Raw genomic sequence first — 125,242 nt, 5'->3', positions numbered from 1 at the left:
TAAATTAGATGAGTTGTTCATAGCTCGAGGACAAACTCAGAAGGAGACCAGGTAGGTCAAGTACCGAAAGAAGTACTGTGATGTTTAAGAGGTTTTGATTTCTTCCAACAATGGTTGGAAAATGATTTATGATAACAATTTATAGTTCTCCACCGACTAATTGGGGAAAGAACTTCTAATAGAAGTACCTCAAAGAGATGTCAGGAACTGAACACGAATACGAACCAAAAGGGGGATATGCAAGTATGAATTGAACAATGTGATATGAGGATGCGGGGGTAAAGTGGGACCACTAGTAAGGCGCACTTAGTATGCGTTGACTAAGTTAAAAGCCTGCGTTGAGAACGCAGTGAGAGCATGGAGCTTAAGATATAAAAAAATGACGCGTGTACATAATATCGCCCCAGAAATAGTGGAACCCTTAAGAGACGAGGATGGAAAACTTAAGGAACAAATGGCGCAACTTCTACTCGCCCCAAGAAACAAAGGATATAGGTTGGGATAAAGCTACTACTTCAAGAAAACCTTAAATAGTTATCATCGGAATACTAGCACTGTCTAATTGGAATTGGAACGACTACAGGTACGAAGTAATTCTGGGAAAAGGAAAAGTAGAAGGTGGCCTGGGATGAGTTGTTCCTTGGGTCACATTATTCAAGTACCGATTAGTAGATATGACATCACATTAAATATGGAAAGGTTCTCATCGCTTCATAATTTAGCCAAGGCTCCATACGCGGATAGTCCGATTCTAAAATATGAAGATAGACGGAGACATGATGCAGTGCCAAGTAGATTGGAGGAAGAGATTGGGAGAAATTGATACTGGACAAAGAGACATAGATAAAGGTACAAGCAGATGAAACTATGAGTACCCTCTAAAGGGGGGAACATAATGAGGAAATGGCAAAGGTAGGAGGAGGAAATTGATATAGCAATCTATTTGAGATAGACGTCTAAACATCAACAAGATATCTTGCCGAACCAAGCTAGAAAGGTCCGGAAGCCACTAGTAATTGGATGGAAGACAGAATGCTATATAAGGCAACGTTAAGAAGTCTTTGACGAGACCCTAAATGACATAACATTAGAAGGCGGCTGCGTATAAAAAAAGAATATAACCACGAAAGTATATCGAATGACTCAACAAACATTACGAAGGATAATGACAACATGCTAGACTAAAAAGCCAAAATGTTGGCTATAGAGTTGGTCGCAAATGATATGGCGATAGATATATAACCAAGGAAAAAGGAATAGAGAGACTCTTTTGGTAGAAAATGAGAAAAGAACAAAGTGAATAGAGGATAGGGGAGCTTATATGCTAAAATGCTATTATAGCTATGCCAGCTAATAATAGCCAAGAATCCAAGTGGCTCCAAAGGTCACTATATGAACGAACTTTAGCGCTACTCAATAGCCCACCTTAATGAATGGGTGCATACAGAAAGGGAGGGGACATGGTTATAGCGGAACTAAAGGTCTACGTCGATACTGGTTGCAAGATAACAGAGAAAAGGACAAGGCAAAACATAAAGACTCGCGAGACAACGCTGAGGTAAATCTTGGGCTAAATTGAGTGCCCGCACATCATGGAAAAGGTTACAACGAAACGCGACACGAAGACTTCCCAGGGAGGTCACCCATCCCAGTATTACTCTCTCCCCAGCATGCTTAACCTCAAAATTCTGATGGAACTTAATGCGTTAGTGCAGGTATGATCACGCGAGATGGAATAATCGGAACTAGCGGCGGAGGAACGACATGAGATTATGTTCCTGGAATACTATACGTTACGTTGAGGGTATTGTAAAAAGGATTTAAGGAAGACAAGAAGGATTAGGTAACTTCTAACTAACGACGCACTCAAATGCCACAGCTCTTCAATATAGAACTAGTTAATAAGAGGAAAACCGCAGAATGACTATATGGGCCAGTAGGCGAGGGAATTTCGAAACCACTTGGCAGCCAATTCTGAGGGCGAAAAAGCAAAACCCCAAAAGGTAAGGATACCAGCTGATGTAATTTATGAATGACAGGAAGCAATACCCAAGGTCAAAAATTCCACAATATGACCAGGACTCAAGACTCACTTCGCACTTCAACGCCAGATGAATCTGGAGGGAATGTTACTTGTGGATTAACGATATTAGTCCCTAGTCCCTCGATCAAAGGTTACCTACTCCGCCGAGAAGGTGTAAAATTGTAGAGTAAAAGAGTGGTAGGACCTTACGGAGTCCCCACAGCTATTGTCCTGGGCAAGGGAGCCCAAGTTGCGATTAACTACCGAGAGATGCAAGATAGGTTAAGCCAAACTATCGAGATGGAATTGGTACTACGGGTGACATAATGCATGGCCACGATTGGGCCAAAGATCTCCCTCGACATCGAATGTAGGATAAGGGAGAAAAAGGTGAGATAAAACATGAGGACTAGCGAGATAACGCTAGGATACTTCTTGTACCCTCTCATCATTTTGTAAGGAAGAAAATGACACAGGATAATGTGTCTAGAGGGTTACAAGTGGGGGTAAGGAAAGTGGTGAAAGATTTTAAACAAAACTGGCAGAACTAGCTGGTTATTACAAGATGGCGAGTATATACGCCAAAATTCTATTAGAACTATACCAGATCATGTTAGAAAAAGTACAGAACGACTACGAGAGCCATTATATGAGGGGACTGCAACATTATTTGGTAGCCAACCCTAAGGATTGCGAAAAAAGGAGGGGAAGAAGGACCGAAAAGATTGAATGCTAGTTAAAGTTCTGAAAAGAATCGAGAAGGACTATACGAGGCTAACTGTTTCCAAATTATCAATATCGTTATGAACCTATTTTGTACTCTGTAAGAGTAGGGTGCTATATGGGTTATTGTGAGTAGGCTAATAAATCAGCCCATTTGCTTCCAATCAAGAGCACCTATGCAGCTTATATTAGGTGGAATTATACAACATAGAGGTAGTGAAGTTCCGTGAGGTTTCCCCAGCTAATATCTTAGATGGAAGGACTTTAATTAAGATTAACATTTGGACATCAGTCCAAGAAGAGATCGAGAACACAGGTAGGTCTTAGTACCCTAGTTTTTCCCTCGAGCTGTTGAATAGACTGAGCATACTATCAGACGTTACAAGATATATTGCGGACTAATATGGTTGGCTTTAAGAGTAACTAGGGCGATTGCCCACCACTTATTGAATTTTCCTATGAGAAGGGCTACAATTCCAGTATCCAGATGACCCCCTATAAGATGTTGTAAGGCACAACGCATAAGTCCCCCTGGTAGGGAAAAGACTAAGCTGGTAGGCCAAACAGGATTAAGAAAACTATTGACTAACAACCCAGAGTCGGCTGAAATGATATACAGATAATCGACATTGACATTCAGAGTTAAATGGATGATTAGATGTTCATAACGGAGTCACCTAGAAAAGGAAACTTAACCCAGAATATGTTAGACTGTATCAAGTTGCTCATGAGGTGGGCAACATGGCTGGTAAGTTGAGCTTACCACCTTATTTGGAAACTATGCGCCCAGTCCATTAGATAGGAATGCTTCGCAAGGGTACTAATGAGTCACCCACGGTATATTCCATAGAGGATATCCAGGGATGGAATCCTATGAGGAACAACCTTTCGCCATCTTAGATCGACAAGCTAGAAGATTATTGACTAAAGACGTGCCTTTCGTCAAGTTACAGAAAGAGGATAACTGGGGAAACTGAAGAGATCATAAAACACAAATATTCACACCTATTCCCGATGTCTACGGGTAACTCCAACTCTTGAACACTCCTATGTTAATAATATAGATGGAAATGTATGTGATAGCATAAAGGAAAGGAACCCCTCTATAAATTATATAAATTCTTAAAAGAAGTTGCATTTAACATTCCGGGGATGAATGTTCTAAAGGGGGGAAGGATGTTACACCCCACATCTTTGAAATCAAAAGGTTCCCTAAGTTACTTAGAAGCTAGTATGTGATCCACTTAAGTTACGACCCTATTGAACAACTCTAAGAACGGAGAATGTGAAACCCCATGGTAGGGAAGGTTGGAAATAGGGTCAAGAGAAGTCAGAAGGAGTTGGAGGCCAAGTAACGAGTTGTAGGACTCAACTTATCTACGTAAACTACTAATTTAGAAGTATTACATACGTGAGTTACTTGATTACATACCAAGCTTACGTAGAAAGGATTTCATAGGCTCTTAAAGTGAGACGAGATTATGAACGAGATTATGATCCCACGAGGAGGAAAAAAAAATTATGTGTGGCAGCCAATGGAGGAGTGACACGTGGAATAACTTCAAGCAAGCAGGTGAACCACCAGTTTGGGGTCAAGTAGGTGACCCACCTGCTTGGGGGAGGTGGGGCCCACTGCCACATGGCAGCCCCTAAGTGGAGGCATGTATGTAGTGGCCCAATAGGGGCTGGACACGTGTCATCCCCTAAGGGGATGACACGTGTCACCTCCTAAGAACACGTACATATATGTATATTGTGACTAAGAGGCTTCTCCTTATCTCAAACTTCAGCCAAAAACCAAGAACAAAAACCCTAAAGCTTAGAGAGAAAAGAGTGACGGCCTTGGAGGAAAAATAAGGTAAGTATCGATTTCGTTCCGTAAATTAATTATCTATCATATACCACGATGATATGGAGGTATTAGTAGTATAAAATCATGGCTTGGTGCAGAAAAAATTGGACAGCAAGCAGCCACGGCGTTCAAGTCACGCTAGAAAACTTCCGAGGCACAATTTTTGCTAGTTTTAGCCAATTTCGGGTAAGGTAAGGCTTCTCCTTTAAATTTGGAATTTATGTTGTTTTTATAGAGTATATTATACACCTTTTAAGCTGCTGGAAGTTTAACAAAGTCGTGTAAATATTCGACATTCGAAATAAACTAAATTGGAGTCGCTATAGTCGAATTGTCGTCGAAGTAAGGCGTTGTTCTTGTGAGTTGCTGTTGCAGGGGTGTGATGTGTCATTTCAGGGTCTAAATATGTTCTAAAATAGGTGGGGGATATTCTGTTTGCAGCCACATGACCCCCCGCTTCGTACGATTAAAGGTTTTGCCAAATGGAAACTAGAAACCCTATTTTGATATCGTATTTTTGAATAAGTCATTCGGAGTTTATGTTGTATACTGTTGGTGTAAATTGATGCAGGTTGTTGTTTTTGGTTGGCTTTAGGTATTAGGGACCTAATTGGAAATTTGGATAGGGCACATTATAGGGGAGGTGCTGCCCAATTTTCGGCGACGCCTTAGCAAATAACAGAACTAGTCGGGGAAACGACTAAGGACATAGATTCCATTAATACTAAGGTGTAACCTAGGGTGCTGTAAAGTTAAGAGGGGTTGATATTCATATTACTTTCATGTTGAATAGGTTCAAAGGACGGAGAGGCAAACAGGATAAGGAATAATTCAGACAAGGTATGTAAAGCTTTCTCTTGAATGGATAAAACAATTTTATATATCAGTGGACAATATCAAAAACTAGGCCCCGATACAATAGAGCCTCTTCTAGCTGAGCTGCATGGAATCCTAAGCTGACGGACTCCCAAAACTTGTATCTGTACCTGCGGGCATAAACGCAGCCCCCCGAGAAAGGGGGTCAGTATGACATATGTACTGAGTATGTAAAATGTAACATAATACACTGGAGGTACATTCGAAATAGAGAAGTAGGGGAACAAATTATCAAATTGAAGACATGTACCTGTACTTTGTGAATCACAAAAGCATGTATGCTCAATTTATACAATATAGCAGGACCGTTAAAGGGTCCGGTGAATCACATCTGTAGGACCATCATAGGACTGGCGCCATCACCACCTTATTACAACACATCATCATATATATACATACGTACCCGGCCCTCTAGTGAGGGGCTTGGTGAATAATGCAGTGAATTGTGCATGATAAAGTACCCGGCCCGAGACTCGGTGAAAGAAGGTTTACAGTATACACGAGTAGAGTAATGAGTAACCATATGCAATTTAAATGATTATCAGAGACTCGACAAAATAAGAAAGTTAAGCTCTTATTTGAGGAACCGAGTAACGGTGTAGTCATCTCGAGTGTCCTCTAAATGCCATTATGGTCTATCTCAAAAGTAATCTCGGGGACCCTAGACATGTATTAACATGGGGCCAAATCATTTATGGAATCAAAAATACTCAATCTTGTATAGTCTTTAAGACTTGGATCCTGTACATTTGGTACCTCTTTAACATATAAAAGTTTCTAGGGAAATTGTTCAACTACTGTAGGAGTTCAATATTCAAAAGTAAATAAGATATGTTTAAGAATGGAGTTACTCCGGAGCTCAGATCATATTCAACTTACAACTAAGACAAAGACATGCCCAAAAGAAGAAGGAGAATAAGCTTTATGTAGTCTGTACTTTCCTTCAGGTGATGTACATATACATATTTCGTACCCGGCCCATTATGGGGCTCAGTGAACCACTGTGGCATCATAATATCATTTTTGTACCAAATACATATCAAGGGAAATAAGAGATAGTTGTACGTACTTATACCAAAACATGTCAAGAGAAAGCTTTACATACCTCTTGTGAGTTACTCTTTATCCCGTTTACCTTGTCGTCCTTTGAACCTATTCAACATGAAAGTAATACGAATATCAACGACTCTTATCTTTCCAACATCTTAGGTTGCACCTTAGCATTCCTGGAATCTATTTCCTTGCCCGTTTCTTCGACTAGTTCTTTAATTAGGTAAGACGTTAACGAAAATTGGGCAGCACCTCCCCTATAATGTTCCCTATCAAAATTTCCAATTAAATCCCTAAGAACTATAGCCAACCAACAACAACAACCTGCAGCATATATATACATAATCATGGCAATATTACACAACACAAGCTCCAAACCACTTGCTGAAAATTACAACACCAAAATAGGGTTTCTAGTCTTTGTTTCGCAAAGCCTTTGATTATACGAAATGAGGGGTCGTGTGGCTGCAAACAACACCAATCCTACCCCGTTTTGAACACATTTATACCCTTCAACAAAACACCACACCCCTGCAGCAACACCTCACAAGAACAACACGTTACTTCGACGACAATTCAACTATAACGACTACAATTTAGATTGTCTCCAACATCAAGCATTCCTATACCCTTTTTACGTTTACAGACACACACAAGGCATATAATACACTACATAAAAACAACATGAATTCCAAATTAAAGGGAGAAACCTTAACTTACCCGAAATTGGCCAAAACACTCCAAAACTGCATCTCGGAAACTTCTTGATGTGCTGAATCAAGGCAGACTGCTTGTGTCCCTTTTCCACTTACCCAAATTGCGATTTTATGTTATCAAATACTATTATATAACCATGGGATACCTTAAATAATTAATTCACATAACGAAATCGGGCCTTGCCTTGGTAACCCTTCAAACCCGTAGCTTTCTCCCTAGGTTCTCTAGATTTTTCTTTCAACTTTCTCCTACTTGTTTCAAGTGCAAAGCTGAAAATATAGTTCCGTAGACATCATAAGATACATATATACATGTCGACGTGGTTGAGGAACACCGTAGATAATTAATTTATGGAGGAAAATTGGAAAACTCACCTTTAATTTTCCAAACCCATGGTTGCCTTTCTCTCACGTTTTTTTCCTCTCCTTGGCTGATATTTTTGGATAGAAACTGAAGTTATACATCACATAACACACACACATATATATATATATCTTTAGAAGGTTCCATGTGGCATCCCCTTAGGGGTGACACGTGGCAGCCCCCTAGGATGCCACCTAGGCTCATGCAGCCTATCACACACCACCCGTAGCAGTGGGGTCCACCTCCCCCCAAGCAGGAAGGTGAGTCACCTGCTTGCTTTTCACCTTCTTGCTTGAGGTACTTTCTTGTCACCTACTTGCTTATCACCTGCGTAAGTTCGAAAATTAGTTTTTGCTCCCTCTCATAGGCTCGTCACCTTACCTTATTTTAAGAGCCTATGTAATCCGTGCTACGCAGGTTTGGTATGTCCTCCAGTAGCTCAACTATATAAGACTTTTACATTAATAACTTACGCAGGTAAATCGAGTTGTACGACTCATTACTTGGCCTCCAATTCCCTCTAAATTCTTATGACTCCATTTCCAACCTTCTCTATTATGGGGTATCACATTCTCCCTTCCTTAGAGTCGTTAGATAGTATCGTAGCATATCTGGCTCATATGATAATGTCTAAGGAACTTATGAGACATTCTTAGTTTAAAAGTGTGGGGTGTAACATGGTTGACCTATAACAGGTATGTAAAACTATCCTTTTTTTCTTTTGGAATGTCTTAGCTATAAGTGATATATGATATGAGCTTTGGGGTAATTCCATTCATAATTTCTGAGTATGATTCATGACATTTATTCACTACTTGACATTAAAACTCTTGAAGTAGTTGAGGTACTACCCTCGAGCCTTCTATATGTTGAATAGTAGTTGGATGTATAAGCTCCTATTCTTATAGAATCTACGATGACAAATGTCTCTGATTCCATAAGTTGTTTCCTCGACTAGTTCTTTAGTTTGTTAAGGCGTTAACGAAAATTGGGCAGCACCTCCCCTATAATGTGCCCTATCCAAATTTCCAATTAGGTCCCTAAGACCTACATCCAACCAACAAAAACAACCTTCATCAATTCACACCAACCATATACAACATAAACTCCAAACGACTTATTCAAAAATACGATATCAAAATAGGGTTTCTAGTTTCCATTTTGCCAAACCTTTAACCGTATGAAGAGGGGGATCATGTGGCTGAAACTAGCAGCTCCCCCAACTCAGGTATTAGGATGTAATTGGGAATTCGGATAGGGTACATTATAAGGGAGGTGCTGTCCGATATTCGTTAACGCCTTAACTAGTTAAAGAACTAATCGAGGAGGTGAGCGAAGAGTTGAGTTCTATGAATACTCATATGAAACCTAAGATACTGGAAAGCCAAGGGTTATTAATATTCATGTTGCTTTTATATTACCTAGGTTCAGAGGACGATGAGACGAACGAGATAAAGAGCCGTAAGAGGTATGTGAAGCTTTCTCTTGGCATGTTCTTGGCATAAGTATGTACAACCTCTCTCTTTTCTTCTGGGCATGTCTTAGAAATACGTTATGAATAATTGGTATATGAAACATGGGAATAATTCCATTCATAATTCTCCGAGTACATTTCATAATTCTTATCCACTTCGTGATGGTAGAACTCCTGTAATAGTTGAGCTATTGCCTTTTTAAGGCTTCTATAGGATAAAATGTAATATATGTAGAGCCTCTTGACTCGTGTTCACTTCTAAATGCTAAGGCGCTTAATGTAGCTGAGCTATCACCCCCGAGCCTTCTGTACATGAAATAGTAACTGGATGCATGAGAAGCATGAACTATAACTCCTATTTATTTCTTAATATCAAAGTTCTTGAAGTAGTTGAACTACTACCCTCGAGTCCCTATATGATGAATACTAATTAAATGTATGAGCTCACGTGCCTAAGAACTCTATAATGACAAGTATCTCTGATTGCATAAGCCATTCGGTATTACCTCAATAAAAGTCTAAGACTCTTGAGACTCCGTCGATATGGCCCCTAATGGCATTTAGAGAATACGTAAGATGATAATCATTTTGATCCTTAAATGATAGTCCATGACGATTGTTATACCGAGTCTCAGATGATGAGCTAATTGCATATAGTTCCTCGTTACTCTACTCGTGCAGGCTGTTAATAGATAACTCACCACGTCCCATGAAGGGCCGGGAATGATAAACTCACCGCGCCCCATGAAGGGCCGGGCATGATAAATTCACCGCATCCCATGAAGGGCCGGGCATGATAAATTCACCACGTCCTATGAAGGGCCAGGCATGATAAATAATAAAATGATGATTCACCACATCCCAAGAAAGGTCGGGCATGATATATGATAAAATGATTATTCACTGCATCCCATGAAGGATCGGACATGATATATGATAAAATAATTATTCACCACGTCCCATGAAGGGCCGGGCATGGTATATGATAAAATGATTATTCACTGCATCCCATGAAGGGCCGATACACAATGAAATGACATCTTCACTAAGTCCCTCACTAAAGGGTCGGATACAGTCTGTAGGCATGCATGAGAAAATATAGTGACACACTTGTAGCACCAAGTCCCATAGCGGGCTAGGTATGGTATGTAGGGAAGGTATACATTCCCTCATGTCATAAGATGCATGTAGAGAAATTCGTTAACTGTTATATTTATTTCCTGCATCCCTACTTCAGTTGTCAGCTCAGTTATGTATTGTTATGCTTTATATGCTCAGTACATATATCGTACTGACCCCCGTTCTTCAGGGGACTGTGTTTCATGCCCGTAGGTATAGATGTTCAGTTTGGAGATCCACCAGCTTAGGGTTTCCACTCAGCGATATTAGGAGCGCTCCACTGTTCCGGAGCCTAACTTTTGATACTAGTCATGTAATATGTATGTATTTAATTGTCTAGGGGTACGGCGGGGGCCTTGTCCCACCATATGTTGTTGTTACTATTCTTAGAGGTCTGTAGACATATGTATATGTGGGTTGTTTATAAGTTTTTTCGACCGTGCCTCTATGGCAGGTTGTAAATGTTTTTATGCTATGGAAGCCTCGTCGGCTCGCGTGCCCTTTCATGATATGATATGAATGAAAGTGGCTACATGTACATGAAAACGTTTTCAACTATAGAGGTTTTTGGGTATAGTGTCATATCACACACGGTTCAACTTAGGTGTAGCTGATAGATATGCATAAGGAGGGTCCAGGTTGGATCCCAGTCGCGGCCTACGGGGTTGGGTCATGACAGTTGAGTTCTGAGCCGAGTCTTCTTGAGAGGAGTTTCTTGATATTTTTCCTTACTTTCCTGCCATTTTACATACTTGTACATTCCATCTACTGACTTTTATGCCCCGCACATTTGGTACATGGGAACACCTATCTATCTTCTTAAAGTTGTCATGTGATCCACATTATCTATAACGTTACCAAATAACTCTAAGGAAGGGAGGATGTGATGCCCCATAATAGTGAAGGTTGGAAATAGAGTTATGAGAATCCGAAAGGAGTTGGAGGTTGAGTAATGAGTCGTAGGACTCGATTTACTTATGTAAGCTACCAACTTGGACATTTTATCTAACTAAGCTACTTGAGTACATGTCGAGCTTAATTAAAAAGGAATACATAGGCTCTTGAAGTGATAAGAGATTACAAACCCACGAAAAATAAGCAAGCAAGTGACAAGTAGGTGACTCACCTACTTGGATGGACCCTATGCTGCCATATGGCAGCCAAAGATTGGAGTCATGGCATGAGGTAACGCCCTAAGGGGCTGCCACGTGTTACCCCTAGGGGGATGCCATGTGTCACTCTCCAAATGAAGGTATATATACCTTATCTTATGACTAATCTCTCATTTTTCTGCATCCTTAAGTTGAAAGAATTGAGAGAAAAACATTGAGGAGAAGAGAGAGCAGCCACTTGGCTAAGATTAAGGTGAGTTCTCCGATTCTACTCCGTAAATTAATTATCTACGTAATTCTCAATCATGTGAAGGTGTTTAATAACGTGAATTAATTATTTGGGGCAGAAAACACAAATAGTCCGCTAACTTTTAGCATGTTAAGGAACTTCCGAGGCTAGTTTTGGCGAATCTTGGCAAGTTTTGGACAAGGTAAGGCCTTCCCTTTCAAAGTGGAGTTAATAATGTTGTTATGGAATATATTACATGTCTTAAACGATGATGGAAGTAAAAAAAATTGCATAAGTATGCTTAGCATTAGAAACAAACTAAATTGGAGCCGTTCTAGTTTAATTAAAGTCGTGTAGTATTGTTGCAACTGTGGTGTTGTGGTTGGAGATGGTTTTATTGTGTGTAGAAGGGATGGAACACGTTCCAAAAGAGTTTTGGTAGCTTCTGGTTGCATCCACATAGCCCTCCGATTCATATGGTTAAAGGTTTTACAAAATAGAGATAGAAAATCTTATTTTGGTATCGTGGTTTTGGGCGAGTTGTGTAGAATTTGTACTACGTCGCATTGGGGTGATTTTATTGTGTATAGCTGCTGGTTAATTTTGGTAATATGGCTGATAAGATTAAAATTTGGATAGGGCAAGATATAGAAGAGATTCTGCCTGATTTCCGCTGACTTCGAAACTAGTAATGAGCTAGTTGAGGGAAATGGATAAGGAAATGATTCCTATGGATACTTGAATATGAATTTAGGATCTGAAAAGTCGAAGGTCATTAATATTAATACACTCTCATGTTAAATAGTTTGAAGGATAAATAAAACAAGCTGGACTACATTCGAGCTACTACAGGTATGTAAAGCTATCTTTCTTCTCTTTTGGCATGTCTTAGATGTAAGTATTATGTATGTGAAATTGGGAGTTATTCCACTCTTAAAGCTCTAAGTATGAGTTAAGACTCTTGTTCACTTCCTACTAATTAGAACTCCTGTAATAAGTTGAGTCATTACCTTTCAAGTCTTCCATGTGATGAAAAGTAGTACATGTAAAGCTTGTCCTTTCCTACTTCTAGAAAGACTGAACTATAGGTAACATAGGACATGGATCTGGAGGTGATTCCATTTATAAGTTCTGGGTATAACTTGTGACTTGTAGTCACTTTTGAACATTAAAGGTCTGAAAGTAGTTAAACTACTATTCTCGAGCCTTCTATATAGTGAATAGTAAGTGGAGGTACCAGCTCCTCTTCCTAAAGGAGCTACAGTGATAATGGTCTCTGATTGCATAAGTTGTGTCTTTGTTTGCATGAGCTATGTGGTATTGTCTTGATGCATGTCGGTGAATCCTGGGCCACAATTGATGTAATACCTAATGAAATCTAAAGGGCACTTCTGATAATTACTTTCTGGTCTTCAGGTGACGATTTACTTGACTGTTTCATTGAGTCTCAAAGGGTGACTTAGTTGTATATAGTTTCTCACTACTCTACTCATGCATGCTGTAATCCTTCTTTCTCCGTGTCCCACGATAGGTCGAATATTATATCAGGCGCAGCTTTACTACTTCTTTCACTGAGTCTCGAACCGAGTACATATAGTTCCATGTATGAGGAGACGATTCCATACGTGAGGCACAGTAATATGTTATGACGATACGATTATTCATCGAGTCCCAGGCCTGCTATAATATGATGGTATGTGTTGTAATATGATGGTACGTGTGTGATGGTATGTTTGGAAAAATAAGGAAGGAATACTGAGTCCCTCCCTAGAGGGTCGGGTACGGTATGTATATATGATGATGGTATGCTATAGATGTACCCCACTCCCTTTACCGAGTCCCTCACTAAAGGGCCGGATACCTCATGTAGCCATACATATGAAAATATAGTGATACATTTATGACTCCGAGCCCCATAATGAACTGGAGGTAATATGATGACATATACTATAAGATTATATCGTATACAATGAAATAATGTCGTATACGACGATGTGATGAAGTAATATATATGATGATATGATGACATGTTAAGATGATGAAACGATTATGACACCGAGTTTACTAGGGGGCCGAATATAGTGTATGAGAATGTATATGACTACATGTCCTAAGATGTAGGTACAGTGAGTTGTTAAATGTTTTATTTGTTTCCTGCATCCCTATTTCAGTTGTTATCTCAGTTATGATGTGTTATGCTTTACATACTCAGTACATATATCGTACTGACCCCCTATTCTCTGGGGGCTGCATTTTATGCCTGCAGGTACAGATGTTCATTTCAGAAATCTTTCAGCTTAGGATTTCCGCTCAGCTATGTTGGAAGGGCTCCACTGTTCTGGAGCCTAGCTCTTGGCGCTAGTCATTTGATGTCGGCATTTGTTTACTCAGGGGTACAATGGGGGCCCTGTCCCGCCATATGTTACCGTTCATAACTTTTAGAGGTCTGTAGACATGTGTATATGGGTTGTTTATAAATTTGTTTCAGTTATGCTTGTATGTCGCGTTGTAAATATTTTTATGTTACAGCAGCCTTGTCGGCTTGCGTGCCCTTTCATGATATGATACGAATAAAAGGGGCTACATGTACCTGAAAAAGTTTTGACCCATTGGGGTTTTTGTGTATAGTATCACATCACACATAGTTCAATTTGACTATAGCTGATAGATACGTATACGGGGGTCCAGGTCAGACTCCAGTCGCGGCCTACAGGGTTGGGTCGTGACACTGACGTCATTCGACCTGCATCGTTTTATGATGCAGATACAGGTGTTAGAGATCTTCAATGGGAGCATCGTTGAAGATCATTACTTTTCAGCTATTTGGTGAGTCCTTGTATTCGAAGGAACTCTTTTATTATTGTTTCATATTATGTTTCTTTTGAGGTAGCCATTGACATGTCATTGGCACCATCTGATAGTGTTATAGGCTTCATAGACAGAGTTTGATGATGTAATTGAAGTAGTTCTCCTTTGGAACTACTTCTTCTAAGGATTATTTCTTTCATTTGATATTGATGATGGCGAGCCCACATAAATATTCTTATTTTCACTTAAGTCTTCTGCTGATGAACGAATGAGTGATGAAACCAAGTGGTTCTCTCGAAAGACAGAGATAGTTTCTGAGTGTCGGTCACGCCTAGGGTATCCTCTCGGAGTGTGACATAAGCATGGGAAAAACCAACTCTCATCTTTGCTTTATTTTAGGGTTGATCGACAATACTGTTAAGTACACATTTTTTGTACTCACTCTACACCTCCGGTACTTTTTTGTATGTAGGTTCTGCTGCAAGTATGATTGTTAGAAAAAGTGTGGCATCATTGAGGACTTGTTTGGAGTCATCAGGGTGAGGTGCCACAACCCCATTCTTCTATACCCTTACTTATTCCACTCTTTATTTAACTAACTGTATTTGATATTTTATACTTGTATTCGGAACATTATTCGCTCATGTACACAAGACACCAAGTCTATGAGTAAAGACGTGGCTTTCGACTTATAACGTGCTATTACTATACTGTTTACCTAATGAACTTAATGAATTAGTGAATTGGATTTATCGGTTTTTGGTGGTTTGCCTATCGGATTGGGGTAGGTACATTCACGACCTTTGAATTTTAGGTCGTGATAAACCCTTTCAAAATTTAATAAATGTAAATATTATAAAGGATGAATTAGTTTTGATCTCATTGCATAAAATTTGTACATGCTCAAGTAAGAAACTAAATTCTAACCATTTAAACACGCACACAGACAATTTGTAAAGCATCTCCTTTTTGTTTCACATCGTTCAAATATGTTATATATAACAGAAAAAATTCTCATAAGCTATAACATCCAAAGCTCAATAAGCATGCAAGACCATTTCCTATTTAAGATTCTTTTTCTTCCCTACCATTTACTGGCTAAATGGAAAAGAAAACTTGAGAATCAAAGCAAGTTAGTCGTATAAGTTACATTTCATAGCGGTGTGTTCCTTTGAAATACTGGATCACTTCCATAATCTAACCTATGTTCCTAAATTTTTACATGTCCCAACAAAAAATACATAGAGTCGATATAACAATTGTACCTGAATATGTTTATTAAGATTTCAAATTTGTACTAGTTACCAGCATGTAAAGGAAGAGAGTCGATAATTCACGATAATTTGATCAAATTAAAAGGAAAATTTGAACGCAAAATGAATCTTCATATAGAAAAATAATATTCATCCAGAGAAGGAAAAAGACCCAAAAACACTCAAATGATAAAAACAAAATGCTAGAAATAGCAAGAGATAATTATTTATAGATATTGTTTCTACAAATAATTAAGCATAAATGAAGAAAAATATTTTATTTATCAACTCAAAAATTCTTGAATCTTACTACAAGATGACTCTTAATTTTTCTATTCTGTATTTTTCTATATATTTCTGTGTTTTTTTGTGTATTGAAAATAATCTAGCAATATCTCTATTTATAATAGTAAGAAATCAAATTAAACTAGGACTAGAAAATCTATTCCTATATGAATTAGAACAAATAAATCCTAACTAGGCATGCATTAAATAAATGAAAAAAGTCAAAAATACCCTTCAACTATTGAAAATGGATTAAATATACCCTCCATTTGATTTTGGGGTCAAAAATACCCTTACCGTTAATGTATTGGTTCACTTTTACCCTTCAAAACTAATAGATGCCATGTCACCTTAAAAATCACATAAAATAAATTTATTTTGTTGACTTGGAAATTCCAAATGGAAAAAAGTTTTTTTTCCTCTTCCTTCTTCTTTCTACATTTTAAATCAAACCCCCACCCCGAACTCTCCATATCTCTTCCTTCTTTCCCAAGAGCTAATTCAAATCTCCATTTTTTTTGGCCCTAAAATCTCTTCAGTTCACTGAATCTGAAACCCTAACTGTCAGAAAATGTCGTTATTTTTTTAGCCTCCGACCATTGTTAAGTCCAGATCCGGATCACTAGCCCAATCTGCAACAACTCTAATGGATACAGCGATAGTGACGATGTCGTCGGTGAAAAGTACTCCTAATCTCAGACTATTCAAATCAGCTCCTAAGGGTAATAGTATTAAGTTATCTGAGAACAAGGATGTGGTGGAATCTAATCGGAGTTTTCGAGTTTCGTGAAGATCCTTCATTCTGGAAGGATCACAATGTTTAGGCGCACACAAAATAAAATGAGCTTTTGGCTAAAAACATACTTTAACTATGGGACAAACTTAAGGTACATCCTTGTGTTATAAAAGTGGAAAACAAATATCTCTTACCTATGTCAAAAATTATAATATTCATCCTTCTGTTAGTTTCTTGGCAAAAACAAACGGCTATGGTCTAAAAGTCAGCAGTTTGGCCTGACAACTTTGATTCAAGAAAAGATAAAATTCAAAGTTGAATAAACAACATAAAATACTACATACAACTTGCTTAGTTTTGTCATCTACCAATCAATTGATTAAAATTCAATTTGCCAAATGCACACTTAAGCTAAAAAAGAAAAAAAATATATCAAGGAATAAGTCTTAATAGATATGAACAAAATAATCGAAGCTACAATTGAAGAATTGAAATAAAAGAATTGACAGTAATAAATACAATGAAAGCTTATTTAATAAGAAAAAAAATTGTATATTGACCAAGTAAATCATCTCTTTTATGCAATCGTTGAAGCATTCATATCATAAAGAGTTAGGTTGAAAGATTATACAGAAATGGAGTTTCTTGTACTGAGAATTTCCACTGAAGTCTTTACTTCCGCTAAATCATTTGACGTCTTTCTTCATCCGACCCATTTTCATTTCCATTGTCTGTAGACCTTCGCTACTTGATCCATATGGATTTAGTCCATATTCACTCATCGAATTACTGTACTAATTACTGCTACATAAAAATCGTCACACATCGATTACAAGGTTGAGGAGGAAAGGTACAGGGAATAGAGCGGGAGAGAGGAAGAAAAATGATCATAACCGTTAGTTCTTGCCAAGAAACTAACGGAAGGATGAATATTGTAATTTTTGACCTAAATAAGGGATGTTGTTTATTCACTTTTATAACGCAAGGATGTATCTTAAATTTGTCTCATAGTTAAGGGATGTTTTTTGCCAAAAACTCAAAAAAAAAATTGTGTTCAGACTTTTTGCCAATTGGAATTTTCAAGGCAGGAAAATAAATTTATTTTATGTGATTTTTAAAGTGACATGGCATTTGTTAGTTTTGAAGGGTAAAAGTGAATGAATACATTAACGGCAAGGGTATTTTTGACCCCAAAAACAAACGGAGGGTATATTTGATCCATTTTCAATAGTTGAGGAGTATTTTTGACCCTTTTTCCTTAAATAAATAGCAAATAACAAATTCTAAACAACTTATGATTCCTACTACAACTTTGAATTATTATTCCAACAATAAACTTAACCTTTGCAAGAATTTAAGATAAAAATATTGCAAGCTATAAGAAAGCAAGAATAGTAGTGTTTGTTAGGAAGGAAGATGAGTTCCTACAAAATGTTTTTGCATCAAAAAAATATTATCCCAATAACATTTATATATATGATCTAGCAAAACACTATGGAGGTGGGATGAAAAAGGAAGTAGGGGTGGAGAGGGGGAGGGGTTGGGTGATGGTCAAGTGGTGAGGGTTGGGAGACTTGGGTCGGTGGAGGAGACAATAAACTTGAAAAGTCACTTATGCAACTTGTTTTCCCTACTTCCATTAGGGAAGTCATTTTCCTTATTTTTGAAGAACTTGTTTTCCTAGAGAAAATACTTTCCAAACATTTTGACAATCCAAACGTGGGAAAATTGTAAAACATTTTCATCCATAGATAACAGACCCAAAGTGTCACATTGGTTAGCTGATTGATAGGTAATCGAGACAATTGGTGAAATGGAAATGTCAGCAGCAAGCAGACAAATGAATTCACAAGCTGATTTGATATAGATAGAAGTTTTGATGCAATTTCTAGGCTGCTTTGCGGCTGGTCTATGTTCAAACATTTACTCTGGCAAACAAAAATAACCATGATCACGTGCTGTAGTTTGTTGCCAGTGAAGCGCTATGGCCACCCCTATCAAAGTCTTGAAGCTACTCTGCTTTATGTCCTGTAAAAGTCGCACCAACCCTAGAAATCAACGGGTAAACTACTCAAGAAAGCTAAGGTAAGAGGAGATGTAGACTTCCCAAACAAAGAACACCACTGAGGAAGCTTCCCAAGGACTGTTTCAGTTGGGAAAGTTATTCTATCAACATCTGTCCGCAGTTTTAGCAAGGGTTGCTCTGTGTTACTATCCTTCTTGTGGGACTTGTGAGTTTGATTGTTGGACCAGAAAAGCGTCAGACTGAATCTCCTTGGTGCCTTCTTCCCTCCTGAAAACTGAATTATGTGCCATGCATCTGCATTGCTCTTGTCACCACTTGGAACCAACTCCTCAGGACCGTCTGCACCAACATCAATCCCACAAAATCGGGGAAACAAAAGATCAGAACAGTGGAAAGAAATCCATTCTTACACAGGTTTTTAATAATATAGCCGTAATTTATCATTAGGCGCGACTATCTCCACTATAGAAAGAGCATATCCATTATTCACGACTGAGTCAAGTCATTACTTGGAAGCTTTATAGATGAACCAAAATTCTCTCCACCAATTGTCCTAGCTCATTATCTTTTTCTCTCCCTTCTAGATTAGATAAGTCAAAAAATAGCATAATAGACAAACTCCCTGCTTTCTAGTTTCCAAATGGCAATTGGAGCTTTACTAACAAAATGATTTAAAGACAAACAAACTTCACGAAACTAACAATAGATGACGCATGTGTTCTCGGCTATGATAATTGGTAATGCATGTGTTCCAGCAGGAGTGACATGTACTCTCGGTATTGGTGAAAAAGTTATCAGTTTCATTTCGACAATTTGACCCTTGGATTCTTGTGGAGCCCTAGGATGCTGTTTTCAGTTCTTCACCTGGCTATGCTCCAAAGTGTTTGGTAATCTATATAATTAGCTTAGCTAACTTATTGGCAAACTAACAAAATATATAATACCTTAGCGTGCAAAAGTTATCACCTTGCTTTATGTATACGTTCAAAAGAAAAAAAGTTGTTCTCAATGATTACCACTTTCTTATGCTTCCAAATTTCTCTAGCGACATTTTGCCGGGATTTGACCTGGTGAACTTATTTTGACGTATTCAATACACTCAGAAAATATTTAAAGATATAGAACCAAGAGCAGAAAGAGAAAATTATTTCCACTATAAGAGAGAAAGAGAAGTATTTTAACTATCTGATACGAGTACTGGAACTTTGTAAGGACTTGAATCAATTAACCAAGTTAATAAAGCAGTAGTCTCTCTCTACAACTATGTGCATGATTCAACCCAAGTTCACAACCCCCCTGTCCCTCTCTCTCCCCCCACACCCCACACCCTCCTCTCTATGTATACCTCTAAATGATAAAAACCACATTTTACGGTAATTTTCTCAACTTATTTTGCAAACTTGTTGCCTCATCTAGTCCTGCAAAATAATGTGGTCTAAAGAGCATGAGAGGCATTAAGCTTGAACCTCAGCCCACCCAATACAACACCCTCTTCCAAGAACTATTAAAATGTTTATTATTCACCTCTTACTAAACCGTTTCTAGAGGGCATTGTTTTCAGCGTGTAAAGCTTTTGCGTATCTGATAGGCAAGGACCCAGGACCTGAAGAATGCGGGCTACATGGACTGAATCTAATACCTGTTCTGTTCTGCCATACATTTATATTACATTAAGTTAGCCTGAGGAGCAATTTTAACTCCAACAGAAACTAAGAACTAGTAATGGAATCTTCCTTGGCACAATGCACGACTTGAGCACAACAAAATTCCCTAAATTGTTTTCTAACAAGTCAAGAAGACTACATAAAATATATAGCTTTCAATTCGGAGTGGAGATATCGAAAAGTGGAAATAGTTTTGTGAGGAATATTGGAGAATAATATTATTGAATTTGTTGTGTCTACATTATTACACAAAGACCCTATTTACAGACACTACAATACAATCATTTACCAAATAGGATATGATTTACTATTTCTATTCCTACTACAATTCCTATTCTAAGTAGGATTGTATATACTTATTTCTATTCTAACACTCCCTCTCAAGCTAGTGCATACAAGTCATATGTACCTAGCTTGTTACAAACGTAACTAATATGAGGACCGATAAGGGGCTTAGTAAAATATCTGCAAGTTGATCACTGGACTTCACAAAATTGACAGTCAATCTCAATGTGCTTAGTCTTCTCATGAAATACTTGATTTGATGTATAGCGCCAGTCACTCTCAATGTGCTTGGTTTTCTCATGATATACTAGATTTGATGCATAATGTCGATGAAACACAGGGTGATAAATTCCTGAATTGCAGTGTTGAGAACTTCCCCAACCAAGCTAGAAGATTGTTTCAGACCATAGAGTGACTTACACAATCGACATACAAGGCTATATGATTTTGGAGATGGAGCATCATTCCCAGAAATCCATTATGCACAATACCCACTTGATATGGGCAAAAAAAAAGACTAGAAAGAATTTGCATGTTACTGTGGATGAGCATGGTGAAGTAAGATATGATGCAATTGTGAGGCAGGACGAGAATGCAAAGAAAATTGTTTATTCTCAGCATAAAGATCTTATCCCCAAGTTTGTGAAGGAGGACGAGGGTGACGAAGAGATGGATCAGGATGAGAAGCAGAAAGTAATCGATGAAACACAGAGTGATAAATTCTTGAATTGCATTGTTGAGAACTTCCCCAACCAAGCTTGAGAAGATTATTTCAGACCATAAAGTGACTTACACAATCGACATAAAAGGCTACTAGACTCCCCCCGAGCAACAAAATTAGGTGGTTGCTCCATATAGACTTCTTCCTCGAGATCATCATGGAGAAAAACATTTTTAATGTCCAATTGATTAAAAAGGCCAATGGAGAATGACAACCATTGATAGAAAAAGGCGGACATATGTTATTTTAGCCATAGAAGAGAAAATATCACTGTAATCCAGCCCAAATAACTGAGTATACCCTTTTTTGGCAAAATTAAATCTGAAACATAAAGAAAACACTGCATGAAAACTCAAATCCGTCGAAAACAATGCAATGGTCGCTGGAAAGTGCTCAAAATCTGATATAAAATATGTGGATCGTTTCGAAATCAAGAGTGAGTAGATCTTAAACAAGAAAGTCATCATAAAACTGGCCTAAACATGCTCATGCGTCGAAGTATTAGATTTGATAATTCAAAGTGGTCATAATCTGAGAAATAAAATTATAAGGGTAGCGTCGGAATGATGGACGACCCTATTGAGAAAGAGAATTATATGGGTAAGGTCGGAATGATGGCACGACCCTACTGAAAAATAGATAATATATAGATAGTCGGATTGACGGTATGACCCTACTAAAAAGGAGAAATTATATGGGTAGGGTTGGAATGATGACACGACCCTACACAAAAAAGAAAGTAATCACCGAAAAGATGGCACAGTGCTACGCAAAACGCATATGAAAAAGTAGTCACTGAAAAGATGGCACGGTGCTACACAAATCAAATATGATAAAGTAGTCACCGAAAAGAGGCACGATGCTACACAAAAGAGATGAAGAAGTAGTCACCGGAATGATGCACGGTGCTACACAAATCAGATACAAGAAAGTAGTCACTAGAATGATGCATGGTGTTACACAAACACTAACGGATACGGGGTTTACACAAAACAGCCCTAGAAAGTCGTCGGAAATTGACGCACGATGACCTCACTGACTAAGTTTTCTTCCCCTGAATATGAGGTTCATGCATATATCGTTGGCCCTACTTTTGTTAACACAACCAATGGCCAGAGGGGAGGCATATATGGGTCATAGCCGCCCGCCGACAGCGAAAGCTTTTTTTGATTTTCTACCAAAATCGTAGAAGCTCTGATACAATGTGAGAAATATTGGAGAAGAATATTATTGAATTTGTTGTGTCTAAATTATTACACATAGACCCTATTTATAGACACTACAATACAATCCTTTACCAAGTAGGATACTATTTACCATTTCTATTCCTACTACAATTCTTATTCCTATTCCTATTCCTATTCTAAGTAGGATTGTATATACATTTCCTATTCTAACAAGTTTGATAAGAGCATAAAGTCTGACCAGGCGAGAATTATAGAATTAACGAAAGTAAATCCCTAAAAACCTTTGATTAGCATGATATGATACTGGCCAGGCCTCAACTAGAATCTTAATCTTGTTAACATGGAAAATGAAAATAAAACAGACCAACTTGTTAATTTCATGCAACCTCTATAAGAACCTAGTCATCTATCTACAAGAGTATAAAGAAGAACAACAATGATAAAAGTCATCGTGACCGTTTTAGGTGAAAGGGCAAAAGCCTGATGAAGGCCCATGATATCTCAGGCATATGAAGAACTCACTAAGTCCAGATAAAAAGATTTTTTTTAAAAAAAAAGGCGACTTAGAGGTGCATCATCTCTCCAAATAGACTAAGCTATAAAAACTGTCTTAAACAATGAATTGTGGAACAACATGGGACAAGCATGATCAGAAAAGAAGTCATGGTAAGAAGTTTCTTCTGTGTATAAGCCTCGTTGAATAGGAATCAGTGTTGTCAAAGACACGCTTAAGCCTTGAAGCGAGGCGCAAAACATGTTGAGTGCTTCGCCTCGCTTAATGTGAGGTTGTTGTCATCATCAAGGATCTAAGTCATACTTTTCCGTGCCAATAAGCATCTCCTAGGAGGACACACTAAACAATTAATGTTTCACTTAATCGTAAGAAAAATTCAATTTCTTTGTTCATATATTTGTCATTCATGCATATTATTATTAGTCTTGGACTAAACATATATATTTGTCCATTTGTGCCTTATTCATTAAAGCCCGTGCTTTTTTGTGCTCAACACCCAACAGACCTTAGAGGCTTGTTGTGCTTTTCGCTTTTGATAACTCAGATAGGAATGTAGTTCTACGGAAAAGTATTTTTCACCATGTAACTGAATCTTTTGTTGCGCTTCAAGTTCTTTGGAGAACCATTCAAGACAATTAACATGGAGAGGATCGCAATTGAGAGAAATGTAACAATCCCAAAATCCCAAAATTCGACAGCTAGTGAATCTGAAATAACGTATCTGAGCAAGGAGATAAGAAAATGTAATGACAACCTTCACGAGTATTTGTAAGTACCTTTCAACTGGAAATCCTCGACTTCATCAATGTTGATACCCAGAGTCCAGCGTGTGGAATTTTTTGTGTCAATGGATACATGAGTAACTCTAGTGTCACCCTTAGTATCATTCTCAACACGAATCAGAGGAATATCTGTCTCATGCCAGCCAATATTAGCATTTTTTTCACTCCAACAACCATACTTGACCGAAAATGTTACAAAATCAAGAGGCTTATCAGTGCCGCAAGTAAACCCTTCTCCAATCTGTTCAACCTCCTTAACTAGATTTCCTGGAGTAGTTGAAAATAAATAAATGTGAGAGGCTGGCTCTTTCTTTTTGCCATTGGCTCCAGTCATATCTACAACATGCACAACCTGAAAACAATAGTTGAAATAATCATCATATTTTCACATGGTATCTATTCAAATTTCAATATCATTTTGTATTTTAAGGAGTGTTGGACAACAAACTAGAGAAAATATTAACTTTTTTGCAAGCTACATTTGCTAAAGTTATAAATATGTCCTGTGAAGTAATATACTCCTCACATATTCACTTGGTGGAATATGACTATGCACAAAGAGTATCTAATTTAAGATGATTTTATGTATTATGTTGGTAAGCGTAAGGAGATAGAGACTCCAGGCGCAGCAGCAGAAAAAGTCACTCAGTGAATAGGTGGATCACACACTTGAGAGACAGGGACAGGGGCATGCCTGACTCATTTGGAAGTATTCAAGTGCTGAAAGAGTGAAGTCTAGAGAGTCCAGTAAACGTGAGGTCGTGTTGCTCTCTTCTTTGCCAGGATAGTTGCTAAATCTCTCTAATTCTTTTTTGACAAGGTAAAATTTTAAATGAAAAATATAAACTAAATCCATCTAAGTCCCCTTCATTTCTGATAACCTGGCGCCGTGGAGGGGCCTACTCCTATTTTAGCTCTTATACATGGTGCTAAAATGGCAGCAGCGGGTGTTTTTCTTGTATCTCAGCTTAGAATATTAAAACAATAGAGAAGTTAATGTGATAAGGAAGATATGACACAACCAAACAATTTAATTAATAATCAGTGGACATTGATTATTTCATTAATGAAGCACAAAACACAAACTGGAGCATCTCACGGTTCTTCCAACTTTTTGAAGAAGATAATTATTTTTTTGATATGACGGGAACAACCCCTGCATCCATACTGTATACAAGAAGTAGAGAATCCTACATAAAGATGCATCCAATCATCAGCGCAGATTGGATATCATAAGTGTTCCATGGTTCTTCCAACTTATGGATAAAGCAAGCTAAAGATTGGCACCTTAAATGTGTTCAATATATTACTCCTACCCATTCAATTAAAACTGATGGATAAGGCTAAGCTGAGTTGTGATTCAACATCAAGATTTTTCATGTTGCATTTTGCATGGAAGATTGATAATCCATCAACTTACATTTACAGCTCTGGCAGTATCTTCAGTAAATGGTAGAACAACACCTAGTTGAACCACGGCGAGCGAGATGCCAAACAGAAGACAGGTCGTTATAATAAGTGGCACCTTTGCACCTGAAACTCAAAATGAGATTTTGATTTAAAGTTATGCATCACATACCAAATAATAGCCACACCTAGGCAAGTTCTATGTGATTTTAATTGCCACTGCAAATTAAGCAATTAACTTTACATGAGATTCTTATCAATTGTGTGGTCTTCTTGTACCTGTTTCAATGGGGGAGGGGGGAAGGGTGGATAAGTAGCTGGATCTTGTAACAGAATCCTGGTGATTATTTGTTGGATTGTGAAAGTAATTATTTTTTGGATACTGCTAATTTAAAGGCTAGCATGCCACTGTTCAATTTTCACTATGTGGCTAAGTTTCTTTATAGTATAGAATCAAAGAAACATGTACAAGTTGTGCATTAGGTAGTGAACCCTTGCTTGATAAAACATCAATATGGGCCAGATCTATAAGAGTATGAGGATTAAGAGTGAAATGAAACATAAGACAGCAGTCAAGATCCTAATGGAAGTTCTAATTCCAATAAAAAGCAAAACAATATGCTAATTCTTGGTAGAAAAAATAATGTGCATTAAGGGTGTGTTTGGTATGAAGGAAAATGTTTTCCTAGAAAATATCTTTTTGGAAAATAAGTGGGTTTCTTACTTATTTTTCAGTGTTTGGTAAGCAAGCAAGAAAATAATATCCCAAGAGCATCTATATGTTATCTAGCAAAATACTACATACGCGGAATGGGATGGAGAATTGGGAACCGGTGGTGGGGTAGTCAAAGGGTTGGGGGATTGGGGAGGAAAGAATGAACTTGGAAGACCACTTATGCAACTTGTATTCCCTACTTTCATTAGGGAAGACATTTTTCTTATTTTTAAGGAACTTGTTTTCGTAGAGAAAATGTTTAGGAAAATTGGAAAATATTTTGGAAAAATGTTTTCCTACATACCAAACACCCTAAACCTTGTAAATATAGACTGCGATATCTCTGATAAGAATTTCAATAAACAGAAGCTATCAAATATACAAAAAAAGCAACTAGTTTCACACCACACTGAGTTATAATTTGGAACCAAATTTTATGCAAGATGTGCTGCACACTGAACCATTCTAAAGCATTTCAAGTCCTGTGTATCACTACATTACAATTAAATCACCTACAGAACCAAAAGAAATCTTCTGAGATTTAAATTTAGAAGCATGATTATCCATTCAGCTTTTTACTTGAACCAACATTCCAAGGAATATTATTAACAGAGTGCCTCACGAAAAATACCACAACTATGCGGTTCTAGTTATTTAGGTCTCATTTGTTTGCACTAGAAGGTCTTAATCTTAACTTTTTAAGGGCTTATTTAGAAAGTCACCTAATAATTGGAATTGAGTGTAATTGGGTGTAATTACACAATTTGGCTTGTATTCTTAGCCAAGTAATTACTTGGTTAGCACGGAATTGAGTGTAATTGGGAGGGAGTAATTACACTCTCCAATTCTCAAGGGGGATGAGAATTGTTGGTAATTACATGGTGTAATTACAAGGTTACATTTTAATCTCTTCCTTTTTGTTTTTATCTTTTTCTTTATCATTACTCCTTTTTTACAGAAAATAAAATTAAAATATATTTTCTATTTACATTATTTATCTTTCATTTCCTTTCTTCTCATTTCTCAACTTTACTTCTTGTGAATCCATGTAATTGCTCGTATTTTTTATTTCTTATTTTTTTTATTTTCTTCATTTAGCATAATTGCGTTATTATTTTAGGTTTTGAACTAAAGTATAATTTCATTGTTGAAAGAGGTTATAGACTCATGTTTTCCTTTTTTTTTAATTATATATATTTTACTTAAGTTATGTTGGAACTTATTTTCTGTTAAGTTGGAATTTGACATAATTATATTAAGAAATGGAATGTAGTGTAGTGGTGGGACTGTTTCACCCTTAACTAGAAGTCTCGGGTTCGAGCCCTAGAATGTAAAAAAATCCTATTGGGAGCGCCACCCTCAAATGGACCCTAAAGTGAGCGATCCGGATTTAGTTGGGGTTCCACGGGCTCCGGACACCTGGTGGAAAAAAAAAAAAAAAAAAAAAACTTTTTATTTGAATTTTGATTTTATGTTATATTTTCGCTTCCAATTTTTTGGCTTTAGTATTATTGACTTATTATATCACATTACATGACATTCATTTTCAGTAAGAATTGATAGATTTTTTTTGTCAAACATTAATTTTATGACATTATTATATTAATAAATTAATCTTTTTGTCAAACATGTCGTCCATGATATTCTTACAAAATGTGTACTTTTAGTTTTTATAATTAATTAAATTAAAAAAAGTTAATTTGATATATATATAAAATATAAATGTTAATTAATAAATGCATTTCAAGAGACAATATGTTTCTTAAATACCTAATTTAATGTTCTTTGGCACATATTTTTTCAAATATTTTAAATTTTTGATAATTAATTATTTTAAAATTTCATCTAGCCAATGTTATGAAAGGCGATTGCCATTGTGCCTTTGGCGAGAGGCGTGGCGAACTCGCAAAGGTGAGAAAAGGCGAGTGGCAACGTGGTGAGGAGACAACAGCATCTCCTTTTTAAAAAACAAACATAAGTGATTTAATAATTAAAATATTAGGGTTTATTTGGACAAACCGCAACTCTCTTCTCCAATTTTCTCTTGAGCATGTGACTTCTCACTTCTCCTTAACTTCAGCCTTTAGGTACTCATCTTCTTCTTCTTTCTCCTCTGCTTCGCGGCTTCTCTTCAGCCACAGTCAACACTTTTTTGCTTCTACTTCTTTTTCATTTCGGCAGGTCACTGTGCAGTCAGCACTCAGCAGTGTGCACAGCTTCCTATTACTGTCATAGTCGGGGATTTTTTATACTCTATTTTTTATCTCTGCAATCTGCCTAATTTTTATAACATAAAAATCTAGTCCTATTTTTATTTCTGCCCAAGTCAGTTTAGTTTTATTAGTATAGTATTTATTTGTCCATAAATAGCGATTTCAATGGCGTCTGATGGTAGCAAAAAGAAAGACCTTGGATGGAATTATGGTATGCAAGGACCAACAAAAGATTCGGTTATATGTGTGTTTTGTAAAAATACTTATGATGATGGTATTACTCGATACAAGCAACATTTGATGGCTGGAAACAGAAATGTAAAACAAAGTCTAAGTTGTCCAACGGAAGCTGGGGAAGAAATATTGGCATATGTGGAAAATAAAGTCGCGAGTAATTTGAAATATCAAATGAGACAAGAACATGTGGTTAATATTGATGATGATGATAATGATATATAGATGAATATGATGAAATGTGCCTCCCTCAAAAACTCAAAAGATAGTCTTCTAGTGGAAGTGGATCATCCACGGGGCGGAATGCGACAAAAGGTCCTCTCTCTACTTTCAAAAAAATCACAACAAAAGGAAGCCTTTGAAAAGGGAGCAGGATTTGATGAAACCAAGCACGCAGTAAGTGCTTTTGCATTATGGATGTAAGATGCAAGGCTCCCTTTTAATTGTGCTGATTATAGAGCATTTGATAAATTTACTGAGGTTGTAGGACAACATGGCCTAGGAATGAAGTCTCGTATCTTTCATGAAGTTAGAGTTACTCACCTAAAGGAAGAGGTGAAGAAAGTGGACAAGATTGTTGATGAGCATAGTGCAATGGAGAAAGTTTGGATGTCCCATTCTGATAAACAAATGGACGATACAAAATGGTTAAATGATCACTAATATTTAGGTGAATTCTCCCTTAGCTAGTGTGTTTCTTAGTTCTGTTGATGCTAGCAACGAATGTACCAATTTTACCAAAATGTACAACTTGTTCGAGAGCACTATTGAAAGAATCAGATTTGAAAATATTGTACAAATTGTCGCTGATAGCGCTAGTGAGAATGTTAAAGCGGGTGACATGATGATGGGTGTGTACCCACACATTTATTGGACTTCATGTGTTGGTCATTGCACCACTTTGATGTTTGGTGACATATTCAAGATTAACTAATATGCTTCAGGTAAATATAACTCTCCTATCCTCTTTCTTTATAGTAAATACTTAGTAGGTGTTTGGACATGCGATTTCTTCTAGTAATTTGAAATCATGAAATGAAATCAGCGTTTGGATATGTGATCTAACCATGAGATGAAATCCCAAATTCCCCAAAAATCTTGATTTGGGAATTTCATATCATGATTTCAAATTTTTCAAATACAAAAATTGTCGCACAAGTTCATATTTTGTAAAAAAAAACACCAATTTATATCTACACATTTTTTGCGAGAATACCAAAAGTGAACATGATGATATAGTTACTAATGATATTGATCATGTTCAATTTTATTAAAGAGTAATACACTATAACTCATGTTCAAATTTTACTTTTTTATTGAAATAAAGCTCAATCAATAAATGTTGTATTTTTTTAGAAGAATTGTGATAGTGTATTATATTTTTGTTATAAACTTTTGCTTATTTGGTAAGATTGTATAAAAAAAAGGGGGGGTAATTTTGATATTTTTCACAACTTATGGGATTTTTATGTTTATGAGCAAAAAATATAACATAAAAATCCAAATTGTATGTCCAAATAGAACTTCAACTTCATCTCATAAGATTTCATCTCATAATTTCATCTCACATGGCTAAACGGGTCCTCAATACTTATTAACTACTAATTACTATAATATTACCTTTACAATTTTTAAGAAGACCATCAAGATCCATTCTTAGATTAGTCAAAGGCCGTTGTTGTTGAACTTGATGAGAAAATTCACCAATGAAAGAAATTTGGTGAAACCGGCCAAGACAAGATTTGCAAAGGCCTTATTGACTTTGCAAGCTATGTACAAACAAAAGAAAAACTTGGGAACTCTAGTCCTCTCAAACGTATGGACTACAAGTAGATTTGCAAAGGAAATTTTGGGGAAAGAAGTTGTCAACCTTCTTATTTTTGCACACTTTTGGAATGATGTTGTCCGGGCACTAAAAGCTTGTAGTCCTTTGGCGAAAGTGCTTCGTTTGGTAGATGGGAAAAGAAAACCAGCAATGGGCTATATTTATGAAGCAATGGATAGAGCCAAGGAAACTATTGAACGGGCTTTTGGTGAAGTTCAGAGGCAATATGAGAAAGCTGACCAACTCTATCGGCCTTTGCATGCTGCAGGCCATAATTTGAACCCGGGCTTCTTTTATAAAGCTTAAAATGACACTTCAGATTCAAAAGTGTGGATGGATTATCATAGATGTGTTGAGAAGATGAACCCTAGTATATCAACACAAGATATACTAGTCGTTGAGCTTCGTAAGTACAAAAATGCAAATGGGATGATTGGTTGTGGTCAGGCACCGGGTAAGTGTTGGTTTAGTTCTTTATAGCTATACTTAAGTAATTTGAATTTTTTTATGAAGTACTTAAGTTATTTGACTTATTTATACTCATTAACCTTTAAATTTATTTATATAGTTGAATGGTGGTCGCTATTTGGTAGTCAAACTCAAACCTTGCAAAAGTTTGTCATGAATGTAGTAAGTCTAACTTGCAACTTATCTGAATGTGAGCAAAATTGGAGTGTGTTTGAACATGTAAGAAGATTTTATCTCTTAATTCTATATTAAATTATTATAAGTATCTATTAATTAATCTCGACAACTTATACACAAATTCATTCCAAAAAGAAAAATAGACTTGCACTATCGCGTCTCAATGATCTACTGTACATTAAGTATTATAGTAGGACATTGAAACGTCGTTATGCTGCTCGTGATACCATTGATGCAATTGCCTAGGATAACATTGATGAGACAAATGAATGGTTAGTTGGATACCCCAAAAATCAAGAAGATGAACTAGTATATGAGGGAGGTGATCTTGATTGGGGTAATGTTGCTACAGCAGTTGGAACTGACGAGAATATCTATGGTCTTAGGGGAATTTCTTCAAGTTCAAGGTCACTTGACAGGGGCAAAGGACTACATACTACATCTACAAGTTCAAGTCAAACTCGGACCCTAATTGATGAAGAAGATGAAGAGGAAGAAGTTGAGGAGAAATATAATGAAATGGATCTTGAATAAACTTTTATAGTTCTAGTATTGCTTGTCAATTGTCTTATGAAGTATTGAGTCATTCAAGTTCTAGACTTCTAGTATCTACTATCTACTATTAGTTTTTGAATTAAAATATTGCTAATATGTTATTGCTATTGAGATTTTAGTTATTTATATATACAATTAAATATTTTAAGTTTTTGATATTAATTGGTGGTAAGGTCTGCGTACATTCTACCCTCCCCAGATCCCACATGTAGAATTTCACTGGATATGTTGTTGTTGTTGTTGATATTAATTGGTGCCTCAATTCAAAAAGGTGAGCGTGAGCTAGGCGAGGCAGACCCTTATAGCCTTTCGCCATCCAAAACACTGCATCTAACTATGTAATTACACTTGGGCAACAAAACAGTACGCTTATAATTAAACTGTAATTACATTATAATAAACAAACAGGTCATCGTAATTACTATACTTTGTAATTACTACCCTAGTAATTACACCAATTCCAATTACCATGTGACTTTCCAAACACACCCTAAATCTCTTTTTTTTTTACATCTGAATCGTAATAATTCATGTTAAAGAATATAAGTTGTATACATATTTTAGACATATATAGAAGATCTTGTAATATTTTCATTTATTGGTTTTGATTTCTTTCCTTGGATCAAATCCTTATATAATAGTATAAACTCATTACATATTCATGAATAAAGTGCATCGACTTCCACCATTGAATTAAAAATTTTGACCACTAAGTGAGTTAGTATTTTTTATTTTACAATCATCTAATGGGTCTGAATAGATCTGAGTAATTAAAATAATAATATATCAATACTCCATCCATTCACCACTGTTGCCGCCACCACGATCATTAAATACCAACAACCATCACCTACAACCATCATTATCAACTATCAACAACCACCATCCTCAATCATAACCACCATTGGTGGCAATCACTACAACCAGGTATCACCACCGCTAGCCACCGTTTAATCAGCACCACCAATCACCATTATCACAAATCCAACAATCACCACTTTAAATCACACTATATATCGTCAACCACTGTCAATATTCACCACCATCATTAACTATCATTATCATCTACCACAACTATCAGCTACCACCATCACCATTAGCTACATCCACAACAACAGTCATTAACCAACATCATCCTCAATCGGCACCCACAACCACTACCACTAGACATTACCACCACATGATATTTAAGAGATACTTTACTGATATAGTATTATATTAATTTAGTAGTTTGTTTGAATTTTATATTTATTAATTTTTAAACAAATACAAGAATTATACATTTAGATGTTAAAAACAAACCGTCTTAATTATTTAGTAATCCGATCTTAATACAATATCGTAATAGTCATATGCGTATTAAAATTTAAACATCTAAACTTAATGCACATCTTAATATTCAAATATGAATTCAGATTTAAACGTCTTAATCTTAATAAAAACAAATGAGGTTTTAGTCCCTTGTCTTTCCCTTCCCTGTTTGTGGTCATGTCTACAAGGTTATTAGTTAAGATCATCCATCTGTTACTGCACACAATAAAACCACTGCTATAAGTAGAATAGAGAGTTAACTTTGTTTTTTGTCTAGATTCTAGAAACCCAGATGGTTAGGTCCTTATCCTTCAATCCAGATCCCATTCAAAAGCTTTGAGAGAACATTGAAGGTCATGACATCCCAGCAATTTCAAAATATTGTGGATGAAAACTAGGGCCTCTTTATTTAATTATTCATCTCAAGGAAACATGCAGAAAAACTACGCCAAGAAAAACCCTAAATTATGTAGTAGTAAGGGAAGGAGTTTGGGAAGCTCTGTATGACTGAAGTCATGTTTCAAAAAGTGTCCCGCACCCCCACCCCCTCCCCGGTTGGTACGGAAAAATCATTGAAAAGTACTTATTACAGATTGATAGTAATATTAGAAACTTTGGGTAATGTTCTGATGAAAATTTTGAGTATCAAATTGATAATAATAAGTGTTGGTTGGGGCAGTAATATGAAATTAAGAGTTGAGATAGTAGTGAAGGAAAATGACTTCGGCCTATAAATGAGACAAATCACTTTCCCTCTTTTAGTGGAAAATGTTTTTCATGGAAAATATTTTCCCGCAACCAAACATCAGAAAAGGACTTCCCCAAAAAAAAGTTCTGAAGAATATTTTCATTTATACCAAATAAACCTTAAGTATGTAAAAGATCAGGATATGAGGAGCTCTTTCTTGAATTTCTCCAAATTCTATTGTTTCTTTTCAAGTGTGAGGAAACAGAAGATGAGAATATGGTGATTTGTGAGTTGACGAGAGGAGAAGATGTTGCTATAATGGTGTGTATTGTTGGGTGTGGGTGGAGATAAAGAGAATAAAGCAGGGGCCAGCTAAGTTATACTAGAGGAAAATCAGAAACCTTAACGTACGAACAATATAGAAAAGCAACTTTGCAAACATACCAGAAATATGAATATATGACAGCAGATATACCAGCGTCAAACATGCTATGGAAGCAATAAATATTGCAAGTATTACATTGCCCAGCCACTCAGGGTTGCTGCCAGGACTCCTACAAAATGTGAAACATTAAGATGCAACACTCTGATTATTCTCCAGATATATAAAGATCATAAATCCAACAACAAACACAACAAATTGCTAACATCAATACCAATGTGTATCTTTTACATAGTTTAACACCCTCTAAAAATGTTGTATATGGTGTTCCAATTCTCGATGAAAATGATACAGCTTCTGTATTTTGGGCATAACTTTTTATAGGATGGACCAAATTAGGTGATTCAAATTATTGAATAACCCCAACATCATTACCTACAACTTTTGTGAAGACCATATTTTAAGTTTCGGAGGTTAAGTAGGTCAAATAAATTACTTTTTGCAAGACATAGTACTGTGACGAAATAGAGGGCTTATAGAAGAAAAATCATATATCACTGTAGAATGCTCCAAATCGGTTGATTCTTGAACGACATGAAAGTAGACTTCTAGAGCAACAATTCATATGAAGACACCAATTCCTAATGAGGAAGTTATCTTGTTCAAACACAGCTCCGAAAAAGGGTATTCCGTTAAATGAAGGTTCATCTCACCAACAATGGAAAGATCTAGATCCATTTGACATCACCCATAACATCAATAGTCCTCCATTTGACATCACCCATGACATCACAATCTTCCATTAAATTTTCAGATTTTTCTTTATAATTATTTTAATTATTGTTAAGTTCCTCCTTCACATCTATAAATACCCACCTTATTTCATCATTTTGTTTATCAAGCTTTCTCAAACAACTCTTCTCTCTATACACTTTTTTACTTATTCTCAAAATATAGTTTTAGTTCTTAATAGTGTATAAATATTATTCCGGTGATTCATATACTCCGGGTAGTACACAAAATGCTCCGGCGAGGAGAAAAGGCTATGATTCAAAAGTGTTCATTAATTCCTTCAATTCTGAGTAAAGTTTCGGATTTCAGGTATGTAAGGCTTCAATGAGAGTATTCCTTCCACTCTCATGCCAAAATTATTTTGATTATATGATAAATTATGTTTATTTTCTTTAAGCTTTACTCTAAGGTATGTGGCTATTGATTCATGGATCCTTTCATTTATGAAGCCCAAATGAATTATCAAAGTCTTCTATTTAATTCAAATATGAAATTTTATGGATTTTCATATCATGATTCCAAATGCATAGATTATTAAGTATTTGAAGTTTAATTACCTATCTTATATTAGCATATGTAAGGCTTCAGTGGGAGCATTCATTCCACTGTCATACCTAAATTATTTTGATTATATGATAAATTATGTTTATTTACCCAATTCTTTTCAAGCTTTACTCTAAGGTATGTGGGTGTTTATCCATGGGTTTCTTTCACCCATTTAGTTCAAAACTCTTTCAACTAAATCTCTTGACTTCAAGTAAAATTTTCTTATGGGTAATTATTATTTCTACTTAATAGCATAAATCATGGTTAAATTAATGATCATTGGTCTATTTTGATGCAAAATGATTTCATATGTATGAATTGATGGTTTGCAAGTAATTTCTCTATTTATCTCTTTAAAGGTTCTTGAAATTCATGGTGGGTTGTTTAAAGCATGATTTTTAATTAATGGATTTTAAAGTATTTATGCATAATTTCATTTACATACATGTTTGAATATTGAAGTGATTTAAACTCACCTAGTTTTACTATATTTTCAATGAAGTTTGACTTGAAAGCTTTGACTTCAAATAAATGTTTATGAAAGCGATGTCTATGATCAAAAAGGGAGTCTTATGAAATAAAAGAATGATGAAATGCTATGAATGATGGATTCTTTATGCTATAAGGACAATTCTTGCATATTTGAATCACTAAAGGTTTTAATGAGTTATTCCACTGAATGTGATGTTTTGAATTCTCAAGCTATATGCTATGACTATTTTGAAGTATTAAACTATTCCGTTGGATTGACTTAGCACCGAATGGGGCATTGAGGTGGGATTCGGTAAGGGAATCCTAGTAGCAACCCCTTGTCTCATTAACTATGTGCCAACATAGGAGCCCCTGTAGGCTTAGGCTAATGGATCCATGAAGCCCTTAAAGTTAAAGTTAAAGAATGAATGTAAAGTTGATGGAGTTCTACCCTAGGCAAGTAGACTCCCCGGCCAATGTAGTGGGGGTATGTTGGATTCCATGTAATAGCTCGCATGGTCTTCAATGTCGGTTATGGTTATCTTCCCACAAAATGAATGTTTTAAAGGATATCTATACGATTGATTATGCATGCATTGCATTATGTATCATACTACATAAATGTTTTAATGTTTACTTAATGTTCATGCATGCCTACATACTTAGTACATTCAAATACTAACGCATACTCTTTTGCCTACATGATATCACCATGTAGGGACCGGTGCTCCTCCTCGTTCTCCTCCACGTGGCTAGTTGAGATTTCGTTTGAAGGCTACTTTTGGTGAGTTCCCATGTTCCAGAAACAATACTTCTTTATCTTTCTAGCATATGATATGTTGAGATCTTTAGACTGTCCTATGGCATTTCTTTCTATTATGATTAAGGGTGAGCTAGGGACTTATCTTAGCCCCGTTAAATCTAAAAGTTAGAGGTATTGTTGGACATATGTAAGTTGAAGATTTACTATTATGATTTCCGTTTGTTTATTTATTGTCATTACCTATGAAAGGCTAAAAGAATACTAAGAGGCTCATTTGAAGTACTTTCGGGTTCCTCATTCGCCATGTTACGTCTAGGCTCTAGGCTTGGATCGTGACACATAGTCAGGAATACACTAGAGAATAGTCACCACAATGTCACGAGAATCAAAAACATTAAAGGTTGGCGAGATTCCCATTACATGGGACTCTCCTATACCTACTATTTGTGCAGAGACCAGTGTTCTATATCTGAGACATAAGACCTTCAACGAGTAAAACTGCTGATTTCGTATGACATGAATTTGAGTATGCGAAAAAGTTGTAAAGAGAATAATAGAACTTAGAAAGTGGTATAGTCATATATGTTATCATGAAATTTTTCAACTTTTACAATGAAGCTTCTCTTAATAAGAAGGGGGGAATCTCTGCTTCTTTTTTTATTAAGATATTTTATTAAGCCACACTATGAAAGTTTGTGAGAGGGTAGTTGAGATGAGGGCATGGAGGGGGTATGTGTATCTCTGAGAACAATTTGGATTCATGTCAGGGCGATCAACTATAGAATTCATTCACCTTTGTAAGGAGATTGTCGGAGCAATATAGGGATAGGAAGATAGACTAACACATGGAGTTCATTAACTTAGAAAAGGTGTATGATAAAGTTCCTAAAAAGGATCTATGGAGATGTTTGGAGTGAAGATGTCTACCAGTGGCTTACACTAGGATTAATAGCTTCCTAATTTCAGAGGAATGGATGATAGTTTTAACAACATAAAACAGTTCCCATTGCAAAGCTTGGCCTCTGATCACAGTCCCTAAGCCTTACGGGGAAGTTGGGGGTGGGGGGAGGGGGGCTCTCGGATCAAAAACAAAAGAACTACTTTGAATTCAAAAATTGGTGGCTTGGAACACCAGGTTTCAATGATAGGATAGAAGATTGGTGGTGTTCTTTCAATTTTACAGGAAGGCCTAACTATGTGCTAACATGTAAATTAAAAGCACTAAATCCAAGCTAAAGGAGTGAAGCAGAAGTAAGGCTGGCAACCTAGTGATCCAAAGGAAACAACTTTTAAGGCAATTGGGGCAGAGATGGTTGTGATACTGGGAGCAGACCATTTATGGAGGTAGAATACAAAAACACTAAGGGGTAGTTTGGTTTGAATACAAGTTGTGATGGGATTAGTTATGATGGAATAAATTATGCTGGATTAGTTATGATGGGATAAATTATGCTGGAATTATTTCTTATTGATTGTTTGGTTTGTCGTATTCAAAATAATATGCGTTGCATAAATTTTAAGAACAAGTTGTTTGTTTACAAAAATACTCTTTACTTTCTTTAGTTTTTTATATTTTCTTTGCAAGCTTTAGTTATTCATTTCTTAAAATAAATTTTTCATCATATTTAGCTTAAATATTTTTGTGTGTGCATTTCCATGATAGTGTATTTAAAAATAAAATCTTCATCTTATTTATCTTAAAAATAGAACTTTCATCTTAAATTTGTTAAAGTAAAAGAGAATTTATTATTTATATCACTTCATTTAAGCGCACATATCACTCTTAAATTGTAAATACTGAAGTTTTCATTTTAGTTGATATATAAAATACAAGCTTTCAAGTGACTAAAAATATATATATAATTAAAAATATGTAATTTAAAAGTAGAGAAATCAAAACATAAATAAACATAAGAATTTGTCAAATTAATTAATTAATAAAATTATATAATGTGAATATACATAAATGTGAAAAGTGATGTATGAAAAGGATATAAAGGGATATTTTTATCATTTTCTCTATTTTATCCCTGGATAAGTTATCCCGGAATTACTATACCACCCAAGAGGAGGGATAACTTATCCCGGTATTAATTATTCATCCCGGGATAAGTTATTCCGGACTTGCCAACCAAACGACAAATTAAGTGACACTATAATTTAATGCCAAGATTATTTGAAGTTATCCTTCACACCAAACGACCCCTAAGTGTCCCATCTGTCCTAGCCTAAGTGGACAGAGTAACCTAGTACCTGTTAGTGGTGGGAGGTGGCAAATATCCCATGAAATTAGTCGAGGTGTGCAAAAGTTGGCCCGGACACCACGGTCCTCAAGAAAATAGAGGAAGAATCAACCATGAAAGTAGCTCTAACCTTAGACTTTGAGGGACTGATCAAGAATGAAAAAGTCTCTTGGAGACAAAAGTCAAAAGGCTTTATGGTTGAAGGAGGGTGATAGGAACACCAACTTCTACCACATTGATCAATTAATGGTACAGAGTGAAATAACAGAGGAGCCAGCTACATTGAGGGTGCCATTATTGAATGCTACCAGAAGATGTACTTAAACCATTGATTGGAGGCCTATTAGCTTGTTCACTAATTGTCCAACACTCTCAGTGGAGGTTATTGAGAGATTGGAACTTGATGAGGTTGAAGTTTTTAGGTGTTTGAAGTTGTGCAGCAAATAAAGCCCCTGGTCCAGATGGCTTCCCCATGGGTTTTTTGCTGGGAGATTGTGAATCAGGATATATCATGAATGTTTTTCAAAACTTCTATGAGCAATAAGTATTTGAAAGAAGTTTTAATGCAACATTCATAGCCCTTATCCCTATTAAGAAAGATGTCAAGGAACTAAGAGACTACAGGCCTATTAACTTAATAGGCAGTATCTACAAAATATTCTCCAAAGTGTTGACAAAGAGGTTGAAAGGAGTGATAATAAAATTGGTTGATGCTCAGCAAATGGCCTTCATCAAAGAAAGGGAAATCATGGATGTTTTAGTGGCTAATGAAGCAGTAGACTCAAGGTTGCAAAAAGAAAGAATCCTGGTATATTATGCAAACTGGATATAGAAAAAGCCTATGATCATGTAAGCTGGAATTTTTCGCTAAGTGTGCTGGAGAAGATGGGCGTTGGTCAAAAATGGATACAGTGGATCAGATTATGTATTTCCACAGCGTTTCTGTTCTAATAAATGGATCATTGCAGGTTTTTTCAAGGCTCAGAGGGGTCTCAAGCAAGGAGACCCTCGGTCTCCCTTCCTATTCATCATTGTCATGTAAGGACTCAACAATATGATCAAAACAGCTTACTTGAGGGTCTCACACAATGAGACCGTCAGTCTCCCTTCCTATTCATCATTGTCATGTGAAGCAAATCAAGATAGCAAGATTGATATCAAGAATGGGGGAGTGGGCCATCTTGGATTTGAAAATTTCCAATCACCCACGAAGGGCTCAAAATGTCATTGAAGATTCATTAAAAGAGCTTCAAAAGTTCATAATATGCTCAAATGGATTTATGCGGGAAGAGATGAGAACCACATAGGTCATCAAGGACTTTGGAGCATTCTTCCAACCATCTTGAGTTTGGAAGAGTTAAAGGAAGCATGGAAGGAAGACTTCAAGGCCACTAATATGCTCAAGTGGTTATTTTAATAATTTAGTCATTCTTGTATATTTCAGACCCCACTTGTGGGATTTCACTGGGTATGTTATGTTTAGTCATTCTTGTAAATTGGCTATTTTTACAAGACTAACATAAATAATCTTCAAGGTCTTCATTTAGGGTTAGCTAACTTTGAAGATAGAGAAGATACTCTTGGTGTGAGTTTATGGGAGGATTCCCTTTTATCTCTTCAACGAACCACTCTTGGATACTCTAAGTAAGATTTCCATGTATGAGTTCATTTCTTTTCTTCCTTGGATAAAATCTAATGGTAAATTTATTTTAATTGTTAGATTTTCCCTTCTTTTCTTCTAAAAGTCTATTCCCTCTCATTTCAATTTCTTAATCATATCTTTGTATCTTGTCTTGTATGTTTTATTGTGATTCAATTTTTTGTTCTTGCATTTAGAATCACATCACTTACTGCTATGCTTTAGGTGTTTACTCTAATGATACTATGTCTACTATTGATGTTTTAGATTCGTTATAGATAGAGATAGTAGATAATAGTCTAGAGCTCCCTTGTAAATATGGTTTCAGTACTAACAAAGTACTGTTTTGATCCCTGATATAATACAAAGTTACTGATTTCAAGAAAGAATATAGTTTGAGAACTTTTCTTTGATATATACACATACACATTTCATTGAACATGTTTTTCTAAAGTTAGAATGTCTCAATTCGGACTCGGATTGAGCAACTTACTAAATCAGTTTATTCACTCCTCATTTACTACGTTTCCTGATGTGGGTTCAAAAATCTAAGCCAAGAGTTGAGTCGATAGGGCTTGAGAAAGTGTTCTAGTGAGGCCTACAGCTGCTTGTAGGTGAAATTTGTGTTGTTAATACTATTACTCTAGAGATTATGCTCCAAGTACTTACTGTACGGTCTTAGGAGGTGTTATGTTATGTCTACTTTGAGTTTTAACATGTCATTGATACGTTAATCATTTGTTGATAATTATTAGCTGTCAAGTATATACATATAATATGCTTATATGTTTTGCATGATTGGGTTAATTGTGCTATTGAGAATTTGAGATTAGTGATCAAAGGTTCGCCTGAAGGAAAGGGGGTGTCGAGTGCCAGTGATGACCTGCAGTTTGGGTAGTGACTAGATATTAAGGAACTAGAAAATTTGTTACCATAAAATGAGGGCCTTCTGTGTAAAAACTATCTTGGAGATTTACCTTTCAAGTCGAACTGCACTGCCAATTAGTGTGGCAACCAAATGAATAATTATGCCAGAAGAAAGCAAGAAAGGCACAGATAATCCAATCAGCAAGGTGACCGTTTTGAGTGGTTTTGGCAGCCGTGCTGGTGACAAAGTTGCTTCAAGCAATCCATCTAGATTTTCAGAACATTGATCAGTTAACAGCGCTAACTACAGATACAAGGAATTCTAGTTATTCTACTGGACAATTCATTAACATAATACCCACACTACAATAATCTGCCCAAAATATATGGTCAACAACATCTAGATTTTTATTAGGTGCATGGAGACTTATGTGCTCTCGTGTCCATATCATAAACTTCAAAGCTACGGAATGAAATAAGTGTGGACTCACATGCAAATGCAGGAGACGCTAGCCAAGCAAGAGCCAAATAAGATGATCCTATCTTGTAAAAGTTTCCCACAATCAAAAGAACAAGCCACTGCAATAAACCGGCTTTAAAGAGCCATCGCTCAGCATCTAACTTTGCCAGATCATCTTGCACAACCAAAGGCAGGTTCACATTTCTTCTTGAAAATGTCTCTGTCAGATACTTCAACAGAATGAGATAACCCACATGTTGACCAGTGAAAGCCCCGAGCACAGCAGGTGCACCAAACAAACCAACTACTAGCCATGGACTTGAAACGTAGGGAATGGGTGAAGATGATACAATGGGAAGAACAAAGGCAACAAATACAGAGAAGCCAATAGCGCACATCCACATGAGCATGAGACTCAATGATGATAAGGCCAAGGATACCATGGCAGAATGTCCACCCATAATTACTGATGTCGTCCATATTAAAAGTGCCTGCAATATCACTGTATTGTAAAGCAAACTCGCAAAACGCTGTCGGAATACGACCATGTATATTCCCTGAAATATCAGTAAAAATGCATTAGGAAACAAAGTTGCTGCGCAAAAAGGATGCAGGATAAACTCTAAATAGGAGATTATCAATATTCATCATAAAGCACTAAGACTCGATTATAACTTTCCTTTCTTTTATCAAACAATAAGAAAATAACTGTCCTCAGCAGTTTAGCGAATCTTTTGTCAGTAGATTCCCCGTCCTTAATGATGTATCATGCTCACTGATCCTAAGTAACAAGGATTCAGACTCCAAATCGGCTCAGAGACCAGAAATTATTCGAGGAAACATCAGATAAATATCAATTGTATGGAACTATATGTCCTTTCTGATGAGAAAATAAATTCATTAATAAAAGGAAAAGGTAAAGCACAGAATAATCATGACCTTTAGTTACATGGAAGAAAAGTAAAAAACAGCTATAGTAAAGTGGTTTTGCAGCTAAAGGTACCACTGGGAAAAACATTTTATCTTACTCCGCATGTCAAGAAATAATGTTTCTATATCCCATCAATAAGGTAGAGGCATATGCCAAGGTTGAAGTACTTTCGCACAAACTTCAAGCCAAATGCACCGGAAACCGTATCACTTGCACTTTCATACCTAGGAGAATTGCTTTAATCCGCATCGAATCCATAACAAGTCAAAGGCATTTCCAATATTCTGAAGTAGAGATCACATCAAATATTTCCATATAAAGAGTTCTTTCCTTTCCTGGAAGAAGACAAGAGACTGGGAGAATAAGATACTGCATAACAGTTCATTCAGGAATTTACTCTCAGCTAGTGCTGGCAATCCTAACCCATTTTTCGCTAACCCGACCATGTTTAAATGAGTTGGGTCAAATGTGGGCTCTAGCCATATTCAACCCGCTGAAAATGGGTACATCACGGGTAAAATATGGGTAATATGGTTTCTTCTATTCAAATTAGGTATCCAAACTTACTAGACATAACCATTCTTACAATTAGATCTCCTTCACCACGTAAAGGCTAGCCCACTTTTTAACTTAAGATATTATTTGTTTATTTTTTACTGTTATATTAATTACCTTTATATGTAATGTGTTTTATGATAAAAAATGAAAGTATTATATTTTGAAAAGTTGTACCTCTGTCAGCCTTTCTATTGCACAATTTTATCTACTTTTCTTTTTTACTGAATTACGAGTTTTATAAATTACTCTTATGAAATTAATCAAACATAAAAAATAAATTTATTTTATCTTTCACATAAATTATATTCCAACAATTAAACAAATGTTACCCTCAACAAACTTAAGGTGGACATGAAGTGTGTGTGTATATATATAATATACTTACTTTCGAGGCATGACTGATAAAGTGAAAACTAAAGTATAATGCTAGTGCTAAATAAATAGTATATATATCCGGCTATTCTTATTGGTCATTTAAAATTGTCATATCATTAAGGAGGTAATCAAAGAAAATAAATACTTTCTTCATTTTATAAAATGATAAATATTCTAATCTTTTTTGGTTGTCACAAAAGTAATAGATAAAAAGGATTCAAAAAATTAATTAACACAATTAAACACCCCAGCCAACACTAATCTTTCTTGAAATTCTTACAATTGTTGAATTGTTTTTCTTACGCTATAGCAACTTTGTGTGATAGACATAATTAAATCCTCTTCCTATAGCTACATTCCCTTATAAGTCACCAATTCGCTTTAGGAGAACATAAAAATGGGTTAGGATTGTAATTTACCCGACCCATATTTTACCCAACCCATTTTTTACCCATATTAATATAAGCCCGCCCATTTTTGTCTAACCCATTTTTAACCCGCCCAAATTTGACTCAACCCGCCCATTTGCCACCACTACTCTCAGCTAAGGGCTTCTCTTTATCTCACAAGCTTGGACCTGCAATTTCTACTGTCTTGTTTCTCAAATTTTGTGTTAAATATCTGCCTTTACAATTTCCATTACCTGTAGTCACAATTTGATGTATGGATAAATCCAGGGATAACTTTTAAATTTCCACAATCAACTTGTCCACAACCTATCATTTCCACCTTTTACATTGGCTTCATCAGTGCAATGAGTAGGGAATGCTTGATAACTATACTACTTCATTCACAATGGATTTGTAGTACGACTTATATTTCTTTCTTTCATCCTCTACAAAGCCAAACAACCACATTCAAGTGTTGCAAGTGTAAATATTATCCCACATAGTTCTTCTACTCTTGTAGTACTAATATACCTCGTGAAAAGGACCGGGCCGGCCCATGGAACTGCCTTCCCAACCTGTTAAAAGAGATCCCCAACCAGCCCCAACATTGGCTCCATCAGTGCAATGAGTAGGGAATGCTTGATGACTAAGCTAACATTCACAATAAATTTGCAGTACAACTTATATTTCTATCTATCTACCTCTGCAAAGCCAAACAAGCACATTCAAGTGTTGCTAGTGTAAATATTATCCCACATGGCTTTTCTACTCTTATAGTACTAATATACCAGGCAAAAGGGCCTGGTCACCCCCACGGAACTGTCTGCCCAACCAGCTAAAAGAGAGCCCCAACCAGCCTAAAAATTTAATATATTGGTTGCACTTTGCTCAATTGGGCTCTGTTTTTCCCCACACCAAACCCCTAATCGACTCGCGTGGCCCGAAATTGGTAATCGGACTGCAACCTTGAAAGTGCACCTTCTAACCGCTCAAGTCTAAATTCATGTTTCAGAATACTACTTAAACCATTGATCTTCTTCTTCCAAGTTTAAGGCCACAAAAAAATATAAAGAAGCTTATTCTCAAAAAACACACTTTTGATACAATATTTTTATTACTATTGAAATCTATGCATTTTGTACAAACTCTATTCAGAAGTTGATAATTAACATCAAACAAAATAATCAATATTGAACTTTACATTCTTATAAAGAATATGGATGAATTTGGCTCCAAAAGTGCTATTATTGAAATACACTTTTTCATGATAAAAGTTTAAATTTTCTCCTCCAAAATTAGAGAAAATGTAAATTGAAAGGGAAAAAAGAGCGTTCTTTATTGAATGAGCGTGGTGAGTAGAGTTAAATCTTTGACCATCTCAATTTTAGTCTCTATTCTCTATATTTGGATAGTAAAATAGAGAATGGCTCTCCAACCCCCCTCCACTTCACTCTCTATTCTCCATTTATATAGAGGTGAATAGTAGTATTCATACTCTCTACTTCACTTTTTCATTATTTTTATATTATTTCTATTATGTAAGACCATTAAATAAGTGTTTACTATTTGTAATTATTTTCCAAATCTAATATAACATTTAAAAATATATTATTGACAAGTATATTACTTTCATCCCGAATTAATAATTTTTCTACTTCATTTCTTTTTTAAAAAAAGTCGTCACTTTAAATATGTAATTTAAAATTATTTTAATATTACTTATATTATGTAAGACCATTAAATAAATCTTTAATAATTGTAATTCTTTTCTAATGTAATAAAACATCTAAAAATATAATTATTGACAAGTATACTACTTTCATTCCTAATTAATAATTTTTCTACCTTTTTTTAATTTTCGTTCAAAATGAAATAGGGGTAGTAAATTTTAGTACACGAAATAAATTTTACGATGATATAATATTTATTATGTAATTGTATTTCATCAATGATTTCACTTTTATTTGATTATCCATTAATATGTATAATATATAATATTTGCTTGTAATTTATGTTATTTAGAAATTTAGAATAAAATTAATTTTATATTAAATGAAGAATTTGAAAAGAACAAATTTTATATTACATGAAGACTATATAGGGTGCTTATTTGAAAAAAAAAAAAAAGATTTATATTATGAAATAAGAAAATAAAAATAAAATAGAAATAATAATATAATATTAAGGAGAGCAAAATTCTTTTTTAGAGAGTAAAATAGAGAATTGGGTTGGAGTTGGTTGTCTGCAAATACTCTCTATTCTCTATATTTGGAAAGTAAAATAGAGAGTGGGTTGGAGATGCCCTTAAAGAAATACCAATATTCAAAAGACTGCAAAGTGACATATGATTGCAAACTTACATGCATTTGAAGTTCAATTCTTTCTCACTGAATCTTTAGTCCTCTTATTTTCAATTTTTATTCTTTATACTATACGTCTTTCTTCTTTTTTGAGAAATTCTATATACTATAAGGGATCATTTGATACGAAGGATAAGGAATACTAATTCTAGGATAAAATGTAGGATTAGTCTATCATGCATATGGTTAAGAGTATTAATTAGTCCCGTGATTATTTATCCCTTCATTTGTACTAAAATGATGGATAAGTTATCCCATATATACAGTGGGATAACTAATCCCATGTGATATCTCAATTCATGGGATAACTTTGTCAATCTCATTGCACATACCAAACAACCCCTAAGTCTATCGATATGATTTATATCTTACATCATATTTAAACTTTGGGGATGTTTGTTTTCCTCAATTTTAATTTTTATTTACAAAAAAAAGAAGTATTTATAAGCAAACGAAGAAAATATCGCATAACTATATTAAAATTTATATACCATAAAATTAAGCTTATAAAACTAAACTGTCTAATTGTAAGTAAAACTATAGAAATAGAAGAAGTTCCAAAAGTATGCACTACCCATGACCAATATTATCAAAGGTGAAAACCAATATAAAATAAAATAAAGGGGTAATGAAGTATGTTGGGGTTGTAAGCACAATGTGCAAATAAAGCAGGCCTTTACTGAAGAAAACAATTAAAAAAAGGCCTTTCTCCTCTCTCTCTCTCTCTCTCTCTATACACGCGCACACACACATATAGGGCTGTTCACAGTTTTGGTTAAAACCAAAACCAAACCGAAAATTTAACCAAACCGAATAAAAAAACCGACATTTGGTTTGGTTTGGTTTTAAATTTGAATAACCGATAATATTTGGTTTGGTTATGGTTATAGAAAAAAATAACCGAATAAATAACCGAACCAAATCGATAATTATATACATAAAATTTATAATTATTTATACGTATAATATTAGTTTTTCATAAATAATTAAAGATATTTTATACCTTTTAATTATTAATTTAATATTAATCTACTTATTTTTAAGGCCCAACAATCCAAGCCCAACTCTCAAGCCCAATTATAAATTCTAATAAACACTAAACAGCAGTCCAAATCCAACAATCCAAGCCCATTAGCCCAACTCTCAAGCCCAATTCTAAATCCTCAATTCTTTATCCTAAATTCCTAATAAGCACTAAACACTTAAGCAGCAGGCAGCAACATAAGGTAAAAGTTAAAACTTTAAAACCCTAGTATCTATTTTTCTTTTACATTTCTGTTCCTCTCATGTTGGTTTCTCACAAAGTCACAGACTCACAATCATAGACTAACAGTGAAGACTCAAAAGCAACCTCAACTCCTCAACCCCAAGTACAAGATTGTCAAATTTTGAGAAGGTTTATAAGAAGTTTTTCAAATTTTAAATTGATTTTAAGTTGTTTTCTTTTTTGTTTTGAATGTTTAAGTTGTTTCCTTTTCTGTTTTGAACCTCTGTGGGCTGTGAGAAAAAAAGAGCTTCGTAAGAATTTGAAGAATGTAGACAGAGAATATTTGAATTGTCTCGGCTAGTCATAAACCGAATAACCGAACCAAACCGAACCAAACCGACAATAATCAAACCCGTGGTTATTATTTTACTTGATTTGGTTATGGTTTTAGACATTTAATAACCGATTAAATTGGTTTGGTTATGATTTTAATCAATAACCGAACCAAACCGAACCAAACCGAACCATGAACACCCCTACACACACATATATATATACACCTTTGCACATGTACCCTATATCAAGTATCAATGAGTACACAATTTAAAGAGACCATACAATAAGTATTAAATAATGTGTTTAAATGATAGGGCACAAATTAAAGAAAAAAGTGTAAGTTCCCAATTTATTTATTTTTTTGAAATTGGTAAATTGTATTCTTCAGCTTAAGGCTATGTTGGCCACCTCCAAAAAGTTTACAGAAAAGGAAAAGAAAGATACTTACAAGGAGCTTCTAAAATCCACTAATTGGATTTCCTCTTCTATACTCTATTCCTTACACCAAAAACCTAGTAAAGTAATAACTTTCCACTTAATCTTCTAAATAGAGGATTCTTTTCCTTCAAAGATCCTCTGATTCCTCTCCTTCCAAATGGTCCACCAGATGCAGGTTGGAATTGTCCTCCACCATCTTTTCTGGCTTTTGCTTCCTCCTCTTCCGATCCAACAGCTAAGCAAGTTTGCAGTGTGTTCAGGCATGATCCAGTTGATTCCAGCAATGGAAGTGAACATAGCCCAAACTTGTGTTGTTACTTTGCAATGCATGAAGAGGTGTTTGTTGATTTCTAGTGCCTCCTTGCATAGGAGGCATCTAGATACTATGTTGACCCTCCTTATTTGTAATGCCTCATGTGTCAAGCATGCTTTCCTAGCTACTAGCCAAGTGAAGCATTTCACTTTGTTAGGAGTCACACTCTTCCATATAGTCCAGTTGACCTGCCTGCAGTTCACTCAGTCCCCTTTTGTATAGCCTGTAAATTCCATCATTGTGGTGCCCCCAAATGAGATTGTCTGGATACATATTAGTGCCCGGGAAGTTTCCTATTAGGTTTAGAAGTTCTGCTACCCATGGTATTTCCCAATCATTTAGAAGTCTGCTGAAAGTCAGCTTCCGCCCTTGAGGGGACCACATTTCTTGCATACTGCATCCAGCATTGAAGCTCTTCTCAAACTTGTGATGAGAGTAAAATCTGTGAAATGCCTGCATCAGTTCTTCCTTTATTGTTTCCCAAAAAGCTTGGAAGAAAGACATGGTATAACCATTTGGACCAGGTGCTTTTTCTGCAGCACACATCTTTATCCCTGTCAGTACCTCTTCTTCCTCAAAAACTCCCTCAAGACTATTTCTTTCTTCTCTTGAAAAGCTCTGTACTTCATTAAGATTCAAATAAAGTCTCCAGTTTTCTGATTCTTTGTACAGATCTTGATAAAAACCCACAATGGAGCCCTTGATAGCCACAGGATCATAGATAGTTCTCCATTGATCAGTAGGGAATCTATAGTACTGAGTCTCTTATGTGCAGTGACCATTCTATGAAAGAACTTAGTGTTTTTATCACCACATTTGATCCACTGGACTCTGGATCTCTGCCTCCAAAAAATTTCTTCATTTCTGGCCACTTCCTCATATTCCATGGCTAAATGAGCCTTTACCAGATGCTCATCATCATTTAAGGGTATGCTCTCTTGGATGGTTTCCAAGCTCCCTATTTGATCTAGGATGTGCCTTTTTCTTGCCTTCCAGTTCACCTTGTGCTCTTTGCTCCATTCTTTGAGTTTAGCCTTTAACATGCTTAATTTGGTTGTCAGGATATAGTCAGGAGTACCAGATACAATAAAAGAACACCACCATTTCCCAATTTATGAATATTGATCCACCTAAATCTGAGTAAAGTTTGGTGCATAAACCTAATGTGCCAACTAAATCACTGGTCCTGGACTTGAAGCTACAAGTCAAAGCATAAAATTAAATTTCCACAACTTCCCCTTCCTAGACCTTACTATCCCACAACATCAATATACCACCCCTAATACCACTTGCCTCCAACTATCCATATCTAACCCCTATTTCCACATATATGATGAATTAAATCCCCTATATCCCCCTTCCAATTTAGTTTCCTGCAGACAAATGACATTTGTGTTCCACTTTTGAACTAAACTATTTATCAGCCTCCTTTTTACTCTACAATTTTACCCCCTCACATTCTAGGAAATTATTTTGACATTCATCATAATACTATAGAATTCCCTTTCCCCTAGTTCTTGCCCCTATGCTTTGAACCTTCACATCTATGGCTTAGCCCTTTTAGCTCCTATGAACCTTTAATTTTTGAAGTTTCCATGACTCTTGACAATAGTTCTTTCATGATTGCTAGTTGTTTGCTATCAATCTTCTTGAATAGCGCCAATGCTTCCTTTCTACAACCCTGGCAATCTAGCCAAACTCCTTGCTTAGCCTTATTATATTTTGATGAACCCAAATTGACACGTCCATCTCTCCATCCCTCCCACCCACCCCCACCCCACCCTGCATATTTAGAATTTAGAGGTTCAGCATCTTCTATGTTCCAATTCTCATCATCAATGCAATCGACCAATTGCATGTCTTGCTAATCTCTATTGTTTTCAAATAGTGCTTCTACATCTTTAATGTTTGGTATTGCATCTTTGTAATCTTCCCCTTCTTCCATAATTGATCTTTTCATTGGAATTGTTGGTTGGCCTTCCTCTGAGATTTTTATCGCTAGATCTCCTGAGTTGTTTAAGAAAGAGATGTCTGTATAGTTTGTTTCTATTTCCACAAGCATAGGACCTTGTAGAGCACGTGACATTAGAGTGACTTGAGTTTAGCATTTGGGCTTCAGTAATTAAAACTATGCCCTTTTTAATTTAATTATTTTTGGGGGGCCCAGAGAACAAATAATTAAATTACAACATTGTCCAATGTGAAATCTATTTCTAAAGGATAAAAATAGTCATATCAACATTTCTTATTAGAGCTTTGTTCTTTTATATTTATAATATTGTAGATACATATAAAATTAAGAAAAATAATCATAAACATAAAAGATAATTATAGGTACAAAGAAATCGAAACAATTAGGCGTAATATTTATCGTTTGATGTTTCCCTCTTGAAGATATAATACATAGACAAGGAGCAGTAATGGATCCTCAAGTCAATCATGTGCACCTACACTGTTGGCAAAAATTCTGGAAACTTATATACATATTTTGTAAAAGTGGCTATACATTCTATGGTGCACCCATATGTGTGATGAATTGGTTGGTTACTGAAGGCTTTAGTTACTCCTACCACAAGAGTTGAGAATCATTGTCAAAAAACCTCTCTTTATTATATATGTGACCCCTCCTTTTTTACTCTCTTTTCTTTTTTTCTCTTTGTTTCCTTCTAGAAAATCCAAACCTATATTCATACCCTTTTCTACAAAAGCTCAAATTTGAAGTTTAGCTTGTGAAATAATCCAATCGTTTCATATGTTATTATTATATGCTCATTCAAATGCACCGGCACTCCAATTCTTTAATGATGAAGAATGAATTTGTTTGGCTAGTATATGAAAAACCTACTTATCTTTCATATCCTTATGTGTTTTGCTTATTCGAAGTCACTTACCAATGCATTTTAACTTCTCTAGGTTTAGCATCTAAAAATATTATTCTATCATATCGTGGCATCTTCTGCTAATTTAAATTATCTCAAAATACTAGACATTTTCTTGTTGAGGATTTAATTTCTCCTTTCTCAGTATGCTTACATTTAGTGCTCATTCAAATTTATCATAGGCATTTGGTTAGGGTCTAAGATTCTTTATGTTCTTCCATTCCCTTTGAGAATTCCTACCATTTAATTTTAATAACTAGTTCATTATCCGGCTGTGTGTCTTTTGAATCGTATCACAGTGTAAGGCTACTCATCCACAGGCATAAGTTACTTATACCTCTATTAAAATTGTAGAAGCTCTGATACCATGTAAAAATACAGAAAAGAATAGGGACAAACTCTTATTGAATTGGTGGTCTAACATCATGTCCTTAAATAGGAGCTTTGAGTTGCATGAAATTAAGGAAAATTTTCAAATTCATGGAATTCAAAGTTATTATGGCAACTCTTATTAAATTGGTGGTCTAACATCATCTCCTCAAATAGGATCTTTGAGTTGCACGATATCAAGGAAAATTTTCTAATTTATGGAATTCAAAGTTATTATGGTGCAATCATTTTTTTTGATAATCGAGAAAACTCAGAGGGTTAGTGGCATACGGATTGAAAATCGGTGGATGATGGGTCCACCCCTCTACCCTTCTTCACTTAAATACATTTGTCAGCGACAGGATTCGAACACAGGATGTGCACCTAACTCACACATCACAAGTTGCACTCTTACCACGGAACAAAGCCCTAGGGGCCAATTCATCATAGCACAACTCTTGAGAATAATTTACACAATATTCTTAATAATTCTCTTGACTTTCAACATTTTTACATGCTATCTTTCGCTGTTGTCTAAAATCTCATAGCAATCTTATAAATTTTTAGTACAAGCTCTGACATTTCTTCATTCATCAGACAAATCATTTAGTTTGGCTTCCAAATTGCTGTTAGATTATCCTATATGTTACACTATCGTATTGCTAATGTAAACTACTAAATGCAATGGGTCCATCAAATCAGATGCCAAAGTGATTTATAATCCAAGTCAAAATTCATCTAAATCTTTGTTACCTAGACACTTTACCAAACAACTACTACTACTTTTACGCCTCAATCCAAAACTAGTTGGAATCGATATATGAATCCTCATTGATCATTTCCATTTCATCTAATTCAATAAATTTAAAATACTCTCACATCCAAGCAGCGATATTATAGAGCCACTTGCCATTTAGTTCTATCACAGTCGTGTGCCAGTGGGGCCCACATCAACAAGTCCCCGATTATGTATTGTGAGAAGTTATCATAATTAACATAGGAGCTTTACCAAGATAAGAGCAAATATTATAAGATCTACGGTACCGATTATCTTTTTTTCATGTTTCATAAATAACAAAATTTATCCTGCAGTAGACACCAATTTCAAGGCAAAAAGGTATATTGAGGCTTTCTAAGTAATCAAATGATCACAGAAGTCAAGTCCCAATCTGACTGGTTATTATAAGATGTACGGTACCCATCCTCTTCTTTTCATGTTTCATAACTAATATAATTCATCCTGCAGTAGACACCAATTTCAAGGTAACAAAGGTATATCAACAACCAACGACCCAGAAACCAAAAGATTAAACAAAAGAACTGCAGTTCGTGAACATACCAGAATGTCAAAATATATAGCAGTATCCTGGCCAGATTTTCCACTGGAATTTGTCGCCTTGCCTTTGGGCAGATTTGTCGAAGTTCCAGCCTTAAGTAGAAACGCAAGCATATTTTCTCCAAGATGTTGAAGAGAACCAGGCTTCAAAAGCTTTAATTTGTCATTCTACATGCAAAAGGCACCACATTTGTAAAATAAAATAACAGACTCCCAGTTAAAAGCAAAAAAAAACTAAAGAAGAGACAAGTCTATTGGGGCTTTATGCAAGAAGAAACACTTTCAAACTAAAGCACACAATTTACAATGATTACCTAACAATGGGAATATAGCTTGTAACATCAAAACTAATTACTCTCTCTCTCTTGGTCCCAATTTATGTGGGCACTCATTTTTCTTTAGTCAGTCCCAAAAAAAGGACATCTTTCTATAGTAAGTACAATTTAATTTTAAACTTCCCATTTTACCCTTAATGAGATGATTTATGGCCACAAAATTTCTATGGCTTGTTTTAGACCACAAAATTTCTAAGACTTTTCTATTGGCTTTACAGAACAGGCCATCTATTTTCTCTGGAACTAACCCTACTGATTGCATTTGCTGAATAAATACATCAACTTCCTGTGTTTCTCTCCCAAAGAGGTTCCTTCTGAATTCATAGTTCCGTCCAACATCAGAGAATGTATCTCCTAAAAGGACTTCAGAATTATTGTCCAGTCTATATAAGTGGAAAATTGATCTTTCAGCAAACTAGAACCATCCCAACTATCCCTCCAAAGCATTTTCCCATCGCCCACAATCAAGCCAACATCTTGAATTCCTCCCAAAGGAAGCAAATCTGTCTCGAACCAGCTACTCCATATGGAGTCTTAAATACTTTAGGTGCCCAGAAACCTTCTCTCTTATATTTGACATTAACCACCGCTTTCCAAGGAGCTTATTACCCATCATTTAACCGCCATAGCTATTTACAAAACAAGGTCTGATATATCAAGAGGAATTCTAGTACTCAGTAAGAGTTGGAGTTTCAATTAATTAGTCATAGTCATTTATGTATAACTGCTTTAGTAGCAACACTGATAACCAGCTTAACTGACGCATCTCTGGAGAGGAATTCTGATACTCAATTAGCAAAAGGTCCTATTCTATCCTCCTCTTTCTCTTTTTCCATCAAATAAATCAAACTCAAAGAAGGGACCGCCTCTTGCTTGAATAGTTTTGCGCCTTACTATGTGAAGTACATTCTTCTTTGAAGTTGCTTCGCTTCACCCATACAAAGCAAGGACCCACCATTTTGCATCGCCTCACCACTTTAAGTGACAGACCAATCACTTTAAATAACACTGGAGAAGCCTGATACTGTTTTTATCACTGTAAATAGAAAAGGAGGTCCATGAAATCTATTTTCAGTTTGCACATCAGCAAAGTAATTCATAATGAGGTTCAAAGTCCCATCAGCAGTTTCCTTGATTTGGTATAGATAATACTAGAAGATCTAATCAGCTTTCTTTCTGAATGCAAGCTTTCATACAGTATGTCTTATCAAGTACTTCCATATATTATGATGCTTGAAACTCTTATAGTACTCCTAATGGAGAAAGTCACATGGATAACTAAGAGCATCATCCACAGAATGAGCTAATATGTTGTGCTGACATGAGTTGATACACAGCATACTCAAACACAACTTCCACATGAAACATGGGGCCTCAACTACAACAGAAATTGCACAATTATTTATGCAACAAAATTACAGAAGACTCTCTTTAAGGTCCCAGACTTACTCAAACATGTTAAAATTCTAAGACAACAAATTGTCCAAAAATTATGAACAACTTTGATGATTAGCATGCAATCTGAATTATAAGTGTTGCAAAATTGCCTTTCTTAGTATGCAGTAAGTAGGAACATCAAATTTCCAAAAAGGTAGTATAATAGTTCATTGGGAGGCATATTGAATACCTTTGTGTGGTATACAGCAGTATTATCAGCATATGCAAAATCCAGACCAGAAAGGCCAGCAAGTTCTTGGTACACTTGGAAATCAGTAGCAGATTTTATTGCCCCGGATTTAAATATATCCTGCAGCACTAAAGACAATAAAATGTAAGTTCAGAACCTAAACCCAGAGGGTTTACTAAACATAAATGGTACATCAAGGATTTCAGGAAATATATTTTTTTTCTCTTTGAATAATGCAAACTGACCTGTGCAACTATTTGACCAGATGGATATTTTGCTGCCAAGGCAAAATTTTCAATTGCCCATGGCTGAGGACCAGCCTGTAATTAAAGAACAATAAGTGAGCCAAAAATAAGAATCAAAGATAAAGAGAAAAGGAACTTTTGATATATCGATTAATTGAGGAAAAACGTTTCTTGAAAAGAGGAAGCGTCTAAAAAGACATCCCTTTTGATCATAAATAAGCAGGGCCTGTTTATCTGAAAAGGAGAAACATATGCATGCCAGTCTAATCAAAATTAGCTCATCACAAAAGATTGGAGAAAAAACAAAGCAAAGCAGCAGCTTGTTTTATCTCATAAACATCCATACACCACCTGTTCAGTTCCCAAATGTAGAGATAGAAAAGGACTGTAACAGTAGATACAAACCTGAAATATTCCCGATTTCCCTCCAACACCCATGGCCTCCAAGTCAATAGCCATTGTTACAGTATCACTCCAAGAGTGCTGCATCAATGAAATAACTATGCAAGTTAACAGAATTCATAATTCGATTTTAAATGTTAAGGTTTTGCAGTTAATTTCTGCTATTGATACTACATCGCTTGTGAGTGCTGAAATTAGCCATTCAGTCAAAATGTGTAAATATATCCCAGGTAGCATAGACATGGACACTAGTGTCATGTCATACATGAGATGGAGTGGTTCAGACAAGAAGACAATAGACTTGAGAAAGTGGATAAAAGCAGAATAGAACATGAAATTATAATTATGTATGTAATATGTATATATCAATTATATACCAATAAGTTAAGAACTTGCAGAAGAAAAATGAAAAGAAATCCAACCAATTCAGAGGTTATACATCAGATAGAATAAACTTGAGTAGAAGCCCAATAAAATGATCAAGATCGCATTCGATAGTCGTTGAGCTAAAAGGACTTAGAAAAATGAAAAAGAAACTTGAGAGTGCAGCAATTGGCCGTGCGCGGAGCAGCCACGCTACCAGGCCCGCTCCGCGCCAGTTGAAAAGAAACAAATAAAAGCAAAAAAAATGGCTTCTGGAAAATTGGCCGTACGCGGAGCGGCCACGCTACCTGGCACATGGAGCATACAGCCAAAATATGGCCAAGTGCGAATTGTTTTGGCTGAAGGGCATTTTTATCCACAGAGTAAATATGTGATATATAAATAGTGTATTAACTCGATGACCTAAGGGAGAGGCTGTTTGGGTGGAGTTTGACCGAAGGAGAGAGCGAGGAGCCGCGGTAGAGGAAGGCGAAAGATTCGGCGACGAGTTTTTCCTTTCTTCTTCCTATTTTCCATTATTGGTTATGAATTTTAGTATTGTGTTTTCACATATTTTTATGAGTAGCTAATTTTCTATTAGGGTTTTGATGGAACATTTTGTTGGATGAATTCTTGTTAAGTTTTATATAATTGAGTCGTTCTTTTATCTCCATTTGTTCAACTATGTAGTGATTGTAGTTAATTGATTGGCCAGCAATTAACGGTGTCATTATATCTTGTTGTTCTCAAGAGAGATTATGAGATTAGGCTTTAGTTGAACAACGTCACTTCAAAGCATTAAGAGATTAATGACTGAGATTTAAAAGTGGACGTTAGAGATAACAAAGTTTTGATGCAATCTAAGTGAATAGATTAATCGGTTAACTAGGGTTCATTCGAGATAATAATGCTAGGAAATTACTACACTTGGTCGAGAGATATTTGTAGTAAGAGAAGATTCATGATCGATAGAGATTAGTTTGGCGAGATTATAGCTAACGTAGCGAGAAGGAATCCGACAATTGGGGAAATCATAACTCTAGGCCTCCTTAATCTTGAAGTCAACCCATTCTTTTTAGTTGATAATTTTTATTGCTTTAATATTTGTTAGTTAATTTGTTTAAATAAAAATCTTAATATTGAAAAATAAATAATTTTTCAAACATATTTTATTAGAAATATTGAATTGTTTCTTAACTGTCATTTTCCCTTTCTCTTACTACTTTGATTTGTTTAACTTGAGCCGAGAGTCTTTCGGAAACTGCCTCTCTACCCAAGAGGGAGAAGTAAGATCGGCATACATTCTACCCTCTCAAACACCACTTTGTGGGATTTCACTGGGTATGTTGTTGTATGTTATTAATTCATAAATATTTATTAAAAAGAAATGTTCATGGGTTTTGCATCTCGTGCCTCAAGGCTTAGAGCCCATTTGGATTAGCTTATAAGTTACTTTTAAGCTGTTTTCAGCTTTTTTGAGTGTTTGGCTGGCCAACTTAAAGACATTTTATGCTTAAAATAAGCCCCAATAAACAATTAGGTTTGTTTGGATGGACTTATTTTAAGCATCTTATAAGTTAAAAACAGCTTATAAGTCCAAAAAAAATAAGTTAGGTTGCACCTACTTTTTTTAAAAAAAACTTATAGGCAGTTTTCAACTTATAAGTTACTTAAAATAAGTCCATCCAAACATGCTCTTACTCTTTACTCTATTTAAGGCAAATATTTTGCCTCATGCCCCTTCCTTTTTTTATTTTTATTTTTGAAGTAACTCATGCTAACACTTTTTTTAAAAGCTAAGTATGACATATATCTTGTGTAGTATATAAGGACCAACTACATGAAAATTGAAAAGATCTTTTCAATTAAATCGATACTAAATTTGTTTTAAAAATTAAAGTTAAATTCAACATATTTAGAATGAAGGGGATACTTGTTACAACGATAGAAGCTGTTGCGCAACAGGCTAAGCTGTTGTCATGTGACCAAGTGGTCATGAGCTCAATTCATGGAAACATCCTCTTGCAGAAACGCAAGGTAAGGTTGTGTACATAAGACCAAATGTGGTTCAATCCTTCCTCGAACCCCGCACATAGCAAGAACTTAGTACATTGTGTTGTCGTATGTTTACAACATGCTCACAATGTTAGAAGATATTAGAAGCAGGCTCCATAAAAAGAATGCATATGATAAAGGAAATGAAGTTTAAGTTCATAAGTAAGACCTAGAAATTTATTAAATCAAAATCTACATGTAAGGGCCGTCTGATTTACAATATTACACTTACATCCCTTGTTTTAATTTCTTTGTAACAATTCTTTTGACATATTATCTTTAATGTAAAATTTGATTGGACTAATTTGTTCCTTGTAAGTTGTAATATAAGCATCTTTTTTCTGAAGGATTCATTATTTGCCAATATTAGTCAACAAATGCTAAAGTGGTTATTACGATAGATTGAGGGTGATCTTTTAAAGTTACCCAAATAGGAAGAATACATTAAGTTACAACAACAACAACAAACCCAGTGAAATCCCACAAGTGGGGCCTAGTGAAGGTAGAGAGTATGCGGAGACCTTACCCCTACCTCGTGGAGATAGAGAGGTTGTTTCCGGAAGACCTTCGGCTCGAGTACAGCAAATCAAAGTAGGTATGAAAAGAAAAACAACAGTGAAAAAAATATAGCAACTAATAAGAAAACAGTAACAACAACAAAAATAGAGTGAGAACCAAAACACAACAAACAACAAATGATTATAAAAATCAAAAGCAAGAAACTACAAGAACAAGGATAATACTTCTACAGACACCACCAAGCCAAAACCCGTCAAAAAGTAAGAAATAGAATGATATCAAGTTGTTCAAGGAAAATGGTAGATTGCAACATTTCTGAAACAGTAAAAATTTCAGAGGAAATTGGGAAAGCAGCGCATAGCAGTCACAGCCTCCTTCAACGCTCATAAACAAAAAACCAATACATTGAGAGTAAAACTGTCATTTTCCCAATTCCCAAAATCTCTTCTTTTTCATTCTTTTATTAACCAGGGTTAGGGTTGGGGTTGGGGTTGGGGTTGGGACATTGGAATAGGGGTGGGGTGGGGGAGTGGGTTCTTGTGGCAAACTATCGATGAAGGCACTCGCTTATGTGAGGTGATCATAGTGGCAACTGGCAAGTCATTATGTTTTTAATTTAAAATATATCACTTAAATAAATTATTTAAACCAAAGAATATATTACTTAAATAAATTAGTCAGATCATACTTATTTTACATCAAGGATAAATAGGTTAGAATAATTGTTGCAAAAAAAAAGGGAGGTAATCCTAATATCATAAACCATAAGGGAGGTTAGTGCTATGAAACCAAACATGGAAGGAGGTCTCTTAAATTATCCCTAAATGTAATTATAAATGCCCAACAGTGTTGTCAAAGGCTAGCTTCAGCCCTGAAACAAGCCTTAAAACATGTTGAGCGCTTTGCCTCGCTTAATGTGCGCTTCAGTATCATCATTAATGTTCTAATACAAATGTTTCCTTCCGAATGAACATTTACTGGAGAGGTGACACTAAACATTTGGTATTTCACTTTATCGTTAAAAAAATCAATTTCTATTTGCGCCTTTTTTCATAAAAAGCCCACGCTTTCTTTGTTGCACTTAAAGCCCCAATGGACCTTATAGCTTTTTTGCAATTTTTCTTTTGATAACACCGATGCCCGATCACCTTTAATTAATTTGAGGTTCAAAACTAACTCAAATTAGTCTTTATAAGGAAGGGCATCTTAGTTATTCAAGGATTAAATATGGGAATGCTACCCGAATTAACAATACCACGGTGGTTATCGTAATTAATTACCAAAGTTTATACAGTGTATTTAAAAATCAGATACAAATCAGGGTACCAACTATCAGATTATCCAATCTGGTGCCTGACATGGTGTTCAATCAGCATACTAAAGGACCCTGGACATCTCTTCCTACCAAAATGATATTGTTGAGTCAGACTATGCACCTTTTGAGAGCAAAAAATACACAGTATGAACTAGGTTTTTCCCAAAAGCATAGATTGACCACAATTTCATAACATCTTGAAGGCTAATATAAGTCTTTTTCCAGAAATTATGGTATCTCTCAGTAATATCTAAAATCCTAAAGCTATGGATGGGAACCTTAGTTTTAAGTTAGCTTATCCATCCCATATAAATCAAACAATCGATAACAACCAAATCGCAAATCAGTTGGGTTCGGCTACATGAATCCTATAATATCCACCCTGTAAAAATTATGCATAGATATATAATGGTACTTTTTCCACTTAACATACTAAGTTATGCACATTATTATTCATAGGAAACTTCATTTATGAAAAGAAATTATTAATGTAAAACTTCAATTATTTGCTTTCTTACTGATTTCATGCAATTCATGCCCAGAACTTATAATATTGCAGAGACTGAAGTCAATAATTCCAGTAAAAGTGGACAAGAAAATAAACTGATACAGGAACAAAAAAAACTTCTTTAAAAAAATAAGATGATACTGGAACAAAAATCTTGAGATAAGTCTTAAAGGGACAAAAACCTGAGTTATAAAGCTGTGAGCACCATTTAAGCCCTCCTCCTCTCCTGTGTTAAACAAAAAAATTACAGCACTTTTGAACCCATGAGCCCATTGAGACACTCCTCGAGCAAGCTCCAACATAACAGCTACACATGAACTGCAGTCTCCAGCCCCTTCACTATAGGAAAATAAGCCAACATGATAGGTCAATATTAGCAAGTACCACTTTAACTTTGCATGCAGGTGAAAGCAGATACATTATTGAACCATTAGATTAAAATAAAAGGTTGTTTTAAAGTGTGCATAACAGTTTAAAACAATAAAGAAAAAGCCTGCAAAACAATAAGTTGCACCCATTCACAAATAGTTAAAAGGTAACAGCAACGGCATAAACAGTTGCTGCAGATAAAGGATTTTGAACCAACCTGTAACACGCTATCCTCTGAAAAATATTACAAGAAGATAATATACGACAGCAAGAAAAACCAAACATAAATGGTATGCACATAGAGCCAACTGTCTGCTGATTGTTATTCTGAACTATTGGGAGATATGAGAAGGAGAGAAATGAGAAGAGAGAAAACTACTTTTCTTTACTATAATACTCAATCCAAAGTACTCGGTTCAGTATGGCTAGAGAGGAACCAGAGATGTTTTGAAGGAAAGCAGAGCTGCATACAAAGATTTAAGTTTAATTGTTTAGCTCTGTATTACTTTTGGTGTAAACAAGTAGTCTTAGATAGCTCAGAAGCAATTAAAACAACTATAGACTGGTTGTAACTTGGTAGTATTAGGATCCAATGTAATTATAACACTTTTGGAGGGGAACTACACTTTAGAGGTAGTATACCTGTGGATATATACACACTAACTGTTACTTTTCTCTCAAAAATACAAAGTACTCGGGTGACTGAAAAAATGGATGACTCAGGCAAGGACTCGGACAAAGATTCGACACGGCAAGTGATAGAGAAATTACATAGCAGTAAGTCTAGAGTTCCCTCTCCATTCAATGACCCCCCCACCCTGAATGTAACAACGCCCCTTGAATGTAAGAACGACTAGGACAGGACTCACTTTCATCATATGTAACATCAGCTGGAACAAAAAAATTCTTGGTCGATGGTTGGTAGAACTTATAGCCTTTTTAGCAGGAAAATATCCTATAAAAACACACCTAAGAGAATGCAGCTCTGACTTGCCTGTATTTTGAGAATGACTGTGAATATAGGCAACATTCCCAAAGATTCTAGGAGCCAATTTATCAAACAAATCGAAATTTGGGAAAAAATTCCAAAGAGTATCAAGTGAGCTTTTAAAGTTCAGAATTCTTGATAGTATTCGTTACTAAAACGTGCAGTTGTTAGGAAACTTTCCCCAATAATGTTTTGCAACCCTTTTGTGAAGCAATAGTGATTTAATAATGTCAAGTAATTGGCCATTCTTCTCTCTGCTATCCAATTTTGTTGAGGAGTATTGACATATGAAGATTCAAGAATAATTCCCCTCTTTTTGGAAGAAAACAGAGAGGTATTGTTTGAAGTAGTCCCCGGAGTTATCAGAAAGGAATTGTTTAACTGACATATCAGATTGGGTTTTTGTTCAGATTGAAAAAGGTAGGAAGAATATAGATGACATCTGATTTTTTCTTAAACAAATAGATCCATGTTACTCTTTTTAATCATCGATCGATGATGGACACAAATATCTAGCACCAGAAATATTAGGAATGGAAGAGGTCCCCAAATATGACTTGAATAAGAGAACAATGAGTCTTAACATCCTTTGTTACTTATTAGAAAGGAAACACGTTTGTGTTTTGCAGTTCCACAATCATCACAATGAACTCAAGTACTCAACAACCAAATCTTTGAACAAAGATGGAAACTTCATCCTGGTTACATAAAAAGATGAATGACCTAAGGAACGATGGTGGAGCCAAACTTTCTCTCTATTGGACAAAATAGATACAGTCCAGAGTGAACTAGAGCAAGAAATTCTTAGGTGTACTGTCACTATTGTGAAAATCTAGACAATAAAGACTACCATTCTTACGAGCATGCCCAATCATCTCCTTCATGTTCTGTCCCTAAAATACACAATATGAAGGGAAGCAAGTCACTTGGCACTTAGAATCTTTGGTGAGTTTCTATAGAAATGATGTTTGCAAATAATTTTGGCACATGGACATTTTTAAATATCAACCACCCATATTGGAGAGAATTTATTTGTGACAATAGTAACAAAAGTGATAGAAATACATGTGAAGGCCAATGAACTACCTGCTGAAGCTGATTACTCTAGAAATCTAAGAATGGTATCATGTGCAAGGTTTGAAGCACACAAGTTTTCCAAATTAGAAAGGGAATTAATGAAGAATGAAGAATAGAGAAAAGAGGATAAATCGCCCCCAAGAACAAAGAGAGGAAAAGCTACTTCCAAAAGCAGAAGACAAAGTTTATATCCATGAGAGATTGAGCTCTCAATCTTGTTGAAGACTAGTCAAGGGGAGAACGTGAAAGAGACCTAAGAAAGATCCCACACATCTTGTACTAATCAGATAGTAATATTTCACTGTAAAGTGTAAAAGTGGGTGATTTGATTCAAGAACTTGTAATAAAAGCTAACTTCTTACTAGTCCACCTATAGATTAGAGCATCTCTTGCTCTATATGCCATGAAGGTTTGAACAACTAAAGAAACAAAGATTCCAGGAAACTGCCCTATAGTGTGATATAGTGTGTCTGTTGGAGAAGTGTTAAATGATTCCAAAGGACTGGAAGACCATCTCAACAGAATTAACAGTCTACTTTTACTTCATTTTCATTGTTTCCTCAAGGCTTTGTGCTTTTACTTGGGTAAGAATATCTACTTCTAGGAGGAACTTATATCAATACACTTGAATGTGTTTGGATTCTTATTAGAACTTATGTCAATACACTTGTTGGCATAGATATACCTTTTTGCTTCTTATTCTGCAACTGAATAAATCAGAACTTCTTCCTTTTCTTCTTTTTTTATTTGGGAGGATAGAGGAGATTATAAAGTTGAAACTTCATGAGGTAGAGCTCACAGCTTTAGAATGAGAAGCAAGCAATTATTGAATTAGCATTTGTTTTTATTTTTTGAAAACAGTAACTTTGTATTATATCAGGGATCAAAACAGTACTTGGGTAGTACTGAAACCATATTTACAATAGATAGTGTCTTCCCTCTCTAGCTATAAAGAATCTAGAACATCTATGATAGACACAGTATCTTTAGAGTAAATCTGATAACACCAAAAACATAGCAGTAAGATGAAGTTCAACTTGATAGTCTACACATCATTCTCTAAGCTCTCAAAACATCTGGAATTCCTCTCCTTCCAGATTGTCCACCAGATACAAGCTGGGACAATTCTCCATCTACTCTTATCCTTAGCATGTGAATATATTCCCTCCCACTTGCTAAGAGCCTCTATGACCTTGCCTGGCATTGTCCATGCTATACCTTTAAGGTTTAGGATGATTCTCCACAAATGAGTTGTGAATGGACAATGCAGAAATAGATGACTGTACACAGGAAGCATCTTGAGCATAGTGTCATACCTCTGCTCATCAAGTTGTCCACTGTTAAAGTGGCCTCCTTCGCTAGTAACCATACAAAAATTGATATCTTGTGAGGAACTTTTATCCTCCAAATCTGCTTCCATGGCCAGTTTGCTATCCGGTGGTTGGACAGGTTCATAATTTTGTAGGCAGCATTGACTTTAAAAATTCCTTTGGAGTTGCCTTACCACCATAAAAGATCTTCACCAGCTTGAACCCCAGGAAATTGATCAAGTTTGCTGAAGAAATCAACCACTCTTTGAACCATCCCAATCATTGAAATGTCTTCTAAAATTTAAACTCCACACGTCAGATGTCCACATGTAAGCTATAGTTTTTTGTTGGTGAAGGACTAGGTTGTAGATATCTGGAAAGACCAGTTCCAGGATACCAACCTCATGCCAATTATCCTTCAAAAATCTGGTTTTGTTTCCATTTGCCACTTTGATTCTTGATTGAGTTTTCAGCTCACTCCAGAGGGATCTGATAGACCTCCATAGGCTGACCCCATATGGAGTATTGGCCTCCTAGGTCATCCAGCTATCCTCTTGTTCATATTTGGCTTTAATCACTCTTCCCCACAGTAGGTGGTTTTCTTTGGTGAACTTCCACAACCACTTCATCACTAGAGCTTTACTTTTTCTTTGGTGAACTTCCACAACCACTTCATCATTAAAGCTTTACTTTGAATCTTCAGGTTCTTGATACCCAAGCTACCCCATTTTTTCACAAATGACTGAGTTCCATTTGACCACATGGGTAGCCTTTCCTCTCTTTGTCACCATGCCATAGGAAGTTCCTCCTAATGCTATCCAACCTCGTGATGACTCCTGATGGAATAGGAAACAAGGACATCATGTATGTTGAAAGAGCATCAAGAACTGAGTTGATCAGAGTAAGTCTACCTCCTCTTGACAAGTATTGGGTCTTCCATCTTGCCAATTTCTTTTCACATTTCTCAATAACAGTATCCCAAATCTCAGTAGACTGACTTGGCCCCCAAAGGCATTCCCAAATAGATGGCTGGCAAAGACCCTACCTCTCCTCCCCCAACAGATTCATGTGGGGGACATCATTAATGGGGTAAAGGAAGCTCTTACCCTAGTTTATGTGAAGGCCTGAGGTCTCTTCAAAGAGCACTAGGATTATTCTGAGATGTATCAATTGATTTCTTTCAGCATCATATGCATATTGCAAATGAGTCACCTCTAGGCTATCACCCCCTGCCCTAGCTACCTCAAAACCCTTTATCCATCCATACAAATTAGTTGTTTTGAACATAGTGTTCAGCCCTACCATTGCAATGATAAACAAGAAAGGAGACAGAGGATCTCCTTGTCTGAGACCCCTCTGAGCCTTGAAGAAGACAACAGGTGAACCATTAATCAACATAGAATAACTAATAGTGGATATACAAAATCTGATCCAGTGTATCCATTTTTGCCCAAAGCCGAACTTCTTCAGCATACATAGCAAGCACTCCCAGTTTACATGATCATATGCTTTTTATATATCTAGGTTGCATAGGATACTACGCTTCTTTTGTTGCAAGCTTGAGTCTATTGCTTCATTTGCCACTAAAACTGCATCCATGATTTGTCTTCCTTTGATGAAAGCCATTTGCTGAACATCCACCAGATTGGAGAAAGCCATTTGCTGAACATCCACCAGATTGGAGATCACTCATTTCAGCCTCTCTGTCAACACTTTGGAGAACAATTTTGTAGATGCTTCTTATCAAGCTAATAGGCCTATAATCTCTTAATTCCTTAGCACCTTTATTCTTAGGGATAAAAGCTATGAATGTTGCATTGAAGCTTCTTTCAAAAACTTCTTGCTCATGGAAGTTATGGAAGGCATTCATAATGTCCTGTTTCACAATCTCCCAGCACTTAATGAAGACACCCATGGAGAAACCATCTGGACCAGGAGCTTTATGTTCTGCACACAATTTCAGACACCTTAAAACTTCCTCCTCCATGAAGTTCTCCTGTAATCTCACATTGTCTTCCACTGAAAGAGTTGGACAATTATTGAGCATGCTGATAGGTTTCCAGTGAGTGGTCTCTGAATACAACTTTTGGTAGAAGTCGATAATGGCACTTTCTATTCTTGTAGACTCCTGGGTTAATTCGCGTTGTACCATTAGCTGGTTTATGTTGTTGAACATTTTATGAGCATTTGCAACTTTATGAAAGAACTTGGTGTTCCTATCACCTTCCTTCAACCATAAAGCCCTTGACTTCTGCCTCCACGCAACTTCATTTTTAATTAGTCCCTCAAATTCTAAGGTTAAAGTTGCTTTCTTGGATGATTCTTCCTCTGTCAAAGGTCTTTACCCTAGTATCAAATCTATCTGAGCCAGCTGCTCTAAAATTTGTTTTCTTTGGATCACTAGGTTGCCAGCCTCACTTCTGCTTCAGTCCTTCAGTTTATGTTTCAGTGCCTTCAATTTACATGATAGCACGAAGTCATGTCTGCCTTTAAAATTGAAGGAGTTCCACCACTCTTTGATCTTATCATTGAAACCTGCAGTCCCAAGCCACCAGTTTTCGAATGTAAAATAGTTCTTTTTTATCCAAGAACCACCCGAAAAGGCAAAGGGGTGTGATCAGAGGCCAACCTTTGCAAAGGGAACTGCTTTATGTTGCTAAAACAGTCATCCCATTCTTTTGAGAACAAGAATCTGTCGATCCTATAAGTTGTCTTGATTGTCCCCCTTGAACCAAGTATAACTGTCATCTTGCAGCTGAAGGTCTATTAAGTTCATATCTTCAATGAAATCAGAGAACTCTATCATTCCTCTCCATCTCCTGTTGCAATTTCTCTTCTCTGAGGCATATCTTGTAGTGTTGAAGTCACCACAAATAGCCCAAGGGCCTTCTATTAAACCCCTGACATCTCTGATTTCTTCCCATACCTTTCTTCTTTCAATATAATAGTTTGGTGCATAGACTCCTGTTAAATGGCAAGAGAAGCTCTGACATTGTGCCTCAAATTTACATGTTAATGTATAGGCCCCAATTTCCAAAACCTCCCCCTTCCACGCTCTGTTGTCCCACATCATCATAATACCTCCTCTAGTACCACTTGCTTCAAGGTAGGCAAATTTGATCCATTCCCCCCCCCCCCCCCCATATTTGCTTAACTAAGTTTGTCATTTTCCCCCTCCAGTTTAGTCTCCTGGAAGCATATTATGTCTGCTTTCCAGTCAACTACCAATCTCTGTACCAATCTTCTTTTATCCCTATCGTTCAGCCCCCTAACATTCCACCAAACTAGTTTGAATTGCATGGATCACGATCACTAACATGCAATTATTACCTGACATTCCACGAAAAATAGACTTAACATTAACAATATTCTGGATGCTGAACCACTTTTGTACCATACACTAGTGTCAATTATTACAATCATTGGACAAGAAGATACGTAAAAATATATTTTGAAGAGAACAGAATGTATGAAATTCAGTGAAGAGGAGAAACATACGTGGAAAACACGGTATCAATGTGGGAAGATACAAGAATAGCATTTTCTGTAGCTTCAGGAGCATATTTTGGCGAGATCCTTAATACAATGTGATTGAGATCTGAATAAACAAGAGTTTTCCCCTTGAAAAGTCCACCAACCATAAGATTAGCACCAGATTTAGCATGAAAAAGATCTAATTCTACATCAACTTCCCAATGAGCTGTTTCTTTAATATTTTCTATGGCTTGCAAGACATACTGCATGAGAAAAGAAAATAAAAATTAGCAAGTGATTTTAGTTGATCTTGTTAAAAATGTATGTAAGCATAAATACCTGCAAGGCATGATCAAGTGCAGGTGAAGCAACAGGATGTGGACCGAATTGTGTCAAGGCAATAACATGTTGGATGGCTTCATGCTCAGAGAAACCTCTCTTACCAACCTGTTGAGCCCCAAGAGGTTTAGGCAGATTGAGGAACTGATGTTCATACACAAACCAACTCCCATATGCCGCTACCACAAACAAGGCCAAAATCACATACTTTGACCTCTTAGCTACCAGAACCAGATTCTCACTATCCCGATTACACCTCTGCCTCATTTTCTTCCTATACCTTGTGTCTGCCTGATGATGAATAAGAAAATACGATTTTTTACAATAATCTTAAATACCTATAATTACTTCTAAAACCTAACTGACTTTTTCATATTTTCATGCCATCTATTACTCTAATTAAAATATAGAAGACAAAGTCGAACTCTCTCGGTCAAGGGCATTTTAGGGTTTCACTTTATTGTTTGCACCATTCACTTCTACATCTGACCTCTTGGTATAATACTTTTTTCCTTTTGATAATATCACAAAAAGTGAAATATTTATTCTCCCGTCTCATTTTATGTGGCTGATATTTAAAAAAAAAAACTTTTAAAATTTACGATTTAAAACAGTTATTACACATTTGTTTGATTATAAATTATTTCATTAAGAATAAAAAAAAATTATACATTGAAATTATTTCTAACTATAGTAAAGTAATATATTTTTTGAAACGGATTTTTAAAAAAGGGTATCATGTAAAATAGAACAAAAGGAGTAACAATTACCATATATATTTATCCTTAGAGTTAACTAGTTGCTAGCAGGATATTTTAGATATTTAACTTTTTTGTTAAGTGTTGCAGCTTTTTGTACATTATAAATAAAACATACAATAACTTAAAGTCAGGGTAGGACAGACCGGAAAGAAAGGAGCATTAACTACTATAGATAAATAGGATACCCAAAGTATACCGGATCAATAAATGTAAGCAGTAATCAAATGCAGAAAAACAAATGAGCAAAACTACGACTACTATGGTGAAAAGATAAGCCACCTAGCCTACTATCTTAATCTGAGTCCTCCACAGCCTCTTATCTAATGTCATGTCCTCGGTGAGCTGCAACTGTGTCATATCATGTCTAATCACCTCTTCCCAATATTTCTTCGGTCTCTCTTTGCCCCTCCTAAAACCATCCATAATCAACCTCTCGCACCTCCGCACTGGAGCATCTGTGTCTCTTCTCTTCACATGCCCAAACCATTTCAGTCTCGCTTCCCGCATCTTGTCCTCCACTGATGTCACTCCCACCTTATCTCGGATACCTTCATTCCTAATTCTATCCATCCTAGTATGCCCACACATCCACCGCAGCATTCGCATTTCTGCGACTTTCATCTTCTAAACATGAAGTTTCTTGATTGGTCAACACTCCGCCCCGTATAATAAAGTCGGTCTAACCACCACTTTGTAGAACTTGTCTTTGAGTTTTGGTGGCACTTTCTTATCACACAGCACTCCGGAGGCGAGCCTCCATTTCATCCACCCTGCACCAATACGGTGCAAATCATCATCGTCAATATCCCCATCTTCCTGTATAATAGACCCAAGATATTTGAAGCTTCTTTTCTTTTGAATGGCCTGGGTACCAAGCCTCACTTCCTCATCAGCCTCACGCGGCAGGCCACTAAACCTGCACTCCAAGTATTCTGTCTTGGTCCTACTCAATTTAAATCCTTTAGACTCCAATGTATGTCTCCAGCCCTCTGGCTTATCATTAACTCCGTTGAGAGTCTCGTCAATCAGGACTATGTCATCCGCGAACAACATACACCAATGCACCTCACCTTGTATTTATCTCGTCAATTGATCCATCACCAGGGCGAATAGAAATGGGCTATGAGCTGATCACTGGTGCAACCCCATCGTAATAAGAAAGTGCTCTGAGTCTCCTTCTACCGTCCTTACCCTGGTCTTAGATCCATCATACATGTCTTTAATCGCTCTAATGTACACCACAGGTACACCTTTCGCCTCCAAGCATCTCCATAGGACCTCTCTTGGCACTTTGTCGTAGGCCTTTTCTAGGCCACTGAATATCATGTGTAAGTCCCTCTTCCGCTCCCTATACTGCTCCACTAATCTCCTTACAATATGAATGGCTTATGTAGTCGAGCGCCCCGACATGAATCCAAACTAGTTCTCTGAAATAGACACACTTCTCCTCACCCTTATTTCCATCACCCTTTCCCACACTTTTATAGTGTGACTTAGCAGTTTGATACCTCTATAGTTGTTGCAGCTTTGAATGTCTCATTTGTTCTTGTACACGGGAATCATTGTACTCCACCTCCATTCTTTCGGCATCTTCAATGTCTTGAAAATGACATTAAACAATGCAGTCAGCCACTCCAATCCTACCCTACCTGCATTCTTCCAAAATTTCTCAGGGATCTCGTCAGGTCCGGTCGCTCTTCCCCTACACATCCTACAAATATCTCCCTTAACCTCCTTAACCTTTATACTCCTACAATACCCAAAGTCGCGACGCCTATCCAAGTGCTCCAAGTCTCCCAACACAAAGTCTCTGTCCCCTCCTTCGTTCAAGAGTTCATGAAAGTATGATTGTCATCTTTGTCTAAAGCGGGATACCTGTACTAGCACTTGACCATCCTCGTCCTTGATGTACTTCACTTGATCCAAGTCACGTGTCTTCCTCTCTCTCGCCTTCGCGAGCTTTAATAGCTTTTTATCCCCACATTTGTCTTCTAGTTCTGTATAAAGGCGTTGAAAGGCTGCCGTTTTAGCCGCCGAAACTGCCATCTTCGACTCTTTACTCGCCATCTTATACTTTTCCCTGTTCGTCCGCTTCTCTTCATCATCCTTACTATCTACCAACTTTACATATGCCTGCTTCTTTTCTTCTACCTTTCCCTGGACTTCTCTATTCCACCACTAATCCCCTCGGTGCCTACCACGGCGACCTCGTGAGACCCCCAGTACCTCCCTAGCTGCTTCTCTAATACAGCTGACCGTCATATCCCAAATACTGCTCGCATCCCCCTACTATCCCACGCCTCCAAAGCCATCATCTTCTCCTCCATCCTAGGGTACAAGACGGAGTCAAACGACCCCACCTAATCCTCGGTCAATCATCTACAACCCTCTTCTTCTTCTTCATTCTTATCTCCAAGTCCATGACCAATAGCTTATGTTGGGTTGTAAGATTCTCACTTGGCATGACCTTGCAGTCCTTATAGAGGCTTTTATCATCTTTTCTAAGGAGAAATAAGTCTATTTGCATCGCTGCCCTCGAGCTACGGAAGGTTACCAAGTGCTTCTCCTTTTTTGGAAAACTCGAGTTGGCCACCATTAATCCAAAAGCTTTTGCGAAATCCAGAAGTGAGGCTCATCTACCATTCTTTCACCCAAAGCCAAATCCTCTATGCACCTCGTTATAGCCCATCGAAATAGACCCAATGTGCCCATTGAAATCTCCTCCTATGAATAGCTTCTCAGTAGGCGGTATATTGACTACCACTTTATCCAAGTCCTTCCAAAAGTGCCTTTTTATCTCCTCGTCCAATCCCATTTGTGATGCGTAGGCACTAATAATGTTCAAGGTGAGCCCTCCAACGACTAACTTAATCGTCATTATCCTATCATTGATCCTCGTAACCTCTACCACCTGATCTCTAAGCTCGCTATCTACTAAGATTCCTACCCCATTCCTATACCTCGACTTGCCCAAGAACAAAGTTTTTACCCGTCCACCTCCTTAGCTTTAGGTCCTACCTATTTAGTCTCTTGGACACAAGCTATATTAATCTTCCTCTTCTTAAGAATCTTAACTAACTCTATGGACTTTCCCGATAAAGTCCCAATATTCCAAGACCCTACTCTCAATCTAGAAGCTCCCCCAACCCTAGCCTTCGATCCCAATTGAGAATATGACCCTAGTTACCATTGCTCACTAAAGCCAGAAAAGCAGATATATGCTAGTGAAAGGATAATCTACGATAAACGAAGGATTAATAGTAGAGCACAAATTAGCAATAGCCTAATAGCAGTAAGATAGGTACTTAAATAGATGGAGCAAGCAAAATTTATAAGGCTAAAATACAGGAAATGGGCTATTGGAGGTACCAACTCCAAGTAAATAAAACCTGTGTACCGCCGAAAACACTATTCACGCGTCAGAAATACTATTCACTCGCCGAAAACATTATTCACTGACCAAAAATACTATTCATCGCTAGGAAATGCCGAAATACTTGTGTAGAAACTGCCCGAAAACCTACTGGTGGGGGATTTTCAGTCGCAGGCAAAGAGGAAAAAAACACAAAGAAAGAAGGAAAGAAGAGAAGAAGAGAGAGAACAGAGGGAGAGAGAGAGATCTGGCCGAAAATACTCTTCATCGGAGATACTGGTCGCTGGTGACCATTTGGGGGGGTGGGATGAGGGTGGGGGGACACTTCCTTGTTATACGCAATTGTTTAAAAAAATGCTTTTTTGATATGATCAATAGTGATATTTGAGGGATGATTGATATGACTATCGTCCTGATTTTCAAATGATAATTCATCTTTATTACTTTATTAAGTCTTTGAAAACGTTTTAAATTGCATATGGTTACTCACTACTCTACTCGTGTATACTGTAGCTCCTCTTTCATTGAGTCCCAAGCCAGGTACGTAATCGTGTGCAGTTCATTGCATTATCCACCGAGTCCCTCACTAAAAGGCCGAATACGCTATACGAGGACATGATAATACAATGACATGAACAACTCACTGAATCCCTCACTAGAGGGCCGAGTATGTATGTATATATATTTATGATGATGTGATAAGGTGATGATAGCACCGGGCCCTATCGTGGCCCTATAGATATATGTTTCACCGAGTCCCTAAAGGGGCCAACTATATTGTATAATATGAGCATGCACATTTTCATGATCCACATGGTATAGGTACAATGTTTTCCTAAGAAATAAATTTATCCCCATGGATCTCTTTGTTTCAGATATGCTTCTAGTTATGCTTTACATACTCAGTACATATTTCGTACTGACTCCCCTCTCTTTGGAGGGCTGCGTTTTATGCCCGTAGGTACAGATACACACTTTGGGGATTCACACGTCACGACCTAACCCCACGGGCCATGACGGGTGCCCGAACTGGACACTTACATGTACCCCTACTAACTATAAGTAAGCCTGCCTTCTATTTGAGTTATAACGTACCAACAGACAGCATAAGGCAACACAACGTATAAGCCGACAAGGCTATTGTAACATATAGGGTCATTCCATAATGAACATACGTGCGAGCCGATAAGGCTACCACGATAAAGGAAATGACCCAAAACATAAGACATATAGGCACAACTGTACACACGTATGTATATAATCCACATACATGTCCATAGACCTCTAAGAGTAAGAACAATAACATAAGGTGAGATAGGGCCCCCGCCGTACCCGTGAACAAATAAATATATACATCAAGGGTTAGTACCAAAATCTAAACTCCAGCACAATAGAGCACCTCTGAACTGCTGAGTGGGACTTCTACGCTGGCGGATCCCCAAAGTGTGTATCTATACCTGCGGACATTAAATGCAGACCCCCCGAAAAGAGGGGGTCAGTACGAGTGTACTAAGTATGTAAAGCATAAAATACCACAAGGAGCGTACAATTGACATAAGAAAGCAGGGAACAAGTGTAACACCCCTCAAAAATTTTCCCTAAGATTCAGACCCTTCTTGTATACGGGTAGAGTCGAACTCGAGTATTGTGAAGTATATGCATGAGTTAAGATGAGTCCTTGAGAAATTAAGCAGTGTTAGAGTGATGTAGGGTTACAAAGGACCCCTAGGACCAAGCTAAGTCCAAAAGATTCGTCGTGACTAAGTTTTAGGATGAGTTCATATAAGGGGTCAAATTCTAATGACCCTACCTTTTGTAAGACAAAAATATGGATGCCCCACGACCTATTAAATTAAAGGTTGTCGAGTCTTCTTTCCAATGCCACCAAGAATGTAATTTTTGGAGTTCAGAGTCAAAAGATATGACGATCCTAAGACAAACTAACTCGACAAAAATTTTAGGCCTGGGTTGCAACTGCTGGAATATGGCCTTGGTGCCGCAAGGGCGCGACACGCCACTATCGCACCAGGAACAAGCCTCAGTAGTTTGACACCTGGCGCAGCGCGCCACTACGAGGTGTGCAGGGTTTTCAAGCCTATTTTCCAGAGCCTAGGAAATATGGCCTTGGCGCTGTAAGGGCGCGACGCGCCACTATCGCGCCAAGAACATGCCTCAGTAGTTTGGTCCTTGGCGAGGCGCGCCATTAACGGGTGTGCAGGTTTTAGGCCTAATCGACCTGGCGCTGCAATGGCGCGATGCGCCACTATCGCGCAAGGAGCATTTTCAGCCTATTTTTCAGAATTTTGGAGAAAGGGCAATTTGGGAATTGTCCCAAATTATATATGTATCAGCCTTAGCACGTTTTAGGACTATTTTCAATCCCTCACTCTCTCTCTAAAAAGCCCTAGCAATCCCTCTCTTCTTCTTCTTCTCCTCCATTTCCAACAAGGAATTATTCCAAGAGCTTCAAGACTCCAAGTTTCCATTGAAGACCCAACAACATGGTTTCTTCAAGAATCTATTCTAAGGTATGTAAGGCTACTCAAAACATGGGTTGAGTCCACCCATGTGACCTACTCTTCTTTGAGGTTAGATGTCCATGAGGATGGAGTTTCTTGATATGGTTCATGTTTGAATGAGTCTTGTCTCCTATTAATTTGATTCTTATTGTGTTGAAGTTGTTGAGCTAAGAATTTCTAAAACCTTTATGTTAGCATGAGTTGATAGAGATGGTTTGTTAATATGATCGGTTGATTTCCTTAACCATGTGATTATGTTGAATGTGTCAATTTCCTTAAATATATTATTCCTCTTGAATTGTTGGTTTAAAATTCTTAGAGTTGTGATGAGTCCTAAGGAGGTGATAAATGAGGAGAGGATTGGTTTGTTATGTTTGTGAGATGTTATAAATGCATATCTAATTTAGACTTGAATGAGTTGATTTGAGGATAGAGTTGACGAGTTGGCAAGGTTCTAAATGAGACTTGCCATTGTGAGTTGAATGAGTTAAATTGAGGATAGAGTTGATGAGTTGGCAAGGTCCTAAATGAAACTAGCCGTGAGGGATTATTTGAGATGATTGGAGGGAGTCTTATGAGCATAGAGTCATGGGAGGAGTATCGAGCACCAAAGCGGGTGAGAGTATAGTCCATACTCAAACCCCAAAAACTACGTCGCCAACGTAGGTAGGGATGGAACCGTTAAAGTCGGATGCTTCTCGGAGGATCAAACCGTTAAAGTCGGATGTTTTCCCATTTTATTGTCCTGAAATGATAGGACTTGACTAATCGATGGAATCCATGATTAGGGAGGCGTTCATGCCCTGGCAAGGTATGGACGGACGTGGCAACAATGTCTGATTGTTGTACTATCACTAGCTCATAAGTGATGGTTGTCGGATAAGAGAAACTCCCATTTAGGTCTTGATAGTGCTCCGAGTCAGTTGAGTTGAGTGGCATGTGATTTGGTCCCATCTAAACCATTTCTTGTTAGACTTAGGACCCTTGAGTGAGTTGTCACTTCTTTATGAGTTGAGGTTTCCGAGTTGGTTGATCCTTTTCTGATGTTGTTTTATTCGGCCTTTTTACATACTCGTACATTCCATGTACTGACGCCATTTGTCCTGCATCGTTTCATGATGCAGAGACAGGTACCAAAGATCATCAACCGGCGCACTGTTGAAGATCCACACACTCCCAGTTAGTTGTTGAGTCCTCCTAGTTTCCGGAGGATGTTGAGTTTCTTGTATAGCTTTGTGTTGTTCCCTTTTATTTTGAATGTTGGTAGCCATGGGCTTGTCATTGGCACCTCCTAGACTTTTATAGAGGCTTCATAGACTAGAGTGTGGGGAGGTTGGACTGTTATTTTGAGGAGTCCTATCATATCTGTTTTGTTGAGTTGATAGTGTTTGGCCTTCGGCCCCCATAATGTGAATAGTGTATTTATGATTGAATCCTCCATTGAGTGAATGTGATTGAATGATAGTGTGACTGAATTAGGTGGTTCGCTTGAAGGCCAGAAATGGCTTTTGAGTGCCGGTCACGTCTAGGGTACCCTCCCAGGTCGTGACAATAAGTATAACAATTAATAAATCACTGTAGCTACATCTTGTAAAACGACGTTATGTATCTCAGTGTCATATTTCGTACCCGGCCCGTTGTGGGACTCGGTGTTACAAATGTATCATTATGTCATCATATGCGTATATATATCATACCCGGACCTTTATGGGACCCGGTCAATAATTATGTCATCTTACTATCGTATACATATATACACCCGACCCTTTATGGGACTCGGTCATACTCGGCACTTTATGGGACTCGGTCATACCCGACCCTTTATAGAACTCGGTCATACCCGACCTTTTTGTGAGGGACTCGGTTGAAGATGTATTAACCATATGCACGAGCAGAGTAGTGAGTAACCATATGCAAGCTAAATTATTATCTGAGACTCCATGAAATAGCCAAGTGAACCATCACTTGAAGATCTGGGTAGTAATTGTCTTGAGTACCCTCTGAGGGTCATTTGGGATCATATTAAGTGGAGCCTCAAGCGTCATAGACGTGAATTAAGGTAATGCTACACAACTTACGCAATCAGAGATATTCATTTCCCTAGAGCCCTTAGGAATACGAGCTTGCATATCCAGTTACTACCCAACATATGGAAGGCTCAAGGGTAGTCGTTCAACTACTTTAGGACCTTTAACATTCAGAAGTGAGTACAAGCCATGAGTTACACCCCGAACCTATAAATAGAATTACCTCTAACTCATATTGTATACGGCTTCACTTACATTAAGCCATTTCAAGAGAAGGACGGGATAGGCTTCATGTGTACTACCTTTTGTCATGTAGAAGACTTACAAGATAATAACTCAACTATCGCAGGAGTTCTAACATCAAGAAGTCAATAAGATTTACTAATCATACTCGGGGTTATATAAATGGAATTATCCTCACAATACATATACCAACACTTATGACTAAGACATTCCAAGAGAAAAGAAGAGATAAGCTTTACATACTCTCTACTTCCCCTCATATAGTCGTCATACACATATGTGCCGTGGAACGTACGACCCGATCCTTAGATATTAACATATATCCTACTTGTCCCATCAAGGGACTCAGTACCATAAACATTTCATTATAACATCATAACTGATGTCAAAGACATATCAAGAGAGAAGAAGGGTATCTTTACATACTTATGCCAAAAACATGCCAAGATAAAGAAGGTAGCTTCACTTACCTCTTATGGGTTAACCTTCACCCCATTTGTCTCGTCGTCTTTTGAACCTATTTAAAATGGAATAAATACTAAGATTAATAACCTTCCACTTTCCAACTTCCAAATCCACAACAAGTATCCATAGAAATCATTTCCTTATCTATTTCCTTCGACTAGTTTACTACTAATTCCGAAGTTACCAAAAATCAGACAACATCTCCCCTATAATTTCAATATCGCCGAGATTTCAACTTGGCCAAAATATCAACAAAAATACCAACAACAACAACCAGCAGCGCATTTATAAGTAAATCACTTCAACTTTACAGAATACAAACTCCAAACAACCCGCTTAAAACTACGATACCAAAATAGAGTTTTTAACCTTTGTTTCGTAAAACCTTTAACCATAAAAAATGGAGGGTCGTGTGGATGCAACCAGAAGCACCCACACCCTTTTTAGAACACTTTCTATCCCTGCAACACACAACCTACCCAGCTGCAACTACAGCACCACAATCACAACACACTACTCGACTTTGATTTAACTATAACGACTTTAATTTAGTTTGTTTCTAACGTCAAGCATCCTTATGAAATTTTTCCACTTACAACCTCATTTAAGACATTTAATATACTTAATAACAACATCATAAACTCTAATTTGAAAGGGAAAACCTTACCTTGCCCGAAACTCGCCAAAACTCGCAAGCTCTTTTAGCGCGGCTGAAACTTTGTGGCTGTTTGTTATCTTTTTGGTGTTGCTACAAACCATAATTTTTCATTAATAGCACCTTTATATCATTGTGGTATACCCTAGATAATTATTTCATGGAACAAAATCAGAGAACTTACCTTTTCTTTCTCCTAAATTCGTAGCTCCCTCTCTCTAGTTTAGAGTTTCTTTTCTCTTTTATTTTTTAGAATTTTCTTGAATGAAGAAACTTATGGGATAAGATTGAATTGAAAAGTCATAAAACATATATATATATATAGGCCACCTTAAGGGGTGACATGTGTAAACCTCTAAGTGGTGACATGTGTCAAGCCCTTATTGGGCCAACCCACCACCTCATCCAACCATGAGCTGCCACGTGACATATAGGGTCCACCCCTTTGCTCTATCTACTGCCACATGGCACTTCCAGCTACTGCCACATGTCACTCTCTCATGCTGCCATGTGTCACCTTCTTTTTCTATTTGTGTGTTCGTAATCTCGTCTTAATTTATGAATCTATGAAATCCTTGCTATGTAAGTTTGGTATGTAATCAAGTAGCTTAAGTATGTAAGATTTCCAAGTTGGTAGCTTATGTAAGTAAGTCGAGTCCTATGACTCATTATTTGGCCTCCAACTCCTCCGAATTCTTATAACCGTATTTCCAATTTTCCAACTATGAGGTGTCACATTCCCTCTTCCTTAGAATTGTTTGATAGTATTATAGATTATCCGGCTCACATGGTAACTTTTAAGAAGCTTAAGAATCCTTCCAAAAACTTAAGAATTTTTCAAGAAACTTAAGAAGCTTAAGAGGCGTTTCAAGGTACAAAAGTACGGGGTATAACACCGCCATCGTAGGAGTCATGCCCAACAGTTCAGAAGCTCTCCATTGTGCTGGAGCCTAGATTTTTGTATTAACCCTCGATGTATATATTTATATATTTACGGGTACGGCGGGGTCCCTGTCCCGCCTTATGTTACTGTTCTTACTCTTAGAGGTCAGTGGACATGTATGTGGGTTGTATATGTATGTGTGTACAGTTGTTCCTATATGTTATGATGGCCTCATCGGCTTATATGTTATCGTGCCCGTTGATACATTATAACCCAAATAGGGGACAAGTCTACTTATAGTAAACAGGGGTATATGTGAGTGTCCAGTTCGGGCACTCATCACGACTATGAGGTTGGGTCGTGACACTCAAGAATCATAGACATGTATCAAGATAATGTGAAACAGCTTATGGAATCAGAGACATTTGTCATCATAGAGTCTATAAGAATAAGATCTTATACATCCAACTACTATTCAATGTTTAGAAGGCTCGAGGGCAGTATCTCAACTACTTTAAGAGTTTTAACGTCTAAAAGTGAATAAGCGTCATGAATCATACTCGGAACTTATGAATGAAATTACCCCAAAGCTCATATCATATATCACTTATAGCTAAGACATGCCAAAAGAAAGAAGGGATAGTTTTACATACCTGTTATAGGTCAACCGTACCCAAGCTTGCTTTGTTACCCCTTTAACTTATTTAATACTAAAGTAACACTATTATTAATAAACTTTGACTTTCAATCTTATAAATCTACAACCAATCACTTATAGGAATCATTTCTTCGTTCACACTTCTCGATTAGTATTTTGATTAGTTAAGAATTTAACGAAAATTGGGCAGCATTTCTCATATATAACTCGCCTAACTCGAACTTCCAATTAATCTTTGATTAGCACAACAACACCAACAACAACGACCCCTTGGATTATTCTTGAATGGACACTCCCTCATAATATCGCCTTGCTGTCCGCAAGTAAAGCGAGCACTTGTGGGGGTGTCCTCGACTGAATTGAACCACTGTTCATCTATGAACTTGAAAACCTGGAGCTCTGACCCGCTCCTGAATACCCTGTGCTATCGAATCTCCTACTTGTGAACTATTCGGGTGCACTTCGAGTTGGATGGGAAGGATATCTACTATACTGTTGAGGCTGCCTGCCTCAAAACTCCCCCGAATAACCAACCAACCTAGCTCTCTTATGCTGGCCTCTATTATGATCTCTATCGGGCTGACGCCTTTTGTGCCAATCCTCTATCCCTGTGCATATGCTTGTACCCGAGCAATATCTTTACTTGGCTGAGAATCCAGTTCCATACAGTTGTCAATCAAATAATGATCTAGCCCAATCACATAACGATGCACTCTATCAGCCATATCAGCTACAATAGTGGGCGCATATCTCGCCAACGAATCAAACTAAGGGCTATAATCTATAATACTCCTGCCATTCTGACTTAAATGTAAGAATCTATAAACTCTGGCTCGTCTCATCTCCGTAGGTAGAAAATGTCCAAGGAAGGCTTCCAAAAACTCATTCTATACTGCTGGAGGAGCACCCTCTGTCATGACACAACCCTGTAGGCTACGACTGAGGTCCGACCTGGACCCCCGTATATGTAACTGTCAAATATAGCCAAATTAAACTATGCGTAATATGATACTACACCCAAAAACCCCAATGGGTCAAAACTTTTTCATGTACATCTACCCTCTTTCATTCGCATCATATCATGAAAGGGCGCTTAAGCTACTAAGGTTGTCATACATACCAACATTCACAATATGCCGTATAGGCATAACTGAAACAAACTTATAAAAAACCCACATACATATGTCTACAGACCTCTAAGAATAGTTATGGTAACATAAGGCGGGACAGGTCCCCGCCATACCCCTGAATAAACAAAAATACACATGGGAGAACCAGTACCCAAAGGCTAGGCTCTGGAAGAATGGAGCACTTCCAACATAGCTGAGTGCAAATCCTAAGCTGACGGATCTCCGAAATGAACATATGTACCTGCGGGCATGAAATACATCTCCCAAAGAAAGGGGGGTCAGTACGATACATATACTGAGTATATAAAACATAACACAATATAAGTGAGATTACAACAGAATTAGGGATACAGGAAATAAGTATAACATTTAGTAAATCACTATACCTGCATCTTATAAAATGAGGGCATGTATATCATCCTCCCATATGGTACCTGACCCGCTGTAAGACTCGGTGTTATCATATAATCATATACAACATCATACCATCATATACAAAATCATCTCATATGTTACAAATACATCATAATGTTTTCATAAGTATGCCTATATACTGTATCCATCCCTTTAGTGAGGGACTCGGTGAAGAGAGTAATATACATATAGCGTACAATTATACTATATTCGGACCATCATGGGACTCGGTGTCACAAATGTTTTATTAGGTCCTCATATGCATATAAGTGTCGTAGTCGTCCATCTAGTGAGGGACTCAGTAAACAATCATACTATCATAATAAACATACCATCATATATCGTATTTGGCCTTTTATGGGGCTCGATCGTACACGACCCTTTATGGAACTCCGTGAATGCTCATATCATCATATATATTACCCGACCCTTTTAGGACTCGGTCATAACTGACCCTTCAGGGGACTCGGTGAATAATTATATCATCATATATCATACCCGACCCTTTATGGGACTCGGTCATACCCGACCCTTCATGGGACTCGGTGGAAGATGTATTAACAGCGTGCACGAGTAGAGTAGTGAGTCACCATATGCAATAAGCTTATCATTCGAGACTCGGTATAACAATCATCATGAACTATCATTTGAGGATCAAAATGATCATCATCTCAAGCATCCTCTAAGTGCCATCAAGGGCCATATCAAATGGAGTCTTAGAAATCATAGATTTGCATCAAGATAATGCTACACAACTTATGCAATTAGAGACATTTATCATCATTGATTCTTAGAAATAGGAGCTTACGTACTCAGTCACTACTCAACATATAGAAGGCTCGAGTGTAGTAGTTCAACTACTTTAAGGCTTTTAACATTCAGGAGGGAACACGAGTCATGAGTTATGTCCAAAACTTATCGATGGAACTCCCTCCAAATTCATATCATATATCAATTCACTTACATTTAAGACATTCCAAAAGAAAGGGGAAATAGACTTTACGTATACTACCCTTCATCATAGAGAAGCCTTAAAAGGCAATAACTCATATATTATAGGAGTTCTAATACCAAGAAGTGGGTAAGAATTACGACTCATTCCTAGAGTTTTATGAATGACATTATCCCCACATTTCATATACAAACCACTTATGGCTAAGACATGCCAGAAGAAAAGAAGGATAGTTTCAATACTTATCACTTCCTAACGTATAGAAGGCTTGAGAAGCCCTAGTTCAATTACTGTAAAAGTGCTTTCATCAAGAAGTAAGTAAGGACTGTGAATTATGCTTGGCATTTATGAGTAGATTTACCCTCAAGCTCATATCATTCATTACTTAACTTGAAGACATGCCAAAAGAAAGGAAGAGATAAGCTTTACATACTTGTTATGGATTACTCGCATCCAAGTTCGCTTGGTTACTCCTTTAACCTACTTAACACAAAAGTAATACTAACATTAATCATCTTCAACTTTCCAGCTTCTCAAATCATAACTAAGCATTCATAAGAATCATTTCCCTAGGTTCCTTTCTTAAGTAGTTTATTAATCGGTTAAGAAGTTAACGGAAATCGGACAACACTTCCCCTATAACTTGCCGTATGCAAACTTCCAATTACATCCTCCATCACTACATCCAACCAAAAACAACAATCAGCAGCTCATATACAAGTAAACCACTTCAACATTATGCAACACAAACTCCAAACAACTTGCTTAAAACTATGATACCAAAATAGGGTTCTTAGTCTTTATTTTGTAAAACCTTTAACCACACGAACCGGAGGGCTATGTGTCTGCAACTAGAAGCTACCACGCCCTTTTTGGAATGTGTTCCAGAACTACAACACACCATAAAACCTTCTCCAACCACAACACCACAATTGCAATAATACTACACAACTTCAATTCAACTAGAACGGCTCCAATTTAATTTATTTCTAACGCCAAGTATACTTATGCAGTTTTCTTACTTCCAGCTTCATTTAGGACATGTAATATACTCCATCACAACATTATTAACTCCACTTTGAAAAGGAAGACCTTACCTTAAATTGAGCCAACCCGTGGCTGCCCTCTCTTGTTGCTCTCACATTTTTTCTCAATTCTTTAAAGCTAAGATGCTGAAATAAGATATACTCCTGCATATAACTCATATATACACCTTTTTAGGAGGTGACATATGGCAGACCCCTAGGGCGCCACCTCATGCCATGCATCCACCTATATGCTGTGACATGGCAGTGGGGTCCACCTCAAGCAGATGAGTCACCTACTTGGTCCAAGTAGGTGCATCACCTACTTAGTCCAAGTAGGTGCATCACCTACTTGCTTCGAGAAGGCGCCTCATCTCCTTATTTCCCTTCCGTGGGTTTGTAGTCTCATCTCACTTCTAGAGCCTATGTATTCCCTGCTATTTAAGCTTGATGTGTATTAAGTAGCTTCAATACGTAGGACATCCAAGTTGGTAGCTTATGCAAGTAGATCGAGTCCTACAACCTATTACTTGGCCTGAAACTCCTTCCAGATTCTTATAACCCTATTTCTAATATTCCTTATTATGGGGTATCTCATTCTCTTTTTACTTAGAGTTATTTGATAATATTAAAGATAATCTTTGTCACGTGGAAACTTTTAAGAAGTTTAAGAAAGCTTTTTGAAGTACAAAAGTACAAGGCATAACATCCTTCCCCCATTTAGAACATTCGTCCTTGAATGTTAACCAGTCTCATAAGATCTTGCGAGGACTTTAGGAATTCTTTATAATAGTTGTCATCAATAGTCCTTTTATTCATCAACTCAACTAATCTAGGATTTTAGACTTCCTGTAGACATAGGGAACCTGTGTTCCCAATTCCTTTCGGAATGATCTCTAGTGGTTAGCTGTAAATTGAACTTTCCTGTCTAAGATAATTAATGTGGAAATCCCGTACAGTCTTACTATTTCCTTGATATATAGTCTCACATGGTCCTCAGCTAAATATGTATCCCTAGCTGGAAGAAAATAGGCTGATCCCATCAGCCTATCTACCATAGCCCTTATGAAATCATATTATTGTAGAGTGTGAGGTCAGCCTGTACTATAATCCATATTAACTGCTTTCCATTTCCAAGTCGGGATTTCTATCTCTTGTAATAGGCTGTCAAGCTTCTAATGCTCCATTTTGTTTAAGCTATTACACAATTTATCTTAGTCCAACTTGTAATACTCCAAACCTGTTCTACTATGCCTTTACTCAGCTCTTCTTTCTAGTTCTCTTGCTCCACATCATATTGCAATCACATTGTTATTACTAAATTCTTATTGTTTTTATCAAGTAACCACCTGATCTCACCCTTAACATACCAACATTCATAGGTTGTATAACTATTCTTGTATAATTTTTACCAAGTGCGTTCCATTCTAATCATAGTCTTCCTTTTTCTTTGCTTATTCTGCTTTACACATTTCATTTTCGTTACCACTTGACCTTTTATTTTGAACCTTCCCTATAAATCTGTGTAAGTCTTTCTCATTCATTTTCTATTTGCTTTCCTGTTCTCCACAAACCTCATTATATCCTTTAGTTACTTCCTTAATAGGCTTTACTTATTTTCATAACAATCCTCGTTATATTCACGTGATATCCTATTCGCATTCGGTTCCATAGTATAACACTTCTTATTATTGGTACGACCTTTCAAGTCATACTACAACCCTGTATCTCATTCTCTCTTTATTTCTAGGAAAATTTGGGTAGAGTTTCCTTTGTATTTCTCCCTATCTCAATGCCTGCATATAGGAAATACCAACAATGCCTCATAGGGACAATGCATATATTCATATCACGTCATATTGCAGCCACACAGGGCGCCCAATATTAATAGTATGAAAATGGACTTATCTCATATGTCCACTCGAACTGCAGTTGTTGCACTTTCCTGTCTATTTTTCCTTTCTATTTTAACTTTACATGTCAATCATACTTCAATACCTTACCTGTCATATATCTTTCATACCTTTACTTACCTGTGTGCTTTGTAACTTCTAATACCATCATGTACTTCTTCTATTGATGTTGTCCTTCTGCTGAAAGCACAAGTTAGTATGAAGAATTTTATTCCCTATGACTCGACTTTATCGCACGATCTTAGATATGAAAGAAAGGTAACATCCTAAATGTCCTGTACCTTCTTGTCTATAGATGTGGTGCACAACACATGGATAGAAAGGACTCTACTAGACACGGTCTGTAGACATTCCAAGAACGAACTACTCTGTTACCACTTCTTTCACGACCCAACCCCGTAGGCCACGATTGGGGTCTGACCTGGACTCCTGTATATGTAACTGTCAAATATAGCCAAATTGAACTACGCGAAATATGATACTACACCCAAAAACCCTAATGGGTCAAAACTTTTTCATGTACATGTACCCTCTTTCATTCGCATCATATCATGAAAGGGAGCGTAAGCCGACAAAATTGTCATACATACCAACATTCACAATGTGCCGTATAGGCATAACTAAAACAAACTTATAAAAAACCCACATATATATGTCTATAAACCTCTAAGAATAGTAACGGTAACATCAGGCAGGACAGGTCCCCCGCCGTACCCCTGAGTAACCAAAAATAAACATGGGAGGACTAGTTCCCAAAGGCTAGGCTCCGGAATAGTGGAGCACTTCCAACATAGCTGAGTGCAAATCCTAACCTAGCGGATCTTCGAAATGAACATATGTACCTTCGGGCATGAAACCCAGTCCCCCAAAGAAAGGGGGGTCAGTACGATACATGTATTGAGTATATAAACCATAACACAACATAAATAAGATTACAACAGAATAAGGTATGCACGAAACAAGTATAACATTTAGTAAATCACTATACCTGCATCTTATAAAATGAGGGCATGTATATCATCCTCCCATACTGTCACGACCCAACCCCGTAGGCCACGACTGGGGTCCGACCTGGACCCCCCGTATACCTAATTATAGTTGTGGTAAAAACTGAACTATAAATAAAATAATATCATATAATAGTGCTCCATTGGACAATAACATTTTCATAAACCTGTAGCCCTTTTCGTTTGTATTATAACATGAAAGGGCATGCAAACCGACAAGGCTGCCATAATATAATAACATATACCATACATCATGTAGACCCAACTGAATCAAATTGATATACATAACCCACATATATATATCTGCAGACCTCTAATAATATTAATGACAACATGTGGCGGGACAGGACCTCCACTGTACCCCTAAATAGACAAAACAGTTCTATACATCAGTGGTCAGTACCAAAATCTAGGCTCCGATATAATAGAGCCTCTTCCAGCTGAGCTGAGCAGAATCCTAAGCTGACGGACTCCCAAAACCTATATCTGTATCTGCGGGCATGAACGCAGCTCCCCGAGAAAAGGGGGTCAGTATGACATATGTACTGAGTATGTGAAACATATCATAACACAACTGGAAACATATCTGAAATAGAGAAGCAGGGGATAAAATATCAAATCAGAAACCTGTACTTGGAAAAGTAAAATCATGCATGCTCAAATTTTCAATATAGCCGGCCCTATCAGGGATCCGGTGAATCATATCTGTAGTACCATCACCTCCTTATTACAACATATCATCATATCATCATATATATATATACGTACCCGGCCCTCTAGTGAAGGCGCAATGAACAATGTAGTGGATTGTGCACGATTACTATTCCCGACCCTGGGGTCGATGAAAGAAGCATTACAATATGCACGAGTAGAGTAGTGAGAAATAAAACATAGTTTAAATCATTATCGGAGACTCAATGAAGTCATCAGGTGAATCATCCCTGGAGATCAGGGCAGAAAGTATCTAACGTATACCCCCTAAATGTCACTAAGGACTAGGTAAAAGGGAGTTTTGGAAATCTTAGACATATACTAGTATGAAATATCTTATAGCAGTCCGAGCGTTGGTTATCTCAGAGCCTTTTTTTTATATAGAAAAGAGCTTAGTCGAATCAATCGTTATACAGTCATATAGAAGACTCGAGGAATAGGAGTATAACTACTTTAAAAGTCTTAATATCTAGAAGTGATCCAGAGTCCTGAAGTTATATTCAGAACCTAAGAGTGAAGTTGCCCCGAAGCTTTCATCATCCATAGCCTACATCTAAGACATGCCAAAAGGAAGAGAAAATATAGGCTTTACATACCTATGTCAAAAACATACCAGGAGAAGCTTCACATACCTATTACGGGTTACTTCTTATCCCGTTCGTCTCTTCGTCCTTTAAACCTAAATAACACAAAAGAAATACGAGTATTAACAACCCTTGGCTTTTCAGCACCTTAGGCTACCCATAAGTATTCATGGAATCTATTTCCTTGGTCTCCTCAACTAGTTCTTTAATTAGTTAAGGCGTTAATGAAAATTGGGCAGCATCTCCCCTATAATATGCCCTATCCAAATTTCCAATTAGATTCCTAAATACTACAGCCAACCAACAACAACAAACTGCAGCATATGTTTAAGAAATTCACACCAACAATATATAACATAAGCTCCAAACGACTCGCTCAAAATTACGATATCAAAATAGGGTATCTAGCCTTTATTTTGTAACACCTTTAATTATGCAAAACGAGGGGTCATGTGGATGCAACTAGCAGAACCCACAATCCTTTTAGAATACACTTAGGCCCTGCACCACACCCCCACACACCTGCAGCAGTACACCACAAGCACAACCCTTTACTTCGACTACAACTATAACGACTCCAACTTAGTTTATTTCAAATGTCAAGCATCTCTATGATGTTTTCACATTTCCAGTCACTTAAACAAAATATAATACACTTTTTAACAATACCATAAACTCAAAATTCAGAGGAGAAACTTTACCTTACCCGAAATTGGCCAAAACTACCAAATTACAATTCGAAAACTTTTCACACTTGCTGAAATCGCGCAGACTGCTTGTTATCCATTTGGTGCTGCTACAAGCCATGATATTTCATTATTAACACCTTAATATCATGTAAGAACCCTTACCAAAACGTGGGAGAATAGAATCAAACCATACCTTGTCCAAAACGTGCAAAAACTAGCCTCGAAAGTTCCTTAGCGCACTGAAAATTAGCGGACTGTTTGGGGCTGCTTGTGTCACATTTTTGCTGCTCCAAATAGATGTTTTTTGTTATTAAACACCTTTATATCACCTTAGGATACCTTAAATAATTAATTGATGGAGCGAAATTGGAGGGCTTACCTTGCTTGGCCCAAATTCGTAGCTACTCTCTCTCTTGTTCTTGGTTTTTCTCTCAACTCTCTGTTACTTTTTCTAAGTGTAAAAGATGAAATATGCTGCCTTAGTCATCACATAAAGTATATGTATCCTTTTGGAAAGTGAAACATGTCATCCCCTAAAGGTGACATGTGTCACAACCTTAGGCAACCACGTCACCTAATGCAACCAATCACATGCCACCATGTGTACTTGGTAGGGACCACCTCCAAGTAGGTGAGTCACCTTCTTGCTTTACTTTCGTAAGTTCGGAACTAGTTTTTCTCCCTTTTATCGGATCATTATCTTATCTCCTTTCAAGAGCCTATGAAATCCGTGCTACGCAAGCTTGGTATGTCCTTAAGTAGCTCAATGTATAAGACTTCTAAATTAGTAGCGTACGTAGGCAAATCGAGTCCTACGACTCATTACTTGGCCTCCAATTCCTTCCGAATTCCTATATCTCTATTTCCAACCTTCTCTACTATGGGGTATCACATTATCCCTTCCTTAGAGTCGTTTGATAATGTCATAGCTTATCCAGCTCACCTGATGATGTCTAAGGAGCTTAAGAGACATTCCGAGTTTAAAAGTGTGGGGTGTAACACATACTGTACCCGACCCACTGTAGGACTCAGTGTTATCATATCATCATATACGGCATCATACCATCGTATACGACATCTCTCATATGTTATAAATACATTATTATATTTTCATGTTAAGGCTTGAGAAGCCCTAGTTCAATTATAGAAGGCTTGAGAAGCCCTAGTTCAATTACTGTAAAAGTGCTTTCATCAAGAAGTAAGTAAAGACTATGAATTATACTTGGAATTTATGAGTAGATTTACCCTCAAGCTCATATCATTCGTTACTTAACTTTTAGACATGCCAAAAGAAAAGAAGAGATAAGCTTTACATACCTGTTATGGATTACTCGCATCCAAGTTCGCTTCGTTACTCCTTTAACCTACTTAATACGAAAGTAATACTAATATTTATCATCTTCAACTTTCCAGCTTCTCAAATCATAACTAAGAATCCATAGGAATCATTTCCCTAGGTTCCTTTCTTAAGTAGTTTATTAATTGGTTAAGAAGTTAGAGAAAATCGGGCAGCATTTCTCCTATAACTTGCCCTATCCGAACTTCCAATTACATGCTCCATCACTACATCCAACCAAAAACAACAATCAGCAGCTCATATACAAGTAAACCACTTCAACATTACGCAATACAAACTCCAAACAACTCGCTTAAAACTACGATACCAAAATAGGGTTCTTAGTCTTTATTTTGTAAAACCTTTAACCACACAAACCGGAGGACTATGTGTTTGCAACCAGAAGCTACCACACCCCTTTTGGAATGTGTTCCAGACATGGAACATACCATAAAACCATCTCCAACCACAACACCACAATTACAACAACACTATACAACTTTAATTCAACTAGAACGGCTCCAATTTAATTTATTTCTAACGCCAAGCATACTTATGCAATTTTCTTACTTCCAGCTTTGTTTAGGACATGTAATATACTCCATAACACCATTATTAACTCCACTTTGAAAAGGAAGACCTTACCTTAAATTGAGCCAACCTGTGGCTGCCCTCTCTTGTTGCTTTCATGTTTTCTCTCAATTCTTTAAAGCTAAGATGCTAAAATGAGATATACTCCAGCATATAACACATATATACACCTCCTTAGGAGGTGACATGTGGCAGACTCCTAGGTCGCCATCTTATGCCATACAACCACCTATATGCTGCGACATGGTAGTGGGGTCCACCTCAAGCAGATGAGTCACCTACTTAGTCCAAGTAGGTACATCACCTACTTTCTTCGAGAAGGTGCGTCGTCTCCTTATTTATCTTCCGTGGGCTTGTAGTCTTATCTCACTTCAAGAGCCTATGTATTCCTTGCTATTTAAGCTCGACGTGTACTCAAGTAGCTTCATTACGTAGGACATCTAAGTTGGTAGGTTATGCAAGTAGATTGAGTCTTACGACCCATTACTTGGCCTCCAACTCCTTCCGGATTCTTATCACCCTATTTCCAATCTTCCTTAATATGGGGTATCCCATTCTCCTTTACTAAGAGTTATTTGATAACATTATAGACAATCTTTGTCACGTGGAAACTTTTAAGAAGTTTAAGAAAGCTTTTCAAGTACAAAAGTACAGGGCATAACATCCTTCCCCCCTTTAGAACATTCGTCCTCGAATGTTAATCAGTCTCATAAGATCTTGCGTGGACCTTAGGAATTCTTTGTAATAGTTGTCATCAATAGTCCTTTTATTCATCAACTCAACTAATCTAGGATTTTAGACTTCCTGTAGACATAGGGATCCTGTGTTCCCAATTCCTTTCGGAATGATCTCTAGTGGTTAGCTGTAAATTGAACTTTCCTGTCTAAGATAATTAATGTGGAAATACCGTACAGTCTTACTATTTCCTTGATATATAGTCTCACATGGTCCTCAGCTAAATATGTATCCCTAGCTGGAAGAAAATAGGCTGATCCCATCAGCCTATCTACCATAGCCCTTATGAAATCATATTATTGTAGAGTGTGAGGTCAGCCTGTACTATAATCCATATTAACTGCTTTCCATTTCCAAGTCGGGATTTCTATCTCTTGTAATAGGCTGTCAAGCTTCTAATGCTCCATTTTGTTTAAGCTATTACACAATTTATCTTAGTCCAACTTGTAATACTCCAAACCTGTTCTACTATGCCTTTACTCAGCTCTTCTTTCTAGTTCTCTTGCTCCACATCATATTGCAATCACATTGTTATTACTAAATTCTTATTGTTTTTATCAAGTAACCACCTGATCTCACCCTTAACATACCAACATTCATAGGTTGTATAACTATTCTTGTATAATTTTTACCAAGTGCGTTCCATTCTAATCATAGTCTTCCTTTTTCTTTGCTTATTCTGCTTTACACATTTCATTTTCGTTACCACTTGACCTTTTATTTTGAACCTTCCCTATAAATCTGTGTAAGTCTTTCTCATTCATTTTCTATTTGCTTTCCTGTTCTCCACAAACCTCATTATATCCTTTAGTTACTTCCTTAATAGGCTTTACTTATTTTCATAACAATCCTCGTTATATTCACGTGATATCCTATTCGCATTCGGTTCCATAGTATAACACTTCTTATTATTGGTACGACCTTTCAAGTCATACTACAACCCTGTATCTCATTCTCTCTTTATTTCTAGGAAAATTTGGGCAGAGTTTCCTTTGTATTTCTCCCTATCTCAATGCCTGCATATAGGAAATACCAACAATGCCTCATAGGGACAATGCATATATTCATATCACGTCATATTGCAGCCACACAGGGCGCCCAATATTAATAGTATGAAAATGGACTTATCTCATATGTCCACTCGAACTGCAGTTGTTGCACTTTCCTGTCTATTTTTCCTTTCTATTTTAACTTTACATGTCAATCATACTTCAATACCTTACCTGTCATATATCTTTCATACCTTTACTGTTACCGTTATTTCCTATGACTCGGCTCTATCACACGATCTTAGATATGAAAGAAAGGTAACATCCTAAATATCCTGTAGCCTCCTGTCTATAGATGTGGTGCACAACACACCGATAGAAAGGACTCTACTAGACACAGTCTGTAGACATTTCAAGGACGAACTACTCTGTTACCACTTCTGTCATGACCCTACCCCGTAGGCCACGATTGGGGTCTGACCTGGACTCCCATATATGTAACTGTCAAATATAGCCAAATTGAACTACGCGTAATGTTATACTACACCCAAAAACCCCAATGGGTCAAAAATTTTCATGTACATGTACCCTCTTTCATTCGCATCATATCATGAAAGGGCGCGTAAGCCGACAAGATTGTCATACATACCAACATTCACAATGCGCCATATAGGCATAACTAAAACAAACTTATAAAAAACCCACATATATATGTCTACAAACCTCTAAGAATAGTAACGGTAACATCAGGCAGGACAGGTCCCCCGCCGTACCCCTGAGTAACCAAAAATACACATGGGAGGACCAGTACCCAAAGGCTAGGCTCCAAAACAGTAGAGAACTTCCAACATAGCTGAGTGCAAATCCTAAGCCGGCGTATCTCCGAAATGAACATATGTACATTCAGGCATGAAACACAGTCCTCTAAAGAAAGGGGGGTCAGTACGATACATGTATTGAGTATATAAAACATAACACAACATAAATGAGATTACAACAGAATTAGGGATGCAGGAAACAAATATAACGTTTAGTAAATCACTATACCTGCATCTTATAAAATGAGGGCATGTATATCATCCTCCCATACTGTACCCGACCCGTTGTGGGACTCGGTGTTATCATATCATCGTATATGGCATCATACCATTGTATACAACATCTCTCATATGTTATAAATACATCATTATATTTTCATATGCATGCCTATATACTGTATCCGACCCTTTAGTGAGAGACTCGGTGAAGAGAGTAATGTATATATAACATACAGTTATATTATATCCGGACCATCATGGGACTCGATGTCACAAATGTTTCATTACGTCCTCATATGCATATAAGTTTCATACTCAGCCATTTAGTAAGGGACTCGGTAATCAATCATACTATCATAATAAATATACCATCATATATCGTATCCAGCCCTTTATGGGGCTCGGTCGTACACGACCCTTTATAGGAATCGGTGAATGCTCATATCATCATATATTGTACCCGGCCATTTTGGGACTCGGTCATACCCGGCCCTTCAGGGGACCCGGTGTATAATTATGTCATTATATATCGTACCCGACCCTTTATGGGACTCGGTCATACTTGGCACTTCATGGGACTCGGTGGAAGATGTATTAATAGTATGCATGAGTAGAATAATGAGTCACCATATGCAATAAGCTTATCATTCGAGACTCGGTATAACAATCATCATGAACTATCATTTGAGGATCAAAATGATCATCATCTCAAGCATCCTCTAAGTGCCATCAGGGGCCATATCAAACGGAGTATTAGAAATCATAGATTTGCATCAAGATAATGCTAACATTTAAGACATTCCAAAAGAAAGGGGAAATAGACTTTACGTATACTACCCTTCATCATAGAAAAGCATTAAAAGGCAATAACTCAACTATTATAGGAGTTCTAATACCAAGAAGTGGGTAAGAATTACGAGTCATTCTTGGGGTTTTATGAATGGAATTATCCCCACATTTCATATACAAACCACTTATGGCTAAGACATGCCAGAAGAAAAGAAGGATAGCTTCACATACTCATCACTTCCTAACGTATAGAAGGCTTGAGAAGCCCTATTTCAATTAATGTAAAAGTGCTTTCATCAAGAAGTAACTAGGGACTGTGAATTTTGCTTGGCATTTATGAGTAGATTTACCCTCAAGCTTATATCATTCGTTACTTAACTTGAAGACATGCCAAAAGAAAGGAAGAGATAAGCTTTACCTACCTGTTATGGATTACTCGCATCCAAGTTCACTTCGTTATTCCTTTAACCTACTTAACACGAAAGTAATACTAACATTAATCATCTTTAACTTTCTAGCTTCTCAAATCATAAGCTGTCTTATTAATACTTCACATCCGTCACCATCCTTTGTCCCTTGTACTCTCGTCTTCATCATATTGTTACTTCTTTTAACTATAACTTGTCATAGTTTATCCTTATGTGCCAATTCAGTCGGTGCCTTAATATATTATTCTATTCAGATCTATCAATCTTTCTTAAGTCAGCTTCATTGGCTTATATGTCCTTTCCAACTTCGTTCTACTATACCAGTATTGATCTCCTAGTTTCTATTGCTATTAATTTTATAATTAACTATTTCTCGAGGTCGGCCATACTTGTTTAGTCAAATCTCATCATTATTATGAGCACAACCTTTCAAGACATACTACAGCCTTGTATCTCATTCTCTTTTTATTTCTACAAAAATTTGGGCAGAGTTTCCTCTGTGTTCTTACTATCTCAGCACCTGCACGCAGAAAATACCAACAATGCCTCACAGGGAACACATGTATATATTCATATCATATCAGATTACAGCCACACAGGGCATACGTATATAGTCATATCATCTCATCTTGCAGCCACACAGGGCGCCCATAATTAACAGTATGGAAATGGACTTACCTGTTATGTCCACTCAAGCTGCACCTGTTATACTTTTCTGTTTACCTTTCCTTTCACTTTTCAATTATATATATGAATCGCATTTCAATACCTTATCTGATATATGTCTTTTGTGCCTTTGCTTACCTGCATGTTGTGTAACTTCCGATATCGTCAATTGTTTGCTTCTATCGATGTGGTCCTCCTGCTAAAATCACCGGTTAGTATAAGGAATTTCATTCCTTATGACTCGGCTCTATTGCACGATCTTAGATATGAAAGAAAGTAACATTCTAAATATCCTGTAGACTCCTGTCTATATATGTGGTGCACAACACACTGATAGAAAACACTTTACTAGACACGATCTGTAGACATTCCAAGGACGAACTACTCTGATACCACTTCTGTCACGACCCAAACCCGTAGGCCGCAACTGGGGTCCGACCTGGACCCCCTTAAACGTATCTATTAGCTACCCTTAAGTTGAACCGTGTGTGATGTGATACCATACACAAACCCTAATGGGTCAAAACTTTTTTTTTCATAAACCTCTAGCCTCATTCACCTGTATCATAACAGGAAAGGGCATGCGAGCCGACGAGGCTGTCATACCACAAAAACATTTGCAATACGTCGTATGAGCATAACTGAAACAAACTTACAAATAACCCACATACACATGTCTACAGACCTCTAAGAGTAATAACTGCATCACATGGCGGGAAAAGGCCCCGCCGTACCCCTGAATAAATAAATATGTATATTAAATGACCAGTATCAAAAATTAGGCTCTAGGACAGTGAAGCACTTTTGACATAGCTGAGAGGAACTACTAAGCTAACCGATCTCCAAAATAAACATCTGTACCTGCGGGCATGAAATGCAGCCCCCCGGAGAACGGGGGGTCAGTACGATATATGTACTGAGTATATAAAGCATAATATATCATAACTGAAACAACAACTGAAATGGGGATACAGAAGACATGTATAACAGTTAATAGATTACTGTACCTGCAGCTTAGGAGATGCAGTCATATACCTTATCATACCCTGTACTCGGCCCTCTAGTGAACTCGATATCATAATCATTTCATCATAATCACGTGTCATCATATCATCATGTATATCATTTCATCATATCGTCGTATACGGCATCATATCATCATATATGGCATAATCTCATATGTCATCGTAGTATATCCGGTCCACTTTGAGGCTCGGGGTCACAAATATATTCCTATATTTTCATATGCATACCTACATAAAGTATCCGACCCTTTAGTGAGGGACTCGGTGAAAGAGTAGTGTACGTCTATAGCATACTATCATCATACAGTAAAATATGCCGAGGAACGTTTGGCCTGATCCGTAATTTAAAACAATGCCGAAGAACATATGGCTCAATCCATATTTTCCATCATATCATCATATATATATCCGGCCCGGGATGCGGTGATGAGCATCATCACATACGACGTCATCGTATGCTTCACTTTATCATATACGACATTTCATCCTCGTATACTTCATATATATATATAGCTGGCCCGGGACTCGGTGAATGAGTAGTAAAACTAGGCACGACCGCATTCCTAGCCCTCTTATCGGACTCAGAGGAAGATGGGTTACAGGGTGCTCGAGTAGAGTAGTGAGAAACTATATGCAACTAAGTCATCATTTAAGACTCAATGAAACAGTCAAGTGAATCGTCACCTGAAGATCTGAGTAATCATCTTAAGTATCTTCTAAACATCATTACGAAGCATATCAATTGGAGTTTCAAGAATCATAGACGTGTATCGAGACAAGGTTAAACAGCTGATGGAAGTAGAGACTTTAGGAATAGGAGCTGACACATTCAAGTATTATTCAGCAGATAGGAGACTCGAGGGTAGTTCAACTATTTTAAGAATTCTAATACCAAGTAGTAAATAAAAGTCACAAGTCATACCTGGAGCTTATAACTGGAACTACCTCCACCTCATATCATATGCTATTACATTTATACTTAAGACCTTCCAAAAGGAAGAATAGACAGGCTTCACATATACTACTATTCATGATCTAGTAGCCTGGAAAAGCAATAACTCAACTATTACAGGATATCCCCACATTTCGTATACAAACCATTCATAACTTATACCTAAGACATGCCAAAAGAAAAGAAGAATAGCTCTACATACCTGTTATGGGTTAGTCTTTGTCCAAGTCGCCTTGTCGTCCCGTGAACCTAGGTAACATGAAATCAATACAAACATCAACCTCTTTAGACCTTTCAGCGTCTTACCTTACTTAAGAGTATTCATAAACCCTATTCCCTCGCTCGCCTTCTCGACTAGTTCCTTAACTAGTTAAGGCATTAACGAAAATCGGACAGCACCTCCCCTATAATGTGCCCTATCCGAATTCCCAATCACGTCCCTAATATATACATCCAACCAAAAACATAACCAGAAGCTCGTATATATAGAAAACTTTGCAACATTATACATTACAACCTCCGAACGACTCGCTTGAAATTACGATATCCAAAATAGGGTTTCTAGTTTCTATTTTGTGAAACCTTTAATCGTACGAAGCATGGAATCATATGGATGAAAACAGAAGCTCCCACACCTATTTTATCACACATTTAGACCCTGCAACACACACCACACAACCAGCAGCAGCCTCCAAACACACCACGCCTCACTTCGACTATAATTTAACTACGACGACTTCCATTTAGATTGTTTCTTTCGCTGAGCATCCCCACGATTTTTTCCATAATTCCAGCAGTATAAAAGGTACATAATACACTCCTTAACAACCCCATAAATTCCAAATTTAAAGGAGAAACCTTACCTTACCCGAAATTGGCCAAAACTCGTCAAAACTTGCTTCGAAAATCTCTTGCCGTGCTGAAACGGAGTGGACTATTTTTGACACTTCTTCGCTGCCCCAAATTATGATTTTAATCTATTAAAAATCGTTATACAACCGTGGGATACCGTAAATAATTAATTCACGGAAAAAAATCGGGCCTTACCTCTTTTCTTGCTCAAACCCGTAGCCCTCCTTATTTGTTCTTCAAGTTTTTCCTTCAACTCTCTCTTGCTTGTTTCGAGTGTAACGCTGAAGATATGGTTCCGTAGACATCGTTGGATACATATATACATATCCACATGGTTGAGGAACACCATAGATAATTAATTCATGCAGAAAAATTGGAGGACTTACCCTTTTTCTTCCTTAGTTGTCGTAGGTCTCCTTTTTCCTCTCTAAGAGTTTTTCTAAGTTCTTGGCTGATTTTTTTTGGATAATGAACAAGTTAATAGTCATAATACATATATGTATATGCTGGCTTAGGAGGTGACACGTGTCATCCCCATAGGGTGACATGTGTCTAGCCCCTATTAGGCCACAGATCCATGCTATGAAGGAGGGGCTGCCACGTGGAAGTGGGGCCCACCTCCCCCAAGCAGCTGCATCACCTACTCGACTCTAAGTAGGTGCATCACCTGCTTGCTTGAGGTGCTACCACATGTCGCTCCTCCATTGGCTGCCACATGTCGTCTTTTTCCTTTCCTCGTGGGTTCGTAATCTCGTCTTATTTTAGGAGCCTATGTAATCCATGTTACGTAAGCTTGGTATGTCCTTAAGCAACTCAAGTGTATAAGACTTCTAAATTAGTATCTTATGTAGGTAAATCGAGTCCTACGACTCATTACTTGGCCTCCAATCCCTTCCGAATTCTTATGACTCTATTTCCAACCTTCTCTACTATAGGGTATCACATTCTCCTTTCCTTGGAGTCGTTTGATAGTGTCGTAGCTTATCCGGCTCACATGATAATGTCTAAGGAACTTAAGAGACATTCCGAGCTCGAGAGTGTAGGGTGTAACATCTTTAAATCTAAGATGCTGAAATAAGATATACTCCAGCATATAACACATATATACACCTCCTTATTCGGCAGAGTTTCCCCTACACTTCTTACTATCCCATAACCTGCACACAGAAAATACCAACAATGCCTCATAGGGCCACACACATATATATATTCATATCCTATCACAGCCGCACATGGCTTTCAATATCATCTTACACCACAGCCACACGTGGCTTTCAATATTGACAATAATATAATAATACTGGACTTACCTCATATATCCAACTTCAAATTGCATCTGTTGTACTTCCTGTTTGCCTTCCTTTCAAGTTTCAACTTTACATTTCAATATTAGTTCAATACCTTACCCAACGGATATCTTCCGTGCCTTTACTTTACTTACTTGCATGCTTCGTAATGTCCCCTGTCGTTAATTACCTCCTTCTGTTGGTATCGTCCTTCTGTTAAGATCAAAGGTTAGTATAAGGAATTTTCCTATGACTCGGATCTATAGCACGATCTCAGATATGAAAGAAAGGTAACATCCTAAATGCCCTGTAGCTTCCTATTTATAGATGTGGCACGCAACACATCGATAACCAAGACTCTACTAGACATGGTCTACAAACACTCTGAGGACGAACTGCTCTAATACTATTTCTGTCACGACCCAACCCCATAGGCTGCGACTGGGGTCCGACCTGGACCCCCATATGCGTATCTACCAACTATACTTAAGTTGAACCGTGTGTGATGTAATACTATACACAACTCCAATGGGTTAAATTTTTTTTCCATAAACTTTTAGTCTCATTCACTTGTATCATAACAGGAAAGGGCACTCGAGCCGACGAGGCTGCCATACCACGAAAATATTTGCAATAAGTCGTATGAGCATAATTGAAAGGAACTTACAAATAACCCACATACACTTGTCTACAGACCTCTAAGAGTAATAACTGTATCATATGGCGGGACAGGGCCCCCTCCGTACCCCTGAATATACAAATATATACATATTACATGACTGGTATCAAAATTTAAGCTCCAGAACAATGGAGCACTTCCAACATGGCTGAGAGGAACTCCTAAGCTGACGGATCTCCAAAATGAACATCTGTACCTGCGGGTATGAAATGCATCCCCCCAGAGTACGAGGGTCAGTACGATATATGTACTGAGTATATAAAGCATAACAACACATAACTGAGACCATAACTGAAGTAGGGATGCAGGGGACAAGTATAACAATTAATAAATTATTGTTCCCGCACCTTAGGACACGTAATCATACACATCATCATATGCTATGCCCAGCCCGCTAGTGAACTCGGTGTCATAATCATTTCCTCATATTCACATGTCATCGTACCATCATGCATTTCATTTTATCATATCATCATATACGGTATCATATCCTCGTACACGGTATAATCTTATCATGTATGTAATCGTATTACACCCGGTTCACTACAGGCTAGGGGTCACAATATATCACTCTAATCTCATATGCATGCCTACATAAAGAATCCGACCCTTTAGTGAGGGGCTCGGTGAATGGAGTGGTGTACATCTATAGCGTACCATTTTAATATACATACTATATCCGGCCCTCTAAGGAGGGAATCGGTGTTTCTTCCTTATTTCACCACATATACCATTATATTACAGCCGGCCCAGGACTTGGTGAATAATCGTATCATCATAACATATAACATATATCATACCTCACTTATGAAATCATCTCTTTGTGCATGGAACTGTACACATCCAGCCTAGGATGCGGTGAAAGAAGTAGTAAAACTGTGCACGATAACGTTCTTGGCCCATCGTGGGACTCAAGGAAGGATGGGTTATAGTATGCACGAGTAGAGTAGTGAGAAACCATATGTAACTAAGTCATTATCAGAGACTCGATGAAATAGTCAAGTGAACCGTCACCTGAAGACTAGGGGAGAAATTATCCGAGGTATCCCTTTAGATGTCATTAGGGCTTACATCAGTTGGGGCCTCAGGAATCACAAACATGCATCAAGACAATGCCACACAATTTATGCAATCAGAAATATAGTTTATGCAATCAGAAACACAATTTATCTAGTCAAAGACTAAACTTATGCAATCAAAGGCATTTATCATTTCAGATCCTTTAAAAAGAGGAGCTGGTACATCCACTTACTATTCATTATATAGTAGGCTCGAGAATAGTAGTTTGACTACTTTCAGGCTCTTAATGTTCGGAAGTGTTTATAAGTCACGAGTTACTCTCAGAGCTCATAGTTGGAATTACCTCTAAACCTATATCATTTATCATTTCACTTAAAATTAAGCCATTCTAAAGGAAAGAAGAGATAGTCTTTACATGTACTACCTTTCATCACATAGAAGACTTACAGGCAACAACCCAGCTATTGCAGGAGTTCTAACATCAAAAGTAAACAAGAGTTTCAACTTATATTCAAGGCTTTACGAACGGATTGAATCCCAAATATCACATACATATCATTCATAACTTACTTCTAAGACATGCCAAAAGAAAAGAAAGATAGCTCTACGTACTTATTCCAAAACACGCCAAAAGAAAGCTTCACATACCTTGTACGAGTCACTCTTTGTCACATTCGCCTCATCGTCCTTTGAACCTATTCATCCTGGAAGTAATACGAATATCAACCACTCTTGACTTTCCAGCATCTTAGGTTGCACCTTAGTATTTATAGAATCTATTTCCTTGTTCGTCTCTTCGACTAGTTGTTTAATTAATTAAAGCGTTAAAGAAAATTGGGCAGCATCTGCGACATATGTTTATGCAATTCACACCAACAATATACAACATAAACTCCAAATGACTCGCTCAAAAATACGATATCAAAATAGGGTTTCTAGTTTCCATTTTGCAAAACCTTTAACCGTACGAAGTGGGGGGTCATGGGGATGAAACCATAAGCTCCCTAACATAATTTAAAACATATTTATACCCTGAAACAACAAGCCACACCCCTGCAAAAGCACCTCACAAACGCAAAACTTTATTTCGACGACAATTCAACTATAGCGACTCCAATTTAGTTTATTCCGAATGTCAAGTGTTTCTATGCCATTTTCACATTTAAAGCCACCTATAGGGCGTGTAATACTCACCATAACAACACCATATAGTCCAAAATAAAAGGAGAAATCTTACCTTACCCGAAATTAGCCAAAATTGTCAAATCGCAACTCGGAACTTCTTCAAATGCGCTGAAATTGAGCGGGCTGTTTGTACGACTTCCTCGCTTCCCCAAATAGGATTTTATCATTATTAAACATCATTATATAACCATGGGATACCATAATTAATTAATTTACAGAGCGAAACTCGGAGGCTTACCTCCAATAGCCAAACCCGTAACCCCTCCTCTCTTGCCTCCAACATTTTTCCTCTTCTTTCTTTCATTTTTCTAGATGTAGAGATGAAGATATGGTACCTTAGATGTCTTATAATAAATATATACATATTCACGGGGTTAAGGAATACCCTTAATACTTAATTCACGGAGAAAAATTGAGAAACTTACCTTTAACTTTCCAAAGCCATGGCTGCCTTTCCTCTCATGTTTTCTCTCTATGTTTTGGCTGATTTTTGGATAACAAATGAAGTACTTAGTCACAATACATATAGATATATGTTGCCTTAGGGGGTGAAACGTGTCAGCCCCTAAGGGTGACACGTGTTCGGCCCCCATTGGGCCAACACATACATGTTGCCACTAAGGTGCTGACACGTGGTAGTGGGGTCCACCTCCCCCCAAGCAGGTGGGTCACCTACCTACTTGAGGTGCTGCCACGTGTCACCTTCCTAGGCTGCCACGTGTCACTTTTTTTCCCTCCCTCGTGGGTTCGTAATCTCGTCTTATTTTAAGAGACTATGTAATCCATGCTACGCAAGCTTAGTATATACTCCAATTGATTAAGTATGTAAGACTTCCAAGTTAGTAGCTTACGTAGGTAAATCGAGTCCTACAACTCATTACTTAGCCTCCAATTCCTTCCGGATTCTTATGACTCTACTTCCAACCTTCTCTACTATGGGGTATGACATTCTCCCTTCCTTAGAGTCGCTTGATAGTGTCGTAGCGTATTCGGCTCATATGATAATGTTTAAGTAACTTAGGAGACATTCCGAGTTTAAAAGTGTGGGGTGTAACACCCCTGAAGAACGAGGGGTCAGTATGATATATGTACTGAGTATATAAAGCATAACAATACATAACTGAGCTGACAACTGAAGTAGGGATGCAGGAAACAAATATAACACTTAACGAATTTCTCTACTTGCATCTTATGAAATGAGGGCAAGTATACCTTCCTTACATACCATACCTGGCCCGCTATGGGACTTGGTGCTACAAGTGTGTCACTATATTTCCACATGCATACCTACAGACTGTATCCGTCCCTTCAGTGAGGGACTCAATGAAGATGTCATTTCATCATTTATCGTGCTCGACCCTTCATGGGATGCGGTGAATGATCATTATATCATATATCATACCCGACCCTTCATGGGACGTGGTGAATAATAATTTCATTATATATTATGCCTGGCCCTTCATGGGACGCGGTGAATTTATCATGCCCGGCCCTTCATGGGATGCGGTGAATTTATCATGCCCGGCCCTTCATGGGACGCGGTGAATTTATCATACCCGGCCCTTCATGGAACGCGGTAAATTTATCATGCCCAGCCCTTTATGGGACGCGGTGAGTGACGTATGAACAACCTGCATGAGTAAATTAACAAGGAACCATATGCAATAAGTTCATCATCTGAGATTCGGTATAACAATCTTCATGGACTATCATTTGAGGATCAAAACTATCATCGTCTCATGTATCCTCTAAGTTCCATTAGGGACCACATCGATGGAGTCTCAAGAGTCCTAGGCTTTTATTAAGGTAATACCAAATGACTTATGCAATCAGAGATACTTGTCATTATAGAGTTCTTAGGCATGGGAGCTCATACATTCAATTGGTATTCATCATATAGGGACTCAAGGGTAGCAGTTCAACTACTTCAAGAACTTCGATATTAAGAAATGAATAGGAGTTATAGTTCATGCTTCCCATGCATCCGGTTACTATTTCTTGTATAGAAGGCTTGAGGGTGATAACTCAGCTACTTTAAGAGCCTTAGCATTTAGAAATGAACACGAGTCAATAGGCTCTACATATATTACCTTTTATCCTATAGAAGCCTTAAAAAGGCAATAGCTCAACTATTACAGGAGTTCTACCATTACGAAGTGGATAAGAATTATGGACTGTACTTGGAGCTTTACGAATGGAACTATCCCCAAGTTCCATATACAAACAATTCATAACTTATATCTAATACATGCCAAAATAAATAAGAATAGCTTTACCTACTTATGCCAAAAACATGCCAAGAGAAGGGATAAGCTTTACATACTTATTCCAAAAACATGCCAAAAGAAAGCTTCACATACCTGTTATGGGTTAGTCTTTGTCCCGGTCGCCTTGTCGTCCCGTGAACCTAGGTAACATGAAATCAATACAAACATAAACCTCTTTATACCTTTCAGCATCTTCCATTACTTAAGAGTATTCATAAGCCCCATTCTCTCGCTCGCCTTCTCGACTAGTTCCTTAACTAGTTAAGGCGTTAATGAAAATCGGACAACACCTCCCCTATAATGTGCCCTATCCGAATTCCCAATCACGTCCCTAATATATAAATCCAACCAAAAAAATAAACAGCAGCTCGTATATATAGAAAAATTTGCAACATTATACATTACAACCTCCAAATGACTCGCTCGAAATTACGATATCCAAAATAGGGTTTCTAGTTTCTATTTTGCGAAACCTTTAATTGTACGAAGCGTGAAATTGTGTGGATGCAACCAGAAGCTTCAACACCTATTTTATAACACATTTAGACCCTGCAACACACACCACCCAACCAGCAGCAGCCTCCAAACACACCACGCCTCACTTCGACTACAATTTAACTACGGCGACTTCAATTTAGATTGTTTCTTTCGCTGAGCATACCCACGATTTTTCCATACTTACAGAAGTATAAAAGGTACATAATACACTCCATAACAACCCCATAAATTCCAAATTTAAAGGAGAAATCTTACCTTACCCGAAATTGGCCAAACTAGCCAAAATCGCGCCTCGGAACCCTTCTTAGCGTGCTGAAACTGTGTGGACTGGTTGCTGTCCGTTTTGGCTGCACCAAGACATGATTTTATACTTCTAATACCGCCATATCATCGTGGTATATGCTAGATTATTAATTTATGGAACAAAATCGGGACTTACCTCTTTTTTTTCCTCCTTGCCGTCGCTAGTTTCTCTCTAAACTAGGGTTTTGTTCTTGAGTTTTTGCTGAAGTTTAATGGATCAGAACTGAAGTATAAGACACATATACATGTATATATGTGGTCCTAGGAGGTGATACGTGTCATCCTCATATGGTGACACATGTCCAGCCCCTATTGGACCACGGATCCATGCCTTACCCCTAGGCTGCCACGTGTCCTTGTGGGCCCCACCTCCCAAGTAGGTGGGTCACCTACTTGACCCTAAGTAGGTGGGTCACCTGCTTACTTGAGGAGCTGCCACGTGTCGTCTTTTCCCCTTCCTCGTGGGTTTGTAATCTCGTCTTATTTTAGGTGCCTATGTAATCCATGCTACGTAAGCTTAGTATGTCCTTAAGCAGCTCAAGTGTATAAGACTTCTAAATTAGTAGCTTACGTAGGTAATTCGAGTCCTACGACTCATTACTTGGCCTCCAATTCCTTCCGGATTCTTATGACTCTATTTCCAACCTTCTCTACTATAAGGTATCACATTCTCCTTTCCTTGGAGTCGTTTGATAGTGTCGTAGCTTATCCGGCTCACATGATGACTTCTAAGAACCTTAAGAGCCTTCACAGAACTTAGGAAGCTTACGAAGCGTTCCACGGTACCAAAGTACGGGGTGTAACAATGGGACTCAGTGTCATAACCATATCATCATAACATCGTATCATCTTATAACGTATTCGGCCCTCTAGTAAGAGATTTGGTGAATAATATAGTAAAACTATGCATGACAACATACCCGTCCCAGTACTCGGTGACGGAAGTAACAATAGTATGCACAAGCATAGTAGTGAGTAACCATATGCAAATTAAATCATTATCTGAGACTCAATAGAATAAGTAGAATAAACTCGCATTTGAGTATTAACGGCGATAATCATATTAAATACCCTTTGAATGTCACTATGGACCATATCAAATGGACCCTCAGGAATCATAGACTTGTATCAAGATAATGCGAAACATCTTATGGAATCAGAGATATTTGTCATCGTAGAGTCTATAAGAATAAGAGCTTATACATCCAACTACTATTCAACATTTAGAAGGCTCGAGGGAAGTAGCTCAACTACTTTAAGAGTTTTAACGTCAAAAAGTGAATAAGAGTCATGAATCATACTCGAAACTTATGAATGGAATTACCCCAAAGCTCATATAATATATCACTTATAGCTAAGACATGCCAAAAGAAAGAAGGGATAGTTTTACATACGTGTTATAGGTCAACCGTACCCAATCTTGCTTTGTTACCCCTTTAGCCTATTTAATACGAACGTAACACTATTATTAATAAACTTTGACTTTTCATCTTATAAATCTACAACCAATCACTTATAGGAATCATTTCTTCGTTCACACTTCTCGATTAGTATTTTGATTAGTTAAGAATTTAAAGGAAATCGGGCAACATTTTCCCTATACAACTCGTCTAACCCAAACTTCCAATTAATCTTCGATTAGAACAACAACACCAACAACAACAACCCCCATCCACTTTCAATAAAAATACTTCAATATCTTTTCAATACAGGTTCTAAATAGCCCACCCAAAACTACGACATCAAAATATTATTTTCGATCTTTACTTCGCAAAATCACAACCACACGGAAAGGAGCATAACGTTGCTATGGAAAACATCACCTATACTCATCTATAACTATATTTCCAGGCCTTCAACATACACAAATTACCTTCAAATACAATACCATAATAATGACAACACTAATCAAACTTTAATCCAATTAGAACAACTCCAATTCTATCCATTTACAATGCCAACAATAACCATGTAATTTTTTTACTTCTAATTCCACTTAATATAAATTAATCTCTTCATTACAACATCACTAACTTCAATTATACAACAACAAGAAGAAATCTTACCTCAAACAAGTTTGGGCAGATCCTACAATTACCTGCACTAGTTGCACCACTTCTTCTTCCTCAATTTAAATCCTAATATTGCAGCCCCCTTGGAATATTTTGAACACTTTTATGGAATTAAAATTCCCTTTTTTCCTCCATATTGGAGCTGGCCGTGCTTGTTTCCATGGCTGAACTCTCTTTCTCTAATTCTATTTTGTAGCATCCCCTTTGGGAGGATGCCACTTACGAAGCAAAAGATAGTTTTTTTTATAATCTTAAATAGTCAACATATTTACAAAACTTGTTTTAAAATTCCATTTCCAATTTAACACCATTGCGGGTCCATAAAATACACAAAACTCAAACTAGTAATTATCACAAACTATTATCTTTCTTTGTGCATAATGTCAAGTCAAAGTATAAATCCAGCACATGGCATGACTTGAGTTAAAAGCACACTCCAAAAATAGTAAAACTAGTCACCCTATTCAAGTTACAAGCATCGTGTTTTGTATTCACATGCCTTTAAAATTTCATACATAAGTGCCACATGTATTCTGTATAAGTCCATAAAATATTTACAAGACTAGATGCATATGTAGATATGATCTTCACAAGGGCTCCAAAAGTTTACTCCAAATGGCCATCTTTACATCTCGTCCCGCACATTACCTATGACAGAAAAGAACTATCGCTAAGAATGCAACATGATCTAGAAGTCACTGTAATTGAGAGGCATGCCAATATCGATGAAAAGTCACCGTAACAAGAAGGAAAAAGTCCCAACAAGAATGCAACATGATCAAGAAATTCGTACAAGTGGGCGATTTAGAAAAAGTTTTGCAATACTTGAGATAATAATCATACCACGATATAAGACAAAGAGTAAGAAAACAACCTATCAAAATACTTCAAATTTCGGAAAGTAAAATATTTCAAGTTCAAGTTTATACACAAATCTTGGCGTTTTAGCACATAAGAAGTTTGACCACAACTCGAGGAGTTCAATTCATATACTCCATAGACCAATCAAAATCCACTTGGTCAAACAGTTCCTCTTAACTGGTATAAGCGCATATACACCTTAAATACACAATCAAATATCTACTAAAGTTTAAGAGTCTCATCATATCGAAACTAAACATGAAATTAATGAAAATCAGCCCAAACTATCAAAACAAGAGTTCTGGACAACCTATTGTCTTGTATTATTGCTCAGTTTCGAAGGGGTAAATAGGAGAAGTAGGCTTTGTGGCCTCAATAAAAGTTATATACGTGTATCTTAGGGTCGCATACAATTTCAAATCACCCCTACAGTAATTTCGTATAAAAAGATATGCCCAAAATACCAATAGTAGTCCATGTAGGATTTCCAAAACAAAATCTGGACAACACCTCCCCTATACTTCATCACCCTTTTTCGAGCAGATAAAAGCAAAAATGGGTTTTAGATCCTAAATGAAAGTTATATCCCTATGAAATAGAGTTCCAAAACATCTTGAATCACTTGAAATGAAGCTTTACACAAGGAGTTATACTAATATTACTAACTACAGTCCCATCCAAAAATAGGTTTGCTAACAAGAAAAAGAACCTCAATCTTACCTTAACAAGTGGGTCTCTCAAGTTGGATAAAACATATGGTGTGTACGTTAATCTCCTCTTGTTCTTGTTTTCTCTCAAATTTTCTCTAAGTTTTTGAGTGTAAAAGATGAACAAATGAGAACCCTTAGTCATTAGTTGCCTTATATACTTCTCCCTTAAGAGTGACACATGTCAGCCCCTAAGGGTGACATATGTACGGCTCTTAGGCCGCCACCTCATTCCATGCATCTGCCCCATGTCTGCCATATAGTGGGGTGGGGTCTACGTAAGCAGGTGCGTCACCTACTTGGTCCAAGTAGGTGCATCACCTACTTAGTCCAAGTAGGTGCATCACCTACTCATTCCAAGTAGGTGCATCGTCTCCTTATTCCTCTTTCGTGGGTTCAAAATCTCATCTCACTTTAAGAACCTATAAAATCCTTGCTACTTAAGCTTAACATGTACTCAAGTAGCTTTGTTATGTAAGATATCCAAGTCAGTAGCTTATGCAAGTACATTGATTACCACGACCCATTATTTGGCCTCCAACTCCTTCCAAGTCCCTCTAGACCTATTTCCAACCATCGCTACTCACATAGAACTTCATAGATAACATGGATCACATGGCAATCCTTTAGAAAAAAACATAAAAAGAAAATTGGAGTGTTACAACTCTCTCTCCCTTAAGAAATGTCATTTCAAAATTTACCTTATACTCAAAAAAAATATGGATATTGAATTCGCATATCCTCTTCTCGCTCCTAGTTGCTTCATTGCCAGAATGATTCCTCTAAAAGAGTTTTACTAAAGGAAATTTCTTGTTTCTAAGATCTTTTATCTCACGATCCAAGATTTGGATAGGTTCCTCATTATATATCAAGTCAGGACTTATCTCAATGAATTCGACAGGAAGAACATGAGATGGATCTGAGCGATATCTTCTAAGCATAGAAACATGGAACACATTGTGGATTCTATCTAACTCTGGTGGAAGATCTAATTTATATGCAACTGGACAAACTCTCTCAAGTACTTCATATGGTCAAATAAATCAATGACTAAGTTTTTCTTTTTGGACAAAATTCATAATTTTCTTCCATGGAGAAAACTTTAAAAACACCTTATCTCTTACTTGATATTCAATTTCACGCCTCTTAAGATTAGCATAAGACTTTTGTCTATCTGAAGCAATTTTTAGACGATCCTTGATGACTTTTACCTTATCTTTAGTTTGTTGCACAATTTTGGGACCAACCATTTTTCTGTCATGACCCAACCCTATAGGCCGTGACGGGTGCCCGAACTGGACACTCGCGTGTACCTTGCTAATTATAAGGAAACCTGTCTCCTATTTGAGTCATAGCGTGCCAATAAACAAGACAATATATATAAGCCGATGAGGCTATTGTAACATATAGGCACAACTATTCACATATACATATACAACCCATATACATGTCCAAAGATCTCTAAGAGTAAAAAGAAATAGAAATGTAAGGTGAGACAAGACCCCCGCCGTACCCTTGAATAAACAACTATTACATTAGACGATAGGCACCAAAGGCTAGGCTCCGAAATAGTGAAACACTTCTGACATAGCTGAGTGGGAGTCCTAAGCTGGCAATCTCCAAAGTAAGTACCTGTACGATATATATATTAAGTATGTAAAATATAACACAACATAACTGAGACCATAGCTGAACCAGGGATGTAGGGGACAAGTATAACAACTAATAAATTACTATACCTGTACCTTAGGACACGTAGTTATATACATCATCATACACTATGCCCGTTCTGTTAGGGAACTTGGTGTCATAATTATTTCATCATGTCATCATCCCTTTCCATCATGCATACTATTTCATCATGTCATCATATACGGCATCATATCATCATATACGGTATAATCTTATATGTCATCATACTATATTCGGTCCACTATGGGGCTCGAGATCACAAATGTATCCCTATATTTTCACATGCATGCTTACGTAAAGTATCCGACCCTTTAGTGAGGGACTCGGTGAAGGTAGTAGTGTACTTCTATAGCGTACCATCATTATATAGTAAATATACCGAGGAACATTATAATTTAAAACAATGCCGAGGAACACATGGCCCGATCTATATTTTATTTATATCATCATATATATATATATATATATATATTCGGCCTGAGACTCAGTGAATAACTTCATCACATATGAAGTCATCGTATGCTTCACTTCATTATATATGACATTTTATCATTGTATACTTCATACACATATACATACCTGGACCGGGACTCGATGAAGGAAGTAGTAAATCTGTGCCCAATATAATTTCCAGCCCATCGTAGGATGCGGAGAAAGAAGGGTTACGGCATGCATGAGTGGAGTAGTGATAAACCATATGCAACTAAGTCATCATATGAGACTCGATGAAACAGTCAAGTGAACCATCACCTGAAGGTAAAATGGTGTACGAACACATATCTATCTTCCCAATCTCTTTATAAACTGATCTTCGGTAGTTAACTGTAACTTGAGCTCCTTCATCTAGGACAATAGCTATAGGAATTCCGTAAGGTATCACCACCCTCTTGACCTATATTTTTACACAATCTTGACTGGACAGGTAGTCCTTGATTGAAGGAACATGGGCTGATATTGTTAATCTGCGGATAACATTCCATATAGAATTATCTGTCCAGGGAGTGCAAAGTGAGTCTTATAGCCAAGGTCGTGTTGTGGAATCTTCGACCTCCTATATTACTTCTTGCCTTCTTTAGATGACATCAACTGGTACCCTCGCCTTTTGGGTTTTGCTTTTTGCCCATCCGAGTCGGCTACCAAGTTGTGTTGAAGTCTCCTCACACAATGACTTGTATAGCCATCCATGGTTTGCCTATCATTAACTGGTATTATGTTGAAGAACCGTGGCATACAGGTGCGCTATTTGTTAGTAATCAGCTAATCTTGCTTGCTTTGCTTAAGCCCTTTTCTAATTTCCTTAACGTAACTTATAACACTCTAGGTATATAATATTATGTCGTTGCTTCGCTGCTAGTTTAGATTCTTCCATCTCGTGGGATCATAGCAGCACTAACGCACCAGATCCCAACGGAATTTTAAAGTTAAACGTGCTTGGGCGAGAATAGTACTAGGATGGGTGACCCCCCTAGGAAGTCCTCATGTCATATTCCATTGCAATCCTTGCAATAATGTGCGAAGGCACTCAACCTAGCCCAAGATTTACCTTTGTGTCTTCTTGCTAGTCTTTATGCTTCGCCTTTCCCTCTCTTCTTCTCTCTTACAATCGATGTTGGGGTAGATCTTTAATTCAACCATGACTGTGTCCTTTTTGGCCATTTGATTTAACTTCTCTTCATATTCTTCTGTAACATCTCCAAAATATCATAACTCTTTTTCATCATATACTCCTCCGCTTGGTCTTATGCTGTATATAACTATTCGTAGGTTGCACAACTACTCTTATACCATTGGTATGAGGTAAACATAGTCTTTTTGTCTCCCAGCCCATCTTGCTTTACATATGGACTTCACACTAGGACTTGCTCGTACTAACGATATTTTGTCCTACTTCTTTCTTTTCTTCCTTTATGTACTCCATCTCCTCATTTCCTACCGTAGGAGATTTTCTATTCTCCTTGCTACTTGTACGTCCCGATATTAGCGACCAATGACATTATTTCCATATTTAATCTTTACCTAAACACGACCCTACTACCCTTTACACGGTCCTTAGTTTGCTCAGTCCTACTCTCTTATCGTATTCACCCCTTATGGTATGCACCCATCCCTTAGGGTTCTACCAATGATTCTTCGTACGGTCTCAGATACTGCGGCTCCTATCTGTTTATTATTGGGCTTGAGCTCCTACTAACTTGTGCTAGTATGGGATGTCGCTTGAAATTTAAGCGTTTCTGTCAACATGTGATAGTGTCAGTTGATTTCATCTCACGCGTGTATTTCTCTCATCCACTTCCCCTCTTTAGGGCGTACCTATGTCATCCTCTATTTATTTTCAACTATTCATACGCATATGATTCTGTTCCAACATATTTGACATACTGCACCATGTCTACACCTTCTGTTAACTTATCTATACTTTAGGTTGCCTTTATAAGAAACCTTATTACAACCATGGGATGCTTAGAATTCTCGATAAATTGTACACAATCTAGTCCAAGTACTGGTACTCAAGTCATATAACTAATGTAGTAGCTTAGTCGAGCCACATTTTCTTTATCCCAATTAGTATGTCACTGGTGCTTATAATCGTTTCCGATTCTCCATTCGGAGGCACTAATAATCTGATGACACGTGTTTCTAGCTTTGCTATAACACTATCTTCATCCTAGTGAATACCACTTGTTCCTCTTAATGGACTCGCAATGCATCAATGGTCTTGCAGAGCTACCTCTCTCATCCTTGAGGGGTCTTACCATTTTCCACGATGGAGGTACATATAAACAATACCCCTTTCAGCTTCATGCTCTTTCATCCTTATCGTGTACTCAATGCTGACTCCTAATCTTACTCACAATCACATTCTTAAGTTACTTCGTACCTAGGCCCTACATACTTTCATGATGATCCTTATTATATTCACACTATACTCTGCGCATGGTCAATCCCGGAGGGTAATATTTCTTAACCCTTATTCACGATCCTTACTATAGACTAATTCTACCTGGTGGAGCAAGCGTACTTAACCCTTTTATCCTTCCTCATCATTCTCATCCTTAATACCTTGCAGGCAGTCTTAAGACGTTCATATCCATCACCATTCTTCTCACCATATCAGTATCGACCTTCTTATTACCACCCATACCACAATTTACTTATTTTCCAAAGTCAGTTGTACTCCTAGTTTAGTCGGATCTTATCATTACCATGGATACAATCTCTCAAGATATACTACAACCTTATATCTCATTCTCTTTTTATTTCAAAAAAACATTTCGGTAGAGTTTCCTCTATATTCCATACTATCCCAAAACCTGCACTCAGGAAATACCAACAATGCCTCACAGGGACAACATATATATATTTATATCACTGCCACACAGGGTGCCTAATATCAACAATAGTATAAAATAATAGACTTACCTCGTATGTCTAACTTGAACTGCACCCGTTACACTTTCTTATCTACTTTTGTAACGACCCAACCCTGCAGGCTGCGGCTGGGGTCCGATCTGGACCCCCCGTATACATATCTATCAGTCGTGGCCATATTGAACTGTAAATAAAATAATATCATAGAACAGAGCCCCACTGGGCGATAACCTTTTCATAAACATGTATCCCTTTTCGTTCGTATCACAATATGACAGGGCACACAAGCTGACAAGGCTGCCATGACACGTTAACATATATCATATATCATGTAGGCCCAGCTGATGCAAACTAGCACACACAACCCATATATACATATGTCTACAGACCTCTAAGAATAGTAATAACAACATATGGTGGGACAGAGCCCCCGCCGTACCCCTGAATGCACAAATGTATATATTAAGTGACCAATATAAAAAATTAGGCTCCAGAATAGTGAAGCATTTCTGACATAGCTGAGAGGAAATCCTAAGCTGACGGATCTCCAGAATGAACATCTATACTTGCGGGCATGAAACGCAGCCCCCTCGAGAAAAGGAGGGTCAGTACGATATATGTACTGAGTATGTAAAGCATAACACATCGTAATTGAGACCATAACTGAAATAGGGATGCAAGGGACAAGTATACCAATTAATAAATTACTGTACCTACACCTTAGGACACCTAATCCAATACACCATCACATACTGTGCCCAGCCCTCTAGTGAACTCAGTGTTATAATCATATTCTCATATTCACATATCATCGTATCATTATGCATTTCATTTTATCACATCATCGTATACGGTATCACATCATCATATACGGTATCATATCATCGTATACAGTATCATATCCTCGTACACGGTATAATCTTATCACGCATGTCATCATATTACACCCGGTTCACTGCGGGGCTCGGGGTCATAATGTATAACTCTAATCTCATAAGCATGCCTACATAAAGTATCCGGCCCTTTAGTGAGGGACTCGGTGAATGGAGTGGTGTACGGCTATAGCGTACCATCATAATATTCATACGTACCCATCCCTCTAAGGAGGGACTCGATGTTCCTTCCTTATTTTACCACATATACTATCACATTACAGTCGGCCCGGGACTCGGTGAATAATCGCATCGTCATAACATATAACATATATCACATATCAGGTATGGAATCGTCTCCTCGTGCACGGAACTATACATATCTGGCCCGGGATGCGATGAAAAAAGTAGTAAAACTGTGCACGATAACGTTCCCGGCCCATCGTAGGACTCGAGGAAGGATGGGATACAGTATGCACGAGTAGAGTAGTGAGAAACCATATGCAATGAAGTCATTATTCGAGACTCGATAAAATAGTCAAGTGAACCGTCACCTGAAGACTAGGGGAGTAATTATCTGAAGTACCCTTTTAAATGTCATTAGGGCTTACATCAATTGGGGCTTCAGGGATCACAAACATGCATCAGAATAATGCCACATAATTTATGCAATCAAAAATACAATTTATCTAGTTAGAGACTCAACTTATGCAATCGAAGGCATTTATCATTTCAGATCCTTTAAAAAGAGGAGCTGGTACATCCACTTACTATTCATTATATAGTAGGCTCGAGAATAGTAGTTTGACTACTTTCAGGCTCTTAATGTTCGGAAGTGTTTATAAGTCACGAGTTACTCTCAGAGCTCATAAATGGAATTACCTTTAAACCCATATCATATATCGTTTTACTTAAAATTAAGTCATTCTAAAGGAAAGACGAGATAGGCTACATGTATTGGTTTTCGTCACATAGAAGAATTAAAGGCAATGACTCAGCTATTGCAGGAGTCTCGGCTCATACTCAGGTCTTTACGAATGGATTGAATCCAAAATATCATATACATAGCATTTATAGATTACATCTAAGACATGCCAAAAGAAAAGAAGAATAGCTTCACATACCTTGTCTGAGTTATTCCTTATTCTTTTCGCCTCATCGTCCTTTGAACCGATCCAACAGGAGAGTAATATGCATATCAACTCTTCTTAACTTTCCAGCATCTTAGGTTACACCTTAGTATTAATGGAATCTATTTCCTTAGTCGTTTCCTCGACTAGTTCTTTAATTTGTTAAGGCGTTAATGAAAATTGGGCAGCACCTTCCCTATAATGTGCCCTATCCGAATTTCCAATTTGTTCCCTAACACCTAAAGCCAGACAACAACCTGCAGCAATTCACACCAACCATATATAACATAAACTCCAAACGACTTATTCAAAAATACGATATCACAATAGGGCGTCTAGCCTTTATTTTGTAATGCCTTTAATTATATGAAATAAGGGGTCACGTGGCTTCGACCAGAAGAACCCTAACCGACATTAGAACATATTTAGGCCCTGCAACAACACATCACACCCCTGCAGCAGCAACTCACAAGAACAACACCTTACTTTGATGACAATTCGACTATAATTTAGTTTATTCCGAACGTCAAGTATTTCTATGCCATTTTCACATTTACATCCACCTATAGGGCGTGTAACACACTTTATAACAACACCATAAAGTCCAAATTAAAAGGAGAAACCTCACCTTACCCGAAATTGGCCAAAATTGTCGAATCGCAACTCAGAACTTCTTCAAACGCGCTGAAATTGAGCGGGCTGTTTTTGCGACTTCCTCGCTGCCCCAAATTAGATTTTCTTATTATTAAACATCGTCATATAACCACGGGATACCTTAATTAATTAATCCACAGAACGAAACTCGGAGGCTTACCTCTAATAGCCAAACCCGTAGCCCCTCCTCTCTTGCCTCCAACGTTTCTTCCTCTACTTTCTTTCACTTTTCTAGATGCAAAGATGAAGATATGGTTCCGTAGCTGTCTTATAATACATATATACATATTCACGGGGTTGAGGACTATCGTAAATAATTAATTTACGGAGAAAAATTGAGAAACTTACCTTTAATCTTCCAAAACCATGGCTGCCATCTCCCTCTTGTTTTTTCTCTATTTTGGCTAATGTTTTTGGATAATTAAACAAATCAAGAGTCATATACACATATATATATGAGGTGACACATGTCATACCCTAAGGGTGACACGTGTCAGGCCCTTATTGGGTCACCTCAACTATACGACCAATGGGGTACTGCCACATGGCAGTGGGGTCCACCTCCCTCAAGCAGGTGGGTCACCTACTTGACTCCAAGCAGGTGGGTCACCTGCCTACTTAAGGTGCTGCCACATGTCACCCTCCTAGGCTGCCACGTGTCCAATTTTTTTTCTTTCTCGTGGGTTCGTAATCTCGTCTTACTTTAAGAGCCTATGTAATCCATGCTACACAAGCTTGGTACGTACTCCAATAGATTAAGTATGTACAACTTCCAAGTTGGTAGCTGACGTAGGTAAATCGAGTCCTACGACTCATTACTTGGCCTCCAATTCCTTCAGGATTCTTATGATTCTATTTCCAACCTTCTCTACTATGTGGTATCACATCCTCCCCTTCTTGGAGTCATTTTATAGCGTCGTAGCATATCCAGCTCACATTATAATGTCCAAGGAACTTATGAGACATTCAGAGTTTAAAAAGGGTGGGGTGTAACATCCTTCCCCCCTTTTGGATATTCGTCCCCGAATGTTAGACAAAACTTCTCTTAGCACCTTTTCCAAATCGTAGGGAGATTATTTATTGTGTCCATAACACATACTACTATACAAGTATTTAATATATGAGTTTCAGGAATTAGGGTTACCAGCTGACATTGGGAATAGGTGCGAATACTTATGTTTCATGCTCTCTTCAGTTTCCCCAATCACTCTCTTTCTGGTTTTGGTTTTTCCATCGTATCTTGATGGAAGGCACTACTTTAGTTTATAATCTTCTAGTTCGCTGATCTAAGATGGCGATTGTTTTTTTTTTCTCACAGGCTTCCATCTCCTGGACCTCATTTATGGAATATACCTTGGGTGACTCGTCAGTACCCTTGTGAAGCATCTCTATCTGATGGATTGGGCGTATAGTTTCCAAATGAGGTGGTAAGTTCAACTTACCAGCCACATTGCCCACCTTACGAGTAACTGGATACAGTCTAACATATTCTGGGTTAAGTTTCCTTTTCTAGGTGACCCTGTTATGAACATCCTATCATCAACTTGAACTCTATATGTAGATGTCGATTATCTGTATATTATTCCTGCTGACTCTGGGTTTTTAGTCAATAGCTTTCTTAATTATGTCGGGGCCTTTTTAACTTAGTCTTTCTAACATCTACCCATCCAATAGGGGACTTACACGTCTTACTCTACCAGTCTTGTACAAAGTCATTGGGATACCAGAGTGGTAGCCATTATAGTAGGTAAACTTAATAAGTAGTGGACGATCGTCTTAGTTATTCTTAAAGCCAACCATATTAGTCCGCAATATCTTTTCCAGCAGTTGATAGTATGCTCAGTCTATTCAGCGGCCCGAGGAAAGTGCGGTACGAAGGTCTGTCTGTGCTCCTGACCTCTTTTTGGACTGAGGTCCAAACATTAATCATAATTAAAGTCTTTCTATCTAAGATACTAGCTGGGGAAACTTCACGGAACCTACTACTTCCTTGTCATATAACTTCACCTAGTTTCAGCTGCATAGGTGGTCTTGGTCGAAAGCAAATAAGCTGATTCGTTAGCCTTCTCGCAATAACCCGTATAGTACCCTACTCTTAAAGAGTATAGAATAGGTTCATAATGACATTGTTAACTTGGGAACCGTTAGCCTCGTATCGTCCTTCTCGACTGTTTTCAAAACTTCACTGGCACTCTATCTTTTGGGTTTTGCTTTTCAATCCTTAGGGTTGGCTACTGAATAACATTACAGTCCCCTCATATAATGGCTCTCGTAGTGGTTCTATGCTTTGTCTAGCATGATCTAGTATAATTCCGAAAGAATTTTGGCGTATATATTCGCTATCCTGTAGTGACCGGCTAGTTCTGCCAGTTTTGCTTAAATTCTTTCATAATTTCCCTTATCCCCGCTTGTAACCCTCTAGACGCATTATCCCGTGTCATTCTTCACCTTTACAAGAATATGAGAGGGTACAAGAGGTATCTTAGCGTGATATCGCTAGTCCTCATGTTTTACCTTGCCTTTTTCTCCCTTATCCTGCACTCGATGTCGGGGTAGACCTTTGGTCCAATTGTGGCCATATATTATTTCGCCCGTAGTATCAATTCCATCTCAATAGTTTGGTTTTAATCTATCTTTGTCTCTTTCGGTAGTTAATTGCAACTTGGGCTCCTTCACTTGGGATCATAGCTGTGGGGACTCCGTAAGGTCCTACCACTCTTTTACTCTATAATTTCACACCTTCTTAGCGGAGTAGGTAACCTTTGATCGAAGGAGAAGGGGATAATATTGTTAATCCACAAGTAACATTCCCTCCAGAGTAATCTGGTGCTGGAGTGCGAAGTGCGTCTTGTAGTGCTGGTCATATTGTGGAATTTTCGACCTTGGGTATTGCTTCCTGTTATTCGTAAATTACATCAGCTGGTACCTTTACCCTTTTGGGTTTTGCTTCTTCGCCCTCCGAGTTGGCTGCTAGGTGGTGTAGAAATTCCTTTACCCACTGGCCTATATAGTTATTCTGTGGTTTTCCACTCATTAACTGGTTCTATATTGAAGAGCTGTGGCATTTGAGTACGTTGTCAGTTAGCTAATCCTTCTTATTTTTCTTAAGACCTTGTTACAATTTCCTTAACGTATCTTATAATACTCCGGGTACATAATCTCCTCTCGTTTCTCTGTCGCTAGTTCGGATTCTTCTATCTCGCGTGATCATACCAGCCCTAACGCATTAAGTTCCATCAGGATTTCAAAGTTAAGCGTGTTGGGGCGAGAGTAATATTGGGATGGGTGATCTCTCTGGGAAGTCTTCATGTTGCGTTTCATTGTAATCCTTACCATAATGTGTGGGGCACTCAACTTAGCTCCAGATTTACCTCAGCGTTGTCTCGTGAGTCTTTATGTTTTGCCTTGTCCTTTTGTTTGTTATCTTACATCCAGTATGGCGTAGACCTTTAGCTCCACTATCCTCTATTCACTTTATGTTCTCCTCATTTTCTACCATAGGAGGCTTTATATTCCTTTTGCTTTGGTTATTTATCTATCGCAACATCATTTGCGACCAACTCTATAACCAACGTTTTGGCTTTTAGTCTAGCATGTTGTCACTATCCTTCATAACGTCTCTTAAGTTGGTTGATATCCTTTCATGGTTACACTCTTGTGTTTTTATACGCAGCCGCCTTCTAGTGTTATGTTGTTCAGGATCTCATCACAAACTTCTTAACGCTGCCTTATGTAGCATTCTGGCTTCTATCCAATTGTTGGTAGCTTTCGGACCTTTCCAACTTAACGTGGTTCAGTAAGATATCTTGTTGATGTTTAGAAGTCCGTCTCAAATATATTGCCACATCAGTTGCCTCCTCCTACTTTTGCCATTTTCTCATTAACTTCCCCCTTTAGAGGGTACTCGTGCTCTCATTTATTGGTGCTTATAAGTGTTCTAACTTCAATTAGGCAGTGCTAGTATTCCGACGATAACTATTTAAGGTATTCTTGAAGTAATAGCTTTATACCAACCTATATCCTTTGCTTCTTGGGGTGAATAGGAGTTGTGCCATTTATTCCTTAAGTTTGCCATCCTCGTCCCTTAAGGGTTCCACTATTTTAGGGGTGATGTTGTGCACACACGCTATTCTTTTATATCTTAAGCTCCATACCCTTACTGCGTACTCAACGCAAGCTTTTAACTTAGTTAGCCTCTACCAAGGGCGCCTTATTAGCGGTCTCACTTTATCCCTGTATAATTGTATCACCCTGTTCAATTCATAATTACATATCAATACTCCTCTTTTAGTTTGTACATATATTCAGTTCCTGACATCTCTTTGAGGTGCTTCTGTTAGAAGTTCTTTCCTCAATTAGTCAGTGGAGAACATTAAACTTTTATCATAAATCATTTTCCAACCATTGTTGGAAGAAATCAGAACCTCATAAACATCACAGTACTTCTTTTAGTACATGACCTACCTAGTCTCCTTCTGAGTTTACCCTCGAGTTATAAACAACTCATCTAATTTACGATTAGGAGTTGAGGGCTTAGTATATTTTTCAAAAACAGTGAAACTCATTCGCGGGATATCTTATCCTTCACCCTGAGCCCTCTGTTTAAATTCCTACAGTACAAATATGGCTGGAGATGCCGTAGTATGAACTTTCTACTTAAATAAGCTTTTGTTCCTCCGAAATAAAATTCTGCAAGTGAAAAGGATGCCCCTTATCAACGACCTGAAGGGCACCTCTTACAGCTTTAGTTAAACATGATAGGGGTGCTTGGTATTAATTTCTCAGACATCTAAAAAAAATATATGTTCCATTCCCTTTTCCTTGTTCTGGGAAAATTTCGGCAGAGTTCCCTCTATACTTCTTACTATTCCAACTTGCACGCAAAAAAATAAATACCAACAATGCCTCATAGGGCCAACACACACATATATATATATTCGTGTCATGTCATATTACCGCAACAATACCTCACAGGGCCAATATATACATGTGTTTATCACATTTCCTATTACAGCCACACAGGGCCTTATACACTATCTCCAAACAACACCGACAAAATTACCATATATAGTTAACAAAACTTTACCTATCCTGTGCCTATAGCTCATTTAGTCCCTTGTTCGTCCCGGTGACCTAGGAGGTGAAGTATACTCTTCCTCCTCATCTGTGTACCATCTACTTGTCTGTCCTTCATCGGTCTCCCTCGCTTGAGTCCACGAGACACGAATAACCCAGCAACCTCTGGTTTACCGACGTCCAAGATAAGGGGCTTGAGTATGCAGTAACACTTACCGTAGAAGTCGGCCTGGCATAGTGCTCCATCATCAAAGCAACCGGCGGGGCTTCCGGAATAGCTTCCCGAATCATTGGACATTCTGGGGCTATCGCCGTTGGCCCTCCCAGGGAATCAGCCTTACTCGTATACTGGGAGTCCTCTGAAGGGTCGGTCTCGATCAAATAACTGGGGTCCTATGAGGGGTCAGTCTCAATAGAATAGCTCAGACTCTTCCTACTCGGTCGTAGAGCCAGAGATCTCAACCCCGAAGGTCCCCTGGGGGCCTTTCCTACACCCCTTTCGCTGTCTGGAGCTGGTTTTTCCATCCTTCACCCCGATCTATACATATCCATGAGAAAATACATTAGAAACAATTTCCATTTTAGAGACATTACCGTACACATAACAGTTTATTAAGGAGGGATTGTCCTAACGACATAGCTCTATCGTACGATCTTAGATACCAAAGAAAGGTAACATCTTAAATGCCCTGTAGCTTCCTGTTTATAGATGTGGCGCACAACACATCGATAACCAAGACTCTACTAGACATGGTCTGCAGACAATCCAAGGATGAACTGCTCTGATACCACTTCTGTCATGACCCAACTCCGCAGGCCACGACTGGGTCCGATCTGGACCCCCCATATACATATCTATCAGCTGTGGCCATATTGAACTGTAAATAAAATAATATCATGTAACAGATCCCCACTGGGCGATAACCTTTTCATAAACATGTAGCCCTTTTCATTCGTATCACAACATGACAGGGCACGCAAGCCGACAAGGCTGCCATGACACGTTAACATATATCATATATCATATAGGCCCAGCTGATACAAACTGACACACACAACCCATATATACATATGTCTATAGACCTCTAAGAATAGTAACAACAACATATGGTGGGACAGGGCCCCCGCCGTACCCCTGAATGCACAATATATACATTAATGGACCAGTATAAAAAATTAGGCTCCAGAATAGTGAAGCATTTCATACATAGCTGAGAGGAACTCCTAAGCTAACGGATCTCCAGAATGAACATCTGTACCTGCGGGTATGAAACGCAGCCCCCCGAGAAAAGAGGGGTCAGTACGATATATGTACTGAGTATGTAAAGAATAAAACATCGTAACTGAGACCATAACTGAAATAGGGATGCAGGGGACAAGTATACCAATTAACAAATTACTGTACCTGCACCTTAGGACACATAATCCTATACACCATCACATACTGTGCCCAACCCTCTAGTGAACTCAGTGTTATAATCATATTCTCATATTCACATATCATCGTATCATCATGCATTTCATTTTATCACATCATCGTATACGGTATCACATCATCATATACGGTATCATATCATCGTATACAGTATCATATCCTCGTACACGGTATAATCGTATCACGCATGTCATCATATTACACCCGGTTCACTGTGGGGCTCGGGGTCACAATGTATAACTCTAATCTCATAAGCATGCCTACATAAAGTATCCGGCCCTTTAGTGAGGGACTCGGTGAATGGAGTGGTGTACGTCTATAGCGTACCATCATAATATTCATACGTACCCGGCCCTCTAAGGAGGGACTCGGTGTTCCTTCCTTATTTTGCCACATATACTATCACATTACAGCCGGCCCGGGACTCGGTGAATAATCGCATCATCATAACATATAACATATATCACACCTCATGTACGACATCGTCTCCTTGTGCGTGGAACTATACACATCCTGCCCGGGACGCAGTGAAAGAAGTAGTAAAACTGTGCACGATAAAGTTCCCGGCCCATCGTGGGACTCGAGGAAGGATGGGTTATAGTATGCAAGAGCAGAGTAGTGAGAAACCATATGCAACGAAGTCATTATTCGAGACTCGATAAAATAATCAAGTGAACCATCACCTGAAGACTAGGGGAGTAATTATCCGAAGTACCCCTTTAAATGTCATTAGGGCTTACATCAATTGGGGCTTCAGGGATCACAAACATGCATCAGAATAATGCCACACAATTTATGCAATCAAAAATACAATTTATCTAGTCATAGACTCAACTTATGCAATCGAAGGCATTTATCGTTTCAGATCCTTTAAAAAGAGGAGCTGGTACCTCTACTTACTATTCATTATATAGTAGGCTCGAGAATAGTAGTTTGACTACTTTCAGACTCTTAATGTTCGGAAGTGATTATAAACTCCAAACGACTTATTCAAAAATACGATATCACAATAGGGCGTCTAGCCTTTATTTTGTAATGCCTTTAATTATATGAAATAAGGGGTCACGTGGCTTCGACCAGAAGAACCCTAACCGACATTAGAACATATTTAGGCCCTGCAACAACACATCACACCCCTGCAGCAGCAACTCACAAGAACAACACCTTACTTTGATGACAATTCGACTATAATTTAGTTTATTCCGAACGTCAAGTATTTCTATGCCATTTTCACATTTACATCCACCTATAGGGCGTGTAACACACTTTATAACAACACCATAAAGTCCAAATTAAAAGGAGAAACCTCACCTTACCCGAAATTGGCCAAAATTGTCGAATCGCAACTCAGAACTTCTTCAAACGCGCTGAAATTGAGCGGGCTGTTTTTGCGACTTCCTCGCTGCCCCAAATTAGATTTTCTTATTATTAAACATCGTCATATAACCACGGGATACCTTAATTAATTAATCCACAGAACGAAACTCGGAGGCTTACCTCTAATAGCCAAACCCGTAGCCCCTCCTCTCTTGCCTCCAACGTTTCTTCCTCTACTTTCTTTCACTTTTCTAGATGTAAAGATGAAGATATGGTTCCGTAGCTGTCTTATAATACATATATACATCTTCACGGGGTTGAGGACTATCGTAAATAATTAATTTACGGAGAAAAATTGAGAAACTTACCTTTAATCTTCCAAAACCATGGCTGCCATCTCCCTCATGTTTTTTCTCTATTTTGGCTAATGTTTTTGGATAATTAAACAAATCAAGAGTCATATACACATATATATATGAGGTGACACATGTCATACCCTAAGGGTGACACGTGTCAGGCCCTTATTGGGTCACCTCAACCATACGACCAATGGGGTACTGCCACATGGCAGTGGGGTCCACCTCCCTCAAGCAGGTGGGTCACCTACTTGACCCCAAGCAGGTGGGTCACCTGCCTACTTAAGGTGCTGCCACGTGTCACCCTCCTAGGCTGCCACGTGTCCAATTTTTTTTCTTTCTCGTGGGTTCGTAATCTCGTCTTACTTTAAGAGCCTATGTAATCCATGCTACACAAGCTTGGTACGTACTCCAATAGATTAAGTATGTACAACTTCCAAGTTGGTAGCTGACGTAGGTAAATCGAGTCCTACGACTTATTACTTGGCCTCCAATTCCTTCAGGATTCTTATGATTCTATTTCCAACCTTCTCTACTATGGGGTATCACATCCTCCCCTCCTTGGAGTCATTTGATAGCGTCATAGCATATCCAGCTCACATTATAATGTCCAAGGAACTTATGAGACATTCAGAGTTTAAAAAGGGTGGGGTGTAACACTTTTCCCTTCAATTTTCAACTTTATATTTCAGTCATATTTCAATCTTCTTACCTTATCCAGCATACCTCCTTTACACCATTACTTATATATACTGGGTAGCTTCCAATATCATCCATCAGTTTCTTCTGTTGATGTCATTCTTCAGCTGAAACTGAAGGTTAGAAAAAGGAATTTCATGTCCTATGGCTAGGCTCTATCGCACGATCTTAGATATGAAGGAAATGTGACATCCTAAAAGGCCCTATAGCCTCTTGTTTATAGATCTGGTGCGCAACACGCCGATAAATAAGACTCTACTAGACACTGTCTGTAGACATTTCAAGGAAGGACCGCTCTGATATAACTTTTGTCATGACCCAACCCCGTAGGCCATGATGGGTGCCCGAACTAGACATTCGCATGTACCCTTGATAACCATAAG

At 37.5% G+C, this 125,242-nt stretch overlaps 1 protein-coding gene and 1 pseudogene across 1 annotated transcript; one reads left to right on the top strand and one right to left on the bottom strand.

Annotated features, from left to right (window-relative positions):
* Nucleotides 1-18,346: 18,346 nt before the first annotated feature.
* Nucleotides 18,347-68,420, bottom strand: LOC129903535 (uncharacterized). Its single transcript, XM_055979091.1, has 13 exons — nucleotides 67,973-68,420; nucleotides 67,658-67,896; nucleotides 60,598-60,754; nucleotides 55,659-55,736; nucleotides 55,254-55,328; nucleotides 55,009-55,128; nucleotides 53,050-53,214; nucleotides 41,587-42,112; nucleotides 41,206-41,362; nucleotides 33,837-33,946; nucleotides 25,220-25,332; nucleotides 23,794-24,151; nucleotides 18,347-18,985 (listed from the first exon to the last, which is right to left on the bottom strand). Exons 1-13 carry the CDS (start codon nucleotides 68,237-68,239, stop codon nucleotides 18,669-18,671), a joined length of 2,682 nt encoding a protein of 893 aa, XP_055835066.1. The 5' UTR covers nucleotides 68,240-68,420; the 3' UTR covers nucleotides 18,347-18,668.
* Nucleotides 68,421-111,321: 42,901 nt separating this feature from the next.
* LOC129904536 (5S ribosomal RNA) lies at nucleotides 111,322-111,441 on the top strand (annotated as a pseudogene).
* Nucleotides 111,442-125,242: the final 13,801 nt, after the last annotated feature.

Source organism: Solanum dulcamara, chromosome 1, assembly GCF_947179165.1.
Source record: "Solanum dulcamara chromosome 1, daSolDulc1.2, whole genome shotgun sequence".
Classification (NCBI taxonomy): Eukaryota; Viridiplantae; Streptophyta; class Magnoliopsida; order Solanales; family Solanaceae; genus Solanum; species Solanum dulcamara.
The sequence above is the reverse complement of the archived record's forward strand: the minus strand, read 5'-3'. Positions and strand labels throughout refer to the sequence as shown.

Bases quoted from the DNA above. Each gene is read 5' to 3' on its own strand.
- LOC129903535 (XM_055979091.1), bottom strand. From the start codon at position 68,239: ATGAGGCAGAGGTGTAATCGGGATAGTGAGAATCTGGTTCTGGTAGCT. The intron at 55,129-55,253 runs GTCAGTTTGCAT...TTAGTGCTGCAG, and splicing joins CTGGTCAAATAGTTGCACAG to GATATATTTAAATCCGGGGC. The intron at 25,333-33,836 runs GTATGTTTGCAA...TTTGAGTTTCAG, and splicing joins GTCATATATTCATATTTCTG to GTGCAAAGGTGCCACTTATT.